Below are 141,131 nucleotides of genomic sequence, written 5' to 3'. Positions count from 1 at the left end.
GATTTAAGCCACGCACTTCTTGAAAAGGCTTCTTTGTGGTATTATACAAACGTAAGACCTTGTTTTTTTTTGTTTTTATATTTTATTATATAGAAAATGCGCACGCGCACTATTTATCATTGCTTTTATTTGCTGAAAAGTTTGTAAAAGTAGCGGCAGTGCCTGCTAACTTTTATTTGGTACAATTTACTAACTTGGTGGATTTTATTGCTTCTGTGTAAATAATGGGGGCCCAATTTCTGTTTAAAATGTTGCAAATGGACATGTTAATTTCCTTTCCGTATGCTTACTATGTAAGAACGTTTTTTAACCTATTTTGTATCAGTATACGTGTATTTGATGCTGGTCAGTAGCAAAAAATGTACCATTATTGTAATAAAAATTGTCGCAAGGTATTTTTTGTACCAGTGAACTTTATTGGACGTGCATTAACAAGGAAACTGCTTCCTATGACCTTAATAAATAAATTTTTGCAAAGAGTTTAATATCTGACTATTATCAGCCTAATAATTATTATTGCTGCTAGTAGACAAAAAAATGCAGTTATACTATTTTTAGCGTAAAACATGTGGGGCGCATTTTTTGCTGCCATACCTACTAAAATGCAGCTAGTAAGCCGGGAAGGAACGCCTTTTAAGCTTTTGTATCGTAGAGTTCTACATCACGTATATTGGCAGTCTACGCTAGGTGGACGCTACGTAGCAACTAAACTTTTGCAATTAGAAATTTAATAACCCCGAAATACAGGGCTGTTTGAAGCATGTAAGTATAATCTGATGCTAATTAGAGATAAAGTATAAAATTTTGCGGCCTTTTAAAATAAGAAAATGAACCTTCTATGTTTGCTGTTTTTTTTTAAAACTTTAATACTTTTTATAAACTTTTCTTGTGTTTTTTGATAATCCTTCATTTTTTTAGTAGATTGAGTTTCTGAGCCGCTCCTGCCAGCTTTTGAAGGATCGTCTGTGCCACTTTTTATATGCCACCACCACCGTCCCGTTCTCTATAAGAGTCATTGGTGAAGACAACGAACGAAAAAAAGATATTGAAAAGTAAAATTTTGCTTATTTTTCGGATAGTTTGAGTTTTTTCTATTAAAAAAATTATAAGTTTTATTAATACTATTTTTATAATTATTATAAATATTACAAATATTTTATAGATTGCTTAAAGTTTGCTTTATTAATGAAACGGCAGAAACTTCCTCTTATACTCTAGAGCTTCTTACAAACGATACTTTTGAGTTTAATTGTGACGGTCGCTTATTATTATTATTTCACTTAATATATTAATAATTTTCAAAAAAATTTACATAATGTTAATTATATTGTTTTATTAGTATTTCAAAAAGAATAAAATACTAGTAAAAAATATTTTGATAAAATTTTTTTTCATATATATAATTATGGAAGTTCTAGTTTATATAAATAGTTTTTATTTGTAGATTTTTTATATAAAAAAGTTGAAATAAATTTTTTTATACTTATATAAATATTCATGGATAATATTAAATAATTAAACTCATAAATAACTAATGTTAAAACCTTTTTATATTTTCCTTTTATTATAGAAGAGTTATAAAGTATATTTTTTATCTTTTAATTATAACAAAAGTTAGGGTATAACCAACTTTATATATTTATTATTATTATAATTATTTTTAAGGATTTTTAAATTTTATAATTGTAAAAAATATAAACAAACTTTAAATTAGCTATTAAAACTTTTTTAAGTTTTTCTTTATTATGAAAAAATTATAAAGTGAATATTCATTTTAGTTTATAGAATTTTTGAAACTTTTATAATATAATAAAAATTTTCTTAATTATTTTATTATTTTTAACTTTATAAATATATTATAATAATTTATTTGTAGAATTATAATAATCATACTTTTATATAAATTTAAAAAATTTTTTAATCTTTTTATGATTTGCTTGTGACTCTAAACTATTTGAAATTTTTTTTAATTATATAATACTAAATAATATAATATTTTCTATATAAATTATATATTAAAAAATAAAAAACTTTTTTAACCAAAACAATACAAATTAACAAAGAATAAATATAAAAAAATATAAAAAAGTTAATTACACATAATAAAAAATATCATACAGGTTTAGTTATACGCAAAATAATAATTGCAGTATTATTTTTACTAGTAATAACTAAAATATTAGTGAATTGTATAGTAAATATTATAAGTAATATCATTATCTGCTTATTTTTTTTATTACAATTTTTTATATTAACAATAAAAAATAACCAACAAAACCTTTTATTTATTATAATTATTTTTTATTACTTTTTGAATAATTTTAATTTGTAAAGTAAAAAATAATATATTTAATTTTTTTTTCCTTTGAAATTTTCGTTATAAATTTTTATTTTCTTTATTATCAGATAAATAAAATTATTATAACTATAATAGTATTAATTGTTAATAATTGCAAACTTAATAAAATTGGTTGACTCGTTTAAAAACAAAAGAAAATGACTTTTTTAATTATTACAAAAAATTATTTTCATGAAAATAATATTTTTTTTCAGTTTTCTAAAACTTTAAGATAATTTTTTATTAAATACTTTAAATTTTTATAAATAATAATTTATATATTATTTTTATATATAAAACTTTTTTTCATATTTTAAATTCATAACGATTTTTATTATATTTTATTAATTATTAATTATTAAGTTAAAAAAAACTATATTTTTATAAAGAAAATAAAGAGATAGCTTTATTACTACTAAATTTTTTTAAAAATTAAATATTATTTTTTAAAACTTTGGTATATTTTTATTTTTATTATTATTGATTTATAAATTTTGAAGTTTTTCTTAATAAATTTACTTTTTTTATGATAATAACTAAAAGTTTTCAACACATTTATATATAAATAAACAATAGTTACTGAGTTCTATTGAATTTTATGAATATTTACTATTAATATGTATTTTTATAAAGTTTTCATACTATTTTTTTACTTATTATTAATATTTAAATAAATAAAATATATAAATGAATATATTTTAAATAATAATTAATAAATATTTATATATTCTAGAGAAAAGTTTGAATAAATTTATAATACTTATAAGTACATTAATAAATTTTTATAGTAGATCACATAAAAATTTTATTTTTTGAATAAATTTTATAAATTTTTTTTAGAAAGTAATGAATTTTGCATGAACTTTAGCGAGGAATTAATAAAAATCATAAGCACGACTTGTTGCGCTCTTCATCTTCGTGCAGTACTTGAAGATTTCAAAAGCAAAGTCGTTAATTTATATTGTTTTTTCCTTTAAAAGTTTATATAAAAATAATTTTTTTATATTGTTTTATATCAAAAACTGTCTAAAAAATTTTTTTTTCAATACTTGAAGATTTTAAAAGTAAAATATTTTCATTATAAAAAGTATTTTTTTTTATATTTAAAGACTTTAAAAGCAATTCGGCTCTTTATATTTTCTTTGTATTATAAATCATATAAAAAATATATTTCTATTTATATATTCTTGAAAACTTTATAAGAAAGATTGCTTTTTTTATTATTATTTGTATTGAAAAATTTTAATAAAATTTTATTTTTTTATTCGAAGACTTCAAAAGCAAATTTGCTAATATTTAACAACTACTAAAGCAAAGTAACTGTTTTATATTGTTCTATTAGAAATATGTATAAAAATATATATTTTGTGTATACTCGACAGTTTTTATATCAAAACCGCTCTTTTTATTTTTTGGTATTAAAAATTATATTTAAACTCAAGTACTTTGAAAGCAGGACTGCTCTATATTTTTTTGTATTATAAATTTTATATTCACTTGAATATTTCAAAAAAATATTCTACTTTTTTTTTTAATACTCGAAAGCTTTTAAAGCAAAACTGCTCTTTATTTTTTGTATAATAATAAAAAACTTATTACAATTGAAGACTTCTTATTTTTTTATTATAAAAATATTATAAAACATAATTTATTATCTTTTTACTTGAAAACTTTAATATATTTTTTATACTTGAAAAACTTTAAAAGCGAAGTGGCTATTGCTATCTTTTGTATTTTACTTTTTTTTTATTAGTATATAATTTTTATATTAATTTTTTTATTTATTAATAATTGAAAAAACTTTTATTATAAATTTTATTTCTTTTTTTTATTTATATATAAAACTTTATTAAAAAAATTTTTTTTAATATTTTTTCTTTTTTCAAAGGATAATTAACTATTGTTATTTATATTGTTTATTATTATTTGTTATCAGATTTTTATATTTTTATTATATTTTTATTATCTTTTTCCTGAAAACTTTATATTTATAAATTTTCAAGAGATATTAATTTTATATTTTATTACTTTTTTTTGTATTTTTATATACAAAAACTATCAAAAAAAAAATTTTAATATTTTTTTAAGAGATTTATATTTTTTATATTTATTTTTGTTAAAAAAATTTTCGAATGCAAAGTTGCTATTATATTCATAAATTTTACAAAAAATATTAATATATATTTTGTACTTCTTTTGTATTATATATATAAAAGTTATATAAAAAAGTTTTTTTTATTTTTTTTTACGAAGAGTAATTATTTATGATTGTTATTATTATATTTTATATATTATTATTGCTATGTATATTATTTATTATTATTTATTATTCTATTTTTATTTTTTATATACATTTTTATTATTTCTTTTTCCTGGAAACTTTATTTTTATTTATTTGTACTTGAAAAACTTATACAAAATTGCTATTACAATTATAAATATTGATCAAAATATAAATTTTATATTTTATTACTTTTTTTTTTTATTTATATATAAAAACTATTAAATAAAAAATTTATATTTGCTCATATTTAGCTATAATTAATTATTATTTATTATTAATATTATTTTTTTAATTTTTTTTATATTTCTTACTTTTTATATAAATTTGCTCTTTTTTTTTTGAAGAGAAATAAATTTTGTTATATTTACTGTTATTTTTTCTGAAAACTTCTAAAGTAACTTTGCTAGTTTTATAGCTATTAATACTAATATTTCAATTATTCATAGTTACTAGTACATTTCACTATATTTTATATTGCTAGTAGTACTTATTACTAAGCTAGTAATATAGTATATTTTATTATTTTTTTCTTTTCAGAATAATTAATAATACTTTTATATATTGTATATTTTTTCTGTTTTCTTTATATTTATAAAAATAATTATTTTTATTTAAATTTTATTATTATTATTATCTAACTTTTAATAATTCTATTACAAATAAATATTATTATTATTCTCTTTCAACGATTCTTTTTTTAATATTTATTATATTTTTAAACCTTTTTTTAATTTTTTTTAACTTTATTACATTCGTTGTTAATAAATATAATTATTTTCAAAATATATTATCTTTATATAATAACTCAATATATATATTTTTAATTATAAATATTTTTATATGATTTTTTAAAACTTTTTATTATTTATTATGATTAATGAATATCATATTTTATTTTATATTTTATATAACATTACTTTTTATACCTTTCTCTAATTTTTTAATATTCGTTATTATTATTATTTATTTAACTTTAATAATAATATTTTAACTTTTATTATTTTTAAAATATAATAATGTAAAAATTGTCACATATGAAAATAAAAATAATAATTCAAAATTATCAGAAAATAAATATTTAAAACATATGATAATATGAAAAATACAAATAAAAATAATAATACTTGAAAATTATTATTATAAATATTATAATATAATAACTTCACAAAGAAAAATAATAATAAATTTTTTCATATTTTATTTTTTTATTTTTTTTTTATTTTTTATAAAAAAAAATTTCTTTTTAATATTATATATTTTTTTAATTTCTTATAAGAAAAAAGTTTTTATTTTTCTATTCTATTTTACTTTTTATTATTATTGATTATTATTTTAGAATAACCAGTTTTACTTTGATTATGATTATAATAACCATTTTTAATAATAAACTTTTTTTAATTATTTATATTTAATATAAGAAAAGCAGTTATAGGTATAATACTTTTTGCTTTTCAAGCTTTTTATAGTTTTTTATTTTTGTTATTTTACTATTTTTAATATAAAACTATTTATTATTACTTATCATTTTTTACAAATTTAAAATTATTTTTAATTTAATTTTAAATTAGTTATTTTTTAAATTATAAACTATCAATTTCGTTCAAGTTTATTGGTATCCTCAAACGAAGCTTTACTTATTATTTTTGAAATTACTGAATATCTGAACCTTCATTTATTGTTTATTGTAAATTTCAAAAAGATTTTCGATTTAATTATCAATTTTCTATTTGTTTTATTTTGAATTCAATACTAAAATATATTCTTTTTGATTTTATTAGAAATATTATTTAAATTAATATTTTGTTGTATATTTTATATTATAAATAAACTTTTTATCAGTTTTGTTTATACTGATATTATAGCTTACTTTTATTTATTTTTACTGTTGAATTTATGATATAGCAAAAAACTTGTAGTTTCACAAACCTTTTAAAAATATTCAGGATTAAATTTAATTGATTTTAATTAAATAAACCTTAATCTTTATATTTTTTATTAAAAATTTTTTTTTTATTAATTGCTTTACTTTTTATATTTAGCAAAAATTGTAAAGTGTTTTGTAATTTTATATTTTCTAAATTTTTTTTAAATTTTAGTTTTATTTAGTTATTCTTATTCTTTTTTTTTTTATTTTAAAAGAAATTATTTTCTAATTTTTTATAAATTTTTTATGTATAAAAAACTTTTATTGTTTGTTATTTATAAAAACTATTATATAAAAAATATAAATCCTTTATTATTATTTTAAATTAATGTTTGTCAATTAATTTTTTCATGGATTTTATTTTTATATAATTAAATAGTAAATTTCATAAAAATTATTTTATTTTTACTTTTGTTTTAATTCTTAAATAATTGCTCATTTGTTTCTCCTTAAAAGTTTTCTAAAGAGTATGACTCTTTCAAGAATTCTCTTGAAAAATCAATAAACAATCATTATGCCTTGCATTATTGCTATCGAAAGCTATCTACTTGCAATTTTCGAAATTCACTTATAAAGTAGAAAATGTTAATTTTTATTATTAACTTTTAAGTTGTAATTATATCATTTTGTCAGATACTTAAAATATCGAGCGGAAAAGGATCAATCTCGTGAACATTTTTTAGAAGCTGTGCGTTGTTTACTTGGTTATTGCGCATCTGAAGGCCTTTTGGAGTAGATTTTTTAATAAAAATGGCTTAAACGTTTATTTTAGTAATTTTAAAAAAGTTATCCAAGTAAAATTTAGTTTAGGATGGCCCTAAAAAGAAGAATTCCTATAAAGTCATAAAAAGTTTAAGATTATTTTTTAAAATACTTAAAGATTAATTCTATTTAACTGGAGAAGCATTTAATTGTTTTTTTTCAAGGGAAACATAAGCTAAAAAAAATAACTGAAATTTATATACAGCCTGAGCTAATCCTGAATTTAAGTTTTAAAAAATTTCTAGACAAGTTTCTAGAGTATAATAAATTCATACCAAGAAAAGTGCATTAAAAAAATTGTTATACAATTTTATTACAAAGTAGATCAGATTTGTAACTAGCATTTACACTTAAAGAATTTTTTATTAAGACTGTAGTAGTAGAGATGTAAACGTTGTGGAATAGCTCGGCCTTAATTCACTAAAGTAGGGGTGAAAATTATTAAATCCAACTTTTCGCTGCCACAATCGAAATTATAACTTCCTAATTTATTTAATTTCCAATTCATATTAACAGTTCAATAATAATAGTAATAACGAAAATAATAATAATAGTAAACTTTAAAGTAACAAATTTTATAAAATATATTTTTCAATGTCTATATTTCATGATATTAACTACTTAGGTTAAACAATTCTTTAATATTACAACTCGTTTTGCACTGCTCATGTTCTTAAGGAAGTTATTAAGGACTAGTTAAAATTTAATCTCAGTTAATCTAAGTCTAAAAAAATTCTTAATAAGGTATTTTGAATAGCTTTAGATCTGTAACATTTTAGTTCTAACAAAAAGTAATTAGCTGTAAATTACTAAACAGTCTTAAGAAAATTTTTAAACTTATTCTTCGAATTTAATGGTGTTCAATAATACGCAACAAAAAATCTTTTAATAAACTAACCATGGTATGCTTGTAATTAAAAAAAAAGGAGAGATAGAAAAATTAAATTACATAAAATTCCTTAAGATTCTAATATTTATATTCATGTATTTATTTTTAGGCCTTTCTTATAAACAGGCTAACCTTTTTTCATAAAGAGGGAGGTAAAGATTATCAAAATTGTTATAGAAAGTATCTATGAATAAATTTACTTAAAGATTCAACACAATTACTATGCTGTTAGACAATAAAACCTTTTAAATATCTAACAATCGCAAGCAAATTTCGTCTACACGACATTGGTTTTTTGCAGCCCTATAGAGCCGATCATCTCTGAATGATTACAACTAGTCGAGATTTCGAAGGTTATCAAAGCTTTCGTAGCCCTTAAAAATTTCCGGTTGAGAAGAAGGTTGGCGACTTTTATAATTCCCTCGAGGAAAACCGAACGCAGCTTCTACGACACGCCAATACTGACTCATTAGCCTTTCGTCAGTAGTTCCAAGGTAGCTCAGACGCTGTACTGCACCGCTTAAATGCGTTTACTGATGGTTTTGATGCCATTCCAGGGTTTTAGCAAGAACTCAATAACACGCGCATACTTCCGTTGATAAAAGCTAGTTGTGTTCTTCAATATAAGGCGAGGCGAGCGTCCTTTATCCGTCCCGTCAAAATAACTTTTTTATAACCAATTTTAGTTCAAGCCGCTACGTAGCCTTCTTTTTTGGCTTTTTGGCTGTGCTCAGGGAGTAGGGAGGATTTTGTAAGAGCCTCTTTCCTCCTCACGCTGGACGTTTTGCGCAGTCGATGGGGAATTATTATTTTAAAAAACTGCAAAGAGCAAAGCTTTTTTGAAAACGAAGAAACTTATTACACTTCTATTACTTCTCATCTTTAACGGTTTGGTAACGTTTGTGTTACTTATTGGGTATTTATAACTTTTTATAATATTACTACTCAAAAACTTCTCAAGGGCATGCTTAAGCTCTACAAACTGTTAGTTGACCCCGTATGGTTATAGTACAAATACGACATGCTCATAGGTAATTTCAGTTTATGGACTATAATAAGTGAGGCTTCATTCCTTATTAATAGTTTCTTGTTTACCTCATTGCTGCATTTGTTATCTTATAACATGACTATCCCGTTGAAGTTGGGCTTCATAGGATCTGGAAAGGTTAGTTTTGAATAAAATTTCCGCTTTAATACAACTTTAGTTTATAAGATGGCCGAAGCTATTATACGCGGTATTTTAAGTAAAAAGTTGCTTGAGCCGTCTTCTATCTATTGCGTAGACACCAATACGAAAAGATTAAAAATTATGGAGGACTTAAAAGTTAATACACATAAAAGTAATTTCTTATTTTTTAGTGCTATAAAACAGTAAGTAAATATTTATAAAAGGGCCCACTGATTTAAAAGAGCCGGGTGTAGTCATTTTGGCTATTAAACCCGATATCGTCCTAGAAGTTCTTAAGCAGACCTCAGAAACTTTACAGGGTAAACTTCTTGTCTCTATTTGTGCAGGAATATCCCTTTCTGCGTTAGAAAAGAGTATTTTTTTTTTTGACCGAGACGATAAATATATTTACAGCTTTTATACTATGAGGTGCTTGTACGACCGCGAGATTTATTAGGGTAATGCCGAATACTCCCTGCCTTGTAGGTGAATCTGCCAGTTGTTACTCGCCGGGTATTATTTTTAAACTAAAAACTAAAAATCTATAGTAGAACAATTATTAAGGGGAAAATACCACCGGAGATGATTGTGAGGTCGTAGAAAAAATATTTGGGGCCGTTGGAATAATACTAAAGGCATTTTATATGAACTTTAAGTAATTTATAATTAAATAATCCACGAATTCAGGTCCCCGAAAGCAAAATGGATGGGGTGACCGGCCTCAGTGGCTCTGGCCCTGCTTATGTTTATATGTTTATCGAGGCCTTAGCCGATGCTGGAGTTCGCGAGGTTTCTAGCAAGAGTTTATTATAAGAATGACTACTACCTGCCAGAATTTAGGGACTTCCTAGGGAACTCGCACTGAAATTGGCAGCGCAGACTGTCTATGGCGCCTCCAAGATGGTCCTCTGCGGGGACACTCACCCTGCAGCCCTCAGAAATGACGTGGAGAGCCCCGGAGGAACGACGATAGAGGCCACAACCACCCTGGAAAAATGCGGCTTCCGCTCAGCTGTGATTAGCGCCGTGCGGGCCGCCACGCAAAGAGTCAAGTCTTTAACAAAATAATAAAGCCATCACAATGTAAAAAAGTTTTTTCTAATTTAATTTTTTTTTATCTGAACCATCCCTTCGACTCTGCCGGTTTACTGCATTTAAATCTCAATGTCCCATCTTCAACGTAAAGCTCGACCTTCGACCCTTTAGTTACGGCTCCTAATATTGTTATTACTTAATATAATTATCACTAGAATAAAAAAAATTTACTTATAATTATTATTATGTAAAGTTGTTTTATTATTAAAATAAAGTTATTCTCTTTTATTTATAACTATTATACTGTAAATCTCTATTACTTATTATATATTGTTATAATTTAATGCACGTGCACCACTGACCTTGCTCCCATAAGGCCGCCAGCTGATTTACAACCGCTCGATCCACTTCAAATTTCAAACTTCTGGCTCCTTTGATGACGCTTATCTTTAATTAGCAGCTAATAACCGATCAAAAGCGGGCAACCGTAGTGCACGTCGTAGCCGGCCGTCAGCAATTTGTTAACGTCTTTAGTCCAGGAAATCTCAAGATTGTTCCTGGCTTTGGCCTGATCAGTAGTAAAAAAATGATCAGCATCCATCAAGGAATCGTAAATGATTTTATAAACTTTTTCTTTCCACTTTTGCAATTCCTTTTCCACAAGCTCTTCAAGCTCTTTTTCGCTGAACGGCAAGAAGTACACAATCTCATTAATTCGCCCTAGTTTTGATTCTAGTACTCATAATAAATTTAAAAATGAAAGAAGCAACCAAGAAATTCATTCCGCCTAAAATGGCTAATAAGAATCGGTCTGACCACGCGATCCCTGAAGTCCTTGGAGACTTGCAAGAGCGCAGGAGTAGCAATATCCGCTTAATTAAGAATTGATATCAGCAGTAGAAACAGGAAAAGGGTGACTTTCTGTAGTAACTTTGATTCGTTGAAAAAAATTCTGCAGAGTTAATGTTTTTCAAAGCATCCACATTTTTTAATTGCGCTTCTTCTCTCAACTGGAGACCTTTAATTTAATGAGTAACTCGAATTAAAATTAATTATTATTATAATTAACAGTGAGCAGCGATCTCTTCTTGAGCTAAATTGGAAGTCATAATAAAAATTGCATCTTTGCAAACGACCGTCTAAATCGAGTAAAAATTATAAAGTTAATTTCAATAATAATAATAATAATAAAAAGACACACTTTCCCTCGCCCGTCCGTCAGGCGGCCCTCATCAAATAATTGCAGCATAATTGTGAGGATGTCGGGATGGGCCTGCAAAGAGTGATATAAAAATACACAAGAAAACAGATTTTCCGCAAGAAATTTACTTTTTCAACTTCATCTGAAAATGATTACAATTATGAAATTACACTTTTTTAAAAAAAAAAAATACCAAAGAGGACTACAGCGTTCGGGTATTTCCGAAGTTTTTCAGTAAGCTGACCGCCCTCTTCATAACCAACATAGCCGGGCGGTGAGCTTGATCAAATCACATTAATTAAATTTTTTTAAAAAATTAAGCCAGTTGAACCCGATAAATTTGGAAACTTCGTGTTTCGTCTGAAACTCCGACATGTCGATTCTAAAAAATTTTATAATTAATTATAAAAATTAATATAAAAACTGCTACAAAAAAAACCTAATAAATGCCTCCGGCTTGCTTTTATGAATATACTCGGCGAGTCTCTTTGCCAACTCCGTTTTACCAATTCCTAATTATAAAATTATAAATAAATAAATCTTAAAGATTTGATTATATTATAAATTTCAACATTCCTGAGGAACCAAGGAAAAGAAAAACAAGAGGACGATCTTCATCCTGCCATCCATTTTCTTTTCTGCGGATCGTTGCGGCCACAATCCCGATGGCTCCCTCCTGGCCAACTATATAATTCTTTGAATCCTTAATTAAATAGAAATTTATTAAAGATTTAGAATTGATTTACTTTTAATCTCATCTCCAGAGGAAATTTTTTTCTTAATTCTAAATCTTCCTGTTCCTGACGAAGGGCGTACACAGTAGCGGCAGATTCTAACAACTTTAAAATTTCTACGCCATTTTTAGATGCTTTTAAAACAAAGTAAATTATTTTTAGATAAAAAAATTTATAAAGAAATTAAAATAATTACAGTGCGGATCCACATATTCTACAGCTAAGTGGCCGCTGGCAGTTCGAATAAGCGGATTAGCTCCCCTCTCTAACAAAAGTTTTACAATCTTGAAATTAAAATTAACTAGCGGAAGAGTTCAACCAAAAAACTTCATTATAAATGAATTAATTATTTTATAAAAATTTATATAAATATAATTTATTAATATTATTTTTATAAACATAAACAAAACCTCGAGATGATGCAATAACGCAGCAAAATGCAAGGCTGTAAAGCCTTTTGTGTTGCTTTTCGGAGAAATTTCTGAACTAAATTCAGAAAGACGTACACGTAAAATACCTTAAAGATAAAAAAAAAGGATATATCCCAATTAAACGTTTAAATGGGAGTACTAGTCAAAGTTTTCATATCTCTAATAAAATTTGGTAAAAAAAAATTGTCCTCCGCGTTAACATCAGCGCCCTTGTCGAGTAAAAGTTTCACAAGACTATAAAAAATAATAAATATAGAAGAAATTTAATTTTAGGAATATAAATTTTTACTCAATATTTCCAATTGCTACGGCCACCATAAGAGGCGTCCAGCCCAACTCGTGCCTTTCGTTGGGATCATGGCCTTTAATGCAAACAAAAAGTTTACAACGCACATTAAATGTTTTCAATTTTAAAAGTTTAAATAAAAAACATAAAAATATGTTATACCAGATTCCAAAAGTTTTTTTACCATCTGGTAGTCGTTGCGTTTAACAGAATAACATAACGTCGGTGTCAGAACTAAACAAAGATTTTTAAAAAATTAAAGTACCGCAAATTAATTATAAAACCGTATGAGTCGCACTTTACTTCATTAGCTTCAAACAGATATGCAATTAACGCCAAAAAACCACCATATTTTAAAAAAGTAATAACTTTACTGTTGTACTTTTTAAACAAAAAAGATTTAAACGTTCGGTAAGGTAAAAAAATTTTGCGGTTAAATAATATAACAGGAAATGTTTTGTTAAGAAGCTTTGACTTGTGAAAATTAGAAAAAAGGGTCCTCAAAGGTGCTATGATCATATAAGTTATAAATAAAAAATCTTTTTTTTCTACTGAAACTGAAGTAACTTCAATAACGTTTTGTGGCATGTGACCCTTTGACCACTTTTTGTAGGAGACAACGAAGGGACGGCCCACTTAGTTAAAGCTGTAAAAGTAGTTGTGTCGGTTTTTTGTAGGGCGTATAGAAGCCCGGGTTGTTTTGTTTCTAAAGTTTTTAGAAACGGACTTACAAATTTTTAAAAAGCTAATTTATTTTTTTTAATTAAAAGTCTCTCTGTAACGATTAAAGCATGATTTTTTTTTTTTAAAATAATAGTTTTGTAAACTTTGCGAAAACTTTTGCTTTACGTTTACTTGGAAAACAAAAAATTCCTCTTGCACTTTTTATATTTCCAACCATTTTTTATTTCTTTATTTAAAAATTTCTGTGGTTCGATAAATATTTTGTGTCTACAATCTTCCGGGTCTCCTAGAAGTTTTTACTCAATTGCAAGGCGCCTAATTTCGGTTTAGGGTTCACTTATAAAAAAAATTCTTTTCTCTATGCTGCATTGTTTAAATAATCTTATCATAACAAAAAAAACTTGATTTGAATAACTACCTTCTTTTACTACGGTAAATCACTTATAAACTGAGTAAGGGACCGGGGGAAAGATAAACTTTTCATCCCCCATTTCATAAATACTATAACCATTTCCTGGTCTTAAAAAAGACTTCTTTTTTTATAAATAATATATGTCTGTAATGAGACAAGGACTGAAAAAAGTTTTACATATTCTCTTTTTTTGCACACCGTACTTAAAAAAAATTCTCCTCCCCACTTTTAGCTTCCGCATCACCCTTTTCCAGAGATAGAAAAGGAGACAATAAAAAGAAACAGAAGTACTAAAAAAAAATTCTCCTCCCCACTTTTAGCTTCCGCATCACCCTTTTCCAGAGATAGAAAAGGAGACAATAAAAAGAAACAGAAGTACTAAAAAAAGTCCGAGCCGCACACAGTTTTAATTTGGTCCATATTAACTTTAACATAAACTTATAAAAGCATAACTCTAACTGCCACCACCGGGAGTAAAACTATATTTGAAACAATAAATCTTGTAGGTACCCCCCCCCCCCTACCCCGCGCCTCCGACAATTAACTGAGGGGAACAGCAACAAAGGCTTGTACCGAGCGCCCGACGGAGTAGTCCCACATAGACGAAATCACTCCTTCCTATAAGGGCCCGGCCACGAAATAAACTGTCATCACTCTTGACTATGCACTGACCAGATCAACGGGTAGGAACCACCGAGAATCCGTGGCAGAGCGCACGTCGAGCGTTGCTTGACCCCTGCAGGGGATAACAGGGCTGTATATTATACTCTTTGTGGCTTGAAAAGCGCTGTTCGTCATTGTGGGAAGAGTTTACTACAGGGCCAGTGGTGGCTGTAGCCAGTGCAGTAGTATTATAGTTTGAAGTAAAAGCCATGGAGGAGGGCTTACAGGTATAGAAATTACTTTAAATCTCCACGAGTTAGTGTATGAAAATAATATGGTAAAGCTTTGTTGTACAGGCTTGTTTTACCACTATTTTTTTTTCAGGAAGCTCAAGAGTTTATAAAAACTTATTCTGAACAGAAAGAAGTTTCTGCTAGTAAGAGCGATGTTTTGTAATCTTAATAAAGATGTGTACCAATTCCTTTTACTTGTTGTTCAGAAGTAAAACGGGCGCCGTTGCTTGCTTGCTGTGGAATTGTTTGTGGTTTCTGCCTTCTTATCAGCCCGTTTATAACTCCAGCCTTCAGAAAACATTGTCTTCCTTATGTTCCTGCTACACGTCGGCAAATTGATCTCGTTTTAAATTTACGTAAAAAGTATACTATATTATTTTAATATTATATTTTTAATAGCTTATACTTACCTTTATCTTTCACTTCCTTTTGAGTACAACTGGGCTATTAGTTGATGTTGGCTCTGGTGACGGACGTCTAGTCATACAATCAGCCAAACGTGGCTGGAAAAGTCACGGTATTGAACTTAATAGATGGTTTGATTTTTATATTCTATATCCATAAATTCAACAATAATTTTGTCTCAGAAGTTTAGAAATCCTCTTTACCAATTTAATCTATAGCAACTAATTTTATATAATTTTTTTTTAATGTTAACTATTATGCAGGTTAGTGTACTATTCACGTTTTCTTGCTTGGAAGGAAGGAGTTTCACACTTGACAACATTTTTTCGCCAAGATTTGTGGAAGACTGATCTTTCTCCGTACGACACAGTAGTTATATTTGGGACTTCAGGCACTATTTAATTTCTAGATCTCTTCAATCCAATTATAATTCTTATGCCGAGTGGTTATATTAATTAACAAAAATATCTTAAACTACACAGAGATGATGCTAGATTTTGAAAAAAAACTGGAAAAAGAGCTTAAGTTTGTGAGAGAAATCTGCTTGTTTTTACACAACTTTATATTCGATATTTGTTTCTAAAAATTCTCATAATTTGTTTTTATATCATTTATTATTATATAGAAGCAACGCCGAAGTAATTGCCGGAAGGTTTGGGCTTTCTAAGTGGGTTCCTTATAAACAAGTGCTTCTGTTATTTTTTGTTTTAATTTTAATTGTTCATTTGAAAATTTTAAAGTTTTTGGATCCTAAAAGGAATATGGGCCTTTATAATGTCTTTGCATATAAAAAGCAGTTCAAGCATAGAAGTTAAAAAATGTGGTGGAAACGACTTTGTTGTTTTAATTGAATTTAATAATTGTTTACAGGTGTCCTCCATGGCGGCTCTTATAAAGTAAAGATTCGCTGTGAGTAGATTCTCCGCTGTCCTCGCTTTCCCGCTTTAGCGAGTTTTCCATGCCAGTGGGCAGGCTCTGTGTCGCTTTTTCAAGGTCCTCGTATGCATGCCATGGGTCGCACGTGCTTCCTTTAGGGCACTGGAGCGTTAGTATATGTAGTACTTTTCTTTGGAGGCGCATTTCTTGGGAGAAAGTCACCTTTTCCTTCGCCTTTTTGGTTGTCTTTTCCAGAAGAATTAGATCTTCCTTCGACTTAATAAGTTCTGCCAATGTTTCAATGGCGACATACTATAAAGACAGGCAGTAATTAGAGGTAAGGAACCCGAACAGGTGGCTTTGTACCGTTGCTTCTTTAATGGCTTCCTCGCCCGTCGTTTTGCACGTGTTCAAAGTCGCGTGCTCTCCGCTCGCTTGCCTTCTTCTGGAAACCTTAGACCCATTATCGCTGTTGTCTTCCTCCTCATTTCGGAATCGCTTCTTGGCTGCGGATTTAAATTGTCTCTTGCGAGGATACACGTAGTGATGGACCATCTGCGAAAGCTCCCAGTCATCGCACTGCAAAGCAGCAATCCACAGTAGCTGCTCGTGCTGCCGCAAATAACGGGAGATGGGGAACACCTATAGGGGTTACTCTCGCAACTTTTATTTGCGGGGCCAGTGGCCATTCATTATATTTACTCTGTAAACCCTGGACCTTAACATTAAGCCTAAGTGCCGCCGCTTCGCTTTGATAAGAGGATCCATCATTCTTCTCAACATGGCGTCTGCTCACCGGAACGGTTTTACAGGCTAGTTATTATAGAACAAGAGCGGTAGTAACCTGGATCTTGCTTAAGTTTCTCAAGGGAAACGACATTGTTACAGTTTTTATCTACAATTTTTTCCATGCCGTTAGTCATTGTCATAATTTCCAATTGGGCGACTGCCAGATCTGAGGGCGAGCGCGGAGGTACAAGACCTTTAAAATGTTTTATTACAAAAAAGCTGTCTGTTTTCTTATTGTATATTTACGGCCGTAAGTTAGCGTAGGATCGATGGGCTCCCCCGGCGGTGCATCAGAAAATACTTCCCGCGAACCGCCCACGTCCGTGCACACCACAGGCAAGCCACACAACCCTGCCTCCCCAATGGCAAGCGGTAATCCTAAAAGCGCAGGTTATAGAAGTGATTTAAGGGGAAAAGATGCGAGAGACCTTCCGAAATACTGCTGTTTATAAACAGCCATCCCTCGGGAAGGGCAACGCTCGGGTTGGCCAAGCCGCATAAAAACACATGCTCTGTGAGATTGAGAGCAACGATGGCATTGGCGCACGAGTTGGCGTAAATAGGGTCAGATTCTTTGCTTCCGTAGATTAGCAGCCTTAAGTGTAGGGCTGAGTACGCGAGAGTTCGCATACATTTTTCTAGCTGCCCACCTGTATTCCTTTAGACCATAGCCGTGAATTATAATAGCTGCAGCCTCTATAGCGTTCATGACGTCTTTAATGCGGTTGACATGCGAAAGCATTACAGACGTTGGAAGTTTGGCCTCTCTAGCTTTGTTCACTCGAAACCTTTGATATGCGTATCCGTTTGATATAACGATCTAGTTTAAAGTATATATAAAAATATAGTCCACCTGTTTACGTCCATCCCGTTCAGTATGGGAGAGATGTTTCGGCGGATTCTCGTATAGGCCCCGTTGTCTTGGAATTTTCGTCCTCCTAGCCAACACTCCCACTGCACGTTTTGAATGGACGTACACGGGCAAACACAATTAGCGTGACCATAAACAAGAGCACAGACCAATCTAGGAATAGCAGTCTTTGTTTCCATAGGGTAGCAAAAGTTTAGTAAATATATTACCTAGTTAGTCCTACAAAGCCAAATTGTACAAACTTTGACATAATAGAAGGGTCGAGTGTAGATAATGCTAGGAGTCTTTCCCTCCATAAGATTCCTTTCGTTATAATAACTCCTTTATGTATCTATGCCTCGTTGACACACAACACCCCTTACCGTGGTCCCACACAATTAATGAAGATCCGTACAAGACCTTGGAAATAACGCCAAGGATGGCTTGAATTCCATGGTGGCTTGCATGCGTAACGGAAAGTCTGGGGAGGTATGCTGCCAGGGGAAAAAGCAGCTGCCCAAGACAGGAGGTTAAGGTATGCCCACATGCATTATTATAATATAAGCACTCTAGTCAAAAGTTCATAAAGTGAATCCAAATCCTCCAAGGTGGGCATTTCTGACTGCAGTAGTCTCACTTCCAAGTTTTGAGAGGCCCAGGAAGAGTTTAGGATATTAAACCAGGTTTTGTACCTTTCACAAAAACATGATAGCTTAAACTAAGTGGCCAAAGTGGCTTTACTAAATAGCTGTATAGCATTCACCAAGTAATGCGGGTTGCTTCATGGTTCCATGATGACAGCCAGTCGAATTCTTGAAAATATAAGTGCATCTTCACAAACATTTCTCCGTATCGCGTAATCTGCAAGGTGCAAGGTCAGGATTATTTTATTTTTTGCTCCTCGGGTCAGGCATGTCTCGTAAACCTCGTATTTTTTGAAGCGCACTGCACAACAGCCTTTAATAAATTCTTTAAGAAGGGGAAGAAAGTGCCTATGGACTACAAGGTCAGTGGTTCTCTGTCGCTTGAGATCTAATACGCCGTAAGGGATGCCTAATATACAGGAAACAAATGGCATTTATAAACCTGTGAGAGTACAAAAAGTCTTAGAAAGTTAAACACCTGAAAGCACATGTTGATTTGGTGTGCCCAGATCTAGTCCCCAAAGGGGAATGTAGTGTATAGCGTTAACGTAGCGCTCGGCTTGGTAGCCCTTTTGCACCATTTCGCTATCTGTGCCAATTTCTTGTTATGGGAGAAGGTGGCACGGTTAGAGGCTCAAAGGCCAGTTAAAATTAACTCCACATGTGGTACCCGCCATGGCTGTCCACCTCGCCCTAGAAAGGTTGTCAATCAGGTCTCTACGGCAGGAGCCGACCCCGCCGCCCCCAGTTGGCCAAGTACCCGAGTCTACGCTTAGTATCTGAAGGATTTCGCTGTTAAGTTCGGTGGCGCGATCTAAAATGTGCGCCACGTGAGTAACGCAATCTTTCCAACTCCCCAGGCAGAAAAGCTATACAAACCATCCGTCATGATCTGGCTGGCATCTCCTCCGCAGCCCAATTCCACCAAGTCAGACACTTTCATTTGAAGATGAGTCCTCGTATTGGGTGTGTCCTGGACAACCAAATTGCTTATTTGCACAAACTTGCTGCTAATTATCAACTTCGCTTCCCTCTTGCGGCCTATAGAGAATAATAAAAAGGCAGGCCATGGAGCAACTGTAGTTTGCTACCTCTGTCTCTAGCTAGCCAATAATCTTTAAGAATAGGCTCTTCTCTCAAAAATAATTCGTCTATATCCATAGCATGAACCCCTTTCCACGGGGTAGAGTTAGTCAGCTGAAGTAATGTACTTGAAAAAAATATTTATAATAAAAAACCTTCTATGTAGCCGGAACGCCAGAGAGTCCACAAGTCGACCCGTTTCCTCTGAGTTGTGGCCGGTCGCGAGTAGAACTGTATCCATTTTTGATTGATAAATCCGCCATGCTTTCTGCTTGTCTGCAGCGGAAACGGTAAGAGTTGTTCTACATATTAGATAAAAAGTAAGCAGACAACCATTTTGAATGTCAAGAGCAAATCATCATGATGTATAGAACGTCGTGGCACCGACTCAATCAGTTTAAAGGGGTCGCTTTTAACAATTTCAGGTGTGGCAATTTTTATTTTTCTGTGCATGATATTGCCGGTAGAGAGCAGCATTGTCTGCATAGTTGGATGCAAGGGATGCGTGTATAAAAAGTGAGTGCGTGACTTGACGCCCTGAGTAACGTTTTATTTTGGCATACTGTAGAAGTTTTAAAAAATAATCTCAATTTACCCGTTTATCAATGTAGTCGACATAAGAAATATGCGGCATGTCTTCCCCGCAAACTCCACCAGCATACACGATATGAAGCTGCCAGCCCTTCATCACGTGGTAATAACTCACAGCAATCATTGGAGACTCGATTTCTTTTACGTAAAAAAAAAACTTTAATAGCCACGTGGGCAAATGACGAGCCTCCATTTTAATAGTGCACCCGTATCCTGGTACTGATAGCGGGCCTCGATCTCCTGTAAGCCTTTAAGGGGTTTCAATAAGTTTTCACGCTTTAAAGTGGCCTTACAAAAAGTGTTAATATCCCTGCAGGCTGATAAAATAAAAAAGCAAAAAAACTTCAATAACGTTGCCAGACTTCCTTCCGTATGTCAGCGAAGCGATGAGATCCTTTTCATTAGCCGTGTCAATGGACTCTATTTCAACGATCATATATATGTTAGAAGTTATAACTTTTACGATTGCTGTAAAGCCTCTGCGCCTACCAACAATGCCCTTATACATAAATCCAGCTGCCGGATAATGACGGCTGTACTTGCTATCGTAGTGATAAAAAGTGGTATGTGGCGCGTCTTGTCCCTGCATTAGTTAACGTTGCTTTGCATTTTCTTTAAATTTTTATTATTACCTTACCTGCAAGACTATCTGCTTTACTAATTTATACTGGCCTCGTCTTTCGTTAGAGTAATACGATTCGATGGTTGGGTTGCTAGAGGGTGGGAGCGAATGAAAACCTTTTTAGAGCAAACATTAAGTGGCGCTTAGCAAGCTTTAAACAAGACAAAGCAATAAAAAAACCTTCGTATTGAAAAAGTGCAAATGGTTCTCCTGTAGGAACCAACTGAATTGTATTATCGTTTTGAACGGTAAGTTTCATGTTGTTCAAGTCTTTTTTGGCGGTGGTGTTTTCTACTGCTGAGGAACAGCCGTCTGTTGCAGCCCATTCGATCCTGAACCGAGAAACCTTTTATTTTAAAAACCAACGCAATCTTTTAAAGTCGTACCGCTTTACGAAAGCAGTGATTGGGTGCGAGCTATCATAGTATTTTATATTAATTAAGCTGTTGTTTTCAAAAAAAAACTCTCTGTTTAAGCCTTGCCGAGTTCTAGAAGATTTTAATAAATGAGAGTTTCTCAAGTAGCAATCCAACTTGTTCACCGTGAAAGAAGATGAACCACTTCTTTCGACTTCCACAAAAAGCTTAAACAAAAGTGAACTTGCAGAAATTTTGCTAGCCAAAATAAATAAGGAAGCAGAGGGCAAAGAAAGCTTGGTGAAGCTTTTCCGTAGCAAAGCTCCCGCCCGAATCTACAGTTTTGCAAAATTATAGAAAAGCTTTAAGGCACATAAGTTGCAAGACATGCCGGGAATCTGCTGTGAGAGCCATAAAAAGTAGACGAAGAAACGATTTGTATTTGAAAAGAAGCCACGACCAATAGGACATGGCTATAGCTTCTGAGTAAGTTCTCTCCAAGATCAGTCGACTAAATAAAAATTAGTGAATGATGTCTATTCTGCGAAAACTAGAAGACAGGAAAATTCTACTTATCGAGGAGATCACTATTCTCGCTGTTGGCTAGTCGCATGTCGACAAACTCATTAATACTGTGATAGATATCCCAACTTAAACAAGCCCTCGCAGCGTACTCTTTGAAGAGTTTCTGTGGGTCAATATATTTTTCCGTCCAAGGACTTCCCAGTACGGACAGAAACCCTAAAGTAGAGCAATTATAAGGAGTGGTATTTCTAGCTTACTAGTATTGTCTACCGCGCATGTGCTCTGCCGACACATGACTTACGGGCAGGAAATTAACCATCGGCTTGCTTTCAATCAAACTTTGCTGGACGTAAAAATAAAATACTTCCATGAACTGGCAGATGTAAATCCTTATTTCATGCGGTACTACAATGAAGAGAGCTTCAATTTATTTAAAAAAAATTATAAACAACTTCAATACCGGCTGCCCATTGCATATCGATGTCTAAAAGCATCGCCGCATCTCTGCGTATTAAAAGGCCAAGTTTGACTTTTAAATAACAAAGTCCTACAAGTTCCATTCTTGTAAGCTGATAGGATACTCGCATGGGCAAGCGCAAGTTTGGTTGCAGGATAAGCTCGGCCACGCAAGCATGGTAATGTGACATGCCGCGATTTTCGAAATGCTCATGGACGAGCGCCTCAAAGAATTATTAGCCGCCTTAAAAAGTGGTGTGTTTTACTATAACCCGGTTGTTAATAGGTACCTCTGCAACTATATGGCTCATGACCTGAGCGTCGCAGTTAACTGGCGTTCCAAGGTAAATGTCCATTGTAGTTTTGTCTGGGTCACACTCAGAGAGCGCCTATAGGCCGCTGTTAATTGGAAGGAAAGTACTGCTGGCAAGTGATCCTCTTACAGCGTAACCCTGATTAAAATCTATTTTGAAGGACTCTTCCACGACAAAGTAGAGGTTGGTTCTCCCCTCTGGGGAAAAATTAGACACGGACAAAGGCCCCCCCCAAAGGGCCTATGTACCGACAAAATTCTTAACAATGTCCATAAGCTCGTGTTTCCCCTCTGGAAAGGCCGCTTTGGTCACTTCAGAAAGTCTATCAAAACCTGACTAAAATGTAAGCTTTCAACTTCTTTAGCTTTAAAAAGTTTCCCTAACCAGACACCGCAGCGTTCAGCAAGTTTGTCACGGTCTTGCCGATTATATCAGTAGGTTCCAGCTTTAGTTTAGGAAGATGCTTGGCGGCGAGCAGCATTTTGTCTTTGGTAGACTACCAAAAAAGACTCAGCAATGCAAGAGTCCGAGATATATAAGATTTTAAAAAAAACCTTTTCCATTGCAACTTCATCAGCACCAATCCAGTTTTGCCCAGAGGAAAGTAATGCTGGTGCCAGACTTACTCCTATACAAAAAAATTAACGTAAAGAATTTGCTAGCAAAAAAATAGATAATTGAAAACCTTTGTGGACTTTTAAATTGTGTTTCTGTGCAAGTATACAGGCAAGCCCAAAAACCCACGATCCCGTTATTAATGAAGAGAGAGCCCATGTAGGTGAGCGCAAAACTGGTATTATAAAGAATCACAGTAACAATCTAAAAAGAAATTGGCATAAAGTAACAGATTACTTGTTACTAGCAATATCCCAATTAGTAGACCTAGAGTGTTACTAATGGCCAAAATAGCGTTGACCACGTGATCCTACAGTCAAAATAGAGCATTTTTAAGCCTTTTTTTGAGCGCTTATTATCTTTGATACCTTTTCGACTAAAAAAAGCTTATGGAAAAGCCCGAGCAAAAGCCCAAAGTAGCCTGCAGAGCCCATTAAATAAAACTTAATGGAAGTGACCCCTCGTTCTAAAGTCAGCCCCGCCACACACGAACTACACGTATTATAGTGAATTACACTTTGATAAAGAAACTAATGACTAAAGAAGGAGGCAAAAATAATTCACCTTGTCACTAAAAATGTGATGCAAAACGAAGTAAGAAAACGTCGGAGTTCTAAAAAGTAGTGCCTGGCATTTTGTTTCTTTCGCGAGTCTACCAGCTTGGAAAAAAAAATATTTTCTAAATAAATTACAAGTTGGTGACAGTAAAATGAAAGTGTAACTCTATCTGAATCGCGGACGCCCAACCGATAACTTTTCCACTTTTCCTTTCCCCTAAAAATGTTGGCGAGGTTGAGCTCAAAGGTACCGGCGCACAACAGCATCATCACCGTCGCCCATCCCACACCTTGTAAGCGTTTGAACAGTAGTTCTCTTTTATCAGTCCGTATATATACCATATACCAAACGAGTACTCGTCCGTCTGTGTCCCATCGGGAAGGAAAACATACACACCATTTCCTGTGAAAAAAGTGGTCCAACGGTCGATAAATATCATAAAGAAGTACATCCACCTGTTTGTTAGTATTAATACATAGAAAGCCGACATTGTTAGATAAATGAATTAAAAAAAACCCGAAAACAATAGCAGGAGCTTCAAACTCAAAAAGCAAGCCGCCTCTGTTTAACTTTTCAACTGAAAATTTCTTTTGTACTATTAAATAACTTTCTTTCTTTAATAACAAGCATCAAGGCTGACCCTCTTGAGATCATTAATAGCCTGTTTAAGAAGAACTTCCCATTGGAAGGAAGCGTAGCCGGGGTCCGTCTGCCCTGTCCTCTTAAGATACCAGTCCTGTAGTAGACGCTAAAAAGGGAAACAAAAACTGTACTATTAAGTAAAAGACCATTAAAAGTATTTCTTTTTCGTACTGAAGAACACGAACTTTAACCATTTCTTCGCTGCTACCTATAAAGTGTTGATAAATATATTTTTTTATTTTTTATTTATTTAATATACCCGGTTCAGGCCTTTTTTCTGAACTAAAAGAAGCTTGAATGCGAGAAAAAAGTGAAGTCCGCTGCTTTATTCGTTCAAGAAGCTTTTATTATATATAAAATAATAATCATTTGCCAACTTTAGTTTGTTTACTAAAACAATTCGCGTAACCAAATGCATGAAGTGCGTGCAAGAGCATTTTTCCCATTGCTTTAGCCTTTTTCCGTAATCCGTGAGCGATTCGCCCTCCCTTCGCACTTAGAAGATAAAAATTTACAACGTTACTATGTAGACCAGCTTTTATAGTTTTCTGGGAAAAATAAACCTGGTTTTTTTACTTTGCGTTGGTAAAGTTCTTCTATTTTTTCTTTGGGGCTGCACAGAATGCAGCAATAAGATTCTGTAATTAAAAGGCTATTCTCCACAAAAAATTTTTACGTTACAACGAGAGAGTCAGGCCAGGAAGACCACTCTTGTGCAACGCGTTTAAATTTTAATATTAGAAGACACGTAGAAGTGACCATGGCTCCTATAGGAAAATAAACAAAGTGTTTAAAATCGAAAGCTAATACTCTCGTTTTAAAAAAGTTACCGAAATATATGAGTGCGATATCAAACGGAAGGATTACTTTTGCATACGTAAAACAAAGAGCAATACAACAGGGTATTAAAAGCACGGATAATGAAAGGGCAACAGAACGAGGCCCAGAGCTGCTCAGAATAGTCTGCGAGTCGACTTTCATCACAAAAAGCGCTAGCAAGGTTGTCACGTGGTATATTTTGACAGTATAATAATGAAAACGTAGGAACTCACCCGACATGAACATAAGAAAAACAGAGAAGGTGAGACAATAAGCAAAAGACATGAGCCCATAAAGAAGGCCGTGAAGCACCGAAATAATAGACCCAGAGACCATAGCAAAAAAAAAACTTAAGAGAGTGCCGCCCACAATTCTGGAGAAACGAGTTTGTTTGTGAAAAAGGTGTGATTGCTTTACCGCTTTACCTCTTAGCGGCTGTGGCAAGCATCAGTGGTATAGAATACTGACTAAAATAGTAGGCGCACACTTTTGAAATTGAATTCATGACTCCTCCCATTGTAGAAAACACAATAAGAAATGATAAATTCACGGCATCCACAGCGCCCTTCGACATAAACTGGCTGCTAAAGATGCCCGATTTGAGAAATAAAATGGCAAGGACGTCAAGTAGAGCTGGCAAACACATGGAAGTTATCAGCTCGGTGCTCAAAAGTTTTAAGAAAGGATGTAGAAAAAGGGAACTCACCTGGTATTGAAAAGAACATGCCGGTGGCTAACCGCTTCATTTTATCGTTTGCGCCTATGATTAGACTGAAAGTCACGAGGCAAGTCATAAAATAAATAGCTCGCAGAGACACCTTCTTCTTTAGGCTCGAACTTATTATACTTTTTACTTTCGTCTAACACCTCCGACTTGACAAGTTTCGAACGTAAAAAGTCAAATATTATTTTTCCGAGATCGTTTCTTTAAAAAAATATATGGCTAGGCAAGCAGCAGGGAAGCTTCTAAATTAGTAACACACGTGGACATCTCAAAAACAGAATCCACTAGATCGCGCGAGAGCGACATTTCTAGCCGAACAGTCATCTGATCCGGCTCTGGTAGAGGCGAAGGGACATTTTGCATAACCTTTAGACTCAGTTCCTTTGCGTACAAAAAGAAAGTTAGAGTAAAAAAAAAATTTTAAAAATAATAAGTACAAACCTTTAAAAGAGCTCTCCGCACCGAATTATGGAAAGCTTTAAATATAAAATATAGAAGCTGCTTAGTTTTTACGTCGAAGAAGCCTCCAAAGATTTCTTTGTAGCGCGTGTTTAAACATTTTAGAGAATGGATCATGGTGTGGTAAGTCGGTTTACTTATCATGCAAAGCCCTTTAAAATAAAGCTAATGAAGCTGCGACAAAATTAGAGGTTTTGGCAAGCTACCAAACAGAAAAGAAAGCTGGTTTTCGAGGGCAAAAGACCGGTTTCTTAGGAGCTTCGCTAGGGTTAATTTTATTTCGTTCTGCTTAGAAACTTCAAAAACCAGTCGTTCTCTACAATAATTCCGAACTTTTATTGCAATAAGTAGGAGAATTCCGTGTTCTACACGGTAGTTAAAAGTAACTACTGTGAACTTATAAGATGCATGTTATGAGCCTACCTGTGGGAGTAACGGACCGGTCGTTTCTTATTTCATTTACTGTTTGATAAGTATTTAGAAGAAACTCAGTAAGTTCGGAATATGAAGCCTTTGCATAATAGCAACGTATGTTAAAAATAAGTATGGGGAGTACATATGCATCTTGTGACTGATTTTAGTAGTACATACAATGTCCAGCTGCCACTTAATGGTTTTAGAAAGGCATGTGCTTTCTTCAATCCTCTGGGCGTTACTCTGCTGCCAGGAGATAAGCACCTGTAGCACCAGACAGAGGCGGTGGGCATACCCTTTTCGAAGATAATAAAATTAAACAACAGCACTTATGGGTGTATCACCTTTACTAGCAAAAAAGCAGTAAATGACTGCCTCGACGAAAGAGGGATGGTCTCTTCTAATGTAGATATGTAACTGCCCATCCCTAAAAACACCGTTTAATTGTACCAAACGCTTTTTTCATTTCATTGTTCGAACCTTTCTTCGTAAAGTGCAAAGTAGTGGATGGGCCCGTATAACTTAGTGTGTTGAATCTGTAGACAATCCTCAATTTTGCTTTCGCTGGCCTCCCAGGAAAATGCCTTTTGATCAGCTACCCAAATCTGTGTTTAGCACTCAGTCTCCTGAAACGCAAATTTCTTCGACTATAAACAACCTTTATTATCCCTTTCTCGATCTTTTTAAGCAGTTCAGAAAGATCCTTTTTACAATTATCTAAATAAATAAGGATATTAATATTATAAATTATTTTTTATTTTTTTTTTAAAAAAACCCGTTAACTTTTGCAGAACCGAATGCACCAAGGTGGTGGGTTGTAAAAGAAATTTTTTTAAAATTTGCTTCAACTGTGAAAAATAAAATTTTACTTTATGATAAAAATTTGTTTAATGCAACACACCTCAACATAACAACTGTCCCAATCTTCAATCTGTTTATTTTCAAATTCGTCAAAAGACTGGGGTACAATCTAAATATAATATATAGTGAAATTTACTAAATAAATCTCTTTTGATAGTTAACTAAGAATTTTCCGTAGATTGTGATGCATTTCAGGAGTCTTACAAGTATAAATTATTCTATATACAAAAAAAGGTTTTCATAAAGTTATGACAAATAACCTTTAATTTCTACATTATGATAAAATATACTTTACTTTACAAAGTTTTAAAAGTGCTATAAGGAAAAGTAATAATACTTTTTATTAGTACCAGGTTTTAGTTAAATGAATTCCCTATTAACTTAGAAATTACGGTATAGTATTAGTTTTTTAATAACTTAAAAAAAAAAGTTAAAGGCAGCCTTCCGTCGCCAAAAAAAAGGTATTGAAATAGATATAAATCTTCTTCAAGTGCAAAAAAAAAAAAATTTGACATAAAAATGAAACAGCTATTATGAACAATTTATTACTTCGAAAGATACTGGCTGAGCGATATTCCGTAAGTGTCCCTCCTCTTGTAAGAAAGTCTATTGTAAAAATTACTTGTTAGTAAAAAATTTCGCTAAAAGTATTAATAAATATTATATTTATATTGAAAATTAAAAAATTGTATCATTTAAAAATGTTAAAAAAGATTTTCATGAGATTGTAGCTGGTCGTTAAGAATATATATTTGTAGAATTTAATGGAAAAAACACTACAGCGATATGATTATATAATTAGCCTACAGGAAACACAAAACTTGCACATAAACTAATTCTGTATATTAAAACTAATCGCCACTATGTAAGATAAACTGCATAGATGTTAAGAAATAAAGTTTTAACTGAACTGGCTGATCTCTATTTTTCTGTTGCGCAAAGTGGTTATATAAAAAGGCGATGCATCCCTCCCCCTCCTCGGAATTTTTTTTTTTCAATTTAAAACTTTTTCAAACAAAGCAACTATCAAAAAAACTAGGCATTACCTTGTCAAGGGGACATTAGTAACTTAACAAGTACAGAAAAAAATGTTAAAGAAGGGATCTTTTTCCATAACATTTTTAAAATATACGCAAACGCAAAATTAATTATAAGCTAAACTTGTTATAAACAGTTCTGTAATCTCTGACAAATTATTAGCTTTACGAGATGAGGTGTATATTCCTTTTCTTTTAAAATTTTTAAAAGAAGTAACAAAGAATGAAAAGAGTAAAAGCGAAATGTACGCAATTTATAATATCTCGCAAAAGCTACTTAGGATGGACGTAAATATTTGATTATCCCCTCCTAAAAATGCTAGCTCACAATAAAAGTCCGTGTGATGAAAAAAGTTTTGATTCGTTTTCATCATACGGGCTTTCCCATAATTTTTGTGATCCATCCCTCCCTAAGTTGTTGGACAAGCGAAATACGAAATGCTAAGGGTATTAATTAATTTTGTGACTTCTGTTCTCCCTTATTTTTACATACACATGGCCAAGTGTGTTTAAAGAGTCAAAACTACATATTGATTTTGACTTCATATCACTGCTAGTAATAAAGTACTTCTTGTATAAGCTTTTAAAAATAATATAAAAAATATAATTTTAAAAAAAACTTCACCTACTTTTGAATATTTACGAGCTTTTAAATAGCAGTAAAAAGAAAAATAGTTTACCAATGTTAGAAGCAACTGTTCTTCGCGGTTGGGGTTATAATGGCAGGTCCCTAAAAATCTTTGACCTCGATGAACACAATTTTTACTACTAAACTATTAGTTAATTAACGCTTAACAATGATTTTATTAATGCTGGTAACCTTTCGACTTTATTTGTATTAAATCTTGGAATAGCCTCTAAATCCAAACCTTGGAGAAATTTTGGATCTTTAAATACTGTAGAGAAGATTTCTTTCCAGTACTCCGAGTCTAATAACTACTTAACTTAATAATAAAAGCACATATATGTTTTTAAAGATTTTGTACGCCGGTATTTTGGATGGCAGAAAACATGACCTCATCAAAATTAAAGAGTTGAAGAAACTTTTGGTACTCTTCATAGGTTGGATAACTGTCTTGGACGTTTTGTGCAAAAGAAGGGAAATCTGAATTGGAAGTTGTTTCAAAATAGTGTTATATTATTTAGGATTGTTTAAAATTTATTAATTTGTCCAAAATATGACCAACGATTTGAAAAATATCATCCTCTTTAGCTAAAATGCTAATAAATATATCAGTTACCTATTTTCTCCAGTTTTCTACAGTTCTTTATAAACAAACTTGCCTCTTCATGTTCCAAGAAACCAGAAATACCTCCCTTTAAAAGTTCTACCCGCGGAGGTTTTATGTCCTCAACGTTTAAAAAGTTTGGATCTGCGCACAATATTTAAAGCGGATAATAACTCTTTATTCTACAGCTAATTGTAAAACGAAGCATTTCGTTGAAGTTCAATTAAAATTTTTAATCGTCAATGACATAACAATGTTTCTTTAACCCTAATCTAACTTCAATCCGATTTTATAAAACAAAATATTTTGAACTTTAAAAAAAAATTTGGTTTTAATTATATTTTCGTAGCTATTAATAATTTATAATCGTAATAATTTTTCTCATAATTTTGGTTAGTCTTGTAACGATATGCAGCTATAATACCGTTGCATATGCAAGTAACAAATCCAGATCCTGCTGCCCACTCATAGCTATGAGCGTAAAGCTCAGGAGATAGCGAGTCGGAAACCACTTCTAACGCGAAAACAACAAAATCATTGCGTAGCGCTATTTCACGATTTAGTTTTGCGACGTAATCTTCAAAATCTGATGTCTCTGGGCTGTTAAAAATCATGTTACTTGTAGATTAGTGTAAAATAATAGATTTTTTAATTTAAGTTATAAATTATAATAAAAAACTTTTAGGCAATAATTAATATAATATGCAAGCTCGAACAGGCCAAAGTCGTTAACTGATAAAATATAAAGAATGTTGGTACCCTGGAGGATAAAGTTTTAGTTTCCCTTTTGCGGTTATGGTTGGATTTCGTAGGCAGACACCATTTATAAAGTCAGATATTTGGTCAAAAATTGCAAACCCTTTACAAACGTCATTAACATATAGTGGCATAACTGGGGAAATTAAAAGATTTATTAACCTTCTTCTAAAAAAAATACGTGAGAAGGAAATGATTGTATTATTGAAATAATGACTTTGCAAAGGGTGGATGCACTGACCCTTTCTAATACCTCCTCGATTCCAGAAAACATTACTTAGGTAGTTCACAGTGTAATATTAATTTACATATTTGTAATAAAAGTAAGAATAATATTTTACTTCCTGCTAATTCCTTATCAGCGTTAAGTATATCTCTAGCAAATTTCCGACACTTATCTTCGAAAGGTTTTGAGTGGTAAGATGCTAGTATTTCTTTAAAATCTAAATAAATTATGTAGGCGGAATTCGTCGTCTGGTCCTCTCTAAGTTTGTATTTAGTTTCTAATAACCAGTTATTAGAACCTACCGCAATTTATTAGCAACAAACTGTACGAGTTACCTTGCGGACAAACCGTTTTTAAGTAGTGAATTGCTTCAAAATACTCTTTGCACGCTTGATCACTAACTGTGCTGCACATTATAGCGTTCTCATTGAAAATCTCCACAGTCTATGTTATAAAAGTAAGCACATTTTTTTTACGAAAACTGCATTTTTATTTAGCACGTTTATTATCGTTTCCAGGGAATCTTTTTTTTTGCTTGATTTTTTTAAGCGTGAACTTTTTTTGAAATTTTCCATGACAGGTTTTATTACTAAGATATCTACCTTTCCGTCCAAAGTTTTCTAAAATTAATAGAATATAAGGTAATAAGTAATAATATTATATGAAAGCTAATCGGATTTCGTTACTTTATCATTTAATTCTCCAAAGTAGTAGGCAAAAGATGTAAATTTTGGAAGTTTTCTTGGTAAAGGTTTTTCGTCATTAGGATCATAGTTTGCAGGGTTTACATAGTGCTTTTTAACCGTGCTAGGGACTCTTTTCTTAAAGGAAGACTTCTAATCAACCATTAAAATATTAGCAATATTTAATATACGCTTTTATTTCCCCTTACCTTTTTATTGTAGCCCAAGAGGCCCTTCACATTTAACACACATAGTAAAAGAGCTCCGAATCCCATAATACCAAATAAAATAAAATGCAGTACACCTAGCTTAATCATAGTGACTTCCGTAAGTTATATTACTCTTCCTTTAGTAAAGTTTATTAAATATGAAATAATAAACCTAAATAGGCATCTATATTTGTTATAAAAGATAATAAAACAGAAATTTGAAATTATGAATTAAAAAGACAAATTATGTATGCATTTGAAATTTGGCCATCTTACCAAGGTTAAGCTTTTTAAGGTAATAATTTTTACTTACTGCGACCAATAATGTAAGTCCGTTCGAACTTGTGTCACCTGAAATAATTTAATAACATTATCTTTTTATTAAATATATTTTTATTACAAAAAAATTAGTAAGTAGTTTTCCGGCTAAATAGAAGTTATAATTAAAACAGGTACGAGTTATTAGCATTATATATTTTATTACTGATATAGTACAGTCGATTTGCATAGCACATCTTTATTGCCCAATCTTTATTCCTCACTTAGTACGAAAGAGAAGTAAAAATGGAGTGTCATGAGTTACAACCAAGCTCTTCCAAGGAAGCACGAATGTATGGGCATTAATTTAAAATAGCAATATATAAACGCCCTTACAAAAAAAGATTAAAATCATTCATTTTTATGTATTTGATTAGATTTGATTTAGATTCTAAAATACATAAACTTTGAGCAAAGTGCATTTAGTTAACATCGCGCAAACCATGATCAAGCCAGCTACTTGACAGTATGTTTGGTATAATGTTTTTCATTAAAGTTTTAGTTTAAGTTTTTAATTATTAATTGTTTTAGATGTAGTTTGTGTCCAAACTCTACGAATGTATAGGCTTTGTTTATAGTTGTGTTTTGTTAATACAATTTACCTAAAGCACTGACTAAGTTCCACAGGTTCTTTTCGATTTCAATTTATTATTTGTATGAGAGAAAATAGTACCAAAAAGTACAGAAGTAACCTTTTTTTATAAAGTAAAGCTTACTAAACTTAACAAAATCAGTGTAATTTTAAGAGCAGCAAGAGTAGTCCGCAGTTTCCTTAAGTTAAAAAAATCTTCTTAGTTTTTTAATACAGTTCTGTATCGCCTAGATTATTGCAGAATTTTCCTTTGTTGGAAGAATCTACTTAAAACATATTTAAATCCTTCCAGCGAGAATGATTATCCTCCTCTGTTAGAAAAAATTGTCTTGCTCGTATTTTGTATATGCGATGTTAGAGTTCCACTTGTACAAGTGCTAAACTCATTCTCTCTCAGGTTCTTAAAAACTTTACATATAGCAACACAAAGGGGGTGTTGATAGAATAATAAATATTGTAAAAAAGTCTATGTTCTAATAACAGCGGCTCCATTTGAGAAGAAGAAATTACTCCTAATTTTAGTTAAAGTTCTAAATTAAACTATAAAGTTTATTAAAAAAATCTTTGCACATAAGTAAGCATCTTAACTACCCTTTCGTAGTCTATAGGTAAAGGCAATGTGAAATTTTTTTTTCACTAATATCAAATTAAGTTAAAGTTATCTTCTATGACTTGACATCATTGATAATTTTTGTTGTTAAAAGTTAGAGTAGAAATATTATAACTTTTAATGGACTCCAAAGGAAACATCACTAAAGGATCCTAATAAAGCAGCAGAAGGCCCTGACAATTTATAAAAAAATTAGTAAAGAAAAACAGCCCCTCTTACCGTTTGACCTCATCGAGAGCGTTTTATTAGCTGTATTAACGAATTCTTTCAGAGGTGAAAGCTCGAGTTTACCTATGTAAAATAGGCTTTGCTATCTCATTATACCAAAAAAACTTTAAAGGGAAGAAAGGAAAAAGAATACTACTGGCACTAATATATAAAAAAATAAAAGCTCTTCCTAGGTGTATTTTATTTATAAAAAATTAATTAAAACTTATTGACTCCGCTATCATGTTGGAGTTGGCCACAGTAGCTTGAGCAACCTGCTTGTATGAATTTTATAATTATTTAGGTCACTTAGGATCCAAAGGTATATCTTCACTTAAATAAGAATTTGAGGAGACTCTAAAAGTTTAAATACGTAAAACTATTATACTTGGATCGAGAGTTGTCGTCGTAGTCTAGCGGTTAAGAGCATTGACTCGCGTACTCAGGGTTGTGTGGTTCAGTTCCTATCGACGCGACTCTTTTTTCGGTTTGTGATAGTTGCGTACTAAAATCCTCGCCCTTCCCACTTCTAATAGACTCAGTTGAGTGCAGAATTAATGTTACTGGATAAGGATTGGCTCTTTGAGAATACTTCTATGAATAGTTATTTTTGTGTTAATTTAATTTATATAATCCAAAATTTACTTTTAACTTCATTTTATATATCATATATCGATTTAAGCTTGATTTAATTGTAAAGTTGGCATTCTATAATCAAAAAAAGTACCTCCTTTTATAACTGTTTACTCAGTATGTCTAGTAGTTAAGGACCAAAAAAAAAAATTCACAAGAGATAATGAAGCTTTTTTAGTTATCAAGTGGTATAAGCGATAATAAATTGAAGTGATTTTTAAATAGTATGAAAAACTATGAAAGAACTATATATTTACAATAAACTACCGCATTTACTATTATTATTACTAAAGATAATAGTAGTTATAATAGGAAGAAGTACAAATAATAGTATTCGAGGGGATATCTGATAAACTCAACAGGTTCTTGGATTAGACTTAATGTGATGGAAGGCTATTAGGGTTGCACATTAAAACACTGGCATCTAAACCGTTATACCTTTCAAAGTTAACTGGGTGTAGATATAACAAAGCGAAAGTGTAAAAAATTAAAAAATTGTGCGCGATTACTTTCTGTTATATTGGCACTGATATACTACGATTGGCTTTTTATGAGAGCTAATTTCTCAAATGTCACCAGTGCTCCCCTAAAGAAGTTATTATGGCTTTCCCAAAGGACTGAAGAAAAAAAGCGGGAAGTATGGGACACGGATATCAGCCATTGGGCTCAAGAGTGTTAGGACTTGCTACTTTACCTAACAATTTCCTGCTCCCTGATGGTGGTGGTCCACTTTTTAGATTGGTAGGAATCTAACAGAGTGTGGGTAAACTGTTAAAAAAAATCATCACCACCAGTAAGGACGGCAGAAGACACAAGAGACGGTGCCCCTTGGATACCTGCCAGCAAAATGCCAACTAGACCCTTCCGACTTCAATTTTCGCCCCAGCGAGGGAAGGCCAATATATACTTGCATTTTCTAAAATACTCTAAAACACTTATAACAAAGCGCTAAAACAAATTGGAGATATAAATATTAAGCCAAGTTTTTTTTACTAAAACCTTTACCCTATTTCTTTTGTTTTAATTTTAACGCCTGTTAGAGTTTGCCGCTAAATTTTTTAAATTTTTACCTGCAAGCACCTTTATAGACAAATTGGCAAGCAGGTTGTTGCAGCAACAGTATTAGACTAATATATCCTTTAGTATAAACTCTTGTTTACGTGGAGAGGTTTTCAGTTGATATCTATCGAGATTTTTTGCCGGCACATACAGTTGAAATTTTGCTTGAGAGTTTACTACCAATATTCAAGGTAAAAAGTTTTAAGAAAACCTGATTCTTGCGTTAAATCTTAAATCCCTTTTACATATCATACACAAGCTGTTAATGCAAAGTATTAGGCTTCTGACATAAGTAAGGCTGTATTTTAAAGTCTCTTTGGTCTCACTGCATATATAGTTAAGTAGTGGCCCACTCCAATTATTTATGTCTTCAAATACTATTTTTGTATCTCTAAACCTTTGTCCTTTACTCTAAATAGCCAGGTCGATTCCTTTAATGTGCACTGTTCCAGGGGTCTAGGTAGGTTTAAGTACTATAACTCCTTTTATGTAGTATTGGTTGACTCGGGACTCTTAAGTACTTCACTTGCACACTCAGAAAAGTAGCGTCCAATCGCACTCATCCAACCTTGCATCATTAATAAGGTCACTTATCAAATCTAACGACACGGATGTTTTTTATATTAGTTATTCTGCCAGTAAATAATTTTTGCCTTCCATATTTTTAGAATTCGATCAGACCTCGTTGGTTTATAAAATGGCTTTCAGTTTGACGTAATAATCCTCTGTTTCCTTGTCCTACTAATTTTTTACCCCTATCGGCGCTGAAATTTGTGTCGCTCTCATAGTCTTCGATAACTAATGCCTTATTCAGTTCGCTATTAATACCCTTAATAAGTCTTTTAATTTCGCATAAGAGTTTAAATTAGCCTCTGGTTTTCCAAGGTAGAACTCAACCTAATAATTCCAATTTGGATAGTCATTTAATTTCGTACGCTGAGACCCGTGGTGTTAGCTTAAAATTCAAGACACAAAATTGCCGTTTCTTGCTCAGCGAAAGTTTATTCTTGCTGCTGCCTGAGTCGCTACCGTAACCTTCGCCACTAGATCGTCCATGTGCGACAGCTACGAGAATTTGATATCGATTGCTCCCATTTATTTTACACTTAAAAGCTCCAGGGAAACTCTACGCCATCAAAAGGTGAAGGGCCTACGAGGGGGCGCGTATCTTCACAATTAGAAGGGATTTCCTCTTTGTAGCATTTTTTACAAAGTTCCGTTTACAGTTTCTCTCGGTAAGCTCGTCAAATAGCGCTGCAGACGCTGGTACAGCAGGACGGGAGATTTTGACGACGATTAAATGATTATATTATCGGCGTATAAAGCGAGCCGCGGTTTAGTACTGACTGGAAAGGGCATGTTGCGCATAGAGATTTAGAACAGTAGGGAAAAGAGAGAAGAACCCAGTTATAACCAGGCCGGTAATAAGTCGTATGAAGATAAAAAGCGCAAAAAATGTGTTTGATGTAACAAATTATTAAGAGTTACTAATTTATATAGGAGAAATTACCGGTGGGCTAGGTAGCAAAGAACATAGAGCTAGCTCGTAAGAAAAGGAAACTAAACGAGGACACTAAGGACACTAAAACCGAAAAATTAGAATTAAGAAGATCGCAAAAGAACTTAAAACACGTAAATCTTGCGCTTTGTTATGAAGAATATAGAATGAAAATTCAGTTCTATCAGAGAAGAAGACATTTAATTATATACCTGCACGAGAAGAAGAGAAAATAACTAATTGCGTGCTCATTACATCTTAATAAGGATAATTTATACCGTAGGCACTTGATATCGTCAACTATTAAAACCCTTGATTTGTAACTTTGAGATAAACAAATTAATTTGATAAGGCAATAGAGAGCGCTGATAAGATGCTGTTACCATAATCCCTGCAATGTCTTTGCCGTCATCGCTTGCAGCTTCGACAGTGCAGCACCTCTTTATGCCAAACTCGGACCAGAACCATCTTTAAATTAGGGAATCCGGCGCCTCTTGCCTTCCCAAACTTAAAGGCGCAGGTAGACCATTCGGCTAGGCTAGTGAGCTGCTGAATCGTTGAGTGCTTTCGTCGATATCCAAACTGGAACCCCTGCAAAGCATAATGAGCGTCCAGCCCACCCTTCGACACATGTTTGATTGATTAATATTTATTAATTCAACTTTTTCCAGCGATCGACCGATTTAACAACTTATAATACTCGAGCTTTTAATTAATAGCAACCGAATATATTTTTTATCAGCTACATTTTGCGCATCCCGATTTTTCACTAGGAAAGAGCAGTACGTAATAGCTATCATGACCTTGGTGAGATTTGATTTCTTATATAGAGCGCTATTATACTTATTAAAAGTGCTAAAACAATCTTTTAAATAATCAACTGCCTAAAAGTGGCACTTCATGTTAAAAAAAAAATCATGAATAGGGATTTATTTAACGAAAACCGCTAAAAACCACCTTCAGGGGTAAGTACTTTTCAGAAGTAAATCCGAACTCTCCTAAAAACACCCATAGCATCGCTACCTCCCCAGGCTTCAGTCCCACCTTAAATAGGGAAGCTGGGATGTTCTGTTTAGCTCTTTCGGCTACCTTCACATGCCCTCAAAAAAGTGTACTAGATTTAAACTTGAAGAGACACCCGAGTTGTGTTTATTCCCTTTATGCTCGGGTGCCGTTCCTTAGTCTTAGTGTTCTTCTGTTCTGTTCTGTTCTTCAATCCTTATCTGTTATCTTAAATAAAGATATATTTATACTTACTATAATAATATCCGTTTTTTTAACACTTTACGATATAGAAGTAACAACCTTCTGATTCGTTACAGAAGCTATTCATAGTTTTAAATTTTGCGTGCCTTAATTTAATCGTTAGACTCTCCAATGACTGCCATATATAAATTTATCAGCGCGATCAATTTTCACCAACTATTTATTGATGACAACTTCGCTGAGCAAATTTTTTGTTTAACCAAACTTTTCATATTAAATGTTTGATTGAACTTGTTTTTTAACTGTTAACCCTTTTAAACCTTAATTGTTCTATAAACTTTATAAAATTAATTTTTAATACAGTTCACTTCTTTTAGAAATTTGTGAATAATTTTTGTAAAATACAAAAGTTAGAAAAGATTATAAAATTACCATTACAATTCGTAATAGTAGTGTAATAAGTAATATCAGGTTTAACTACTCTTACTAATGCCCAAACTACTAAATATAAGGAGCATGAAAGAATATTTAGATGATAACAATGCAATGACCACTTAGACATGTATGCGATTTATATCTGAGATAACGACTTTTAAGGCGAAAGATAAAGAAAAGGAATTTTACGCTAAAAATACATATAACATTTTGTAAATCAATTAAACGTTAATCTGGTACAAAAAAGAAAGGTAATGAACAGAATTTTATTCTATAAATTGGCATAAGTGGCTATTTTAAAAAATAATTTTAACCCGTTTGTTCACGTTTGAGTTATGTCTCCAAAAAAAAAAATCATAACGATGGATAAACCTGGTAAGTTTAAAAATCAATTTTTTAATCATGTCCTTCTTACTCGTATAAAAACTAAGTTTACCTGGTTGATTCATGTATAGTCAAAACTTCTTAATGTACGTGCGATTTGTTTTAAACTCCAAACGTGAATAACCACAAAAATTGAACCTCTTCAAAAATAAATAGAAAATAAAACAAAATATTCCTCACCGATAACTATTAAAATAGGATAAACATCATGTTCTTCTTAAAGCTTGTTATATTTATATATTACTCTCTCGTGTTAAAGGCATCACAAAACTGCAACTTTAAAGAAGTACTCAGTGCTTGCAGAAAGGATAACTGTACCGAACTGTAAGGCTTCCCCAAATTTTTTTTTTTAATAAGTTTTAGACCTCTAAATATGCATAATAAAGTATTATAAATACTTTGTATATTAATGGACCACTATTTTCTTTTGTACTGCCCTCAAAGGTACGCCCAAAATTGCTCGCTGTCCTACATTTTATATCAGAGCTTTTATGATCTTTCAAATGTAGTACTATTGTAAGTTTGCCAACGAAAAAATTATATAACAAAAAAAATTTAAAAATTATTTTATTAATTTTCTGTTTGTATTGCTTTCCCTTAGTTGTACTTAACTAAATAATTAATAAAGCATACACTTGTTTGGAAACCTAATTTTAGTGCACGTGCTTCTCTTTTGCATCTATAGAGATCTTGAAAGAAACCACTTAACATCCGTAAAGAGGGAAATGTTCGAAGGTCTTGTAAGTTTAACAGCGTTGTAAGCTTAATATAATTATATTATGATCCCTTAATATTAATTTTGGTATGAAAAGATCTTTTAAGTCAAATAGTATATCTTCGATAGCAGCAAACGCCTTTAACAGACTTCCTTTGTTAAGAGTTTTGTATGGTTATATATGTTTCCTTTATATCCCTCAGAGCTTTTAAGCGATATGATAATAAATACTTTTATAAAGAAATCTGGAAGCTAACCAACTTAGTTTTATCGATTCAAAACTTTTTGCCACTTTGACTAACCTAGAGATACTGTAATTAATACTATTCGCAATTGAAAATTTATATTTTTAGAATATTAGTCAAGTAAGAAACTCCTATAACAATATAAAATGTAATCATACCAAATTTTTACAGAAATCTGGCTCAAAACACCATTTTCACTTTTGAAAACAATACGTTTCGAAGTCTAACAAATTTGAGACAATTGTATAATTACATAATATATATATTTTTGGGAGCTTTCTTTCTTTCGGCTTTCCTGAAGCCAACATTTCTTAATTTGTTTTTTGTGTGCAACGTAGAAATCTTTGGACCGTCCAACTCCGTTGCATCAATACAAATGAGTTTCAACGCTTGAAGGCGCTTTCTAAATTGTTTGTTCTTACTATCATTAAAAATTTCAATATAATAAAATAAAGTTAAGGAACTAGTAAACTTAAATAATTATTTTTTTAAGGGATTTGGAGGGAAACGGCCTTCAGTTTATCGCTGAGGGATGCTTTATAGGTTTAAAACAACTTAATTATTTGTAAGTTTCTATAACTTTATATATTTTGGAAGCTCCGTTCACGTATTATGTTGATATTGTTTAATACATTTTTACAGAGTAAACTTGATTTAACGATATATATAAGACTCAATACTTAATACGATATATAAAAAATGCAATAAATAGGACCTAAATATGACAAATATTTTTCAGAACTTTATCCGGAAATACCATCACCTCCATTGAAAACGGTGCGTTCAAGGATCTTAATACTTTAATAACTTTGTAAATGTTATATTTAATAACTACATACTCTCCGCCTATAAATTTTTATAATCATTATTAGAGACATAGCAAGTAATAAGGTATCTACAATCAATGAAGATTTATTCGAAGGGCTGGAAAGTTTGCAGACTTTGTAAATGTATAAAAGTAATTTTTTAAAAAAGTTACTATTTTTGTAAACCTCAAGGTCGCTTTGGGCTAATGAACTGCTCTTCTTGCCAGTCAACACTTTTAACAAACTTTCATCGTTGACTCGCTTGTACGCCGTGAGAATTGCTACAGGCGTGCACCCTTTCTTGCTTATTAACATTATTGTAAAGAAACTTGGACTTTAACGAAATTACTTGTATTGAAGGAAAAATATTTAGTTCACTTACTAATTTAAAAATATTGTAATGACTATTTTGACATATTCTTTATTTAATTTCTTTATCTACTATAACATTTATAAAACTTTATTCTTTTTTTTAGTGATAAGCACATATTAAAAAAAGTTTGTCTTTGTCCTCGTTTGTAGCGTTTGCTGCTAAAGACGTTATATTTTTTGCAAGATATATAAAATATACTGTCATTATGGTTAAACATTAAATATATAAATGCTAAGTTGAAATATTATTAGTAGCAAGCTACAAACTTAAGAAAAACAGGACATGCGTTGGTCAAATTAGGTTTTATATAACCAACAACCAATCACAAATTAAAAATTAGTACCTTGGTAATAAAAAATAAATAATTTTTTTTACTTTATAAATAAAATTTCGAAATATTAATATAAACTTTTATAGATAATATATTTGTCACAATATTTAAATAAACTACGAGTTTATTTTTTTTATTAAGATTTCTATTTTTACAAATATATTTTTTGATTTATTTAACGCTCTGCTAAGGCATAGCGATTAAGTCTGAAATCTTTAGCTCATTCCTAAACACTTCCATCACTTTTTATGTTTAAGCTTTTGTATTTTATTAATAGTTAAAAAAAAAAGAGATAGGGTGCGAGCAATCTCGTACGGGATGAATACTTTAAACGTTGTATTGTGCTGAGCTTAATTCTAAAAACTTTCTTTTTAATTTATAGACAGTTGGGAAGAAATCCAATTTCTGTACTAAATGATGATGCGTTTGAGGGGTTAACAAGTTTAAAAATATTGTAAAATATTATATTATTACCATTTTTTATGATAATAAGAAAAGAAAGTAACAGTAATATACTTAATTAATATAAATTTCATTTATTTCTAATACAAACTTTTTCTTTACCAGAAATTTGTGGGCTACTAACATAAACTCTATTAATTCCGTAGTGTTGACTCCATTAACAGCACTGACAGATTTGTACGTAAACTATATAGTTGATTATCAATAATTAACTCTGCATTAGAAAAGTAACTTCGTAAATGTGTTTTGAAACAATGATATTATCATATGTGTTTTTAAACAATGATATTATCATTTTTATAATTGTAAATATTATACTATATTAGGATTCTAGCGGGTAGTTTAATTTCTTCCATTTCGAGATTTGCATTTGTCGGTTTAAATTCTTTAGAAAATTTGTAAGAACGTTATTAACTTTCTAACTTACTTTTAAGAAAGCTTAATTTTTAATCTTACAATGCCTTCAACTCTTACAGGAATTTTTATAATAACAAATTAACCTCCATAACTTCTAGAACTTTTAAATGTCTTCCATCACTGACAAATTTGTAAGTATTATTATTAATAATAATTCTTATAAATAGTGTTGTGAAAGTTCTGCTTAACAAAAAATTTTTATAGGGTCTTAAAAGAAAATCCTTTAACTTTTATTGCGAGTGATGCTTTTGATACAAGTTTTAATATAAGCGGCTTGTAATGTTCATTAACACTTAAATTATAAGCTATTTAGCCCCATTTTTTTGTAACGTTAAACTACAGACACTTTCAACTCGATGAAAAATTACGTTGTTGCCTTCGTTTTAACCTCCATGAAAACTTTGGCGAGGATCCAGTAAAGCAAAGATATTGTATGCGCAGAGGAAGGTCTGAAGTATACGAGTATAAAACTATAAAAGATTTTGCTAAATGTCCAGTTGAGCAATCGTAAATAAAGTAATGCTGTTTTAAAGTATATCACTTGCTGGTGTACACGCAAAAAATAATTTAAATTATAGTTGAGGTTTCTGATTTTTTGATTGCTACTCCAAACTTGGTAGATGTCCGAACTGTAATAGTAGCAACATAGATAAGTTAAATAAAAAAGAGGAACAAGAAGTTTTCTTTTAAAAATGTATTAGACGAACGCACTAAATTTTTTATAGTGCGAGTATAAAACTGCAGTTAATTTTACTTATAAGAATGTTGAAATTGTGTATAAAGATTTTAGTTTCTACAGAAACGCAACACAGTCCTAACAAGAAAAATTCTCAGCATTCCGGTATATATATTTATATAAGTATAACGACGATACCGAATTTCTAATCCGCTTAACCTATTATTAACTGTTCTGTTAAGGTACTAAACGTGCAAAATTATTATTAGTTTTAAAAAACATCCCAAAGACTTGACAGTAAAGTAAGAATTCAATAAATGTAATAAGTTGGTAAAAAAAAAGGGTGAAACCTAAAAGTAAGCGCTGGACGAAGTGTACGAGTATTAATTAAGAACATACAAAAATAAGAATTTTAAAGAACAAGACAAGGTTAATTCTAAAAGAATGAATAAAAGAAGTTATTAGTTAAAGAGCGAAGATTTAAACTTTAAGAAGCCCTTAATAATTGTAAAAAACAATGACAGAGCACAAATGGTTTATTAATATAATGGATATAACAACCCGTCAAGTGTGTAGATAGATATATAAGCTTATTAAATGCAAGTAGCAACAATAGCAATAACTAAAGAATCCCAAAAGATTACTCAACTGTTTCTAAATGTTCAACTAGCCAGTCTTATTGGCATAGTAATTAAACCAGATAAAGACAGATGGGATTAGTACTTATAATTGGTTTTAATGGTTATAAAATTAGTTAAAAACAAACATGTAGTATTCTTAAAAATTTAAAACATTTCTAAATGAACTTTATTTACTAAATCGTCAAACCGCTAGAACCTTTTTTACTTTCTCAATAAGTTCATTACCATAAAAAGTATTGCCTGCTACTAAAAGAAAAGCGGAGAAAATTCTTAATAAAAAAAATTATGGTTTAATATAGAAAAGTAAACTAAATCCTCTTTTGAATATAAGTATGAAATACACGAAAATATCTATTTACTCTGATATAATTGAGTTAACTGGATAAGATTTTAAAGTTTTTATAAAAATGAGTTGCTTTGCAGTTCGAGCTCCATTTTAACAAGTGAACAAATTGCATAAGCTTTTTCTAACCGGTTTAAAGCAAAATATCAAGATATAACTGGCACGAAGGGACGAAAGAAGATTGGTTTTAGAATGATATTATCTCTAATTCTTCAAATGAGGATGATGTTATAAAGCAAAAAATATGTAATAAAGGAAGCGTGTGAGAGGAGTGATGGAGTTTATACTTAAAGAATAAAGAAATGATCTTTACTTAAAGGGTTTGGGCGGCACCGAAAGATGCGTAAGATGAAAATAATTGATTTACAAAGTTGAAAGGTGAAGATGTAAGTACGAACGATAAGCTCTTGAGGTTGGGTACAAAGCAATTCAGTAAACCGACAAAATTAAGCCTGAAATTCATGCCTAGTTTTGTGCGTCTTCAGGTCTATAATTAACACGTCAAAAAATAATTTTACGCTCGTTAAATTTTATCTCTTCTTTTCCGTTCCCCTTTTGTTGTGTTTTTTCTTAGTGTTTCTGCTTTGAGTTTAATTGTGTGCTCATAACGACCTCTTTCAGCTCCTGATTTTAACAGAACTATTACATCTTTTACTTATGCTATTTTTTTAAACTGTCTATTTTTTTTAAAATAGTATATATATTAAAGTTGTACCTCTAGGTTTAAGGTTTTATTAAAAGCAAATTTCTTTTCTTAAGTTTAACTTATTTGTATTAATAAACAAGGATGACTCGGCCCTTATAAGTCAATACAAATTTAAGTTTTTTTTATGTGTACTTGTAAATATTTTCAATTTTAAATATTAAAACTTTTAAATAAAAACTGTAATTTAGCCGACTAATTATTGTTATAAGTCCGAATGCGATAATACCTTTATTATAACAGTTTATTCTCAAAGTCTGTTTTACAGAAGGTACTATTCTTAGAAAACTAAACAGTAAGATTAGATTTAAAACGTTCACGGGCTGTAATTATAATAAAATTACCTGTTTTTTTTTATACTTTTAAGAAGTAGAGTTTATTTGGCAAATATATAAAAACTGCTTTAAAAATTCGTGCACTATTGGGGTGTTGTGCTTATTATTTCAATCTGTTAGATTTAATTATCGCTGTAAACAATTTTTTTTATACAACTAATATTTCTAAAATTTCTGAAGTCCATATTTTACAATTTCGGCGAAAGAGTAAATATGTTAGCTGGAAGATGGTCAAAAAAACTTTTTCGTGTTATCTACAAGATTTGGGTTTAAGTTGTTGCCTTAGTTGTGCTTTTTTGTGGTTAACTCGCCCTTTTTACTCCATAAGCTTTATCCTTTTTCATTAAAACTATAAGTTATAAAACGTAACAAGGGAACAAATTTTCTTCAAATCTAGTTGCTTTTCACCATCATAGAATATAGCAAAAAAGTTTTGTAACTAAACTGCTATGTTTCCACCTGCTTTTAAAACCAAACTAAGTAATTAAATTCAATTTTAGAAAAAAGGTCTGCTTATATTAACGTTCCACCTCGGAAATTCCCCCCCAAATACAATGAAACAAAAATACGCCAGAGTCTTAATGATCGATCTACATTAAAGAGGCAAGCAGACATTTATAAAAGTTAGAGGAGAGTGTCGATGTTAACTCTAATAAACCACGTGCTCGACCAAGCGGTACATCAACCTTGTGTCCTTATACCACATGCCCTTATCATGTGCTCAAACTACGAGTATCTGTCAGACACCACGTGGTAAATATACCTTGTGTTGTTATACACACGCCCATTTCATGTGCTTGAACTTAATTGTTTTTTTGTGGCCCCCCATACTGTATTTCTTCCCTGAAGATATAAGTACCCTTACCCTACAGGTTAAAAGTATGCTCTCTCCTCTTTTTCACCGTTTGGCCGCTACTGGTTATGCAATTAACTTGTTATTTAAAGGAAGAGATATGAAAGTTCTTCTTTACAGTAAGAAATGTGGGGCATTCTAATTTTTTCAATGGATACCGGCATGCTTTAAACAGCTTTTGAGTGAAGTAAAGGATTTTACACCAAAATTTAAAAGTATCACTCAACCTTTTTAGAAGCCGTTTTACAAGAAAATTTGCTGCAAAATTTGTGACGTTCAGGTTAAGTGCAGTCAAATAAAATGATTAATTTTTTAGAAGCGTTCTTTGACACTTTTTATTATACGCAAGGGAATAATTTTTATTATGCTGACCGTGAGAAATAAATTATTTTTACTAAACTTTGAAAATCTCTACAGAGAAGCTAACAATCTCTTATTAGTGTGTAGACGCGCCATATTTATTATAAAAAAACATGATTTTTTTTAACTAGCAAACCTTCCTGCGTAACATTTAAAGTTATTTTCAAATTCATTATGAATTCATAAACAATAAAAAAAAACCTGAAGCTTTTCCACCTCGTCGTGTGCTTTTCGCGCGAGCAATATTTTGCATGCGACGACTTCGCGTGGTAATTTTGTCTTCAATTATTTTCATGTCGTTTTCCTGCTGAAGTTCTTCCATCTTTTCAGAAGAAACAGGAGCTCTAAATAATATTTACAAACACCGAGAAATCCAGAAATGCAAGTAATGCACGGGCCTGTGAGAGTCTCTACTTTTTAAAATGCTCGACACAAGTCCTATATTTCAAAATCATCAGCAAAACAGTCAAGCAAAATTCTTAGTAAAAATACCTTTTTGTGGTTTTATGGATAATTCAGAGTCATCAGGAAGATCGCTTTCCAGCTTTTGTGTTTTTTCTTTAAGTTTTTTTCTATTTAAAATTATATAATTAGCTAAAAGAGAGACTATTATAAAATTGTACAGCATTTCCTGCTTTTCTTCATATTCTTTCGCTTTAGTCCTGTACAAGATAACAAAATTTGATAGCGTTTGAAAAAATTCGTTTAAATCGGTTTTAGCAGGATCCGTTCCTATAGAAAAACATTTGTTAATAATCTATTAAATATATATATAATCACTAGTAAAAAAAATAGTTTAAACTAAAAAAAATATTAGTAAAAACCAAAATAGATTAATAATTTTTTAAATTTCCACTCCAACTTCCGATTCACTTCCTGCAACAATTTTACTTGAGAAGCAGACGTTGTCGTAAAGTTTTTGCACTTCATCAATTTGATATCTAATAAAAATTAATAAAAAAGCTCAGCAGCGCCTCCTGCCACGCCATACTTTCTTGTGCTATTATAGCGAGGCCCTCTTCTGTGGTTTTCTGAAGGGTTAACAGTCGCTGGTTAATGTCCTTCAGATCGTACTTGCCTGAGCAGAGAAGTGAGATTGAAAAAACAAAATAAAAATAAAAACAAGTACTTGTTTGTTCCACTGAACGCAGTTGAACGTGAAGATCAGCCTCTTCTGCAAATTGAGTTCTTTTTTTTTTAACGTAATCATTATCAATAAAGTTTATATATATAAATTAGCGAAAAAACTTCATAATCTCTATAAGATGGTCTATCATTAAGACTTTTTTGTTGTCCATAAAGCTCGGCAGCTCCGCAAGAACGTTTAATTGTAGCCCCTAAATATAAGGAAATGCGGGAGTAAAGTAAAGTCTATTCGCTTAATAATAATAAAAAAACTTTGACGCTTTGCGGTGCTACGGAATTGTAAAACTTCAGAAGAAGCTGCAGGAAAGTTCGGAAGCCTTTTGAACTACGCAGTTGAAGAATGGAGCTCCAGAGAGAGTGGCACGTCTCCGCAATTCTAAAAGTAGAGTTTGCTATCGAGCACTAGGTAAAAAGGGCAGAAACTGAACCCGTTCAGCGTCACCGGGAAGTCGTCCATAATTTGCCACACAGTAAGCCACGTTTTGAAATTGGGGAGCTGCACGATCTCCCAAATATACTTTTTAAAAAAAGCAAGTAAACTAAGGACAAATAAAATAAATAAAACTTTTTTTTATTAAAAGCTCACTGCTTCCAGAGGATCCAACTCCTGTCGCTCAGAAGGGTCCAGAGAAGATTGCGTCTCCACAAGTTGCTATAAAAACAAGCGCAGTTATTATAAAAAAGCAGCAGAAAACAAAATTTTCTTTAAAAAAGACCTTTAACTTTGCCACTTCTGAATGATCAACGCCTTTTTCGTCAAATAGCGATATCACCTGCTTGAGCTGATCGCGGTTGAGCTACGGAGATGAAAATTATTAGAATCCGCTAAACCTCGAAGGAAAAAGGAAGAGCGGCTTACGACAAGACTATTCATATCGGCGATCGCGCTTCTGACGTACTGGAACTCCGGAAGTGCTTTGATTTTGATGGAAAGATTCTGCCTTTTCAAGGGATCAATGCAGGTTAGCTTCGATGCAGTCTTCTCGCTCAGCTAAGCATCAGTTAGAAAAAGAAAGGGGGGGAAGAGTATAGACTTTTGAAAAGAGACCTTTTCTACAGCAGCTTTCTTAGTCACGGACGTCTCGAGCTTGAGAAAAGATTGCAGCAGCTCGCTAATATTTGCAGAGGGAGCTTCACAGACAGCCCAGAAGCTTCCGGGATCCGCACATGTGACTCGGTGCGCCTGCCAGCGCACTGGAAGATACTTCTTCGTGTCCGCAGGGGCTTTCCTGAGCTCCGCTCCCGGAAGCAAAGGCGGGGGCAGCTGCCCGAAAGGCGGAGGAGGTGGGGGTGGGGGTGGTATGCCTTGTGGGGTCACGTGGCCAGGAAGGGGTGGAGGCGGAGGCGGGGGTGGAGGCGAAAGTAGATCTTGTACGTTCTCGTGGTCTTCTGTTTCGCTGCTTGTGCTGGAGTCAGAAACGAGTAACGGAGGCAAGAGGAGACTGATTAAAAAAAACCTTTTCGGAAGCTCGTCTTCAGACATCTCTGAAAAATCATATCCGCCCACCATCTAAAAGCAGTTCAATAAGAACTGTGAGTAGTTAATTTGATTATAATACCAAAGAAGCTTGCGTTTCTTCAGAGGAAATCCCCTGCGTAGAAATCTCTAACACTTTGCTGTCCCTTGTTTCCGGCTCCCGTTCCTTTTCCAGAGCGGCTGACAAATATATTCACTTCAAAGCGAAGATGAACAGTAAAAGTAGAGGAACCTTTTCGAGACTGCACACTCGGATGGCCATCCAATTCTGGAGGTCGTTCCTTGGCAAAATCTTATAAAAGTAATCGGGATTAGCCCGAATTGCTGAGATTGAGAATATAACTACCTTTAGAAGGAGCCGAGCCAGAGAGGATATTGTCCACGTGGATCTAGGGCCGAACGCAGCAAAATAAAGTTAATGAATTAATTCAAATCGGCAAAAAGTACTTGTGCCCAGCTGACGCGTTTCTGCTTGTCTCCTCTTAGAAGCTTCATCGCTGCTGGGATCTCCTTGATTTCCTCAGAACTGGCCCTTTGCAAATTTTTTTTTAAAAAAAATATAACATCGCAGCTGCGGCGCTGGAAGAATCTCCAAAAAAAAAAAGTAAAATCTAACTTATCAATATCTGCGTGGGCAACCGACGCTGCCGGCAGTTCTTTTCGTGTCTGAATTTCTTGAAGATCTAAACTTTTATAAAAAAATTAACGCAAGCATGGAAAATGTGAGAATTTCAAAAGCACTTTTCCGCACTGGAACTGGTGATCTCGAGTTTTTGTTTGTCCGTCTGCGGAATCAAAATTTAATTATAACATAAAGATAATCATTTTTTTTTAATCACATTTTCAACTAAACTTTTGGTCTCGTCACTGGAAATTTGGCTTTCATCTGCGCGCAGCTTTTTATATATTATAAAAAAAGCCAAAAGATTTAATTAAATAATAAATTCTAAACAAATCGATCAGCGGAAGTTTCGGCGTTGCGGATCAGTTCTGTGTATTGCTGGTAAAAAATGTTCATCTTTGCATCTTTCTTGCTTTTCTTTTCGCAGATTTCTTATACGAATTTTAATTTAGAGATTATATAATTTAATTAAAAAAAGTAAATCACAACCATTAAACCGATTTTTTTCTAGCGCCTTAACGGTACTGAAAAAAAGATCTTTGGTGGGTGCCTTTTCAAGAAGCTACAGAAAATTAGCGAACGAAAAATCTACGAGTCTACTTGATTAACGAACTTTATTAATAGTAGATAACAATATAAATTCATCTCCGTAAAATCCAAAATTCAGTAAAGCAACGAGAGAAGCAAAAATTTTAAGCGATTCAGAGTCTTTCATAAATTAATTATAAATTTTAACAAAAAACCAACAAAAAATTAAAACCAGCGAGGAGACAAGAAAGTATGAAGCCCGAATCTTGAGATAATTCAATTAACGTGGAAAAAAGGAGTAAAGCATCTTTTTTAACCTACATCAAAATTTTTTGAATTTTAAAATTGTCACGTAAAAGAAAATCGACGCACATCACTTGTACAAATAAGTTTGACGAGAGCCAAGAGACCATCTAGGGACTTTTGTAAAAGTTCAAAAGAAATTTTAATCTTCGCCATTGCCGTTACGACAGAAAATCCTTTTCTAACGGTTTTACTCGAGCTGATTAGCATTAATTTTAAAAAAAATCTAAAATATATTTTGAAAATTTATACAGGTTAGGCGAGCTAATAGCCATCAGAACGGAAGTAAGGCCGCCCTGTTTTATAAATTCTGACATATACTCCTCGTCATCCTAAAATTTTTAAAAAAGGGGAAAACCATATTATAAAGATTTAAGAAATGAACCACAATATTGGAGCGTAGAGAAGATAAATTGCTATAAAGTTCTTTTTCTTTCATTTTATTCAATAAAACTACATTCAAAAAATTTAAATTTTAAATTATTTTGATTTAATAATAAAATCTGCAATATTATAATCTCAAACGTAAGAAAAATATATAGATTTATTTAACTAAACTTCGACCCTTCAAAAATGTAATCACTATGAAATTTATTAGTCATACAATAATTTTTATTGATTATAGATTTAAGGCCCTTACTTCTCCTTTCTTCCCACAGAAGTACAATTAAATTTTTTTTAAGGTTTTAAATTAAATTAAATTAATAATAAAAGTTGCATTCGCAGAAAATAAAGAAAATTAATTTACCAAAGTTCAAAGATTTAGTCGCTGTGAAATTTATTTAATTATACACTATTTAATTGAATGTATATTAATTTAGTTCTTTTAAAAATAATATTTTTTTCTAAATAAATTAATGAATATAAATTATTAAAAGTTTACAAAAAATCAAGCTGCACTCATCAACAAACACCTTATATAAATAATGAGCCTTTTTTTCAAAAAATGTGCTGCGTGTTTCAACTATATAATCAATTTATTTTTACTTTTATAAATTTTAAATAAAACTTTTTCTTACAGAGAACACCAAAAATCATTTCAAATAATTATAATATCTGAAAATCTTAAGATTTAGATTTAAGCAATAATAAATTTGTAAGCTATTAAGCATTTCTAATAATTAAATAAATTAAATTCTCGTCAGTGTAAAGTTTAGTACTATAAAAGTTAAACCAAAAAAAATTAAAAGCTACAAAACTTTTAAAATTACCAAAATCCGCAAAGCAAAGTTAAAAAACATTTAAGACAATAGAAATTTAATAGTTTTAATTATATAATTTTTAATCAGAAAAGAGTAGGGAAGATTTTCATAAATTTAACTTTACTATATATAAAAGTTCACAATCGTGTATAAATTTTGATATTAAAAACTTTATATTAACTATTCTTTATAAATTTATTCGAAAAAAAAAATTACACAACTTTTTTTACTAAAGAGCTTAAGAGATATTTTTTTTGAAATTTGATATTGAATGGAAAACTAAAATAACAAGCGGATGAGGCTTATTTGCAAGTAAAACTTGATTGTTTACATTAAAAAAAATTGAAGTTACAGTAAATTTAAACTTTAAATAAAAGTTTATTAACTTTCGAAATCAAATTCTATTAAAATAAATTATATTAAAAAATTAAAATTTTTCTAAATTATAAAGATGAATTCAAATAAACTTTTATCAATTTTTATTAGTAATTACAAATTCTATAAAAAAATAATTTACTAAAAAATTGAAAAAATTTTTATTAAATTAAAAAAAAATAAATCTAAAATAATATTTTGAAATATAAAACTCTATTAAAAATTTAAAATTTCCGTGCAATTAGTTCTACTTGTCTACAAATTAAGAATCAAATATAAAAATTTGATTACGTAGGGCTTCTTTAGCTCGGTAACGCGGAGAGCGCCGGACTTTTAGATAACTACAGCAAAATTGTATATATAAATATTTGAAAGTATTATATTTTATTTATATTATTAAAATAAAAAATAAAGAAAAGAAAAAAAAACTACAAGTAGAAAGATATAAAGAAAATATAATTATTATATATAGCAAAAAAATAAAAAAAAACTGTTTTAAAAAATCATGAGCACAAGCTTTATTGTAGTATATATATATTTGCTAATTAAATGTTGTTTAAAAAATTTCATAAAAAGAAAAAAAAATTCTCTAAGAACCATTAAAAATAATAAAATAGCAATAAACTTCAGTATCGTGACTGAATGAGTTATAAACAACGTCAACTAGAAATTTTTTTAAATTAATTAAAGATTTTCCAAAATAAATTAAAAAATATTTTTATATTACAGCGGTTTTGAATAATCTTCAATATCTAAATTTGTCTTTTGCTCTTCTAAGGAAAGTTCATTATTAACATATTTTTTAGATTTCGAGTCGAAAAGTTTTATTTCCTCTAACTAAAAAATTAGTAAAGATAAAAGAATGTTACATAGTAGCCATAAATATAACTTGAAACTTTTAAAATAACTAGATAATGATTTACCTGGTAATAACAATTTACGGAAAGCTTGATCTCCTTTATATACTCTTTAATTGGTTTTGTAACATCGACATGAATGTTTTGTGCCTTGTTTTCATAAAATATAAAATTAAAAAAAATGTTTTTTGATTTTAAGTAATATGTAAAAGCAGAAACTTATAATTAGCCTAACTTTTCCTTCCATACAATCCAGAAAATCTGAAAATGGAGTTTCTCCTTCTAATAATCTAAGCCTTCGTTTAACAAAGTGTATTAAAATCAACTTAAGAGCTCAATTTTCAGTAATAAGATATAAAAATAAAAGTTTTTCGTTATTGAAAAGGGACCTTAAGCAAGCCATATTGCTAGACTAAGACTGTCGTCCTGCGCAGTTTTTATATAAACGACTACGCGGATGCTAAATATAAGAGAATCAAAATTCTATTATTTATTGTTCCAAGTACTACATAAGGTTGAACACGAAGTTAAGGAGGAACTCACGCTACAGCAATGACTTTTCTATTTCAGGCAACATACTTCATTATATAACGCAAATTGTCAGCTTCCTGAGGTTGTTTTAAGAAGGTTTATAACAATACCGATTAAAAATTTTCTTATGTTTGGTACTTATTTTAGTAACGTTTGTTCAAGTAACAACTTTTCTTTTGAGTTAGACCTGTTGCCTTTTTAGTTAAAATTTCATCGCTATTTAATATAAGCTCTAACAACTTCCTTAGCTTAACCGCGTTTTTTATTTTATGGTACAAAGTTTTTAATAAATAATTTTATATGCAAGCGCAACAATCTTTAGTGCAAGGACGCTCATGGCGAACCAAACTATAACAGGCACCAAAATAAACAATATGACCCTAAACACAAATGTACCGTATTCGCTAGCTTTAGTGACTCTTAAACCAAAAAGCAAATAATAAGACTAAATAATGTGAATTCGATATAATTTGTTATCTTTATCTCCTAAGCAAAGTTAAAAAAAAAACGTAAATAGCAATCTTGTTTTAAAGGAAATGATTGCCATCATTAGGCCACCTAAAAAGATAGCTTTGTAAGATATCCTGATGATAGCATGAGTCCACATTAATGCCTTTGAAAGCTATAGATAGTTACAAATAGAGGAAACAATTAAATAAAACTAATAAGAGCTTAAAACATGAGTGGAGTTGAGATTTAATTATGTTAACACTGTGCACAGACGAAAAATGGAATATTAACCAATTTTAAGATGGTTTAGCTTTAAATATCTGGTCAAAAGCTTAAAGCGTATATGTTTATGGCCAATTTTAAGAATACATTAGTCGCAACTAAAACTAATTTGACCAAGAAATTAAAGCATGAATATTTAAGCTTAGCACAAGGTGCTAACGCTTGTGTCACCGCCGGTTATCTGTGAGCTAAGGTCCCCTATTCTAAAAAACTTAATGCATATCTAGCTGGATCAATGAGAGTTACTACGGTAAATATTGTACAACAGCTTTTTATTAGGCTTTCTTATTGCAAGAACTTAAAGCATATTAAATTGCTGACTAAACTTGTTTCATTCAATGATTGCCCTTGGTTGCTTTTACATAATAATAAACACACAAAGCGATAACTACTCTTTATCACTATTTTGCAAGCTTCGCGTTGAATACTGGCATTAACTTCTGATGCGAAATACTTTAATTCGTTGCCTCAGGAGATCATGGAAAGTTCTTGGTGAAACGTGGGTGCATACATGCTAAGTCATGTCGAACAGCCTTGTTATGAAGGCTTCGCATTGGGTACTGTCATCGCCTGGCAAAATTGTTCCTTGTAACATGCCCCAGATAGCTTGGCTCTGCGAAGGCTAACAAGTTAGGTTTAAATCAATGGCCCAAGGCACAAAACAGCGCTTAATGCTACCATTAATAGCACCAACCTACACAGTCGCCCGAAAAGGATCTTTAAAGGAGGACTGACGCCGACCTCACTGTGGTCGAAGCGAGAGCCAAGGTCGCCTTGCACGTTTCCGCACTAAAATATTTAAGACAAAATAAAAATCGTTACTGAACAGGGCTAACCTTCCGCGCTCACAGCCCACCAATGGTCGCCTGCAAACCGCACAAAAGTTAAATGGATAAAGTCTGCGCGTAGGAACAGGCCTAAGCAGTGGGCAAGGTAACCAATCTCTTCTAAATCTGAAGGTCTCAATAAGGAGTAAACCAGCTTAACATGAATTAAAAAGGGTACCTTGAAAATTCGCAGGTGTGACGCGCGGTTGGAAACAACTACTCTTAAAAATGGCAAAGGCTTCGGTTGAGAAAGGTTTTTTCATTTTAAATTTTTTTAAAAAGCTGGGTTTTCCTATTTTCAACAGTATATATCAAGTCTGTGACTAGATATGAGTAGAAGACGAACAATATAAATTGTGATCTATTCGAATTCCGCCACAGTCAAAGGTTTAAACTTCTCTTAGTCATTATTTAGACATTTTGACTTTATGTTAATTCAAGTGTCGTAGAATACTCAGTGTCAAATATATATTTTTTATATTGTTATGCGAAGTAGTTATAAACTAGTGTTAATAAGAATGTACAAAACCACCTGCGCACTCTACTACGCCCTACAATCGATTCCAAGAGGTCGTGTTTTCGCATGCTCGCTGAACGTAGGGATCTTTCTACGGCGGCCGAAGCGTCGTTGAAAGTCCTAAATACATCAGCACCTACAGTAAAACTTAAAAAGACGTGCACTCTTGCAGAGAGAAAGCGCGCTTCACTTTAAAAAAAATGCGTTGTCCTCGGGGCGCAGCTATCTCGTGGGATATTTAAACCATGTACTTGAAGATCATTATCGACATCAAATGGCTTGGCGAAAGTTAAGATGACACAAGTGAATAGCCGCGTCTGCGCGCAAAGAGCAATATGTACTTTCAAATTTTGCACTAATACACGATGTGAGTACGTTCACGACCGATGTGCCGTGTTTTTGTACGCGAATGATCTGATATATGTAAAGAAGTTTAGGATATTTGAGGCGCAGCAACCGCTGCTTATGAACAAAAGGGGCGCATCATATCACAGTTGCGTGTAGAAATTTACATATGTGCCCTATGCGCTATAGGAGCCTTATAACCCCTTGACAACATGAAGTGCACAAGAAATATTTAGAATTTTTCTCGTTTTATAAAATAATAATCGCAGATTAAGCAGTATCCGCTAGAGAATACTGGGCATCTGCAAAAGTTGTATAAATAATGAGTTCAAATTGCTAATTAGTATTAATAGAATACAATTTTTTTATAATTAAAAATTTTAGAACTTTATTTATAATAGAGCATACGTTAAACATACGTAAAAAACTAGATGTAAATTATTAAATTTTCTTTTCTTGAACTTTATTGTGACCAGTTAGCTCAGGTATATTCTCATTATCTGCATGGAATTTGATTTAATACGTATCTCTTGATATTGCTTATATAAATATTTTATAAAGCATTTCTTAAGATCCTATTTATTCGATAAATTACATGTATAAGAGATGAGATATTATTGACAAGGATATATATTTATATAAATCTCCCCTCACACGTGGTATAATCAACTTAGTGACTAACACAAAATAAAAGATAAACCTTTTTGAAAATGGGACTATGGCCCACGCCCTACCTGAGGACCAAAACCAAAATAAATTTAATTATCTTAAGTTTATAGTGCACATGTTACTATTAATACCAGTATCTCTTTATAAGATATACTATTATTTTTCACTCTTAAGCTTTAATATAAACAATTAAATTTAATAAAAAGAGGTTCCATTGCGTGATCTAACCCCTATCCTCCAACGTTTAAAAGGTATCTGAGCCTACCCAAGGAAGTACTTCTATTAAGTTGAGACTGAGGCTTTCCAACAGTGATACAACATATAAATTTGCAGTAGAGCAGATTAAGCTTTAATAAACCGTTTTAGATTTCTCACCACGCCGAAAAAGGCCGCCCACTTTGAGGGAGAAGTGAAACCTTAGTTAATGGAGTCCTATAAAACCGACAAGGTGGTTAAAAAATTTTGTCTGGAGTTGCTTTCAAAAAAGCTCAATAGTAATTTGGTAACAAAATTCCTCATACTTCTGTCCCTTTATCTTAGTTTTATTTTTTTTTCTTATACGTGTTTTAACAGGTGCTTTTCAATTATATACTGCGATAAAATATATAATTTTATTTTCATTTTACGTTAGTTTATAGACTAAATTTATTAATCGGAATAGACTTCTATTTGCGCAAAGCTTCTGGCATAAAATTACAGATAGGCATTAAGGATTTTAGAATAAACCAATTAACTAATTCTACCATACGCATTTTTTAAGTGACTTTGTGCAACTGCTCGGTAAGTCGAGCGCAGACTGCTTAGCTTTACTTTTGGTACTAGCGCACACCCTTATTACCTCTTAAAGGAATAAAATGACTGACCCAGAAATCTGGGAATATTTAGTCTTATCCGATCACCTTCTTTATGACATGGTATCTTATATAAACGAATACTACTTTAGTGCGTGTAAATGCTGGAACCACTTAGCAGGTATTTCGCAAGGGTCCTCTCATTTTTGCCTTCGCACTTTACAGTTGCGGTTTACCGCCGCTGGCCAAACTTATAAGTGAGTTACTCTGTACACGGGGCATAAGCCATTTTTCTGTTGAATATTTTAACAGTACTTTAAGTAGTAAATAAATAATCTCACAATAACATACTAATATAATAGTCTTAAATCACCACTGTCGAGATTAAAAACAACTTATAAAAGGAACGCGATTAATTCGATAGAAGGGTAGACAAAAAATTCTTTTAAGAAATTTTAGGTATAAAATAAGGGAGCGATCCGCTATACGCGCTCTTGCAGCAATATGTAAGTCTGTTCTCACTGTGTTGGAAAGGTTACAACGGCATAAAGATTGATGCTAAAAAAAAAGTTAAGAACCATAAGTCATTCCTTAGGTAATTTATGAACCAAGTTTGTTCACTATGTAAAAGCGGATTTTTATAAGAAATTTTACGACTTTAGAAGAGAATATCAACAAAAAAGGCTCCCAAGCTAGTCTCTTTTTTAAGAAAAAAAACACTTCTTTTCAAGATACTCCTTATTATCTCAAAGTTTGATCTAAATGCGCCGCTCTCAGCAATAAACTCAAATAATATTACCAAAACAGCCGTTTACCAATACATTTTTATTAAAACTTATTGATAAACGACAACCTGTTCAAGTATTTAAAATTTATATAATTAATGTATGAAAAAGGGATGAGTCTCCCTTCGGATGGGAAACTGGCAAGCAGCTATGCAGGTCTTATTGATAAAAGGCCTCAAACCTTACATTCCCCTGCAGACACCAAGCGCATATAATGATATTAACGATTAGTAAAATATAATAAAAAAGATATCCAACTTTATTTACAGTGCCATAAAAAAGTATAAAATCCAGTAATAAAACCCTCAGTGATGCAAATTTCTTCTCTTTTAAATAATAATTAAACGGTAGCGAGAACAACTGAAAAGTTTCTACGCGGAAAAGCGTTTTTACAATGCCAGTGCCACGCCAAAAAACGCAATTTTTCAACTTCTGCTACGGCTTCGCCGTCGCGAGCGCTTCCTTCGTTTCGAAGCGCGATGGCTTGAACGATCTTTTCTATAATAAAAACTTATAATTTTTACATAAGCAGAAACCTGCATTACACTACCTTGTTCGCTTCGATCTCGACCGAGATCGATTTTTCGAGGAGCTGCTTTTGGAGGTCTCATGCTTATGTTTCTTTTTACTCATCTGATAAGACTTTTCAAGCAAATCGTCCAGTTTCATACCAAAAGATTGCGAGTCCTGCGACTCTCTGTCATCTTCATCCGCCCTAGCGTGCCTAACACTGCCAGTTTTATGTTTATGCTTATTACCAACTGCCTCTTTATTAATTTTCTCATCGCCCGATTCGGAAGAGTAATCCAGAAAAACATTATTTACATCCTTATCAGAGTTTTTTTTTAACTGGATGACTACCGATTGTTCCTTTTCTGAAGGCGAACAGCAGCCCTTGACAGTGGTGCGAGGGCTTCTGGGAATTTCTTGACTTCCCTTCAGACCTCTCGCTCCTCCAGTGGCATCGCTATTCTCTTCATCCGAAACTTGGTATTGGACCAACGATGCGGTTTTACTTTCGCTGTGAAGCTTTTCATTAAAACTAACATCTTCCGTTTTGATAGACTTTTCTTCTGAATCACAAACTCCAGCATCATCTTTAAGATTAACGGATTCTTTTTTACTTAAACGTTCGCAGATGAATTTATAAAAAGGGTAAAGGGGATGCTCTTTGAAGAGAAAAGCAACAAGCGGGTTATCCTTTAGAACAGCCTAAAAATAATAGATATTAAAAAAAAAATAAAGGCAAGCAAGCACAGACGAGTGACACCTTCAACGCAATTTCGTAGGATGTCCCAAAAGCCGTAACAAACTCGCACGTTTTTTTAATTATAATAAACACGCCTTTGTTTATTGGAATCTAAAGGAAAAGTTGCAAAGAAAAACTTGAAAACAATAATAAAGCGAACCCACTGGATGCTGTCAGGAATCTCAAAATCATAACATGGCATAGGCGGTCTTGACTGGCGATCAATAGGCAATGCTCGACCTTTGCAGGAACTGCGGTTATAAATTAATCGCAGAAAGCAGTGATATGAGTCACCTTCAGCGAGACACTTCGCGGTCGGGCCGTCGTAAATCTCCTCTCTTTCTAATTCCAACGGAGGCTCCGAAGGAAGCGACGGCCGGTCCGAAGCAAAATTAGCGCAAAGCTTGAAATCTCTTTCACAGTCTTTTAAGTAGGCCGCAACTCCTTCTTTATTGCTACTTTCGAGGAGAATTAAAGGATTTTCACTTTGAATGTCCTTAAAGTTTTACGTAATTGTTAAAAAATAGTTATAGCAACTACTACTATAAATATAACTTATTTATTAAAATCGAGAAAAGTTAAGCAACAAAAATAAAAATTTGCAAAAATTAAAAATTAGTTAAAATTATAAATACTTGGTTGTTTAGGTAATAATAACGTTCACTCTGTAAAAAATCAAATTCGTCTCTGTCATGCTCCGGGATCATATCTATAAAGTCATAAGAAAATTTTCTTCTCTTTTGAAATTCTCTTTCAGAGGAGGAAAGAGACCGGATGTCACACCTTTATAAGTATGTATTAACGGAAACATAGAAGTCCTAAAATATAGTAAATCTATAAGCGAATACTACCAAAGTATATCAATAGTTTATCAATAATTAAAGCGCTATCACATAATATAAAAAAACACTGAAGCAGAATAATGCCTAAAAACCTGTCTATCTTTAGTCTCTCATCACCATTCCAAGATACAAGAAAAGTTTCATCATTAATAGAGGCTGCTAAATGTGCATTATTTATTAAATGGCAAGAATACCCTATTACTATTTGCTCCTAACGTTATGGATAGAATAATAGAATTAAAGCAAATAAAACGATTACAAATATTTACAAACACTATTAAAATCGCTGCTTAATAGTGTTTTTTTAACATCTTTCAATCTTTTCTGCTCTTCCCATAAACCGAGTCCTAGCCCCGCAAAAGGTTCCTGTGAGGAACTTTGAGACGCCCTTTCATGAGTCATTTTGAAGTATAAATTATTATAAGTTTCAAAAAGGGCTTAGTTTTTCATTTGTAAAGAACAAAACACGCAGAGCCACGTGGAACATTGAAAGTTTTTGTATGCATTTAGTAGAGCCGTTTAATTTCGCGTTGTTAGGGAAAGCTGTATAGTAAATACGGTTATAACGACGAGTGTTGTACTAAAGTACAACTACTTTGAAGTTTCTACAGTTATAATCGCCATTAGAATGCAAACTGCAACTTCAGTTCTTTACTTTGTTAAGCAATAGCGCAGGGGAAAACATTTACTAAGTGATATAACTTTAATACTCCTATTCTGGAGCTCTTATGTGATTTTTTAATTCTAAGATACCTTGTTGAGGAATGCGTTAAGTTAAATACTGTAATCAACTTGAAAAAAAAAAAATTAAAAATTTTTTTTTTATGCGACAATGCTTGCTAAATAGGCACAAAAAGTTAAGCCCTCGTCGATTGTAATATCTGCTTTGAAGTAAAAACTAATGTGCCCTTTAAGCCATATATGATATCTTACAACTTTTCAGAGTGAAAATTCAAAATTAAATGTTCTGAAAAAACCCGACAGTAGCACTTGTACTCCTCGATATTTTCTCGTTAAGTAGAGCGTTTAACACAAACTTTAGGCCTACCTGAGCTAGACTTTATACCAGTGCTTAAGTTAAAACAATAATGGTATATGGTTTCTGTAAAAAGTAGCCTCAGCTCAAAATAGGTGGGTATTTTTTTCCTGGTTGGTCTAAATATGCTGTCAACACCAGTCTCGTTTCTGGAAGATCTTTCCGTAGTGGCGGTAGTGTTCCTCGTTGTGAAGAGCTGATTGCTTTGAATTATTACAGGCACACTAAACCCTAAACATACCAAAGGTAACTCAACTATCAAGCTAATTAAATAAAAACTGTAACATTGAAAAACATCATAAATAATATATTTCGGTTTTTTTAAGTCTGAATAATAAGACCTGAACTGGTTAACTAAAATTAGAACGCCTCACTCGATTAGAGAAATAAAGAAGACTAAGGGCTTTGTCACCTTTAACTTATTATAGAATACTGGTCTGGTAAAGGACTTATACTCATTATACTACATCTGAAACGAACTAAGGAGTATAATGACTTTCACGGCAACAGGAAGATGTAATGAAAATAAACCATTGATATATTAATTAAAGATTTAATTTTTGAAGCAGAATAAGAACAGAATATGAGAATGTAAATTTCTGTATATACCTCATTATACCGAAGTAAAATCCTAACACGAATTTCACCTTATAAAATTACGTGTCCCATAGTAGAGTCAGTCATGAGGCTCTAATATTACTCTCACAAAAGATCAGAGGAACTATGTTTACGCCGGATCATAGTTCTTCTAAAAAATTAGCTAGGAGGGTAACTGTAAAATAGTCTGTTTTAACTCATCCCCTTTAAAATGCACACATATACACCCGAATGCAATAAGTCTAAATTTTTTTTTGTTTATATAAATCTTGACTCTTACCCCTATTCAACTTGTTGACAATGTGCAGCCCACAAAAGGGACTAAGGTTAACGAAAGCGTAATATGTTAAAGCCTATAGGAGTACATATTTAAAACTATTGATATCCTTATGACGTATGTGATGCACTCACTAGAAAAGAGTTTTTTCAAAAAAAATTTAAGGGCCCTGATTTTTTCGTTTATAGCGCTATGGCTCATCAAAAGAAAAGTGGCTTGTCGATTCATGAAACTAGTTTTCCCAACTTGCATTAGAAGTGGTTATCCCTTTTTAAGCCATAGTTATGTTGAAAAAAAAGTTTAATCCAACTTAGAGGCACCTGCTATAAAAATTATTTTATTTACTACTGATAAGTAACATCACGTATGACCCTTTTTCCCTTGCGCATATAACAAATTATAAGTTATACCAAATTAATCTATCTGGTTTAATTTCTTATTTGCTTACATAAAATTGAACAAGAAGTTAGCTATGCTCTATGCATTATAAATATTTTTAAATAAAGTTTCTAAATCTATATATATAGTAAAACTAGTTAACTTAGTAATTACTTAATTGTCCTCTAGACTACTGTGCCTTTTAATAAATTCAGTTATAACTCCCTCTAAACGTTTAGTTTTTGTTCTAACCCTCTAGACTAAAACAATAACTTTTACAATATCGCTGGTCCTCAGGGCCAACGTAAAACTAAAACGCTAAAGACGCGTTAAAAACCGAAAAAGAAAAAAGGGAAGAAGGAGCAAAAAAGGATGGACAAGGCACACTACGTTTTATTAAAATATATATATACACTATCGTTCAAAATAGTTTCTATATTTAAATTTTTTCGTGAAAATTCTAGAACGCTTTAGTTAATAATTGGTTATATTGATCCCTTATATATATATAAGTTTAGATTGAGATCTATTTAATGTAGTTTGTGTTAGAGATATTGCTTTTTTAAGTCTTCATCGCTTTTTAAAGTTTAAGTATTGATTGAAACGATTTTGCACGTGGCACCCCTTCTGTTTCAGTCTTTCTATGAAATTTTCATGATCACTCCACCATAGGGGGTATTTTTTTAGCGTTCGAGTGAATATAAAGGATAGTTCATTTAGAGAAACTTAATTTAATAATGCGTAAACTTTCAATCGATAAAGAAAATAATATAAATTGTCTTTTAGATTTAGGCGACCCTTATACTGAAATCGCTCGTGAAGGTGGTGTCAGTAAGACCACAATATCCAGGATCAAAGCACAGTATATTAATCGCCCTTGCAATGAATCTGGGCATCCAAAGATTATGAAAAAACGGGATGTAGCTCAAATTGTACGACAAGTGGCAGTGGGTGTATTTGAATCTGCACAGAAAGCTTCAAAAATAATAGAAACAGCGTAAGATAGACTAGTTTCAAGATCGACCGTATCGAGAGCACTGCATTCTGCTGGTCTCCATGCGAAAAAAAAGTTTATTAAACCCACTTTGACAGGCCGTCACAAGCAACTAGTATTTGAGTTTGCGAAAAAGTACGAAAATTGGCCCATTTCTGACTGGGAAAAAGAAATTCTTCGGACGAGGCCAAGATCAATCGATATGGTTCAGGTGGTATCAGGTGGTGTTGGAAGCTAATCTGACGATAATCAAATACTTGATCACCAGGTGGTGCAAACGTATAAACGTGGAGGAGGATCGATTATGATTTGATCCAGTATAACATCTAAGGGGATCGGATATTTGGAAAACGTGATAGGGAGCATCACCTTAAGCACATGTTTAAACAATTAAGAATGACCTGCCCAGGACATGCGATTTGGTGCCATTCGTCTAGGTGAATGTCTTTTCAGCAAGATAATGCCCATGTCACACTGCACTATCGGTGTGATCATGGCTCCAATTACAGTCGTTCCATATGCTAGGCTGGTCAGCAATCTCTTGATCTCAGTCCCGTTGAGCATGCATGGGGAATCTTGAAGAGAAAATTTGATTATACGAATCAACTCCTGATTACTTGGACGAGCTTGGAAACGTGTACATTCGGAATGGAAAAATATAACACCGGATCAATACTACGGTCGGTTGCCAGTATGCCAAAGAGGATACAAGCGATGATTCTGGCAAAAGGGAACCATACTAATTATTAAAATCTCGTTTATTAGATAAAATATTTTTTCTACCTGCAAAATTGTTTCTATAATCTTTCAACTTTACAAGCTCATATCTTTTCTAATATGAAATCAATATAAAAACCAAGTTTTAACAAAATGTAGCTGGAACATAGAAGTTTACTGTGTATAAATTTTATAGTATTCCATTACGTTATTGATAAGTTATTCTATATTAAATGAAAAACTGCTAAACGTTGAAACAACTTTGCACGATAGTGTATATATCCTATATATTGTAGCAGTAGATAATAAAAGGTACCTAATATACAATACAAAATTATCCTCAATTATTCAAATTTTAAATCCGTGCTGTAAGGTGAATAAATTCTAAAAAATTATCTTTCACACAAAGGTTATAGGATATTTCTTAAATAAAGACAGGTAAAGGCAAAAGACGGTGCACAAGTATGACACGCATCCTTCTTAGTGAGGCCACAAACCCCTTCACTGACTAATTTTTATTTGTAAAATTACTCAATTTGGTGGTTGCTAGTTGAGGGCTGAACGTGCGAGGTCAAAAAACCAAAGAGTTATATGTATGAAGGCTGTGCACGTTTGCGCTCTTTTTCTCTATTTTAGACTTTAGCTCTTTAGAATAAATTGAAATTTTTATACTTTGACCTGTGCCTTTCAGTCAGTCAGCAAAGACTTCCGCCATGCTTTTACCAGAGTGCTCCACTACGCTTCAGCTTGCGTGTTGGAATGTCGCAGGTACTCTTATTGTACCGTGCTCGCGCGTAGTGTTTTTTTTGTTGCGAATTTTTGAAAAACAACTATTGCTTATTTAGGGCTAACGCGGAGTTGGTCCCTTTAATAAAACTTGAGACCCTAAAAGATGTTAAAAAAAGGTTAAACAGCAAAACCTTTTAATTTTCTTTATAAATGCAAAACAATACATATAATAAAATTAGTGAACATGCCAAAAGTATACCCAGTACTACTGGGTTAAATTAGATAAAAAGAAAATAAAATAGTTTGATACTTTAAAATGTGCAATATAAAACCAAAAAGAAAAAAATTTTTTTATAAGACAATACGTTAAGAGATAGTTGAAACTTGGTTTCATTGTACCTTCCGGTAGTGAACTATTGCCACGGCCCCTATGCACAATATTCTAAAAGTTCTTTTAGGTGACACTATGGAATCTTCTAATTTGAATAGTCATTCGCAATCAAAGTATAAGAATTTTACTGAAAAACAAAGGGCCTTTTTTTAATAACTACGATATCACATGAAACTTCAGAAAAATCGTGAAAAACGGTAACCATTAGTGAAAAGTCGCTTCTGCAAGTGTCTTATAAATAGCTACAACGAAGAAAACCTTTAGCTATTTGGATACAGCACTGTAACATTTAGGCCCTATAGTAAATATTATACCAGAGACTACACTGCTTTCCGACGACATAGTTCAGGGGAAATTTGATTTAACCGTCAACATGAAAAAAAGCAAGTGAGGTGGGAGTAAATAGAGATTAAAAGGGATTCAACATGAGGCAACTGAGGAGCGTAACCATACTTTCTTAACTGGCTTCGTGGGGTATTATGAAAATTTGGGATGGAACCTCTTGGTTGCCTTAATTTACCTGGACCTTCTAGCTCAAGGGGACAACTTTGTTTTTTTCTTTGAGCCCGCTATGAAAGCTGCGTACCTCCCGCACAAAAAAAATAAAAAACTTTATTAAGTAAGCGACCCGTACATAACCCGTTTGGAGGCTCTTACAAGTTCAATAATTACAATACATATCTTTTTTATTTATGCATCTCCCCCTGCGCATATTTTTAAACTTTTAAAAAATGAACAGCTGTATAATTCTTCTTTTCCTTATGAGTGAAGTCAGTGTGTTTTACTGGATCAGTGTCAAATCTTGTTTGAGGATCCACGCGGGAGCAATAGGAAATCCGTTTTCTTAAATTATCTTCTCTAATATTTTGATACGACCAACAAAATGCAAAAATTAAAAAAAAGCTAACAGCTTTTAACATTGAAATTATAGGGGAAAGTTTTGGATTAATAGAAGTTAAAGGAATGTATCTCAAATTTCTAATCATAATGATATTGTATGATAACAATAATATTACTACTATTGAAACAAATGGGTCAGTGAGTGAAGATCCTAGAAGATGCCTGAATATAAGGAACTTATTGAGTTTCTGGCGAGGTTTCTATGCACAAAGCAGTGCACTAATAAGCAAAAAAGGCTCGACAGGTGGCATACGATATTTGTAAATTTTTTAAGTCGTCGAATGCTTTGAATACTAAAAAAAGACAAGTTCCTCTAGATTTCATTTATAAATAAATTTTAATTACTTTTTTAAAAAACAATATTAAAGAAAACTTTATAAAAATTATACAGAGGACGAACAAATCTGTTAGCGAGATTAACTGGGAAAAGCAGTTGGCCTCGCTGAAGCCGAGGGGAGCTCTTGAAAGGCTCCTTAAAAAAAAGTTTTATAATAATAAATATCTTTATTTAACTATTATTTATCAAGAATGCATGTAAATAGTTATAACAACTTTAATTATATAATTTACTTATATAAATATTAATTTTGGACTTAAAATTGATTAGAAGCTTTACAAATTTTTTAAAAGAATACATATAAATTGTTATTGTATAGCAGTTTATATTAGAGTTAAATTTAAAATATTTTTAAAAATTTATATATTAAAAATTTTAAAAATAATTTAATAATAATTATTTTATCAAATTAAAAATTTGTATTTTGATAAATTATATAAAAATATTTTAATAAAAGAAACACACATATTTTAAATTTGAAAGGTTTGCAAAAGTGTTACTCGGCAGAAATGAAATCGGGTTGCCTTTTAAATTTCTACGAATAATAAATTAGTAATAAAATTGAAATTTTATAAAAAATAAAAAATTTTCAAGTCAGTAAATTAGACAAATGGCTAATCTCTTTTTCTTGAGTGTAAATGATTCTGTTATCGCTTAAGTTTTATAGTAAAAAGAATGCTTTGCTTGAACACAATGAAGACGATACAAATTACTTATTATTAAGACTTAAAAAAAATTCCCTTAAAAATTAAGACCTTTGAAATGATTTGTAGCAATTTCGCTAATCTTATTTTTTTCCAGGTTCCCAGTTTTAAGTTTTAATAAATAATATAATAAAAATGTAAATAATATATAAATAATAAAAACTTAAAAAACACTTAAATTCTGTAGGCTTTAAAATGTTCCGTTAAAAATTATAAGTAATAGAATGTTTTCTAACAATCTGATATTTTCGACCCTATTACCCAATTTTATAAACGGTCTAAAATTATTTATAAAAATACTCAAATCATATTCATGGCCTTATAAATAGAAAATATTTAAACTAAAAACTTTTTTTTTCCATAAAAATATTTTATACTAAAAAAATTATAAGTTGTTAATTACTTTTTAGCTTTAACAAAAATTATGTTAACATTTTAATAACATACAAATATTTCAAACTTGCTAATTTCAGGAAGACTCCCAAAATGAGATAAAAAAAACCGTTTACTGTTATTTCTCTGTAAATAGTATAAAAAAAGTATACGTAAGTAAAAATACTGTTTTTTCGGATTATAATCTGTAATAAAACTTTAATTTAAAAGTTGTTATAAATTATTAATATCGAAAAAGTGCAACAGTTCATTAAGTGAACTTAAGTGACTTAATAAGGAATAAAATTTTTCGAAAATTCGCTGAATAAAAAATTTTATATGAACAGCACAAAAAATTTTCTTATTAACATTAATATGAAAAAATATATTTTAGATTAACATAGTTGTTAATACTTTGAAAGTATTGCCTTCAAAAAAATCAATTCTTTTATTATACAAGAATTTCCAAGTATTAGTTTATATAATAAAATTCTGTTAAACAAGTTTTTTATGATGAAAGAAAAAAGAATAACACGCAAGTAAAAGGAATAAATAATACACATAAAAGTGGGACATCTTTACCACGAGGTAAGAGACCCATGTGGGCGACACCGTCACTGAATGAGCAACGCCTACTCCTCCTTAAGGGAGGCGAGGTTTCCAAAGGTCAAAGGGCCAGTGGAAGTAATTTTGTTATTATCTAAAAATCTATTTAAAATAATTAGTGCGCATTAGCTACACAATAATATAAAAAAAATCTTTATAATTTCACCAAAAGGTTCAGTGCACTGAAAACTTTGCAACTGATAGAATGGATGTTAGAATTTAAGTTTCTTATAAGAGTAAATAAATTTATAAAAATTTTCTTAATAACGCTAGCCAAATTCTCAAAGAAGAGCGTCTGTTAAAAGCATTTGCTTCTATCAAGGTTGGATTCAAGTGATCATTTTTTTACCAAAAAAGTGAACCATTAGCTGGTAACAAGGGGATTAGAGCTTGCTCACAATTTCTATTAAACTTTTTAAACCTTCAAGCATATCCCCTTGAAAAAGAATAATTGATTATTTCCGGGAAATTATCTATAAGTTGGACTGTAAAAGCTAGTTTACAACTGGGGCTTAGCTTCTATTTTTATTTAAGAGTTTAAAATTTATTTTTTTCTATTTTAACTATATGCAATTGGCTCCACACCGACCAGCATAAGACAATTGTTAGCATAACGGCCATTTTTGGATAATTTGCTCTATTCAGCGCCATCAATGGTGTTGCATGAGCTTACTGCAGCGTGAATCTCTGGACGTGATGGAAGGCGGTGACACTGATGACATCAACGATGACGCTGTGACAAGCGCGCTTATTAATTGAATGACGGCAGATAATATCGGCACATAATATCGGCAAGCTAAACAAGGCAGCTCACTTCGCCACGAATATATAACGAAACAGCAGCTCCTTTCCTATAATTTCTAAAAGATTACTGACGCCATTCTTGATAGAATTGTTTTACATACTATCCTCTCTAGCCGCTCTCCATAACCTTTATTATTTGCTTAATCTTATTTGAACAATCACACCCTCAGTAAGTAAGCGGATGATGTATACATGTAGCTCAGACATTTCGTTTAGGGAGGTTCAAAAGAAATTCTATTTTTCCCTTACTCTTTGCGCTGCACATGAAGAATGGTTTATTTGATGGTTTTATAACTTAAGCAGTGAAAAAAAAGGCGTTCTATAGTACTTAAAAGAACCCCTATAGCACCGGCACCTTATAGATTTCCCACCAGGCCAAAAAGTGGACACCCACCATAAGGGACAGGAATCATTGCTTAAAGTAACTAGTTCTAACGTACCCCCTCACCCTATTAAGTAATTTTCATTTTCATTACAAAATTATCTCCACCCTGGTAAAACAGGTTTTTCTTGGAGGGGGAGGGAGGTTGGCAGAATACGAACACGAGCAATCAAACTCTTAATCTGTGAGAAAATTTTTATACTACTTTAACTAAACGACTTTGTAATGAAAAAAAAAAAAACACGTGCTCAAGGGGAAAGGTGCAAAACGAGAAAATTGGACTACAGTCGTTATATCAGCCATAACTTAAACTGCTTAACCCCTTAGAGGTTACTGGTACTATATTTACCACATGTCCCCTAGGTTCAATTCTCAAGAGTAGGTCTACGGAAATTAGCCCTAAACGACTTACTCGGTCCCTGTAACAATGGTAAGTTTGATACCATGTTTTAACGGATTAGGCACTAAAAACAAAATATAAAAAATTGGTAAATTAGTGTTACCCGTGAACTTTAAGATGAGAATTTGTTACGCTATCTTTTTATTGGACAAAAATGTGTTCATTCTGGATGTAACAAGTTTATTTTTGGTTAGCTAGGTAAGTAAACATTTGTTTTACTGTTTTTTTTTTTAAATACCAATACATAGTGTTTAAATAAGTTTCCTAAATCCGTTTATACTATTTAGTATAACTAGTAAACTTAGTGTTTACTTAGTTGTCCTCTGGATTACTAAGCTATTTAATATCTTCAGCTATAACGCCCTCTAGACGTTTTAGTCTTTTTCCACCCCTCTAGACTTAGACTTAAACCCTAACCCTTATAATATCGCTGGTCCTCCAGGCCAACCTAAAACTAAAACACTAAAGACGCGGTAAAAACTGAAAAAGAAAGAAGGGAAGAAGGTGGAAAGACGGACGAAAACCACCTACGTATTCTATTAAAAAAATATATGTATATATACCATACATATTGTAGCAAATAGATTATGAAGGTACCTAATAGTTACCCTTAATAATTCTAATTTTAAATCCGTGCTGTAAGGTGATTAAATTCTTAACATATAGAACCCAATTTAGAAAACAAATATTGGTCTTTATAGTATAGTTCAACATAGGAAGTGACCTCGCAAAATAAAACAAATCTATTTTAAGCCCCAGAGCTTTGTACGTTAAAGGGTTGATCTAAATTCTCCCATTATGGAGAAAGTTGAGGAGGTCAGCCCCCTTGAGAATATAAGGCCTCTCGGGTTACATAAAGGCTGGCGATGTCTTTGTAATTTAAGCATTTAACATCCCCCCCTCCCTCTTCACAAATTTAGAATATTATTAACATCTGATGAATATTCCAAAGTTGTTACCATAATTTCAAAAAAATGTTTAGGTCATTTATATTTTAAAAAATGTGCGAAATTAAATTTAATTAAGCTTCACGAGAAATATGTATACTAGTATTGCTCCTTTCTCAGGACACAAGATTGATCACCAATCTGAAAGTTATATAGTAGCATTTATTTGTTTAACGGTAGCTATTATTAACACCCCGAAAATAACGAATGTCAGCCTGTTACGTGTTGTTTTAACGATGCTGTTATTACAAACCCGAATTGCAGGTTGGTTATTTACAAAGAACGACAGCGTCATTTAAGCCTACGACCTCTTTTTATAAGAACTTTAACCATTTAGCCTCTGACCATGAGCTCTATTTCTATTGTAGACAAGCAGAGATTTGGTCTTCTGTAAAACTGACTTTAAGTCACCGGTGAATTATGTGGCAGAAAGACGTTGTCCTTGTACTGCATCTAGTTTGCTTAAAATTTATTTAATCACCATCGCTGTACGATTTTAGGTTAAAACTTCCCAGCTGTTTATGATAAATAATATAATGCTTCCAACTTTAAAGAACGACTTGCTACCGAACCCTTTTTCTACCTTTTAGCAGTACGGAGGGAATCCAAGTATAATTTTTGGAATGATAAAAGAATTCCTGATTAATAGCTTAAATTAATCTAACTTGTAGTGCCTATTCATTATTTCATTAAAAGTCCTTGGCGTTGCTATGTCGCGTGCTTTTGGGGTAAAGGCTTGAGTTATTCGGACGGTGCCAATATTTTCAAATATAAAAAGTTTAGTTTAGCACAAGTCATTGCCATCTCTGATGCGTTTTTCCCACTAATGATTTTATCCTCAACGTTCGTTTTACATGTCCATTATGCTAAAAGTAAGGTCGGCATATAGGGAATGTTCATCGCAGGAGTCAAGTCTCTGTTTCTGAAGCAGTTACTTCTACTTAACTTCTCTACCTGCGTTGGCTATCGTAGGACGTCTGTAAGGTACGTACAAGGCTCCGTTATTGTCCTGCCTATGAACAGATTCATCTCAAGAAAAACGACACATTCGGCAGGAAAAACTTCTCTGCTGTATAGGACTATAAGCGAAGTTTGATTAAAATTTTGTAACAGAGTCGAGATGAGTCGAAACCCACAAGGCAACTTAATTTAGCTCGTTTATAAAGATAATGTAATATTTAAACAGTATATGCAGGGTATAATTTGGGTAGACTGCAGCCGTCATGTTAGATTCGCACCTTAATTAGGCTTTGCTTGGAATACTTTACTTTGAACTTTAGAATTTTTTAACCTAATAAACAAAAAAATATAAATCAGAACGCTAGTGTTGTATTGTTAAATTAGTCCTTGCACCAAATAGATGTATGAGGGGCTCCCTTTAGAACAACGGAACCTTTGACTGGTCGATTGGCTACTGTCTTTATTCTTCCTTATTATTTTTATTGTTAAAAATAAATGTTTATCCATTTTTTTCTCCACAAGAGAGTTATTTTTAACGATAACTACACTAGCCATTCGACAAAAACAATTTAGCTATACAATTATTGAAACAATTTTTTTAAATTTTATACTAAATTATGCAACTATGAAATCCGTTTAACCCTCTTATTTCACTCTAGAAATTCCGTAAAATTTTTATACAAAACATTTCGGCGGTGTTATAACACTTTGAAATAATTCTTAATAATCGTATGTATTTTAAATAGTGCCTTTTCCTAGGATCTTATGTAAAGCTTTTGCGTTACTAAGTATTAAATAACAAACAGAGGTTGTTGCTCTAACAATTTAGTTTGACAATATTTTTTAATTCACTTTTTGATTTTATTTTAAAATTAGTCGGTGCAATTCTTAGGGGTCAGATTTTAATAATGCCGGATTTCACTCTTTTGAATATTATCTACAGAGTTTAACAAAACTTTACGCTGTTCGGTTCATCTTTTAAATCGTTAGCTTTTTAGTTAAATTGGCATAGAAAAACAGCAATTAAAGAATAAAAACTTAAAAGCAAACGTAAAACAATAACTTTTACACTTCTGTTAGCCACTACTTAGGCAACATTAAAAGTGGTATATCTTTGTGTATGCATCCGTTAAGTCTACTTCAAAGGGGGAAACTTCACAGTATACACAAAAATAGCATTTTAATGTATAAACATTAACAAAAAATTGTGTATTTAGAAGAAACTCTAAACGATTTTGGTCTCTAAAAGTTCGCACTAACAGTGATACGTTTACTTTTTTGATTAGAAAATTAAGCTGGTAAGTTACAACTTTCGTGGGTCGTGTAGACTTAAGAATCACCAAACGTTTGGCATCAAAGACCCAATTGCCTTCACCAGTTTTTTTAGTATGGTTAAGATTAAAGTTGTTAAAAAGCTTATTAAGATTAATAGAGAGTGCATCAAAAGAAAGCAATAATTATAGTAAGGAATCGTAATATAGCTACTAAACTATACAGGGACTTGTAAAACGATATTTTTAAACATTACAGATGGCTACAGACTAAATGTTGGTCAAGTTGAATACAGAATTAGCATTAGGAGAAGATATATGACCTCAAGTGCAGGCTTCGCATCTAGGCGAGAAAGCGTAAAAAGGTCAAGTTAAATAGATTATTTCTGCAAAATTAAATAAAATTACTTTCATATATAACAAGGTAAAGCTATAGCGATAGCGACTTTGAAGAAAGTGCCACATCGTATGAGAGGTTTTAAAGCGTTATATTGCCCTTGTGACTTGGAGCGCCTCTAAATTTTCTATAATTTGTTAAGATATCAATGACCAAATTTCATGCTTCATTATTTGGGGTGCTGTATATCATATATTAGCCATTCATATTCAAACACATTTTATAAAAAAGCACTCTGACTGCTTGTAGAAGCAAAGACGCTATCTGCGACTTCCGGCTTTTTGTGGCCATGGCACCACTGCGTTATGAAAACAAATTAGCATGAAATCTATTATACCGGCACAATTGCGTATCAATGATAGGCGACGACCGCAGCACCCCCGTCGAAAAGTTTTAATAACGATAGGCTTTTTACTATTGCGTCCTTTACGAGCTGCGAAAAAAAGTAAAAACTTTTATCGACCACCTCTCTTTCTGTTGCCATAATGCCGTTTTATATTACCAATAACACACTTTTTGGGCCAATCTTGTCCTTTAGTGATGCTGGCAAGCCTTTTGAACTTGCTAACACAAGCAAAATACACTTAACGGCGTAGCCTTACCGAGGTGGGAGCCCCCGAACTCGATGGTAGCGCTAATGCAACGCTAAAGCAAATATTAAGGTAGTGGAACATAAACGCTACCTTGTCAACCTACGCTGAACCTCAGTACTCTACCGTTGTGAAGGAAAATGGCGAGAATTATGACGCTCTAACGACTAGAAACTTGCCCACCAGCTTCTTTGCATCTGTTGGCAAATTTCCCCTCACAACTATAGTTGTTAAACACTCGCGTTCTCACCCGAATGCCAGTATAAATGCCAGCAAGGACAGTTAACGATGCGATATATTTTTCGTAAGCCAAGTGACGACTCACACCCTCACTATTTAGAAAACGACAGGCGTTATCTTTTTAAACAGCAAGAAAAAGTATGATTACAGTTTTACCACACATATGGGCGTTACACATTTCTCTTAAACCACTAACAACAGGGTTTCGTCAGATTCTCCTCTCTTACCTTAACTCCTTTTTTATGTGAGCGACGTGTCGCTGCGGTTAACTCATATAGGCAGATCTCTTTTTAAGCAATAACCACGGTCATATACTAGTTGTTAAAACTGCTCACCTGTTCAAGAAAGAAAAATTGCAACGTTAGCTAGTTGAGCTTACTAAAAGGTAACACTGTTGGGTATTACGTTTAATGGCAAGGCCGTCTTAGGGTGACCCCAAGTTAAATATATATGGGAAATCAGCAACAGGCGGCTACGCATCTCTTGTTAACGTTCTGCCTTGCTCCTAAATGAAAACTCTCGTTGCTCAACAACAGGTGGTTGTATGTACTGTGTATATTAACAAACTCGTTCGTGACCTAGCCCACAGCCTAAATAAAAGCTTTCTTGCTTCAAGTAAGACAAAACAATCTATTGCTCTTGCCAACGGACTTAACGGTATTTATGCTAGTTAGAATTAAATACTAAATTTAGATGCCATCACACTAAGATGGTACTGGCAACAGGAGTTCCGCGACGCCTTTTAGTTTATTTTTTGGGCAAAGAGTGAAGACAATTGAGGCGTTAATAAATTCACTTTTTTTATAGACCGAATCCTATTTGTACAAAGCTGGAGGTTTCGGGTAAGCTTTCACATTCGCAAAGGCATTTCGCTATTACAACTCCACTTGTCAAAGGATTTTAGCAGACGTCCCTCTACTCCTCGCCAACGTTCAACTCTATAAACACGACATTGCGGCCATGTGAATCACAACATGCGCAGCTTATTATATGCCGACAACAAAATAGTAAATGCGTCGTTAAAAAGTTCAAACTTATTACATCGGCTCCTGTAGCAAAGCACACTAGCTGGTGTCGACCTAAAGGCGTCAACATAAACCTGGTAAAGAGCAATGCATTTTAAATAAGAAACCCTTTTTTCGTTTCGGGCATAACTGTCTTGAAACCCTCAAGCGAATTTTTTGGAGCCAACAACAGCAAACTGTCCTGTAACAAAACTAATTACTTAATATAGTAACATAACTACTTTACCCACTAGTGTGCGAAAAAAGCAAGATGCGAAAAAAGTTGCGGTATGCATGACAGTATCGAACGGTGCTATATGATGACAAAGAATTCTTCAATTTTAAGCGCTTTCACGGCCGGACAGGTTCGCATTTACACCGCCATTGACACAATGACTGCCGCTTTATGCACGTTTTCTTTTTTACTTTTAGCCCTTGTCGCTATAACGCCTTACTAACTAGCCGCTATAAACGAAGAGAAAAAAATTGCTCTTCCGAGTAACTTAACAACGTACTCGGATTTAGGTAGAGGCTATGCGCTAAGTACAATTATAATTAAATGTACGCCTTGATATTCTTACATTTCTATCAAGTCAGATCACAGGAGGGTTAAAGCAGATTTTGCTCAAACTTTATTATGTGGATAATTACGTTTAATGTTAACGCTTAAAAAAAAATTGTTAACTAACCTCTTTGCACGCTGGAGTTGGAAATGTGACCTACCCGCCCAATAATTTAATAGTATTAAGCACTCTGCGAAATTATTTTTTTAATCTATTAATAATAAAAAGCTCTTCCGTGTTAGGTCTATTTTTTTTTACTCGCGATTAGTATGGAGCAGTTCTACTTAATGATCTGTAGAAGCATATACCCAATAATTACAAATTTATTAGAGTTTTATAACTATTTATTCCGTTGAAAGCATAAGTAAACGATTAAACCCTCATAGAAGGCAAAGAAAACCAGCCCAGTAGAATTTGACACGTAAGCTTTAGGATATATTTGCTGTTAATAACTCTAGAAACCCTTATTTCCATTTTTTTTAAGGTTCATTAGTCAAAAACTGCAGTAAAATTTAAGTAGTCGCTCTTTTTTAAAACTAAGCCGTTTAACTTTGGGCAGAGGCACTAACTCGTAGTAAATATTAAAGGTTACGAGTTCGCTATCCGAATTTCTTAAACCCTAAAAGTGGGCGTCCACTTTTGGCGTCGTGGAAAAGCTAATAATTACTATCCACGTTTGCTCTAATTCGCGCCCAGCTACTTCTGTAAAAGTAATTTTTGTTCTACTACGGTGACTTAATGAGATAAAAGTTATTATGAAAATCAGATAATAATATAAGATTGTATGTGGAAAGACTCGGCGCCTTAAATCTGATTTCCTGAGCAGGTCCACCTTTTAGGGCGACATTTAAACACGATATGTTCCCCATAGCCAAACACCACGGCCATTACAAGTTTAATACTAGCCCGTTTTAGTAACCCACAGACGGTTCTACTCTTACTGTTATTAAATACCTGGAAAAAGTGCAATTAGGTTTGCAAGCTTAGCCCACTTAAGGAAAAAAGTTTTAGCAAAACCAAAAATTATTTAGGTTGGGCAGGTTCCTTACAGTCATGCTTGAAGAAGCTGTGTGAGTTGTGTTCATTGAGGCTTACTACTTGCCGACAAATAACCCCCTTTTTCTTGTTATTTTAGAGTGAACCACTTACTTGTTTGCAGTTAGTATAAAGCATTTACCAGAGTTATACTACTAAGATAACAGCAGAGCTTTTTCTGCTATTTGGCCTCTGCGTATATGTTTACCGCTGGAGATGATTCGGAAACTAACGTTTTTGTCTTAGGCCAACTGGATAGTCTTGTATGGAGAAAATACGTCTTCAAGCCATTAACTGAATCTTATTGCATAACTTCAAGGCATATTTATAACTCCTTAAATGATCCTGCTTTACAAGTCTATGAAGCCTTGATCAACAAGAATGTCCCTTGTACTTGGCGGTTTTCTGGTGAAGCAGGGGATTTTTACTTGAAAGATTTAGAAGAAATATTAAAGCATAGCAGGACGAAAGAATTATATGTTTTTAGCTTTTCTAAAGAAGTAGTACCCCTAGATGAAAGCGATTTTATAATAGGTTGTTCAAAGGTCTATAGCATAAAAAGTTTCTTTATCTAGTTTGTTTAGATTCTAGTAGTGGACAGTTTGACGGCAGTGAAGATAACGAGTACTTAGATCTTTTAATAGCTGCAGTGGAAAATGTTTTTGAAAGGTTAACATTTTACTTCCTCAATTTTATCTTGAGATATTTTTCTAATTTTCTTTTAGATTGCTGTGTAAAAATTCGTATGTTAAGTTGGGGGCTTTTTATGTCTATACTTCGCCAGACTATAAAAACTCTGAAAAGGAGCATCCTCTTCCATCTTTAACTTTTTCATACTTTATTTATTATGGTTGCCTTTGCGTTCATGCAATTGTCGATTTTAAAAAATTGCGTGTTCCCTCGAAAAAAGATATTACCAAAGTTTTACCAGCTGAGCAAGAGAAAACAGATTCTGTGAGACCTTTAGGTGCTTTTTTTTATAAATATTTTTATTATTTTTTTTAAACCTTTTTAAAAAAAAAATTTAGTTTACCTTGCGCCTTTTGGATTTCCTGCTCGTCTTCTTAGGGCGGTTCCTTCCGTTAAAGCACAAGATGATTTGCTTGAACTCTGGCTGAAACGGTTTCCACTAGAAGCTTTAAAAACAAAGTCCAGAGCTCCTTTAAATTCCTGCGACTTGCCGGTTGATTATAATTTTTTGGGAAAATTTATTAAAAATATATTTCCTGCAAAAGGGAATGGTGTGGGTCTTAATTGAGAAAAGCGGCATCCGTATGCGCTATCCGACTGCGCTAACTTTTCATATGAGTTATGCTCCTACACAACCAAGCACTGCACACTCTTTAGCTGAAGCGGCCTTCTCACAAGTCTGGATCCGCTTCATCCAAAAGGAATTCACGGCCCCCCAAAAGTACAGCTCCATTTATTTTTTTATTACAGCTTTTACTGTACTAAACCTAATATATCATCCTTAATTACTCTGAGAAGGCTTGTTTTTCAGAATCTCAAACTTTGTGGTTTTTTCTTTTCCTTCCACTTCACAATTTTTTTATTAATTAAAATAACAGAAAATTCCAAGTCGAATTCTAAAGAGACTAGCAGCTTTAGCTCAGAAGTATTAATTTAATTAACAGCTATTAGAAAGATTAACTTTTCTTTTTTTTATTACAAAGTCTCCTTGTAATGTGACGACGGGCACTCCAGATGGAAAGCCGGCTCCCCACCACGTGGCTCCTTTGAGAATGCTCCATAAGAAAGCTGAGATCGTGCGTGAGAACGACATTTGTGACATCACTCTTGAGGACTTCAGCTTTTTTGACGATGTGCGTGAATTTAATACCCTTACTTAATAGCAATAAGTCTTCTTTGCTGTGCAGCCCCCGTCCTCTCGGAAAAGAAAACCCTCGGAGCTCGGTCATGCTGCCGCCGTTTGCGAAGATTTCGGTGACACCGCTAATTCTCCACAAGGCAAGTTTTTTGTATGAATTTCATTTTCTCGGTTAATATTAAATATTCTCAGCTTCAAGGAAATTAACCAAGAAGGCTGCCTTTGATGATCCGCTTAAACGCCACAAGCTGTCCAACAACATCATTTTGGGGCTTCATGAAAAAAAAACAAGACACGTGCTACTTCATGATAAAGTAAACTAAGGCACCTTTGAGGCTTAAATAACACGTGGAAACGGCATGTTCGTAGAAGACTATTATTCCCGTGGCTTACGCTCCAGTTCCATTAAAGTTGGACTGCTTCACCGAACTCGGTGTAGAAGTGCGCAGAAAGGAATCTCTTAAGGAGAGAAGGAGATATGACCGCCATATGAGGCAGGTCGGTTCTGCCTTTTTTTTCCGGCAGGACCGACTGTCTAATGCTACTTGCAGACCAAATGCCAAGCACGCAAGCGCAAGTATAGATGCAATGCGTGGAAGATTTGCTCAATTGTTGACGTTAAACAAGACACCTGCAGGCGGATTGCATGGTGTGTCTTGTTTATATCGTCCTGCTACTCGGTATGCTCATAATGAGGCAGCCCAGTGAGACTTAAGAAAACTATGGGCTTCCCGTTTCCTTTGGATAAAGGCGCCTCATTGCCTGCACCATCTAGACGCGTTTTTTTTCCTTGCGTATCAATCGCGCCACTTTTTCAAAGAGGGGAAAGAGCCGCTACCACCTCTGAAACTTCGACCCAAAAAATCTCCACCGTCGATAGCTTTATTGCTTATGCCTTGCTTTCCTTCTTGCCCACTGCTGCCTACCTTTCTCTACAAAAGAAAACGTGTTCTGAGGAGACCTCTTTCTGCTCGAGCAGGTTTTCTGCTAGCACCTTTCTGTGCTCGTATGTGAACTTGTCCCTTTTTTATGGCCTCCAGCAAAAGCAGCGACACACTGAACGTTATAAAAAGCAGCAATTGTTGTTCCAGCAGCTGCAACACCAAAAACTGCCAGGCGTGCCTTGCTAGCACGGCTTTGCAGTATTTTTCAGACACCGCCTTAGAAAGTCTTGCTGACTGGGGAGTTCTAGAGAACGATTTTGAGCTTCTATTTGTTAGCGAAAATGCCAGCAGGGCTTATTGGAAAGCGCAACACCGTTTCACCTTTCAGCTATTAAGCCATCTGACGGCTTTTAAAGGTCGCCTATTCTTATTTTTCTTGCACGTGTAAGCATACCAATGGTTAATTGTTTTTAGAAACCGGCGATAAGCTTGGCACTCCTCTTGAGTTACCAAGTGACTCACCATGGATAGATGGTAAAACTTTTACTAACAAGTTTTTGTTATTCACGAAATTCTATTACTTTCAGCAGAACCCTTTTTATCCGTGCCGTGTGTTTCAACGGTTATAAGTGATTCTTTAAAACAACTGAAGGTTTTCAGAATTTGATTAAGGTGAAAATTGTTATTTACGGGTATTTTAGAAACTCTTTGAGGAAAACAGCGTCTTCCTTAGACCTCGAGGCCCCTTGACCATTCGCGAACTGGCTGCCCTCTCAAATTGTGTGTCCTATTGTTTGGCGTTAGAGCCTAAAGCTTAAAAATTTATGGACCAGCGCCCGAGACGGACACGTGTTTTGTCGACAAGCTCAGCGACTCACCCTCTTTCACTAAGAACGGCGAAGAAAGCGAAGAGAAAGTGCAGGAAACGCTTGTGCAACCGCTTTCGGTGCCCTCCGTCGTGGTAGGGTACGAAGATGACTGGATATCCGTCTCCCCTTTTGCCTTGGCCCTTTGGGAAAAGTAAGGATTCTTTGCATTACGCTGCTACGCCCGATAAGGAAAGCACGTGTGTCTTGTTCAGGTTGTCTCTGGAGCCATTTTCTGCAGGAAAAGCGGTGGAATATGTGGCGCTTGCACCCGCCACTCCTCTTATCGCCTCACGCTTACGCCTGTTTCTAAAAGAGCTCTCTAGTGTTTACGAGGTGCTTAACGTTATTAATTTTTAAAATACGCGTTGGTAATGGTGCACTGGTAGACTTTAAGGCTTGGTACGCACGTGCCTTTGGAGAGTCCTTTATTAAGAGATGGCGTCTACCTTGCTGGCCACGACGCGCAACCTCCACAGCCTCGTGTTCAGTACAGCAAGGCCTTCTCCCTTTCAAATTTTGCTGGAAAAGAAGAGCTTGAACGATATTACACAGCCTGCGTTTGCATTGGTGCTCTTTCTTCTACGATTGTGCCAGGCAGCTCTAAGATGCCTTTTTATTAGGAAAAATGCTTTCTTCTAAAATATCCGGAAAGCCTAATGCCGAGTCTGCACGCGTTGCAGCTCTTCTTCCCCACTATGTTATATACCTTGTCGATCCCCTCGAAAGCGAATGTTCGCAGTTCGACTTCAGTTTTTGTATGGCAGCACTTCGCTCTTGCCTCCCTAAATTTCTCGGACCACGTCTGACATTGCAGGTGGATCACTGTGAACCATCACTGGTCCTTCATTCTGATTTTCTAGCGCGTTGGAGGTCCTTTCGGTTGCTAATCTTCTTGAGCCAGGATTGGGCAAAGGGGCTCTGGCATCACCGGTGTCCCTTGTAGACTGTGCAAAATCCATAGCTTTTAGCGTTTTTTCCAAAATGCGGGTGTTAGTTCATTCAAAAATCCCTTTGCCAAAAAGCCCAGTTGATTTATTTCCGGTAAGATGGTTTGAGTCTGTCACAATTTTTTCTTTAAGTTTTTCTGAAAGCAATCCAGCGTGGAGCTTTACGGTCCTGCATTTGTACTATCTACCTCTCAACCTGACTCAGTTGTTTGTTCGACAGGTTTTCTCTTTATTTTCAACTACTTCCATCCCTTTGGCAAATTATTTATGATTACTTCTTTTAAGGCGCTTTGTTGCGCTCTTTCGAAGGAGAGATTGGTCTGTTGCACTGCTCTTATACTCTTTCTGACGATTGGTTACTCTGTGTCTGGGCGGACGCCACGGGAGAGCTTTTAAGGCCCCGCAGCTATTTGCTATCTGCCTCCAACTCCACGTCTAAGAAAGAAGGCGTCGCAGTTTCCATTATAATGAACTCCGCTCGAACTATAATTGCTGAGACTGCCATGCCTTGGAGAATTGTCGTGGTAAAAGTTGATAGCTTTACGTCTGTTGAGCTGGAAGGTCTCACCTTTCTACTTTGTCGTTATTCTCCTTTACTTTATCTATCTTTTTAAGAATGGAAACATTTTTGTGGGGAAAAACCTCTGGAGCTTATAAACACAGAGTTTTTTGAAGAGTGCAAAGTTTGTTCAAGTTAGTTTACACCATTTTATCTTTTTATAGCCCTCAGTACCCCATTTATTTTTCTAGGGGTCCCTTGGTATGAGCGTCCGGCGATTCTTTCTTTGAGTGTATTATCGCTAAGTATTGATAAACAAATGCAATTTTTACTCCCCCTTCCTCGTAATTGCTGCTTTCCTGAGCGGACGTTTCCTATATCTGAGTGTGTTTTAATTTATAGCCTCGACCACCTTTGAAGGGATACGTGGCTCACAGAACGATCACTTAGCAACTTTTGCTGTAGGTAGCTGCCATCCCTCCTTATAACTCATCTTTTCTTCACTTGCCTTTTAAGAGGACTTGCTGTCAAAGTCTACTTGTATTGCCTTTCCCCACGCCCTGATACCTTTAGAAACATATAAACTTCGCATGGATCCTCTAACCACCTGTTATTTAGCCACTACACCGACGCCTTCTATGCAGGTGTCTACTGTCTTCCCATTTACTTTTTTAAAGTCCGCCATACTCACTTTCAAACCAGCTTCATCCTGCAAAAGTTACCTGCACGCGTCCCTCTCCTTTCTTACTAAGTCTGCGCTCCTTAGTTCTTGTAAAGCTCGACATGGTGGCGCATCACTCACTTCTAGTGGAGCCGGCCTCTCCTACTTTACGTATATACCATGAGGCTAGTACCCGCAGCTCTTGTATGGATACCTCCTCTAATTATGCTGGTTGTACTTTTTAAGAATATTTCTTGTTACAGTTCTGTATTTTTATTGTTTATTGTTTCAAGCTGCTCTTAAATTTGTTGCTGAGGAATACAATCGGATGTCGTGGCATACCTTTACTCCTCTAAGTCAGGAGCGCCGTTCTTGCTTACCGCATCACATCTGCATCCTTACCCGATTGATTTCTCAGTTCAAGAACAATTTTACATCTCCATTAGTTTTGCATCTTTTTTCTCAGCTGTCTTCGTAAATTTTTAAGATGGTGGCCGGATATGAGTTATCTTAACTTCCATTAATATGCCTTGCGTAACCACTATTATACCTTTGAATGCATCTTAATAAAGCATTCTAGCCATAATTACAATTGCTAAGGACGAAAAGTAACTGTATTAAGAGCAAGGTCACTTTTTTTATTCGTTATGACATTTAATTATATCAGAAGAAATATAAATACTACCAAAGATTTGTGTAATATGCTCAAGTAAACTGAACGATACTTAAGAATACTTGTATATTTAACAATTGTGATACTTTAGAATAAAAACTGCGCTTACACTTTAAAGTGCGGTGCACAACTTCAAGAGATACTTAGGTGTTTCTTATGTATTGGTACATTTGCAAATTTAAATAACTAATATCGCTAACACGGCTTTTTTGTATAACATGTTTATCAAGGTACTATGTTATATAAAAACATCAGTTTATACTAACCGTTTAAAGATTATATACATAGAAATAGTAAAAATAACTGGGAATAAAAAAGGTGATATTCATACAATACGTAAAAAAAGTTTACTCTATCAATATATAACCATATTATCCCATTAAGCACGATTTACGCCATCAGTAAAGGCAAGCCTTATAAAAACTAAAGTTATATTATTTTATAAGCCGTTTGCTTTAAAAATTGTAAATTTTTAGATGTTAAAAACACCTAAAATAAAACAAAATTTTTTGTGTGCAAGTTAACGGGATTTATATAATATTTTTCGAGTTGGGAGTTATGACCACTCTTGCCATGAACCTTGTAAACAGAAAAACCTAATATGCCAAAAAGGCTTAGACTTTTATTTTATTAGACTTTTTCTGTAGGCCATTGGAGTCAATAAACTTTAAATTTTCTGGCTCTCAAACAAAAATTAGTTTATACCAACAGAGATGAATCGTGGTCTGTCAACATTAATCTAATCTTTTTAAAAATTGCACCGCAACCTTGCTATATATGCGGAAGGCGGAATGTCGGTTAGCGTGTCCAACCACTCTCAAGTTATAGTTGATGGCATTACGTGTTCTGGAGCTCTGTCCTGTGGCCATCAAGCGTTTTACACACGAACTACTACCGTTCATCCGAAATGTTAGGCCGTTTGCCTTGGCGTATTCAGAGCAAGGACGCTTTTGCCATCGGTGGTAGACCCAAGGAACGCAGTTATATGCCACTACATGCACCCGTTTGTTGCGCAACAAGTGATTGCTTCTGCTAATAGTTGAGGATTTTAGCACCTAAAAATTCCGCCGTAAGTCTCGTAAAGATCGACGATGATCCCTAAATATATCACATGTGAGCACAGGAGCCGGTAGCGCAGCGTTTGTTATACGTAACAAAAAATTGCTTTATCCTTTACTGCTTTAATAGGGAAGAAAACAGAAAATAGCGCTACGGTACCGGGATAATAGTACGATCTATTTTAATGACGTAAAAATAACCAAAGCTTTGGTGAGTAAGGCGGCCCCCGTCTGATGCATATAGAATAGAAATATGAGAACCTGCGAAATTTCTGCTACCATCTATGTTAATGGCTACTGGGCAGCGCCACACTCCTAAACGCGGTCGTCTGGAATTATACATGGACGCCCTGAGGACCACGCGAACTTGCGAAGCAAGCCCTAACGTTACAATCGGTTTAACGCTCTAACGCACTTTCTTAGAGTTAAAAGCCAGTTTCGCGAGGGAGTTTAAAAAGCTACAAGCAGGTAGAAATACTATGTGGAAGCTGATAAACTCAACATGGAGCTGTTTAACCATATTCGGTTGAGTGTGGGGTAATAGCATAATTACGTAGCTTACTCTAATGATATTTAATTTTATTTTAGAAAAGCTTCACCAATTTACAAAAAACTTACTTTTGTGTTATGATCTGTAGATCATAAGGTTCGCTGACGATAATAAGCGCCCAAGAGTGAACTTATAAGAACTTAAAATAAATAAAAAATATATTAAGTAAAAAACATAAGTAAACTAAATAACTACGAGCAAAAATAATAAAGAGAGCTAAGATTCTAGAGCAAGAGTGGAGCTTATGCAAGAGAAATAGAAAAAAAGACCGTAAAATAAAAACAGAACTTAGAACTAGATACAGAAGCAAAAATAACTTAAGGAGAAAACATAATTAGGAAGTTAAACTGCTTCATTTCTTTAAATTATTGTCAAAACTTAGTCGTTTATCTTTTATTTCTTATAAATTTTACAAATTCCAAATCGATAAATATATATACTATAAATAAGAAGTGGCCGAAAAGCTTCTATTTTCGTGAAGAACTTAAAAGCTAAAATGAGAAACCTTAAGTTAGACAAAAAATATGTTAACTGAAAAGTGAGAAGTGCTGGGATATAGAGGACTTGTTTGGTATCATTAATTCATAGTCAAAGAGAACGAATCTTTTTTTAAAAGAAATTTATGTTCAAGCTAAATTCCAAATATTTTATAATCCACTAAGATGGGTCATCAAACTGTGCTGCTAAGAGAAAGACTGCTTTTTTCTTATGCTAATAAGTACAACAATTGTGGGTTTCTTGTTTTTTATCTTAATTGTAATTATATTAGTAACATAACTTCCTGAAAAAAGTTGCAAGCTGTTAATATTTTGAACGGTGGTATTAGCCCATCACCCTGAACTACGCAGTTGCGTCTGCCACTAAATATTTGCCCTTATTATTTAGTATCACATTAACACTTACATTATTTCTTACAGGCCACCAATTACAATTACAACTACATTAAAGATTACTACAGCGCCATTATACAGTTTAACTATAGCAATAGTGGTAATAAAAAAAAAGACTTCAACAGTACTGTTAGAGAAGAGTATATATACAAAAAAAAAAAGATAAAAATTTAAATGTGCTAACAAGTGTAATTTTTTAGGCGTATATACGGTCCTTATCGGAGATATTTATATTTATAAAAAACACGACTCAACAAAACTTCTGAACAAAAAAAAGATCATTTATTAAAAAAAAAGTGAACGGGATTAATGAGAATTTTCATCTGAAAAATTTGATATTAATAAATTTCTTATTTAAAATATATTTAATTTTTCCAAAAATTTTATGCAAAAGATCAAACATTAACTAAACTGTTCTTTTTCTGTTGGGCTGGCACAGCTTTGGCAATCTAATTTGACCGCAAACCTCCAAGAATCTGCTGGCCACAACTATGACTTGCTTTGAATATTCATATAGAAAGGAACTCAGACAGGGGGCTTTAGGACTTCATACCTTAACAAATGGTTTCTTAAATGCAGACATACATCTTTTTGGTGTAGTGAGAAATCTAAGAGGGAATAAAAGAGAAGTACGCGCCCTGGCAACCTACATGAATTGGCGCTGCAAGGCTCGATGCACAAAGCTAAAAAAACGGTCGCGTGTTTGGTGGAGCCGTTTAAGGGAATATTTCTGTTGACGACAATCGAGGCCCCTGGATTGGAATTTATTAGATCACCGGTCCGTTTTGCTCTAGTTGAGAAGAGAAAAAATAATAGTAAAGCTTTAGAAGCGGTCATTTGCGGCTAGGGCTAAGTTTACAGCTATACCTGAAGTGAAGCCCTCCTTAAGGCTCACATACTCGATAATGCAGTCCAAATCTGTTAGACGCGAAGTTTTGTATTTGCGCCCTAGTAGTCTATCTAAAATCTAAAGATATTACTCATGACCAGCTGATCGGCAGGGCCGTTGTTACACAATGCATTTAAGGCAAATTGACGCGAAACCGTTTTCATAGACACGTTTGATAAGAGTTAATTGCTTCCACATCATGCTGCCTCGGCCCCGCACGCTACTCACGGATTCCACAGAGGTCTTTGCCGCCATTAATACTGTTTGCGCTATAAACACACGCTATCCAACCCCTGCAAATAAACCACGCAGAACGTACTTTTGCCCACACCACATTAGATTCTGCTTCGTCAAATAGATCGAAGTTAGAAACATCCGTTGGTGGGTGATGAGAATTTAGCCTAAAGAGTCAGCCAGGTAAAAGGCAAGGGTTTTTTATTTTAAAGAACGTTGTCTTTCCTGCCTCTTTCTTTCGTGAAGTAGAGAACTCGTAGGATTCTCATAAATTAATCTCGGCGAAGTTCAGGGCAGGGGAAGCTGTTTAATTCCTATCATGCGCAAAAGGCGTACTCTAGTTGGGGAACAAGGTGCGCTATTTGTACAATCCATAAAGGCAGTTTCAAGTGATTGGGCTATGCCGTCTACTGTGACAGCTCTGCAAGTTAGGTGAAAGAACGGACAGAGCTCTTGAATAGTAAGCCATATTCTATTCGTAATGAAACTATTATTGATGAATTAATAATCCACGACTTATTCTTTTTTCGAGTGCAATCATAGTTATCTAATGATGCGCTTTCAGCATGTTTTTATACATATGACGTTTATACCAAAAAAAGCAAACTAAGACTTAACGGATCTATGATTTTTTTTTTAAAATGTGAATTTCTTTATATATATAATTATTATTGCTTCTTTAGAGGTAATGAGCTTCAAAAGCCTAACAGTAATAAAATTAGTCAACGGTAAGAAATTTTAGTGAATAGGCGACCTCTACTTTTTATCGTCTTCAACTATGGTAATTGGTCGTGTAAATAGTCTTCGCTTGTTCAGTAGATACTTTAACTACTTGACCTCACAATTTGCATCGAATTTCGAACTTATACATTAAACTTTTTGCGGAGCAGTTTGAGTGATGTCAGAGGTATAATACCTTTTTTGCTGCTAGAAAACCTTATAAATAACTGATATTTATAGTATTGGCTTTATATAGTGAGTCGTGGTGACTTAAAAATTCTAGAGATTCAAGGACTTACTGACTTTTTGAATATAATGCTTGTAAAATTTTATAGTTGTGGAAACTAAATAAATAATATATTTTAATAATAATTAGCAGCCTAAATATTCTGATCTCGAACTTTTGAAAAAAATTATTAAAGAAACTTTTCTTTTAGCAAATCCTAACCTGTGTTTTGCTTGGTTGAACTGTTATTTTCGTCTGTTAACTACCAGCGCTGAACCACTCGACAATACTAGTAGTTTAAACCCGTTATAAGTCACTTATAAGTTTTTTATAGATAACATTTATTAGAATTACTGGATATTCAGCTTGAAAAGGATGTTATAGATCCCCCTTGCGAAAAGCTTGTTTGTCTTCTTTTTAAAATACTCGAACTATTTTTTATGCTAAGTTAAGGGACAAATTTTTGGATTCGAAAAAAGTTTCCTTTGCAAGGAATTAATAAAAACTCTACTGTTAAAAATTCTTAATTTTAGTGGTGAAAGCTTTTTTGAAGTTACCTTTTTATTATTTACGTTTACGGGAAAACAACTCTTTTTCTTCGAAATTAGGATTCAATAATAGATTTTACTTCAAACAAAAATTTAGAAGAGTTAACCGACACTCTTGTTCCTTTATTGACCGTTCCTACTACTGTTTAAATTTTCATTTATCTTTTTTTCTTGTATAATTTTTTTTTTTCAGTCTAAATTAATACTTCAAAGCATTAACGGTGAGTTAATCTCTGAATCTATTTTTGAAGATTTACTAAAAAATTCTACTAAGTTTAAAGCTTGCATAACTTTTTGTACAAAAAATTAGCGTTTTTTTTGACAATTAAACACAGACTAGTGTTGAAGCGTTCGCGACTTTTCGTATTATTATCTTCTCAACATTTTTTAAATGAACTCTATTCAGTGCATGGTTGTCAACTCTCCGCATCAGTAAAGGTACACTAACTAATAATCTATAAAAAAACCAATAATTTTTTTTTTACTGCTAGATCATTTGTTTTCAAAGAATTCCAACTTTATTTTGTGAAGCTCTTCATTCTCTTATAAAAGAGGCTCTGACTAGTATCTATAAAATAACTGGTCTTAACAAGTCCTGTTTTTTATTTAATTTTTCTTTTAATTTTCTTTTATCAGAGCTACAATTATATAAAAAATTTACTTTATTCTGGAGAGCATGCACAGAATGTCAACGTTTGAATCGGTTATACTTGAGCATTGTAAAAAATTACGGTAAAATTTAATATGGTGAGGAGATATTATAGATAATATCACTTATAGTTTTATTAATAGTCATTGAGAGTTCACATCATCCTGTTGTCGTGTACACTCTATTAAAAGTCAACGATCACTTTCTTCATCACAAAATCCAAGCACAATTTCCAACTGGACTTCTGCAGCCGTCCTGTCGTATCTCTACACTTCACGCCGTCCATCTTCCAGTAGTCAATACTGGTTTCCCTCCCAAGTTTGTAGTTCTCGCAATAAAGATCAATTTTTTATTATCAACGGTAGATACCAAAAAGTATCGCGCGCCAGACTGGCTGTGCTTTGCGTTTGGCCAGCCCTCATATGCCATCAGCATGTTTCATCCCCTCTGCGTTGTGTACCACTCGCTAAAGAGCTTGGGTGCCGCTCCTCGGAGCGTGTCGCTTGCTACGGAGTACGTGGGCTGGTCTTTCTTTGGTTGGAACGATAAACTTTTAAAACACTTTAAAAATCAATTTGCATATTTCTTTAACATCTTGGAAAAAAATCCTCTCGATTGGGTATATTTTCTTAAAGATGTTGCAAGATTTAAAAATTTTTATAACTTTTTCTATAGGAAAAGTTAGCTTTTAACCCAGAACATAATAATATACCATCAGTTCGGTTTTTTTGGGGTGCACTCTTCATTTACCAGAGCTTGTTCTATTGCTTCTATAGAAATTCTTCTGATAATAATCCTGAAAGCTCAAAAAACTTAGATGTCTTTTGGGGACGATGCCACTGTGGGCTATTATATTGGGTCCTCGACTGTGAACTTAAAAGTTCATTTCCCGAAATTTTAAAACTTCTTTGTGTTTTTTTGATGGACGTACTTGAAGTATTTGAAACGCTGGCAAGCTTTAGAAAAGTTGAAGATTGCAGTAAGGGACTCAGTGTTGTGGACGACACTTTGGATCTTCAAATTAAATTTAACAAATTTGAACTTCTCTTACTCTTTGAGAAATTGTTAGATAACGCTGTAAAGTTGTTAGATGAAAGGGAAGCACCCGTTAAAAGTCATTTGTCGGGTTGTATAAAAAAAATAAAACTATTGCTGAATCGACTTTAGCCAAGTGAAGAAATAAATATTCTTTTTTGTTTATTTGCATAGCGTACATTAAGTTTAAACCGGTATCTCAGAAGATATAAACTCTGCTTGTATGCTGAAGGAGAGAAAGGGTCTATATACTTCTACGATTTGGATTAGTAAAAGCGGGGAGCAAATAATAGCTAGAGGGTTAAAGAAAAATGTTGCGCCCATTTTATGTAAATTAGAATCAGGGAAAATTATAGTAATTGATGGCGTGAACTCCCGTATAAAACTTTAAAAAGAATATAAAATCACATATTAACTTAATATGTATTGGTAAAACTAAAGCTTCCGTTATAAAAAAAAATGATACGAGTGGCTGTACAAGCCACCTTGAAGTTTTATTAATTAAAGAAAAAGAGAATTTTTGCATTTCTATAATTTCAAGTAGAAAATTCTTCGAGAAGAATGAGAATCCTAGACTCCACCTTTGTGGCAGTCGCACCCAAATCCTTCAAATCTTTCTTCCAACTTGGCTGGTACCGAACCCGAAGTTGGATTTTGTAGATTTTTTAAATGGTAATTTTTCCGGCAATCATATGCCTTGCAAAAGATGAATCCGACCGTCAAGCCTAATTAATAACAATTAAAAGCTTAAGAAAAATGTACAAAATGGTACTTAAGCTTTCTACCAGATATCAAAGTAACAAAGACGTAGACGTTGTACGTCATTGCAACAAGCATTAGTAGATAACCAAAGGTCAACTTTACTCCATAAAAAAATCCTTGAAGCAGAGAGCAGTATGCTTTATTAAAAAAATTTTAAAAAGCTTTCTAATAAAATTTCTAAAAATTAAACCAAACGAGGAGATTGAATTTTGAGGATCGTGATCCACTGTGTTTACTTTCTTCTTGGAATGACAATCACACTTCTTTTCATAATAATAAATAATCCTGAAAATTATCTGCGACAAGATGCAAAATATAAAAAGTGCTTTGAATTGTAAATAGAAACTGTAATAATTTTTATAAAAGGGCAATACCCAGTATCATAAGTATTAATTGCTTAGAAGACGTTATCCTCCAACTTTGAAAAATAAAGTCGAAGGGTAATTCGGTGTTGAAAAACATTGACATTACTTTTTTAAAGTAAAACAAAAAAATTATATGTAGCGGCTACTTAAAGAAAAAAATCTATCTTGGTGTATACCATGGTTACCACTGTTATCTTCAATGGAAATGGAAGAAGAATGATGCCCGTGGTGAGCATTAGATTCATAAGCCATGCTTAGAGATATTAAATGTATAAAGAGAAACTTCTAACCTCCGCATAACTTTTATATAGATCATTAGCAGCTCAACTCAATAGAAATAAACAGGGAAAACCTTAATTACAATGTTTATCAGGCTACGGCGTGAATGGGCAGCATCAACTTAGGGGTTATTAAATCCTTTTAAGCCAATTAGTATAGTTTTTTTTGATCTTTCTTACAAATTTCGAGTAACTATTGGTTTTTTAAAAAATAAAAAAGTCCAATTTTTTTTATTTATTTCGTCCCTACAAGAAACCTACTAATTAGGCGTTCAGATAAATTCTAAGCCCCCTTTATAATTATAGTTTTTTTTTTCTCTTACGATGCAAACACTACATCGTTTTAGATCTATTGCTTAATCTTGTAACGTTTTTCTGTTCGGAGCCAATTTTTTTCACACAGCGGCGCTATCAAATTCTTTAATTTTGAATGATTAATAACAATGCAATATATTTCTCACGTAATAACTTTTATAGAAAAATGTATTTAAATTTAATTAGGAGTTTATAAACATAGTTTAGGTTTGATATATAGTTTAAAGACCTTGTTTTATTATAACTATCTGACTGAATCCTAAACTCGCTCTTAAAAAATATTTTTTTTGGTGGTTTTGATGGTTTTTTTCTAAAATTTCGTTAACAGAAATTTAAATAACCCGTGAAAATAAAAATCAGTCATATAGTTTTAAAAGTGTGTTAAAGTTCTTTTATTTTTATTAAAAGCTCACCGCCGGCATTCTAGATATATACTGGTAAATATTACTATTTCCTATAGTACCTATACTATATATACTGATATTCTATATAGTATAGGTACTATAGTCACTAACTTGTTCATTTACGAGAATGTCGCTACCAGTGGCTACGGATAATAGTTAGTACCATTCTAGTTACTCATTGCAGAAGACTTATCCAGCTAATGCCTTCGCAAGGAGTTAGTGGCTAGAGGCTGGAGTACTTATGCAACTTAACTGCTTCCATCAACCGGCTGCTAAAGGAAAAGTTGATTTTCACAGCTCATCCTGTGTCTAATTACTATGGAATCGACACACAAGACGGCAATTCTAGTATACGTCGCGCCTGACATGAGTTTCTTTCATCTGCTAGGTTATCAGGAATCGTTCGTTGTACAAAACTCTAGTTTCGATACTAGTACCCGAGATTAAATTAGGCTGAGATAATGCAACGTCCTACCTGATACAGGTAATATAGAACCTGGCACAGAACCTAGCTACTGCGTTGTTTTTATCAAGTTTAAGAGTATAACTTTCGATACGTGTCGAACTGCGCGTCTCCACAGTATTGTGCATGCCTCAAGTTATTTCAACCAAACAGGGCAACCATATTCAGAACCGAACGTTGAATCTAACAATGAATGTATTTTATAATACAGAGTGAATCACTCTTACTCAAGATATTTTCGACTTAAGTCACTGAAAGCATTAAATCCCAGAGGGTTGACAGACACAACAAGGTTTTAGTTAGTTTACACACGCATGATAATCCTTCCGTGGATGGGACCCAACGGTCTACTATGGCGATTTCTAGTTACCGGCAGAAGCGAAGGGCTAACGAACGCAGCAGTCGCATCAACAATGGGTCCGATCTCTTTCGGGGGCTGTACGATGTCAGTCCAGGGACACAAAGCAATTCTCGCTCCGTCAAAGTGTGTACAAAGCTTAACAAAAATTTCAAGATAGGATTATCGATCCAAGGTTCATGATATGTCATGTTCCTAATGCTACCACCGATAGCACCAATCTTTTCAGTTTGTCATAATTGTAGATAGTCAACAACCACGGACTTACCTTTGAAATCACAGCTAAGCTCACAAGATCGAGATGAATTTTAGCACACGATTGATTGTGTTACCAGAGAGAAAGTTAACTAGCTCGCTCTCTATATACGAGATTTTGAGTGCTTAGATATTCTATATAACAGCACTATTTTTAATAAAAGTTATAGTTAATTTTATTTTCTTAATTTTTTTTTTGCATTTATATAAGGTGAAAACATTTAACAAAGACTATGGTGTAAAATTCTTGGATTTTAAGATAATAGTAGTGAATCTTTTAATTTAATATATTTTTAATTATAAGTATGTTATATTTTTTTATATAAATTTATTTGTTAATTTATTTATTCATTTTAATAGATTATATTAGGTTATGTTATAAAGTTAAAAATCCATTTATTGAGTTATTTTTTATATTGTATTTAATTAAGGTAAAAATGGATTTGATTTATTAGATTGGATTTTATTTAATTATGTTATATCAAATTACTTTTGTATTTTATTATATTGTATTTCATTTCATTACATTTCATGATATTGTATCGGATTTGATTTATTATATTCTATTATTTAATTGTATTCTATTTATATTAATGTTTTAATTATTTTATTTAGTTAATTTATTTAAATAACTTTAGTCGGTTATTTCATCAACTTAAGTAGTTTAATGCAAATAGATCTGTTAGAGGTAGCTATAAATAACGAGATATACAAATAGAAAGCTAAAGGATTCACTACCCCAATGAACTTGAATAAAGGTAGAGATCACTATCCAGATCTATAGACTACTCGTCAATGCTATAAAACAAGCACGAGATCACTACAACAAGAATATAAAAGGTAGCAGAGTCTCGATTTTGACTACGGTACAAATTATAAACCAATATTACTTCCTAGTTTTGATATAATGGCTAGTTTCTTCCTGTTAGATTTAGTAAACAGGTTGTTTCACCTTGGTTTATAAACCCTAGCACAGACTAGAAGAAAATTCAAAGATACTAAAATTTTACTAAGATTAATCCCCCACGCTAGGGAAACAAGTTCTACTTTGGTAAACCAAACTAACTACCATTTTAGAAATGATAATTAGATCATTCCACCAAAGTAGAACGAAAAAAAGTAAAAGTTAAGATTAACTTCTTTCTATTACGCTTGGATCCCACGAAAGGCAGGCACTTCCGCTCTGGGACGACTTATAGTCGCCCAAAGGGTCTAACAGCGAGAACAAGAAGTTAATCTTAATTTTTACTTTTTTCCGTTCTACTTTGGAAGAACATATAATTAGCTAACATGTCTAGACTGTTAGTTATTTTGTTCTACCTAAGTAGAACTTAGAGAATGGAACCTTGTGTCCTTTGCTCGGGCTCGTGCCTGCGCCAGCGCTGTGTATCTCACCTTTTGGATGCTACAATCTTACTAGTGACGCTAGCCTGTGTGCGGGCCTCCTTTGCTGGGCTGTGACCACAGCGACTAAGACCTGTTTGGAATTCTTCTTTACCTAAGCAGGCTACTGCGTTAGGTTGAGCTTTCAGCGTTAGCATCGAAATCAACCGTTAATTTAAACTTTCGGCTTTCGTCCAGCATTGTACACTATAATAATAAAATAATTAAAAGTATAATCTAATATAGATGCGCTTTGTACTTCGTTAGTCCTCGCGGTTGCCGGTAGGTAGAAATATCAATAATGGACACAAGGTTGCCATCCGGAGAAGGCCTTCATTTTCAATATCGGTTACTTTACCTCTGGTCCTGTGCCCTCTCAGACGAAACAGTTTTCAATGTATTCCCGGCTAATGAAAGCTAAATGAAACAAAGGAATGATTAACGAACTGTAACGTTGCGATTATGGTGCCCTTCCTTTGGAAATAAAGTAACTCAGGGTGGACATGCACTCCGGAAAGTTCTGAGTGGGGTCTACACGATGACTTAATAAACCACAGGTCGAAAGGTCTGCCTTTAAAATTGGCAAAAACTTAGTATAAAACTAAGGCCTAGAGGTAGGTTCTATCTTACCTGTGTTCTTAGAGGATGGCTGACGGATTCTATCGTATAGAACAAAGTGAAATCGATCTTGATGAACGGTTTTTGAAGCTTAGAAAATTGCCAGACTCAATAACTTAGCTAAAGTACAAAAATGCTCGATGGATAATAGCGTTGCCTGTGGCAGTTGTCTCTTCTTATAGGCAATCAAACAGATCCAGTTAAACTTTTGGTTAAACATTTGTAAGACTGGCTAATTTCTCAGAATTCTTGGGCTTCTGACTACTAACCACATATGAAAGCTTTCGCTCAACCCAGCTCCTTGAAAGAGTAACGGAAATAACACTATCTTCTGGTACGGAAGCATGAGTGCAAGTTAGCAAAAATGTTAGCTTTTAGTTGGATTAATAGTCACTAATTTGGCTAAACAACCAACAAATTTAACAAGAAAAAACTAAAGTAAACTAACATGTAGCCCTTGTGCTGTTGGGTAACAACATATGTTGCTATGTGTCTAACCTCCTATGCAAATGTTATACGCTGTTACTAACAATGTTATTTACTAGTATTTCTATATTCAACTCGTTACCAAGCAAAGCCAGTTAGTAACGATCTTATTGAAAAATTATAATACATAAATTTGGAAAGAAGATAAAATAATATTTTTAATTAAAATAAATTATAATATAAATCAAAATATATAAAATAAAATCAGATAAAATCTATTGATTTAAACACTATTGGGACCTTTATGGTTCATGTTTTAGAAATGATTAAAATAGATGCTGTTATATAGGATATTAAAAATCTTTAAAATCATGTACAAGAGAACTGAAGCACATAGTTCTAGTATTTTAATCACCATTGTGCTTGCTATTCCCGCTAGGAACGGGACGCATACTTAATAAACTTGACTGTAACCTCAGAAGGTAATTCCTTAGTTGCCAGTCAATAACTATGGCGATCTGGATAGGTCAGATACTTAGTGGGTATTTATAACATGAATATTATGGGGCCCGGGTTGTCGGTCATATCTTGAGACTTTCGTCAAGTTTAGACACTCTCTTTGTCAGACATAAAGATTTCTGTTTTCGTCTTCAGGTTTGGCATCGTACAAGCGCACGAAAAAGATCGTGCCATTCTATACACGAATGCCGCGTTTGTTATTCCTGCACTCTCTCGGTAACTGAAAACAACGAATTGGGACTGCATAATACCATCCTCAGTTAAACTAACGTGTGTAGAATGTCTTGTGGTGTCTAGCAACCCTATAGCATGATTGAGTTCTGTGAATTTCGACGAATAATAAGTACTTTGATCCTTACCGGAATGCTCACCCAACAATCATCCTGAATATGGCTGCCCTGCTCGAGGTTAACCATTCCGAGGCATACGCATTACTGAGGAGAACCGCAGGTTAATTCGTATCGAAAAGATATGCTCTTAGTACTAGTAAAAAGGGCGCGGCAGATAGGTGCTGTGTCAGGTTCTATATTTCCTGTATCAGGTAGGATGTTGCATTACTTCAGCCTGATGGAATCTCAGGATGAACTCAGTACTAGTATCGAAACTAGAGTTTTGCATACAACTTAATCCTGGTAACCTATTAGAGTAACATCTATCGTGAGGCACACTAGTGTTGCCATCAAGTGTGTACGTTATCAGTAATTAGACACAAGATGAGCCGTGGAAATCAACTTGTGAATTTGGTAGCATGTTGACGGAAACAACTAAGTTTTCTAGATACTATGACTTCTAGCTACGAATTGCGTGCGAAAGCTTTCGTCAAACAGGTCTATGGAATGAGTCACATAGTAGCACTATCTCAGTCTATGGAACGCCTTTGGAAATATTCTTCTGAATGAATGAACAAGTGAATATAGTGCTTGTAATATATAGAATATTAGTTAATATAGTATAGGTACTATATAGAATAGTGTTACTAGCTAGTATATATATATCTATAATGCCGGCAGTGAGCCTAAGCTTGGGCTAAGCATTAACTAAAAAAGAGCATAAACTTTAAATAGAACCAAAACGGCATGAAATTTTTTTTGTAAAAAAGCACGGGAATGACTACTAGATATACAATAACAAAGGTATACCTTATATTTTCAATGAAAAGCCCTGAAGAAAACCATTAAGTAAAAGTGGATTTCGAAAAAAAGCCAGTCATGGCTATAAAGATCTTAACTAATAGTTATACATAAAAAATTTTAATCTAGAATATAGGAACTATGAAACTTGAAATAGCTATGCAAACTCTCAAAGACGTGTGGCAAAAAGTTTTTGTGACATTAGACTCTGCGAAACCATTAAGGACTGACAAGAAAGTATACAAGAACAACTCGAGAACATTGTACTTGCAAAGAAATAACTCAACTGCCGAAATTTACACTCCACTAAAAGCGATACCACTTATTGATGTTCGGCAAAGGCTATAAGTACGATGTGAATTCACTAAACAATACTACAGCGACAAAAAATATTTACGATATTCTCAACTCATTTTCCCGCGCTTTTTTAAAATAGGTATACAGTTTGATGACTACCCGCAGAAATTTCCGACTCATTCACGATACGGGACGCACTAAGCATAGATACTTCAAAGAAAGATACAAAGTACATCACAAGACGCTTTAGAAGCAATGACACGCCACTGTAGTATGATACTTAAAGCCTTGATGTACGACACATATTAGCTATGTACGTCATGGCAGAAATAATTACAGCACTTTTTATCTAAGAAAGCGACATGTAGAAGCGGGGTGCATGCACACGCTTGAAGTTGCCAACCACACCATCATCTGCGCTATAATTATCTAAGGAACAAGCACATCACCCTTTAGCAACAAATCTCGCATCGATAATGAAAAACACTTAAATGTGATATGAAGATAAAAAACAGCTCCATCTTAGGCGAGATAACCAATGTTAATTTACGATAAGTTTAAAATTATTTTATTGCTAGCTCAAGACTTCGACCATCACAAGGGAGACTCCTGGGGATATCGTTCGGTAAACCTCGCCAGCGCCCAAATCGGAAATATATTCTTGAAGTTACTATAGTTGATCATGCAGTTCTTATTAAAAACGCCGCAGATGCTCTCTTGAGGCTTCCGACGGCATAAAGTAGCGCCACAAAGGCAACCGATAAATTTATGATGAGTAACTTTTATATATATTTCGTATAATAAAAATTCGACCCAATCTCCATTAAGCAGCTGACGCTGCTTAAGTAAATCAATCCCCCTTTTGATTGGCTCTTTTTGAGGATAGTGTGCCCCTATTGGACGCAATTTAATAAACGGGAGTGGATAAAGAAGTAGTAACAAAATCATGCCCAAAAGAGCAAGAACGGCCCACGCGGTATTAATGATTTGAGAAGCCTTGTGATTTACATAGGTACGCCGGACACAGGACAAAAATGACTCGCCCCAGCCTATTAGAGGCCAAGTTGAGCTCCTACTTGGAAGAGTAAAAAAAAAAGTTGCCTCCATCCATCATTTGCCTGGAAAGTAGAAACTTGCAAGCTTTTCTGACCGCCGAGTTATTTTCGTAATACAATCCTTTGGAGACATAATAGTATTGGCTTATAGGTGAGTTTAAATAATGTTTCATACCGACAGAGGCCAGACCATCCAGAGCGAACCAAGTACCTACACAAACTAAATAGAAGAAAACCCGTCGAAAAAAAAATTAAAAGATACCATAAGTAAAGCATATGCCCCACATCCCCTCGAAGCTCCCGTCCTGATGCTGTGACTTTAAAATAAAAGCAGTCGCCCTCTCAACGGCCTTTAAAACCTACGGTATATAATAAAATAAAAAGAAAGCTTTACACAGAAGTAAAAAGAGTAACTTCTTGCTTGCGATGAGTCGGGTAGTGCTCATGAAAAGTGACCAGCGCCTGAAGAGCAGAAGATGTGCCTTGACAGAAAAGGTGCATCCAAGGGCAATAAAAGAAGCAGACGGCATGCAAAGAGTTGTACATTCCACATAGTCGTAGTCAATCATAATGTCCCCAAAAACCTCGGAGGCGTTAAGATACTCGAAGAGTTTAGAGCCACGTGTTTTCTCGCAAGTAGCATAGCCGCTTGGAGAGAAAACGGAACTATTAACAAAAGTGTGTAATTAACGGCAACATAACCAACCCTGTAGAGTTTTGCATCAATAATAAAATGTTCAGCGCATCAAACAACCGCGAATCGTCGAGAGGTGTGAGGGAGTAGCCATGTCTCTTCACCAGGAGAGAAGCCTTGGCGGTGTGGACGTAACGTGTAAAAATCACCCACGCCTGCCTATGACCACCAAACATGTGCTCGACCTTTAGACCCTCGCCGGTAGTGTCAGCCACCAGCCAGCCCACGTCCCGCGTGCTGAACGGCCAGCCACCTGTTTGCAACGAGATGTCTTTAATACTATCTTTGAGTTGTTGATGGGAAGAAGACCCTTTGTTTCATCGCGGTAGTACTTCCAGTGCTCAGGATGATTAACTCTTATCTGGGAGATATCCAGAAAATCATTCGCCAAGGAGAAGATGTCTCTGTACTCCTCGCGGTTCTTGGAATTCTCCATTAAAGCCTGAACCTAAAGCAAATATATTTCATGATTTCAAAAGGATTTAGGCTTCTCTGCGTGCCATAAATGCCGTGTCCCACAACTGCGAACCGTTGGTTCCGTTCATTTTCATGCCATCCGTCCCCATCCACAAGTAGTCTACACAGTTAGAATAAGTAATACAGTTGTAAGCACCACTAAAGACCAACCAGGCAGGCGCTCTAGATGCTTCTGGAACGCCACGCTCTCGGGGCCCTCGACAATCCACGTGACGAGTGTGTTCAACACCTTTACGCGTTTGATACACATGCAGAGAGAGGAGCCAACAAAGGGTGTAAACCTTATTCACGGGGCCTATACAGATGTACTTTGTGAACTCCGATTCTTTCCTGACGCCAACTTCGTAAAGTCTAGCCAGCGCTCGCCTCCTCAGGAAAGAAGGAGCAATGTATTCGTAAGCGTTAAAGAATCTAAAATTAGATAAAGGGAGTAAAAATAATTATAAACTTTCAAAAATTTACTTAAAAGCGTATTTAAGCAATCGTGTATGTGGAGTGTACAGGTCTTCCTCGGCCACGATGTTCCGGTAGACTGACCTAGAAAGGATCAGTGAAGCTTTCACTTCTTCAAACAAACAGGAAACCATTGAATGCTAGCGTAATCCGCTAGGCTAGACGGAAGAAGTTCAGTGCGAAGTTGTCTGATAAGGTCGTCTTCTGCAACCTGAAAGCGGATCCCATACAAGTAAGTCATGGGCATGTACACTGTACGGGCGTAGGACCACATGCCTAGTTGTTTAGTGCTTTTATAGGTTTTTGTAAAAAATAGTTACTATTACCCTTGATATGAAAAGGGAATATTTCAGGGAGAAGAATAAGCTCTGGAATCAAAGAATTAACCGCGTCCCAAGAAATAATGTTAAGAATAGCCAAGTAAACTTTACCTATTTAGATTGAGGTAGATTAAAATTTGGTGGGGTGCCACGTAAAATACCCCATTGTGGGGAGGCTAGACAAGAAGAGCCGTTTCCGTGGCTCTGTATCCAGCATTTCGCTTTATGCAAGAGCTTATCTTCTACAGTTAAACCTGTGGCATAATAATAAAATAGATATATATAAAACAAACCGTGCAGCAGGCTAACCTAATAGACGGGCACTTATATAATTCAAAACTGATCCAAACATTGTAGAAGTGGATTCAATGTGCAACCCTTGTCAAAACACGGGAAATTATTATTATAGAGACTTGCATAATATAACTAAGTTTACCCCATCCTCCATCTTCATTTTGAACGTTGAATAGATAGCGTAAAATTTCTAATTTGAACGGTTCACAGATGGGTTGCTTGGTTATGTACATAACAATGATGTAGCCAGGAAGTAAAAAAAGAGGCCCACCTAAATAGTTGGTATATTCAATCAAATATCTAAAATGTATAGTATAATCTTAATATAAACAGACCTTTTTATATAGTAATAATTGTGTACCGTAATCACCAGCCCAGTGCCCATCTTTTGTTTGTAGTTTTCCAAAAAAGCTTACGCCTTTTCTAAGAACTTCTTCATATGAATGAGATTGTGAAGGAACTTTATAAAAAGGGCTTCCGCTTTCTTCCGGTGTTGCAAACTTAGGGAGACCTACATGATATGGAGACGCAGTAAGTTCGAACCTTTCTTTTTGGATCTTGGTCAATTCATCTGTAACATAATGCCACACTTGTCTCCCCTCGCAGACCTCCAAATACCAGTCTATACGTGGAACAATAGATATATATTGTAGATTTATTACAGGCTAACAGATATAGAGGTAAAAGCAATACTATTAAATTTGGTGGCTGGTGGAATACCGCCTTTAGGAGGTGCACTATCTCCTCTAAACATTATTCTGAAACCGAGTTCGTAAACGAACTGTTTGGACGCGGCCCACCTAAAGGGGGTAAGATAAAATTGGTGTATTTAGGCGGGTTAGCTTCATAGTTTCAGTATTAATTTTAGTCTTTTGAAATAATTTATAAAATATCTTTTATTTAGGGCCGCATTAGTTACTTTTGACAGATAAAGTAATTAAATTATCAGTTGATGCATAGTTTATAAAAAATTTTCAGCCTAAATTTGCTAGGCTTAGAAGCAAGAATTTTACACTTGTAAGGCCTTCCTCCCTCTCACAAAAAGGTATCCAGTTATAACTAGATGTGCCTCCAATTTAAATATAATTTAATATAATTTTACGTTCACTACTTTTGGTAGTCGATTATAGCATTTAGTATTGTATATTAAACACCTCTTTCATAAGGACTTTTTAATTAGCTATACGACGATCTTAGTTACTTGAGGGTAGCTGGTTGTATTTAGGACTAGGGTTTTTTAAAATTATAGCTTCTTTGGTGGCGTGGCTGAGAGTTTGAGTAACCGCCTTGACCTTTACAGGTATATGGTTTACGTGCGACTGCCACGAGGGCTTATAGTTAATGATGCTTCTTAATTTTTCCGCTTAGTGGCTTCAAGGAATAATCTTGCTTTATAATGATTTTTAACAACCAAACCAATGGGCGAGCGTCAACATAAGGTGTGTAGATGCTGAAGCAAAAAGAGTGGTGTCGCCCTGTCAAGCGCGAATGGGGTTGGGGTTGTTGAGCTGTGTTAAGTCGCGCATATACAGTGTACGCTAATAAATTCACGCCTACCTTTTCTACCCTCAAATGTTCCAGTCGAAGGGGACACCACCCAACTTAAAAAGGTCTCCTATTCGTTCTGATAATATTATAAAGAACGCTATATGAGATTATATTTCTATTAAATCCTCCCTGAACTCTAATAATTAACTAGTAATTATCAAGCACTAATATTTATATCCTATTCAGCTCGTTAGCCTTTTGAGAGCAAAGAACAGTTAAGATAATATAAATACGCTTTTTATACAAATGTAAGATGTTCAATTGACCGTAAATTAATGTACCTTAACAGGAAAACAGATGCCCTACGTTATACTTATAACGACGAGTTCAGAAATTTCAACAACCTTTTTTATTCAACGAAGCACTTTTGTGCTAAGCAGTTTTTTTGCAAAATATCATTTAAATGTCGATAAAACTTCATTACAAACTTTTGACTCGTTCGTCCTAGGTGTAAAGGGTGTGTCGTAATAATACCATACCTTTTGATTGATGAAAAAACATCACACAATTGGTGATCTTATTATAATCAATAAAACCTTTCCACAATCTTAGTGGATCGACCATTTTTTATATTGCTGTTGTAAAGTTAATACGATTTTTAAATTTTCATTCACTTTTGTAGTAGAACAACACAGTCTAATCTAGACCGGTATGAACAAAATCCTTTTTAAAGTAATTCCTAAAAACTTACATTTAGCGACCGCCAAGCGAACTTTACTTGAAATGGCTACTTACTGTTGTGTTTTTTCTGAGACTACTAGTTTTTCTTCTACTTAAAAATTTTAATTTTAACTTTGTCAGGATTACATACTCCAACAATTTTTACCTTTGTAGCACACTGCACAATTCTTTTATACTTCCCAGACTCTTCATGTTTATTGCGCTTATTTTAAAACTTTCATTTTAAACTTCTCTAGCTAATCATTAACTTTATTACATTTTTATATTCTTAACCTAACATTAAGCTTTCCTTATTTGGTTTTTAAGTTACGTGCTGCTCTGCTATACTAGGTTTTATTGTGCACTAAGCAAGTATCTACACAAACAAAACTCGGTCATATCGTTAACAGTATTCTTTATTAATATTTAGACCAAGCTTTAACGTATCAAACGGTTGTGCTTCGTACCCATTTAGGATAGTAAAAGTATAGTCACTACTACTTTTTTTATCCGGCTTTCCTTGCTAAAACCTCTTGGTATTATCCATCGAAAATTTTGCTATTTTTAAGTTTGTCAATTTCTCAATAGGAACAGAATAACGTTCAGTAGTTTATTGTCTACTTAGATCCTTTCTTCGAGCACATTCTCATCCTTCCTTGAGCAATGTGAATTTTTCTCAAGAGCAATTTTAGGCCAAGTTTGGCAACCTCTACTTGCTTATGTTCCTCTGCAAATCATATGTTCTTCTATCAATTATATTTTAGTTTTAGCAACCCAGTTAAAGTATTTTTTTATAACTTTTTTAAATTAATTTAAGTTTTGGCAAATCTGTTTACACGCGGATATTGTATTACAACGCTAATTTTTATATTTTTTTTAGCGTTTTGTCCATAATAATTAACAATTCCACTATTAAAGATAAAATTTGCAAATTTTTGACGACTTAGCACGTGTGTAAAGTTATATTTCCTTGATGAAATCTTGGGTGGGAACATGCTAAGTTCTTTAGAAAACTACCTTTCGTTTAAGCAAGTAAGGTCCACTGAAAGCCATGGAGGAAAACTCTCTAGAGTGAGTGATGATACCTAGCACCTTTGCTCTTTCCAGAGCTGCTGGTGCCATTAGAAAAGTTTGAAACTGGACTTATTAACGAGTTTTGAACTCCTCGTATGGTTGTATTAGTACTTTTAGCATTCGCAATCGGGTGGTCTCCGGCTGTTCGGATCTGTGTGGTTAGCATAGAGGTTCTAGGTAACAATGCTATATATATGCCGACCCTCCCTAGCCAAACTTTCTGCGACTTTCAGGTACCTCTACATTTAGCAATAGTGTTAGTTTTCATCACTCATTCTATAGATCTTTCCTCATTGACTTTGGTTGCTTAATAACTAATAAAGTAACACACAAACAGATAGCAAATGTTAAACTTTATTTGAAAGCGACCGCTTTGAGTACTCGCATTGCTTTCGAAGCGGTCCTTCGTGATTTGCCTAGAAAGAGCTGGCGCAACCAATTTTGGTACAATTAAACACGTTGATGAAACCAGTTAAGTCATTTATCATGGTTTATCTTATGTTTACAGGGAAATTTTCACCTGCTTCAAGACTATGCCCAGCTTTAGGTTTTTACCAGTTTAAAAAGCATACCTTCAATACGTTCCTCTCGGGACCCAGAGCTTGTTAAAGTATAAAGCAGTCCTCAAAACAGAGCTTTATTAAGAAGATACCATAACCACAACTTTAAGATGGTTTAATTATTGCAATTGAACTTTGGGTAGGGATGGTCGGCATATATATAGTATTGTTACCTTGAACCTATATGCTAACCACACAGATCCGAGCTGTAGAGACCATTCGAATGAGTATGCTAACAATACTAATGCAATCACACGATGAGTTCAAAACTCGTTAACCAGTCATTGAAACTTTTCTGATTGAACCAGCAGCTCCGGAAAGAGCAACGGCGCTAGGTTTCATCACTCATTCTATAGAGCTTGCCTCCATAATTAGTAGCCCAACGCTTAAACTTTAGATTAAAAAAAATGAAATTCAGCCTAGTAACTACTGCCATTTCCTTCGCGAATTTTAGTTCAGAAGTTTCTAAGTTAATTTAGCAGGTACTCTCTTTCTACTATGGGGGGGATTACCGAAAAGGTTTAATAAAAACTTATAAAAGCGCTACTCAGGTGAAAAGGTGAAATATTTTATGTTATATAGTTGTGAAGACTTTAAAAACCCAAAGGAATGGTTTTGAAAGTGTTGTTTCGGAAAGACTAAAAAAAGCCTTACGGCGGTTAGCAAGCAGCTTTCACATGTCGCATTCATAATCAGTCGATCTGTCTCTGAACTACATTGTTTTAATCATTACGCTGACCTGCTTACCAATCCCGTGTCTACTAGAAAGATTAATGCAAGCAAAAACAAGCACAGTGAAGCTTGGACTTTTAGTATCACAGGGAGGGCATCAAGTTAAAAGACAACCACGTGTTAAAAACAGACTCTATTTAGTTTCTCTCAATTAAAAGAAAACTTTTTCTTTAAAAAAATAAACAGTTGATTTCCTTTTGGTTTATTTCCCGTCTTAATTAAATTGAAGAGCAACTTACATACATTATATTAATGGATCGTTAGATCGGTCTAATAGAGCTATTCAAATCAGGTGCATATCGCACACACGCTATCATCACTAACAATTATATGGACTTCTTGCAACAGACCTCGCTTGTTTTATAAAAATTGCCCGTTGTATTCCCTCAAGATATTGTTTTAAATTAAAGAGGTATTATAGCCTACAAATTACCATTAACCGCGTTAGGACTGAAGATTGTTGTATATGTGTTACTAAAACTAACTTAATATTTTAACAGTAAATGGGCATTTGGGAAATTACACACTACATAAAATCTTTACGGACTTTGTACAAAAAACGTTGCATTTCAAATGGCGGCGCCACGGCAAAAGGCACTGGACGGCGAGGACCGCACGGGTTGCTTGGCATTATATAAAATCTACTTAATTAAGTGCAACTGCATGCTGTGGTCCAAGGTATTTGTACCAAGGAGTCACTAAAAAGAGGATTGGAATAAGACCAAATCATGCGACTATTTATACTAACTACATGAATTTTTGCTTTGATTTACTGGTTAAAGGCTTATTAAACGGTGACTGGTGGTGAACAGCAACGCACATGGTTATTACCGCAATCCCCAGGTGCCCTGTGAAGGTCTCCCAAAAGCTACTCGACTCAGCATCCGTTTAACCTTATGTAGTCAATGAAAGCTTTTTGAGATGAAAATTTTAGTAACTGAGTTAGTAATTACTAGCCAAGAAGCTAGTTCCGTTTAGGATATTTGTACTGAAAGTTTAAGTTTTAAAAAAAATAGGCGCTAGATATATATAACAACCCAACTACACCTATAAAGTTCGGTGAATCTTACGCATGTGCTTTGGGTAAAAAAATGAGGTCACATCCTCTATAGGCAGCTAGAAAAATTAGTGGTCGCCCATTAAGCTTTTGCTTAGTGTAAAAAGGCTTTACTGCGCTCTATTTGGCAATTCTTCCAAGTTTTCACCGCCCAGTGATGAGTTTTTGCTACTATCTTATTAACTGTAAACTATGGAAGATGTGTGTTTAGCTTTATGATAATGAAAAAGGAAATAGCATACTTAAGGCATGTGTAATATTGACTTGGCTATGAAGCTACTTATAGGTCGAATAGAGAATTTACTTTTATAGCTAACTTTTTATCAGCACAGGGGCATAGCATTTTTAATTTAATATCTAGTTTATTTCTCAAAATAAATCCTGCTATAAATTTTGTGTGGTGCAAAGTGAGTTATTAAAAATAGTATTGCATTCTTCTTTAAAAATATAGTTAAAATCCACAAGTCTTCTTCCAAAAGTGCACCAGCTGTCGTTAAATATAATTTTGTCGACGTAAAGAAGTCTTGAGCAACATTGAAACGTCTGTAGAAGTCCTATTCTTCTGTTATAATTGGAGTTAAGTGATACTAATAAGAAAATTGGTTTAAAAAAGTTACAAGTTGTCAAATACAAACATCTCATCAAAGGCGTCTGGACAAATTTCAGTTATTGAATTGTTTCTCAAGTCTCTATTAGAGTAATATTGCTCTTATGTTTGCTAAAAAATATACTTGTAAAAAGTATCAAGCTGTAGAAAGAGGACTTAAACGATAAAAAATATAAATAAATAGAAGATAATAAACTTATTCCTTTGTTTTTACTTCATTTTAAGTGTCACCGTTATGATTTTTATTTTTAAACTTGAAAAGAAATTTTAAGATAAGTTGAAATTTTTATAAACTTCATAGCGTACAAACATAATATATGAAAACTAGTTTAAAGCTACATCTCCTCCGCCTATTAAAGCGTTTTACTTCTATATCTTTAACTTAAATATGCTGAAGTAACTTACAAAAGTTGAAGCTCCGAAAGATTTTTAAAAGTGCCTGAGGCAATAAATGTAATAGTATTACCTTCAAGATAACTATAGTCAGTAAAAAAGTGAATTTTTCGTCTTAAACTGTAAGCAAAAGGTGAAAGACTCAGTAAAAGCTTTTTTACAAATTAGTCGTTAAAGGGCAAAAAAAAATATTAAATAATTACAGACTATACAAGAACTTACAGCTGCTCCAGACTAGTTAGCCCCGCAAACGAACTTTCCTCGATTGTAGTAACTAAGTTGTTAGACAAGCGTCTGCATATATGAATGTTATAAACATTTAAATAGGTAGTTATACAAAAAATTGTCTCTTTTCGAGGAGCATACTACAATTTAAGTTCCTAATAAGACACTCACCGCTTTGTCTATATTTTTCTCAACGGCGCATGAGTGCCTGCTAATGTTTATCTCTTGATAAAATATAATAACTTTCCCGAGGACTAGGAAACGACTTAATTTACTTTTTTGCGGTAGAGAGCGTCAGAAAAGCGATTTAATGTTATTTATTACAAACGAAAAGCACTTAACGTGTATCTCTTATAATAATAATGAAAAACATGGCTTTTACGAGTACAAATTCTACTTAAATTTATGTATAGCACTACTATTATTTTTAACTTCAAAGATAAATCTAAAGGATTTTTTTAATAATAATTTAACAATTTATCAAGTTGAGCACAAGACTCTTAACTTATCAAGTAATTGGACTCTCGGGATTATTAACATAGGGCTTTTTATGCAGATTCAAGTATCTATCTTACAAGTAAGTCAAGGCTCTTAGGGAGGAAAAAGAATTTTTCCCCAGAGAATTAATATGATTACTTCCAAGGGCTCTGCAAGTTAGTCACAGTAAGCAAGCAGTATTCAACTGATAACAAAATCTTATTTTATTTAAATAATCTATTTATTCAGTATACTTTCAGAGGCGCACATTAACTATATTAACATAGAAAAGTTAGATATAATTTAAGCAAGTTCTATATTTCTTTGGGTGAACTACGCGAAAAGTTTTAATTTACGGGATGTGCTAACATACAAGTGTAATAGACTAAAAAGATTTCGGAACACATCCCCCTTGACTGAAGTCAGCTGGTTTCCGTGTAACCATCTTGTTCAGTTAATATATATTACTAATTAACTTAAATAAAACTTTAAATTTGAAGTAATGACAAATTTCTTAGAGCTGTCATCCCATTAAATGCTCCAGTGGCTATCGTAGTGATTTTATTAAAGTCAAGACGTCTACATAAAATACAAATAAAAGCTAATCCGGTAAGGGATTTAAAAAGTGAATCCATTAAAAAGTATATTTGAAATACAACCAGATAAACTAATATGGAAGTTTAGCAGTACTTGCATTAATGGTGACAGTAATTAATTAACTAAAAGGTTAAAGAACTAAGTTGTGATTTACTTACAACTGCTCGAGGTTTGTAAGACCCGTAAACATTGTGTCACTTATACCAGTAAGTTTATTGTTGTTTAACCATCTATGAAGGTATAACTGACTCGGTTTGCTTCGCAATAAAAAAAGCTGTTCTTTATTCAAAGAAATAGTAGCCCTTACAAACTTTTTAAATTTTCCAAGTCTTTGAAAGAATCAGAACCAATTGATTTGATGTAATTTGAATGTAAATATCTAGAATTATGATACATTTTTTAAAAAACCAAACTCAAGAAATTCTATTGTTTTTTAAGAATTTTTCTGAATTGTGTTAAGTTTCATATAAAGATTTGGCCTAATAAGTATCAAACTATGCCAGATATATTTATACTAAAATTTACAATTTAATAAGGTAAGTTCATAAACTCCTTACGTCGCATTTATGTCTTAAATTATTCAGTAATAAGCTAAATTGTGACAACTATAACTATGATTGGAAGCTTAATTTTTAATTAGGAAGTTTTATACATATCAGCTGTCTACTCAGTTTGTTAATATAAATTAAAGAACTCATCCTTTGAACCACATTTTTAGCTACACTAAAATAAAATTTTTAAGGTGCCTATCTTAAGTTATCTAGTAAGAGGAGATTCAACGTTTTGTAAGGAAACTCACAATTCCTCTAACAATGGGAGGTCTTTAAATGTAATTGAATTTACATCGCTAATTGAGTTTAGTTGAAGATTCCTTTTTAATGTCAAAATAAGTTAGTTATAACGTTTTTAAAGAGTTAGACTTACAAAGAGGTTACACGTGAGGCAATCCCTTTGGTAGGAAAAAAAGTCTTATAAGAGCACTGAGACAAATCCCTGTATACGAAAATGCACAAAAGTATTGTCTCATATCTACTTTTAATACCGATTTTATTAAACATTAATATATTTGAGATCAATGAACTCTACTTGGGAACATAAATAAGTTCCTTATAAACAAAAGCGTTAAAGACTAATTAAACGGTTAAACTAAACTGTACTTACAAGTAAGCTCGAATTGAGGTTAGTTGGCACCTAGCCCAGCTCTCTTTTCCATTCAAAAGGGTTATAAAGTACAGTACCTTTGTAAAGTAGCTCATTTTCTTTTTTTAAAGGCTCAGCTTAGCGAAGCACGATAAAGTTATTTATATATTTAAATTGTTGGCTAGTTAATAATACATTTTATCTGATGTCATTATGCTAAGAATAATTATAATTAAAAAAAATGTAATTTTAAAGGCTGCAACTAGGAATATAAGAAATTGGTAATTATGGAATGAGCATGCGCTTTAATTACCCCAAAGTTAAATGGTAGGTCTGTAAAAATTGTTGTTATGATGTCATCAAGACTAGTTGGATAATTTAATGTCAATATTTATTAATAAATCTTGGGCTATGCAATGACTTATCTGACTAATATCAACCATAGAAGGGTTTTCTCTTATTAAATTGTTTAATTTATAAATATGCATATGCATCTATATAAATAGAAAAAAGTTAAATAATATTTAAAGCTTCTTATAAGTATATTTAATTAATGTTTGCCTTTAAATAAACTCATAGAATGTCTCCTTTATTGTAGTATACCTATTTACAATAAACTTTAGGAAAACGTAAAGTTTATTTAAATTTTAAGCCACCCAAACCCTCTCAATAGACGGAAACGCGTGGTTCATGGTTTGCTGTCTGCCTTTGTTTCTGCTAATTTTGGTCGTACTTTATTAAACTTTGTCCAACATGATTAAACCATTTATAAATATTTACATGTAGAGTTTCGTTACGGTTTACGCAACTAGTTAGCTCAAAAGCAGCATTTAAATTTGGCTCAAAAAACACTAACTTGAATTGGCTTATAGAACATAATTACATTTAATTATTACTAATCACACGACCAGGGTTCGTAATTTTTTTAATCAATTTAAGTTGTAGCAATTAAATGTTTTAAATTAATCAGAAAGCCCATAAAAATTAATTGAACCAAAAACCAAATAAAAACGCGAACTCGCTGAGATAAGGTGCGGTGGATCCGCCCTCCATACCCCCATCTCAAGTTGTGTTACGCGGGGATCGTAAAAATTGTTTGTCGACGTCAAAGTTCTCAACTTGCATTGCCCATGGAGGGAGCGGCGTTCAGTTTTTTTGAAAAAATTGACTTACATATATTTAGTTCTCTTAAAGATCTTTAAAGTAGTTATTCCTTGACCTGTAAGTTTTTAATTTTTTTTATTTTATGCAAAATCTACTGTGTATTTTTTTACTTTAGTAAGAAAGAATAATTATACAAACTTTTTTCCTAAAAATGGTATCTTAACTTTATAAAACCGATTCGAAAATTTTTTCATTAGGCTTTATTATATATAAGTAAAGCAATAAATATGTTTTTTTTTATGGCTTTAAAAGCGCAGTCAGTGAACGCCGCTTGTAAAAATAACTAGTTTTAGAATATTTTTAAAACAGTCTAAAGAACAACTTTTTTATTTACGCACACCTGCTCTATACAACCTTTTATACAAGAAATATCTTCCATGGGAATTGGCGCCTCAAATTCATAAACACTTAAGTTTTCGGGAGTAGGGATGGAAGTTTCGGTAACATCCCCTTCATAATCGTTATTATGTTGGCATGGAAAGTCATCTGAACTTCACTCTTTGATAAGAGAGCGGCGGCTGAGATGTACTTAGTGAAAGAGTCCCCTCTCCTTCCCCACTTGGGACAGTTAGAGATCAAGCCGAAAACATTGTTCCCAGTTAGAAAAAAACCGCTGTCAACCTCTTTTGTAGCAACAAAAATTAGTCTTCAATATTCCGGTTTTTTCAAGATCATTATGAACTAATTTATAATATTTCACTCAGTCTTCGTCGGGTTAAGTTAAAGCCAAACTAATTTAGGGATCTACTTTTTTTAAGGGTAAAAGATCCAGGGCCATAAAAAAACCGCCTCGGCTAGCAAACTTGGGAATTTTTTTTCCCTTTTTACTCTTCCCAAGCGACTTTTAAGTAAACGTTAGACCTGCAAAGAAAGAGATTGTACCTGAAATATTTTATTAATAGGGCAAACATATTTTTGGAGTCGTGGTATCTTTGCACTGCATGGAGAAGCCTTATATCTTTACAATTTTTGTTCAAGGCATTTTTATATCTTAAAAAAAGGAACATCTCTTTTCGAGTAAAGTGGTTTCACTTCAATTCTAAATATTTTTTAGTTTTTTTGCAAAAAAACTTTTAAAGCAAGCCTTCTACAGCCTTAAAAATTAAGTCGTAAGTCCTACTCCCATAATTTTTTTCAACTTGATTAAGTAAATTTATTTTTGAGCTCTATCTTTACAAGGACAATTTAAATCATAGACCCATAGAATAGCGTGCTAGAAGAACTAAGTGATAAAGTAAAAAAAAAATCCGAGGCTGCACTTATAAAAGAAATCTTCGTTTTGGATGACTAAGTCATCTTAGCTGGCCGAGCGAAGAGAAGGGAAACTTGCTTGATATAATTAGAATGTGGCTGAAAACTTTTTACTATTAGAGGCATAGCTTTATCCACAGTAACAAATCCTGCAGAGATTATTTTTTTGAACATAACTTTTTGTTCTATATTTAGGTTAGTATTAAAGTTTATTAGGCTATTGTGTGTTTTTAACCGTTTCATCACCATAAGTTCTTTCCATTATTCGGTTCAGATCCAAAGACGGTATCAAATTTTGGGCGAAAACATTTTACGAAAAACCTAATTTTGGACGAAAATGTTAAGTTTGCACCGTCGTTCAACAAAAATTGTAAATATCATCTCGTATAAACTGAGTAAACGGGGAAAGGCTATTTAAGGGCGAAAAAAATATTTCCTATGTTGCTCAAAAAATTTCTTTTTGGAGTTTCGGCCAAACCGTTAGTTCAGTACAGAAGAAAGAGAAGTTAGAAATAGTTTGCTCGGAAATCTTAACAATCTATAACTTGCCAAAACAAAAAGCTAAATCTACTCTTTGGCCTTAAGAAGAGGGGTTGTAAACTTTCCAACTTCCGCCTCTCTTTCTCAAAGCTATTAATGCAGGGTAACAGCTTTAAATTTCAAGATCAAGCTCTCCGTTATCGATTAAATAGTATCAGGTTTGGTAATTATTTGAGCAATACCCGAAGAATCTCGCAGTCATATTAATTTCAACTGGCCGAATTTACAAAAGCACAAATATAAAATTACAACAGATCTGAAAGCGAAAGCATAAGTTCTGACAAAAAGTTTTCACAAACGGCACTTTACTTAGCAAAATTATTAAGATTGCAAAGTAATAAAAACCTAATTGAAAATCTTCAACCCAACCGCAAAGATGAACGGTCTGACAAACGGCACCTTCACTTTTAAACCATATCTTAGGTTTTTTTAAAGCATGAACTTTACTCTCATCAGTTGGGCGTGGAACGTAGTAGTAAACCGCTTTGGGGTTTTACAAAATTTATAATAGATAACCTGCAAAGTAGCATTAAGACACACAATCCTGGAGATGGGGTTTCCGCTTCATAGTCATTTGAAAAGGAATATAGCCACGAATGCATAAAAGTGGTTCCCTAGCAATTTTTTTTTTAAATAAAGGAAGCACCGACTGTTATCATACTTTTACGCTTCATCTAAAAACCACGAGCTGGTAACAACCGGTTAAGGACGACCACGAAATCCTGCACACATGCATTCGCTCTCAAGGATAACACCAGTATACTCGGTGTGTTATGAAGCTCTCAAAGTTTAGAATTTTCTTAAAAACTAAAGTTTTTGTTTAATAGTGGGAGTTAAGATAGACCAAGTTTCATTGTTATTTGGGCTCGTTTTTTATAAAAAGTTCTACATCGAAAAATTTGTAAGCGACTTGGTATATTCTAATTATACAATTAGTAATAGAAGTAAAGCCATTATTTTTTTATGTACTGAACCATCACCTTTTATAAAGAAATTCCAAAATAGTATATAGTTTTAGTTTCCGAAGTTCTTGGGTGAAGCACTAGGTAAATAATTTTTTCAGTGTATATATGGCTCTAGGGCCTCCGGTGGAGGACAAAAAGTAGCACTGAATTTGTTATGGGGTGGTGCACGTAAATTTTTATTTTTATACTAGTAATACTCATAACTTACCTTAACCGGTAAAATTTTACTAACTTTTTTTTTAAGCATTCCCCCTAAGGGCTTCGTTTCGAAGTCATAATTCTCTATTAAAAATTGGCATTCAAAAAAAATCTTCCACGCGTTATCATAAAATGAAATATTGTAAACCCAGCGAGAAGGATTGTGCCAAACTTTTCCCCGTGCGCCATGTACCACAGTCGTGCAGTAATTCTGCGTTCATACTTAACAAAAGTGGATGGGAAGTTTTGTAGGTTCCAAGGTGGTATTAAATATAACATAATTTCTTTTCACCACTGGTGGTAGAATCGTTCTGTAAGGTACTGTCGATGGTAGGAACCTATACAACTTACTGTCATGTGGCATGTTTTCTCGGCAGTTTCGTCCATCATAATTACATTGTGGTTCATTACCCAAAAACTGACAAGTTATATTTTTCAAGAAGACTTGCAAGGAAGACATAGTAAATTTCAGTTGAAGGTTAGTCAAGCTAAAAAGTCACTAAAATTTTACATCTACTGATATAACTTTAAAAAACCTCTTAAGCAGCTCCCTTAAATATTTTTTTTTGTGATGTTATATTAGCTTATCTTTTAAGTATCAAGATCTTTTTTTTGACAACCGCTTTAAAATCTAATCTTTTCAGCAGTTGCATTACTGTTTTCAAGTCAAGTCAACTCCCCGCAAGGGCTTGTTCTTAATTAATCAATCTAGTAAAAACTTCGTTTATACGTTAGGTTGATCCAGAACTCAACTGGTTAATCGATTTTTTTTTTTTTTTTTTGCGGTGATGAGGGCTGTGCACCTCTACTTTTTACTAAGAATTTACTATAAATATTTTCCTTATTTCCGCCTAATAACTTATTAGTTATATATACCTGCACCTACTTATATACATATCTTTTTTTTCTGTTTATATAGCGCTTTATTTAATATATATCTATACATATATATTTGAAAACTTAAACTTTATATATGGATGACTACCTCTATGTGTTCTTTTTCCAGAGGCAATCAACAAGATCTTACTGATGATATATTAGCTGTTAATAATGACCTTAGAAATGATTTAGAATTCACAAAATAATTACTAAACGATCTTTAAAAAAGAATTTCTGAAAACATTTTTACCAGAAGGTAAGAAAAAGAAAAGTGGTAATTTATATAATGCCCTACAACTACTCGATAGATCTTGGACTTCAGAAATTATTCTTGAAGAAGCATAAGTTAAAATTACGGAAACTAGAAATGGTAGTAATTATAATAAAAACATCTCGAGAGATCATAGCGATAAAAGTAAAAACAGTAATAGTAAGATAGTAATAATAATGGTGACCATAATACCACTAATAAACGGATCGACAACAATAATAAGAAACCTTTGAAAAGCTTAAAATACAAGTCTATTAGAATCAATACCAATAATAATACTAAGAACGCATGTTCAGTAATGTTGATAACAACGACAAACAAATCTAGTAATTCTAATAATGATTATCAAGTTATTGTTAACAAAAAAAAGTAAATAACAAGAAATACAGAATTCCTCCTATCACTCTTAGAAACAGAGAAGAATGAAATTTTCTTACTAATATGAAAAAATTAATAATATTACCACTACAAGTGCTAAAGATACTGCGCACGCATTTAGGATTTCACCTACAAGCGAGAAAGATTACAGTAAAACTTATCTCCTTATTAGATTTAGGCAAATATGAATACTACCCATACAAATTCCTCCGAAAAAGAAGTTAAAGTTATATTTTGCGGAGTTTTTATAGAGAAGCCAATTTCCGATTTCGAAGTCGGACTAGAAAATGAAAGATTTCGCTCTAGAGGAGTTATACAAAACGCGGTTATACTGAAAATCGAGGGACCTATCCTTGGTTTCAGTCTAAGTAACCAAGTTGAGGCCTTTCGATGTCTGTTGAACCTTTAAATAGGGTGGCAGTGGCCGTTGCTTCAGATGCTATTTACTTGGACATACCCAAAAATATTGCTCTTTGATGCTTCGATGCATGAAATGCGGAAAAGACCACGGATCTGAAGATTGCACCAAGAAGGTTGAGGAAAAACGTATCTGCGCTAATTGTCAAGGAGAAGCACCCAGTAAGTTATAAAGGATGCATTTACTACCTCTAAAAAGCCCCATGTAGGAAAGAGACATTGCCTATTCGAATTTTTCTCAACAAACAAGGTAATCCCATCCAACTAAAGGTAACCTATGCCCAAGCAAAAAATAATATTACTAAAACTAACCTAGATGAGATTAATAAGTAAACACGTTGTTACCTCATTACTTAAGGTTATTAATAACCAAATAGCCAATCTATAGCAGATCTATTCGACAAACTGAATCATTTTCAATGACTCCTTTCCGCTAAAATATAGGGTTAAAATTATTTAACGAAATGCTGATGGAATTAGGAATACAAAAAAAGAATTACAGGGGCTCAACTCATCATTAAAACCTGATATTATTCTACTCTCCGAAACACACATAAAAGAACCTGCCTAACTACATTTAATATAGTAAAGACCGCAATAACTCAAGAAGGGGAGGCAAGCATAAACCCCTATTCTGCGTAAAATACCCAGAGCTTCAAAGCTTAGAAGCTATTGAAAAATAAACAATTAGTTTCAATCAACCGGCCCAACAAATACTATGGTCATGTATAAAGTTTCAGGTAAAGTGTTATGCACTAAAAATTAAATAAGATCTTCATGATGAAACCTCAATTATTTTACGGTGGCCCTTACTCCAAACATACATTTTAAAACTGTAGGAAACTAATTTTAATGGAAAGATTCAAATTGTGTTGTCTTAGCTCCGTCCGAGCCTACACATTATTTAAACGAGGTACTTTAGATAGTCCGGACAACGCAACATTACAGAATGTCAATACCAGACTTTATCACAACCCTACAAGAGTTTTCCTCGTATCATGATCCGACACTAATCGATATCTTGTTAGGGGTCCTTTCACTCTCGTTGGCTGGAAGATTTTTCGAGATCTTCTTAAACACTAAATTTTGTTAGCTTGATAGATGGCCAACTTTTCAGAAATTGACGACACCGTCTTCCGCATCAAAACCGTCTCTATCTATTCTCATGACAAAAAGTCTTACCAAATGTTTTTAGTCTCTCTCTCCCCGCTAGCAGAAAACATTAAAAGGAGGAAACGTTTAAAAAATGAATATAAAGCGAGTCTATATCCTTCTTATAAAAGCGCTGTAGTATATTAAACCAAAGAATTAAAAAGGAACTAAAGATATTTTTTAAACTAAATGTGGGAAAACAAATTTATCTCATTAACTTCTTGTAAATCCATTTGGAAGGTAGCTAATATGTCATCTGGTAAAAAGAAAGATAACCTATATACTCCCTATTGACAAAAAAAAAAAGATTGTTTACTCAGCATCTGAAAAACTTCTATTTTGCAGAACATTATTTTCTTCCCCAAAACAAGTAAACCTGGTAATATTGTCTAAAACTACCGCCCAAGTAGTCTACTCTCGTGCCTAAGCAAAGCACTGGAAGCAGTAATACTAAAAAAGGCTACAAATCTTTGTGAAGATAAACATATATGGCCAAATTGCCCATTAGCGTTTAGGCATAATCTTAAGTTCGGGACGAACCTTTAAAGAATGAAAGTCAACGGCAGCAGTATTCTTAGATGTCGAGAAAGCAATTGATAGGATATGCCCCAATGGTATTCTAATCAGACTGATTAAATGTAGCTTTTCTAAAAACCTCACACATAATTAAGTCTTTTCTGCACGAAAAAACTTTACTAAAATTAGCTCAAAAAAAACTGCCAAAGTAAACTAACTATTGGAGTTCCTCAAGGATCTCTTCTTTCCCTACTTCTTTTTATCATCTACTGTTATTATATCCCCGCGCCTATTAGCATCTTTAAGGCTCAATATACGAATGACATCCCAATATATTGCAGTTAAAATCAAACTTCTTAGTATTAAGGCACCTTCAGTATTTCTTAAAATACCTGAACAATGGTTTGACACATGGCAAGTAACATTTAATGCTGCAAAAAGTAAGGTCCTTTATTAACGAGAAAAAGATGAAAAGGCCTCTTACCGATCTTTCCCTGTTACTAACGGAGATCCCCTGGAGTGATCACGATAAATACTAGGCGTGATAATCCACTCCAAAGTATATTGGTTTGCCCACACCTCTTACGTTTATTAAGAAAGCGAAGGCTTTGTTAAGCACTCTTTACCCTCCACTATGCAAAAAAAGTAAACTTAGCCAAAAAACAAACTGATGATCTACAACTAGTTAGACCAAAACTCACTAACGCCGTCAATTGCGTTGGCCTTCTCGGAAGTCATCGTTAATCGGCTACAAAATCCCACCGAACCACTTTCTTCGAATGATAACCAGGGCATTATAGCACGTTCGCCTAACCACAACTTACATCGGAATTGAAAAGCGAGTTTTTCAGAGACTTTTTTATTAAGGCAGCAAGTAGTTGGTTCTCAGACTTCAGCGCGCATTCTAACCAATTTTTGTCCAAGGCGGTAGCTTACGATCCTACCCACTACTCTGAACACAAATGACTCAAGTATTCTTACGTAAACCTTTTATACTAATAATAACAATGGTACTTAAATACTAAATGTTTATGCTTATAGCAATAATTACAATAATGTTTTCACTATTCTATATTATTAAAAGACGGGTTTATGTTTAATAAAGGAGTTTGCCCCTAACATTGTGGAAATACCGTGTGGGGGTTTGTTGTTCACTAAAGGAGTTTTACCCCTTGCGTCGTAGTAAAAGGCGCTAGAGGTATTCATATAGTGGGTTTAGCGAGTAGCTTCTTGGCGGTTTTCTCTGTGTTAGTTATCAAGTTTTTTTTACTTGGCAAAAATAAAATGAGTAACAGAAATCAATAAGAATATTCATATTATGAAACTCCTTTGAACTGCAATATGAAGTAACCTAGATGAAGGTCTTGGTAAACAAAATGAGTGATTAATTCGCAGCTGGTTAATAAAAGGTTGCTGACCATCTTAACTAGTTAATTAGGGTCTACTTATGGAGTAAAGCTTGTTACCTAAGTATTATTACTGGATCCAACATAACAAATATTAAAAAGACCTTAATCAAATAATACCAAGATCTCAGCCTTGATTCTAGAGGTTAATAAACTAACTTAAAACTTGTGGTGTTCTCTCTACTAATCCTGCGTTAGATTCTAATAACTTATCTTGGTGGGAAGCTTTGGTTAGTTTAACTTGGACTTAAATCTAACGCTAAACTCGCGGTTTATGATGTGGTTTCCAAAGGGGCATCAATATTGTTGTCTATACAGCATACAAAGTATAGGATTTTTATTGAATAAAGGCAACCGTCATCATTAGCAATAATCGTAGTAGAACTTTAAGGGGAGGTTACTACCTACTTTATTATTCTGCACTTCTCGTGGTCAGACCTTAAATAGGATTATAAGAAAGTTAGACAAAGAGAAAGAGTGCTTCATCGACAAATATACTTGGGCTTAGATTAACCAGAAGTTAGCTTAACAAATTCTACAGACCTAAATCATTTATAGGAGCCACTAATTTTTAGTTCGTAAAACCTCACTAACTAGCGCTTAGGGGACTTAATAAGTGCTTAAAACCGTCCTCAAAAGTGACTGCCCTATTCAAACTGGTCTATGCTGTTTCTAAACTGAGTCCAAGTCAGTTCTGTTTACTAGTAAGATGAAATCCTTATTTTGAGTTTTTCTTGAGGTTTGATTCTTACCCTATCAGATTGGTTAAGCTCTTTGACCGTAGTTAGTAAAGCAAAGATTTTGCTTTTAGAACTAGGCCAGATCGATGTAAAAAGCTAAGGATAATCCACAGGGCAGTACCGAAATTTCTGTGTTATTTTTAACATGACTAAAACAAATCGTAGGTACTTCAAGATCACAGCCTGGGTCTGGGTTTGGGTTGAAGTAGGTAAATTATTCTCTAATATTTATTATTACTCGGCAGCATTTCCCAAGATAAAATCGATTATGAGCCTGAAATATATTTCATAGTTTTAATTCTGTTCATAATTTACCTACTGCAACCCAAACCCAGACCCAACCTAAACTGTGACCTTGAAGTTCATAATCGATTTTATCTTGGGAAATACTGCCAAGTAAGAATAATAATTAGTAAATAATTTACCTACGGATAAAGAACACTATTATAGGAGATTAGAGGATAATGGGGAAGTTAAGCAAAAGATTTCACAAGATAATCGGGCAATTATTGACGTTTTTGGTATTTTTTACTCATTGTACAGGGCAGTTTGCCTCAAAGCAGCTAGTTTTGCTCTAGTTTTTCATAAAAATCATAATTTTGATTTTAATAAGATGGGTGCCTTTACCGCTAACCTCAATGTTGTAACTAACTTTATCGGTGATGGCTTCCTTCACTGAGCTGTAATCACGGCTAGGTACGCTTCAGTGATCCTTTCAAGATCCTGTTAAGACAACCGTGTAAAACAGCAGAAAGCATCATGAAGCAATAGTACTTTAGCAATAAATAATGAAAAACTTTAATCTATTGTCTTGGCTTTTTATATTATGAGTGGTGGGCTACAGCCCTGGTTAAACATTGACTAATCAAAGTGTCTGAGATAGCTAACATAAGAAGCTAGGATAAACACCCCTGACGTTGTGGAAATACTGCGTTGGGGTTTGTAGTTTACTTAGTCAAATGTTGTAAGGAGGACACAAAACTAGTTCAATACTAGTCAACAGTAGTGCTACTTTAAGTACGTTCTTCTACTAAAAAGGAAAATAACTTGGTGAACTTTTCGAGTTATAATCGATAGGTACAAGTTCAAGTGGTGGGTTTTATTGGAGAAGACAAACAAATATAAATATTTTAATAGTTAAATATAAGTAATTAAATAAATAAAACTCAGACAATATTTTAATTAATACAATAAATAAATAAAACTAAATCAATAATTCAATTACTACAATAAATGTACTAAACTTGATGAAACAAAGAAATGACTACCAAACTGTAACGGTATGATCATGGCAACTAATTTTGATCAGTACTGCGCTCAGGATTGTAATCTACTACGGAAAATTCTCAGTGAAGTGGTAAGATCCAACTCAGCCTACGTTATAAGAATAGCGGAACTGCACAGGTGATATAACCAACCCTGTGGAAACCCTCATATAGCGGGTCAAGTCTTTTAACATAATTTAACACAATTCTTTAAGATAATTAAACATAATCACATAACATAACATAATTTAACATGATTTAATAACATTACATAACATAATCAAACACAATTATATCACTTAACATGTAACATGATTTAACACAGTCATATACATAATTAAACACGACCATAAAACATAAATAATTTTCATTTAGAACGGCACCCTAATAAATCTAAATAGTGTATTTTACAGGCCCCCTTTACTCTGTATTTACACAGTAAAATCAGCGAGTATCGGTTTAGTACTTTTTACTATTATAGTTAAACATAGAGAAATAGCATATAATAATAGAGAGAACGTTTTTTTTTCTAGCGTCTCTCGATACTCTCGCATGCCCTGAGCGAGCATTTTTATCTTTGTATTTTGACTTTTTAGCCCGGGATAGGCGAGGCTCCTTTGCTAGGCTGTGACCGCAGCAGGTAAGACTTGATCTTTATAGTTGATTGACTTTGGCCACTGCGTAGGTGGTTGCCTGCAGTAGAGGCATTTTGTCGAGCGATTTGCCTTGGCTTTGACAGTTGGATCGAACTTTTCGATCCTTCGTCCAGCATTGTACACTCTTTAATGGACGTAAAGGTTTCTATCTCTGTCTCGAGGTTCATTATAATAAAGCGCCCGAAAAAGATCGTGCCTATATATAAAATTCGTGCCGCAAACGTCTTAGTCCTGGCGGCTACATGGGGATTTCGATCTAGTGTAGTCGCAAGGTCGATATCCGTTACGAACACATGATTAATGTAGGTTTATTCTCATTCGGTCATGTCACCCTCTAAGGCTAGCGCTGGTCTTACTTTGATCTCAATCTAATTTTGCTTAAACAGGTCGCAGTAACGTTTGCAAAACCTGTTCGTTGTGATTATGGTACCTTCCTTTGGGACCGATTGGGCCCAGGGTGAGCATGTGCAGCGGAAAGTCCCAGATGGCGTCACGCCACGTATCGAAAGATATACTCTTAAACTTGTCAAAACGACGTCTTTAGGCTAAGTCCTTCGGCAGGTGCTGTCTTCCCTGTATCTTTGGATGGTAAACATTTGATGTTTCTAACCTAAACTAATAAACCGCTGACTAAACTTGTTTCATTCTCTGATGGGTAAGTTGTGTTATCTTTAGCTTAACCATAAGGCTTCGCGTTGAGTTCTAGCATTGCCCTCAGAACCCATTCCTTCTTAGGCGTGGCGGAGGAAGAGAAGCGGAAATTGACATTATTAACATGTTGACGGAAACTGCTAAGTTGCTAGGTTAAGGTTATGTTGCTGTTAGTAGTAAATTCGCAATCACACATCAATCCTGGCCTAGTAACGAGTGAGGTTTAGCTAATAGGGTAGTTCTTTACGGTGCCTCTGGTTGGTTGGTTCTTATGCTGGTGTGTAATTACACTATTTAAATCATGCAGTTACTAGGTAGTGCTAGCTACTAGCACTATATATATATATATTACCGGTGGGCCCTCCACTAATAATTAGAGTAATGACCGTTATATAATTCAGTTGCGGAGCTTTACCCCCCAACTACCCATGCGGGTGAAATATATATTAAGCCGTCTTAGACCCCTGGTTTCTCCACTGTGGCATGTCACTTCTTAAATAAATAAAATACTTTGAGCATTCAGTTATAATGGTCTCTTTTCCTCTTACAGAATCACACTAAATTCAATTTAAGCAACTCAAACATAAATAATTCCACTTTTAGCTTCTGTTTGTATAGCTTAATTAAGTCCAAAAGTTTTCTGAAACAGAAGACCACAGTTAATGCTTATTTAACAGGTTTACACGCTTAGTTAATCCTGCCGAGATTAAGTGCATCTTTCACAAAACTGCCCGCAGTTAGGTGCAATGGAGCTGTAATAAGAGTAAACGAGTTGACAAAGTCATATTCACGAAGGCTATGTTACGAACTCCCTTGCGTCTTTGGTAAAGAGAGAAAGTTCATCCTTAAATTCTCATTACAAATTACTTTTAAAAACACAACATTTATTTCGAGCGTTTTCCCTTATGCTACTAGAACTCAATAAATTAGTCGGTTACGTTTAATTTAAAACAAAGGCGTTGCCTGGAATAACCTCTAAAAAGGAGTGTTATTAAATACTTTATGATTCCCCTTTAGAAACAAACATACTTTTTTGCTTTCGTTAGATCCTTATTTTCCAAATCAAAGAGTGGTACAATTTTTTCTTCTTTAATTACACCAAAATATTTATATGACTGAAGTCTACAATTGTAGAAATAACTAGTTAAGCGTAAGAAGTTTGCAGATTGAGGAGAATCACGTCCTTAAATTTTTTTTTAGCATTTCCTCCGCGAATCACGCTATAGTTTAGTATCCCGATGCATATCGTTTAGTAAGTAAAAGTAGCGTTGTACACACAACTGGTTTCGATTTTAAAAAATTTAAACTTCGTAATTCAAAAAATTTTTTTTTCATAAAGTAAATAGGGATTAAATTAAAAAAAATATCGGATTATACGTATTTCACGACCAATTAACTAACGATTACACTAATTACATACACACCTTTATAGTAGAGGTAACGAAAATTATATATTTAAAAGTAAGCTGTGTAATACTAGTTATTCATAATTAAAGTTAATCAAAAATATTTAACTATAGCAACAGTAGGCTGACTATAAGCTATCTGTATAATTTATATAAAACTAATATTAAGTAAGTTACTATTAAGTTCTATAATAAAAAAACTATTACACAGTTATATCGAGCTAGAATCCCTCCCACCCGGTGCTTTTATAAAAATTTTGATTGCTTGCGTTAAAATTTCCTAATAAAAATTTTACTTTTTCTGGCACGTGACTAGGTTTTTACATTTTGGTTCTTTTGTTGCTGTGGTTAAGCTTTATGACTTCTCTCTTGTATTCCATGTCTGCTTGTCAAATTCAAAAACCTGCGCCAGAGTGGACTGGTCAGGCTGTGGTTGAAGGAAAATTTAAGCAACTCAGTCTTGTTGATTTTCGCGGGAAATATGTAGTTTTGTTATTTTATCCACTGGATTTCACGTAATTTTTTTTTTTATAAGGGCTTACAGCATATAGTTTTTAATTTATATAAATCTGCAGCTTTGTATGTCCTACTGAAATTATTGCCTTTAATGACCGTCTCGATGAGTTTCGAAAGATCAACTGTGAGGTAGTGGCTTGTTCAGTGGATTCTCACTTCTCTCATCTTCAGTGGACGCAAGTTCCTCGAAAGCAAGGCATAATTTTTTTTTTTTACCAAATTTATTTTTTGCGATTTGAATATTTTTAATATTTTAAGGGGGGTTGGGTCCAATGAGACTTCCGTTGCTTTCTGATATTACTAAATCAATTTCGAGGAGTTATGATGTACTTCTTGAGGATGAGGGTACTACCTCATAACTACCTATACCTTCTTTAGTTTATTTTAAAAGTAATTTTACTTTAGGTGTTGCGCTTCGAGGCTTGTTTATTATTGATCATGAAGGAAAACTTCGACAGAAAACTGTCAATGATCTTCCCGTTGGCCGTAATGTGGATGAAACCCTCCGACTTGTCCAGGCCTTTCAGTACACTGATGTTCACGGAGAAGTCTGTCCTGTTGGCTGGAAGCTCGGCTCCGACACAATTAAACCTACGGTGGAGCATTCTAAGGAATATTTTTCCAAGCAATAAACATTATTGAATTTTATATTCGTTACTTATTTTTCATTTTATGGTTGCCTTTATAAGAACTTTGCTTTTATTTTATTAGTTTACTGTTTATTCTACGGAGACTAGTAGAAATTACTTTAGTAGGTTAATAGGTTAATTCAATATCTTTTCTAGTTTAGCCCAATGAAAAGTTTTTATTTGAAAATAGTTGTGACTATCCTATATAAAAAGTTACCCTTCTATTGCATAGAAGCAAAGGTATCTCTACCATAACTTTTAGTTATTTGTATTTTAAACGTTATTACTTCCTTTAAAAATCAGTAAAATTACTTATTTTATACAAGTATAACGCTGAGAGTAAAGGTTGCTTTTTGATTAAACCACTAAACTAAGTTTGCGGCCAAAGGCGGATTAATAACCTATAAAGCTAACGTCATTTTTTTTAACTTACGTGCATTATAATAGGAATTTGTTAACAAGTAGATTAATATTAGTAATTTCCGTTTCAAAAATTTATGACAGAAGGCTATGCAACCTTTACTACACGTACGAAAAATGTTTACTGCTGAGCATTTTTAATCTCTTTAGAGTTTATAAAAAGGTTTTATACAGAAGTACAGTAAATAGCTTTACTTCACTTCTACGTTTACGATAAGAATATTAAGTTATAAGTTTTACTGTTTAACATTACAACTTCTTTTCTATGGAGGGAGATAATGTATTTATTAAGAAAGGTGAAGACTAAAAAAGGCTTCAGAACTTTTTATAAACTTTATAAGATTTCTTCTTTGCGAATGCTCATTAACTATAATTAGTAATTGTGAGAAGAACTTGTATTTTAAAAAAAATAACATAACTCAAAAAATACATAGGAAGTTTAAAGTTCTTCCTCTATTCTAATAGTGTAAATATTGTTGAAATTTATATATTCACAGTAAAAGTCAATCACCAAGCGCCCCCTTAAAAGAATTAACCTTATTAACTTGTCTTACCTAAAACAAATTTTTAGTAGCCAAAGGGATGTTAGTTGGTTAGGAAAGGCGTCTAACTAATAATAGTAAATTGTACACAACTTACAGCAAAACAAAACTAGAAACTGTTTAAATATAAAGTAGTCTTCACCTGTCATAAATGTGCATATGTTATTAAATCTTCAAAGTTACATTTTGTATTTCTTCGATGAGTAATATTAGCTTGACGACTTAAAAAAACGTACGTATTAACGTATTCCGAAAGGAAAAAAAATTACTCATTAGCGAGGTTAGCTCGTCTTGCTGAGGAGTCTCTTATATAACAAAATGTTATCGAACTGTCTTTAAACTTCTTAAAAATCTATTAGTGTGGTGTATTATCACCGAAACACAACTTTTTTTTTTGTGCTATAGTTCTATATTTTTTTATTATGTATTCTTTAAACGAGTGCTTTTGCACACTAAATTTGACTACTGACTTGGTATATATATATTAATATGCGTATACATGGCTATTAACTTAAACTAAAATTTAAACAATTTTTTGACCGTCTACTTATAAGCTTTTTACCTATAAACTAGTTGCAAGCGGCAAATAAGACTCTTGACAATACTCTAGTATTGACTCAGCCAAATATAAAGCAGTTTCTTGAACTTTATCAACCTTTTAAAATAGCTAGTGAGAATTCTTTAAAAAAGATGGTCGCTCTCTGCACAGATCGTCAAAAAAAAAACAATGAGAAGCAAAGAACTCTTATAAAGTCTGGTCTTCGTCTTTTAGTATCTCAAAAAAAGGTTAACAGTCTTTTCTGTTTACTTTAAATCTCTTTATAAAATTCATGTCTTAAACCTTTTAAGGCTAAGCTAGAGGCTCTTCGAAAGCAAAAATCTAAGTTAACCAAAGAGAGGGATATGGAGCTGGTAAATCTTGTTGAAAAACAAAAACTTACTCTAAAATCTCGTTTGGAAAGTCTTGGTCTGGATTACTAAATTATATAACGTAACGTAACTTTTAAAAGTTCATTTAAAAATAACAAAATAAGGAGAGAAAATTGAAGAGCTTTCCATTCAAAAGGAAAATTTAATAAATCAAGAAAGAGTAGTAGAACTTTTAGAAATCACTCGCTACTGCAAACTTGATTATATACTTTCATAGTTTCATACGAACCAAGCAATGAATAAGCTTACCAATCAAAGTCTTCTAGATGGTACTTTCTTAGAATTTTCATTCAGTCAACAAACTCTTGTACACGATCTTGAAAAAAAATTAGGTTTTTTTATTTGGCCCCTCTCCCTAATTTTTATATTATTGTTCAGATTATAATTACTTTATTGAAAACAAGTATAATGAAAGTTTATATTTTTTTGTTTATTGTAGAATAATATATAAAACATGCAACTTTGAATTATTTATTATTTAAATTACTTTTTTGTTACTTTTTTTTTTATACTTATGCCGCATTTTTCTTAGGATTTTATAGTATTCCTTAATTTCTTTGCAAGGTAGTATTTTTTTAACTAAATTTTTCTTGGCAGTGTTTTTCTTCCTTTTGTCGCCGGTTATTTTAATTTAAATTTTTACAAAAACTTTTTACTTATAAGAATATTTGGTTTTCGTAGCTTTATATAAACTTTTATTTCAAGTAAAATTTATAATAGTGGTCTAATTTTATTATCTTATTTCTATGATATAACGTTTACAATAATAATAAAGGAGAAATATACCCTGTGCACATCGTAAATTAGAGTTTTGTTTTCAAATTTTTTTTCGCTTTTTTTTTTTAAATTATTAATTTAATTAATGTTTATATAAAATTAAGATCATTTGGATAGAATAACTGAAACTTATATAAAAAGAATTGAGGAGCTAAAAAGGTGGTTTTTTAAAAAAAAATTAAATTGTTTTCCAACCTTATTGTATTTATTAAGTTCTCAAATTCACATCTCTCTTTGCCTGAATGGTACAAAATAAATCTCTTAAATTATCTTATTTTTTTAACTTTATCAAGAAACAAGCCCTAATAATAACGATTTCGAAAAAATCATTGGTTCCAAAAAAACATTACTGAAAGAGGTTAAAAAAATTACTTTTAATAATATTTAGTTAAACTAATCAACGTAGAGCGAAAAACTTTTAGAACAACTCTCATCGGAGAAAACGAGAGCAAAGAATGAATTTTTAGCCATTCAAGCTTATATAAATAAACGCACAAGTGCTTAATATTTAGTATGTAGCTGATTTTTGATTTTCTTTTTTTCTAAAAAAATAAGCAAATTGCTGGTAGATTATTCATCAGTTATGTTTTGCTACTTACGCAAGATTCGACCCATCTTAATAAACTTGTGAGTACGCGTTAGTGGTAGAGAATAAGAACCAAATTTTAACACTATAAACGACTGCCCACGTTTTATAAAAATAAAAAATTCTAGATAGCAACGGTAAACAATATAAACATATACTTTCGTAAGTAACTGCTCTTTAAGCAATTTTTAAATTAAAAGGCTACAAACTTAAAAAACAAAAAAATTGTTGAAACAGTTTTAGTATTGTCGAGGAGAAGAAAGAGCAACAGATTCCAAAACTTTTTCAAAGTTAAAAATATGTCCTTTAATTGTTTTAGAAAACTTTAAAACTAAGTGTCCGAACTGTAGTTTATACCTATATTATGTGCCGACCCAAATCGAGCTAAATATTGCTCATACAAAAGGTTTTAGTAAAAAAAAAAAAGAGCTATTTTAGTATTTAGAAAAATTGTTTTAATAACTTTTGTAACCTTCAAGTTTTTTAATTGAAACCATATCTTTACAACCTCTAAAACTTTCAGTCACTTCTGTTGTAGTTTCCTGTGGTTTCCCTCTTTACTAAATTATCGAATGACAGTCCTTGGACATGATAGCAGAGAATCGCACGTCCGTTATCGTGAGTAAATAAGCTAATTTATTGTATATGTTGTATTTTAAGGGTGGTCAAAATTTGCTAAAAGTCTGATAAGAATTTTATAAAAATTAAAAAAAAGCAAAAATTAATACGTTGGTTGGAAAAAAATATTTTTATAGTATTGTATAATAAGGTTTGCTAAAACAGACCTTTATTAGTTGGTTTACGCATCACTATATACATTAAATTCTCGTATTTAAACTTCGAGATCGCAGCTAGTGGGCTTCTTTGTTTATGTAACTATTTTAATTAAAATTCTTAGGGTTTTACAAAAATGCTTTTTTCTCAACCAATAATTGGTTTGCTGTTGCCATTCTATATTGGCAATTTTTAATTTTTGTATTTCAGTTGTTTCGGTATTAAAATCTTCTAGTTATTTAACCATTAAATCCTGCGTTTTTCAATAATATGTACTGGAATTTAACCCCTTAATCCATTAACAAACAGCGTAATCAGTAAAGAGATTACAGCACTATCCCAAAGAGCTGTATTAACATAATATTGAAGCCAAGCTAGCTTAGAACTCACACTAGTGCTACGGAGAGACATGAAATGGTGCTATTCAACATTAATCACTAAGCATAGCAATTTTTTAAGTTTTCGTTACCAACAACCTGCTAGTTTGCTTGTGTCTGCAACTTGGCCTTATAACGTGTAATTGGGCACCCAAAGTCAAAATAGATGTTACGTTTGAGGTGAGCAATAACTAGAATATATTGTCAGACGGGACAAACCAATGAACGCGTACTATTCGTATAGCCCACGCCACATTATACTAAGAGTTGTGACGGTACTAAAACTAGAATTATTACCACGAAAATTTCCCATTTTTACAAGCAGATGTTTCGCTCCCGGCCTCAAACCGCATATGATTCTCAGCAGTACTTGCTTAACTCTACGCAGCCAAGTGCCGAAAATTATCATGTCAACTAACTTTCATGGTCGCTGTTATAGCGCTTTGCACAAATAAATATGGCTGGAACCATTGTTCATTTGATCAAGATAAAATGCGCCTGTACTCAACGTGCATTCTATCAATTCATAAGAGCGAACTTAAGTACACAACCATAAAAGACCAAAAAAGGAAGTCTCTATCATGGGAGTCGAGCTTAAGACCTTGAGTTTACCGGTCTATGGATTAATATTATTATCAAAAGGGCTTAAATTTTTAACTTATACTTAATTTTTTAATAGATAGTCACTTATATTTAATATTTGTATTTTGCCATTATTCAATTTACCCTCATTTAAAGTGCCTTAGTACCTTTTTTAGTTTATAAATATATATTAGTTAATTTATGTGCTTTAATAGCTTGTATAGTATAAAAGTATAATCTTTAATTTATTCGTTTATTATATCTGGGGATTCTCTTGTAATCTGGTACTCTTGGTTAATGTGTACATTTTATTATGTATTTTACAAAGTTTGTAGTAATTATATAAGAATAATTTAGCTTAACGGTTAGATAAGTTAGTAATGCAAGTCCCTTAACTCGCCCTCAAATAACTATGATAATCCTCTTCTTGCTTTTCGTTTCTTATTCTCTATACTTTTGACATGATAGTATTTTTTTTTTTACGTCCTTTGCTAATATAGACTTTGATATATTTAAACTTATTTCCACAATGGTTTAACCAACACTTGTTACATTTAAAATGACGTTATTGTCGTATTAGCATATTTTAAGAGTTATAAACCCTCATTAGTTTTATCTGTTGAGTCTGCGTTATTGTGAGACTACTTTCAATTAACAAAATTGCAAATTTATTGTCTAACCATATATTATGACCAATGCATTTTAAATAAACTTTTTATTATATTTAAGTCGAGTGAACTAGGTCGTAACTGGTCTCAAAATTTATCTTTTACTCTATTGGCCCAATTTTATTGATTATAATTATAAATAATAGAAAAAACGATAACTGTAACTAAATTTTCTGCTTAAAATTTCTTTCGATGACTATTTAGTTTTTCGTTATTTAACATTACATTCTGAGCGTTATAATATGTTATATACTCTAAAAGCTATATCGAACCAATTTGGTCTCCTTACGAAGACATTAATTTGATATTAGCTAGCCCATCTTTATTTCTTTGCTTTAACACTGCATAAAGTCATGAAATCTGTTATGTGATTAAAATATGGATATATCTTTAATTAGATTTTTTAAGATGGATTTTGTAACCCCGCTATGGAGCTAAAGATCCTCATTTTCTTGTGTCGTATTAAATCTTTTAAGAACTAATGATATTTAATTACAGGATACCTTCTTTTATTAAGTCTTTTAAAAAAGAATAAGTTTCTGTTGGTATTATGATAATTATAGCTCTGCTTATTAAAAGTGATCATAGTTTTAAACAATATAACATTATGAACACAAATGAAGTTTTAATGGTAAAAAAGTTAATTATCGCCAGTGAGCCTGCGCAAAACAGTCCTTGTTTTCATAAATAAAAACTTCGTTCATCTCTAGGCATAAGTTTAAGTATTAACATTATTTTATTGTGCTAACCTTTTAGATTTAACTTATTTAAATAAATTTCTATAAGGGCTATTATTTGTTTATTATAGAATAATATTGATCTTCTGTTCTTAGAAGGGAAAATTTAATTTGTTAATTGTTTATGCAACCGAAGACCACTATTCAGAAGGCCCATACATAAGAAAATTATTCTTAAAATAGTAGGCATAATTTTGGGTATGACAGTAACAACGCAATGATTTACATATAAACGCCAGATCGATTGGGCAACTTTCTTATAGCTACAGAAAAATTTATATAATTCCTTTAATATTTTTAACATCTAAATTCGTTTTTAATGTAGATTATACGCATGCTGCCAAAAATATATATCTACGAAACGACTAAACAGAGGGTTGTTGCCTAATTAAAGGTGATAAGCTCAAAGTTCTTGTACTTAGAAACAGATTTGAAGAAAAAGTTAATTAAAAACTTAAGTAAATTTTATTTAAGGGTACACAATACTTAAAACTCTCTTCCACCAAGTAAAACAGAGGTTAGGGAAGCTCTCATTCGGAAGAAGAGATGGTTAACTTTTATTAAGATCTATTTATGCTTGCCGGCGGTAATTTTTTTAATAGTAATTATTTATATAGAAATTTTAATTACTTTATAAAAAAAAGTATGAGCTTAATCATTCACTCTATAAAAAAGTTTTTAAATAAGTATTAAAGGTTTAAAAATAAAAAGAATACTACTACATCACTTAAACATGCTATTAACTATGTTGCTCGTAGGGCAAATATATATTTATAATTAATAATAGTATTAAATTCTTAGACTAATAACCAAAAAGTTAATTCTTTTAGCAATATTATTTTTTAAAAAAAATTGTTCTGACGTTACCTAAATAAGCTTAAAAGTATTAATTTATTTTATAGCTTTACAAACATAACGTGAGAAGTGTTTTTTTTTTTTTAAGCAAATTATAATGGGCAACTTCACACTTAATTAGTAGTTCTTAAGAAATACTATTAGTGTTGCAACATTTGTTTATTTATTTATGCTTCGATTCAAATTATGTTCTGATAGAATGATGTAAAAGAGGATAACAACAAAGCGTCCTTATAAAACTATAATTAAAAAGTCACTAATGAAACTAATACTAACCTAAGTTTTAAATTTTAAGAGGTTTAAAAGCTGACTTCCTTAAGTAGTGCTAACGGTGGTTTTTTAATTGTATTAAGTCCATCAATATTAAAGCTAAAGTTAGACAGTTAATTACTAAACACAAAACATCATACAAAAAAGTGCTAAAAGTAGTACTCATAATAAAAATAAATTTGGCTAGCACTTTGTTTATGAGTAGAATGTACGTTATCTGTTATACTTTCATAGTTAATAGTATCACAGAGACTGAAAGCTAATTTTAATGTTAAAAAAAATTAATGTTCTACAAAAGTATTATTTACAGTAACTAACAATATAGTAACTAAAAACCTGATTTAGAAATTTTCTGACTTGTATCTACCCGATAGACACTTTAAGATGGAAGGTAAGTTATATGAAGTTCATAATTACTTAATAGAGAAATTATTAACGCGAAAATGAAGTCTTGTAATTATACCATAAGTAGTATAGCAAAAGTTATTATAGAGGTGACAGCTGAGAAACTCGTTAAATAAAAATTAGTAAAAGTTGTAATAACTGTAAGAGGTTTTTGTGTATATAAATAATATTTGTAATTCTTATAAATATAATTATGTATCGTTCGTAAATAATCATAAAATAAATAGAGATTATCATATTTTCGATTGGGATAAGTTAAATTATAAATCTGGGTTCTATGGAACATGAAAAGTAGGCATATAGTATATGTGATGGGTCTCAGTATCATACTACTAAAAGTGTAGTAACACTGATATTAATAAAAGGTAAGTTAAAAAAAAAGTATGAATAAATGTTTACGACACCGGCTATAGAAAGAAGTAGATGTTTTTCTCGGGAAAAATTCTTACGAGTTATTTAATTATAAAATTGGTGTCCTTAGACTATTATGAAAAAAGTGGTTACAGTAATAAAGTAGGAGGTTGTAGTGGTTTAAACTGAAGATGTTTATGATGAAGGGGTGCTCAACGAGAAAAAGGACGAGTTTACATTTTAGGAAGAAAGAGATAAACCGATATTGACAGAAGGAAAAGCGAGGTTACGACTACTGACTCAAAAAAAAGATTTAATGAGTTTAAATGGGTTAAGGTAAGCGAACATATGCTGAACGCTTTAGCTAGGCGTACAATAAAGTTAACCTGGAATTCTAAAGAAAAATCAATGATGAGGTTGAAACTGTTCACAGTAGAGTTGAAATAAGGGGCCAGGAATTCATTTGTAGCTAAAAGGAAAAATAATACAACGTAAATGTGAATAACGCTAGAAGTGGGATTTTTAACGTTATTTAAAGATTATGTGGAGAATTACGGGCATGTGGCAGTGCCCAAACCAGAATTAAAGAAAGCCACAGAGAATGATTTACAGTGTATACCAGAGGCCTACACAAGGCTGTGCGATGATTTAAGTTTAAATAAACAATGCATTGTAAAAACGATATACCGCGCCTCATAAGAAGTTAATTAATGTAAAAGCAAGAAACAGTAGTTAATTTTATCAACCTAGACAATGCTAAAGGATTCTACCAGCAAAAGTTAAATAAGGTGAGTAAAACGTTTGGGTGTGTATTAGAATTTATGAGGGCGAGGTAAAAAAATACACTACCATCAAAGACCGAAAAAGAGAGTCGCGTAGGTGGGAAATCGAATGACGACCTTGAGTAGGCGCGCCAATACACTTAACTGCTGAGCTACGACGACAAATCTCGATTAGGGTGTGATGGTTTTACGTATTTAACCTGTTAATATGTTAATGCGCCATTTAAATATCGGAAAGGAATAGATATAATCTCTAGACTTAAGAAACTTAAGTATAAGTCGAATAATTTCTTAATTTGGAGCATAATTAAGAGGAGACACTATAACTCTCTGTGTAACTTGGTTGCTAGATATAAACGGTATATTATTAAATTAAGATTAAAAAAGTGTAAATTTTTAGACTTCTGAGATATGACTAGGACGGGAAATTTTCAAAGGAGGGAGAACGGTTGTGGAAGTTGAGTCGGATCACAAAGCGTGGTTAGGATTATTTTTAAAATGATAGTGAAAATGACTCTACTCGAGAACAACGACTCCATAGATGGAAACAAATCATAAATTCGTTAACTTGGACATAAATTTTTCTGTCAGGAAGTGACAATGCAATGGCTATTTACTCTATTGACTGGAAAAGTCTGACGAAAGAGTGAAGTGATAGTTTTTCGAAACAAATAAAACGTATTGGCTGCAGTGCTAAGTGAACAACGAGGAAGCAATATACTCCAAAAGTGCATATGAATTTTTTCTAGTCAGGATTGTAAAAGAGCCCATGCATGCCATACATAGACCATAATACCATTTTACAGCTTACCGGTAGCTCTAATGAAGTTTATAAAAACTGAGTTGGGCTATGACAGTGGATTAGTTATCGTGGATAGATGCTAGCTCTCTCCAGGGGCTAAAAAGCTGAAAAGGGTTACTACTTATAAGGTGCTAGCTCAATTAGAGAACGTTTGGAGGATACAAATACTAGCAGAGATTATAAAAGAAAAGGTTTCTTTATTAATGGGTCATGAGATGAAAAGCTTGTTTACTATACATTGAACTGAACACTATGTAGTTACCGTTAATCGGCATAAAAGCAATGAAATTGCTGAAAGGGGGTGTCAGACCTCAAAAAAGCATTGGCTAAAGGATGTTTTAAAAGGAAAGTAGACTGTTAACGAGCATGTTAACTATTATAATAGACTTCCCTATAATTTAGGTGTTGTAACTTAAAATCCCTGTTGATCATGTTGACTAGTGAACGATAAGAAACAAAAGATATCGTGGTTATTGAGAAAACCGCTGAAAATAAGCTAAGTTAAACATTGATTTTAAAGGGCTACAAAGTCAATTGAAAACGTATGCCAAATCCCAGTAATGTTATGAAAGAAAACGAAAGAACCTTAGGGTAGAAAAGTGAGGAAGGGGGTCAAAATAGGGATAAAAGATATTTTATATTTCAGGAGTTATTAAAATATGTTTCGATTAAATTGACTTGGACCAGGCTTAATAGTAAAAGTTTCTAGACGGGTTTCTATGTGTTTAAACATAGTGGAATAATTATTAAACGGCATAGAGATCAGAAAAAAAACTGTTAGGACCTGTTTATGATTCAGGTTGTGCCAATTTAGGTTGTCTAGGATATAAAATTTACATAAGCAAAGTATCTAACAATGAAGGCATCAGCATAGTTAAAGAAGAAAGAATAGTTTGAGAGGACAAGCAGTCTATAGTTAGAAATGTTACTCGCGACTATGGACGGATGGATTTGTCAGTACAGTTTGCTAGGATCAGCTTTATTTGTATACCCCACCAATAATAAGTTATTAGATTACCAGATGTTTTGGAGGGATAAATGTAAAACACTTGAGCCCAAAAGATCTAACACGTTAGCAGAATTGAAACTTTTGAATGATTACCAATCCCTTGAGGAGATGCTTACCAAGCTGCTTGTAACAATTTTTTCAACAATAGTTTTCGATATAGTTAAAAGCAGTGGCGTAAATGTGAGAGTTACTCGCCTGAGGGCATATCTATGTATTTATAAGCGGGTTTTTACTAGCTACAAGCTTATGATCAACAACTGCCAAAAAGCAAATAAAATTTATGTATATCTTTGGTAAAACCGACTACATTTTCTAAAAACATAAATGAGCTCTTTGAAAAGTAAAGAGCTAAAAACTATCGCCTGTCATAGTAAAACTTAAGTAATTTTTTATATAATAATGAATATATATACTTTAGTGATTGACAGGTATTAGATATTTAAGGCTAGAATTTTATTATAAATGTTTTTTTTTATTTCTTGTAAAAAATAAACTTGACAACATAAATAATAAAATTTTATCTTTTTTCCGCTACCAGCTTTCCTTGCTTTTTGTTAAGTAGAAAGATTATAACTTATACTTTGGGCTATTTACAATATGTTCCAGGCCGTGTAAACGGCCCCTAAAGTAACATTGATAGAAACGAAGTGGTTAGTTTTTTTAAAGTAAAGGTTTTAATCAATTAGTTATGACATTAATATTAAGGTTCATTCCACTCCAATAAGTACAAGGCCTCTTCTAAAAAGTTAATTAATAAAGGATTGGAGGTAACTTAAGCTTAACTTAAATCGCTAAATAAATATGGAAAAAATACTGAAATGTACACCTGACAACTGTTTCCTAGTTTCTCATTAACTTATGTAGCCTTTTTAATATTAACATAAAACTTGGAGCAATATCATTCTTCATTATGCCAGAATTATTACACAATGACAATGCGTATTTACATTTATAATTATAAGTGATTATTACTTAATCGTCATTAAGATATTATAGTAGTTTAATTATTTTATTTAAAAAAATATTCTTAGTTGATTTAACAATAGCTATAAATCCTTCTAACGTTTATGATTAGTTTGGCAAGGTGAAATTTCAATATATAAACATTCGCTTCCAAGCAACAACCGGCCGTCCAACGATTAAAAAAATTCTCATTTACCGTTCAGTTTTCGGTTACGCTATTAAATTAGCATTATATACATACATCGAACGAAAAAAACAAAACGTCAGCCGTTTAATTTTATTGGTTAACAAAACATCATTATGGAGTTAATAAAGATTTTGGTACTTAAAAAGGGAATAAACTATATGATTTTTTTTAACCTATATATTAAAAGTGGTCAAAGTGATGAGAACTTCTTAATAAGTTGAACTGTCAATGCCATGTTAACTATAAACTATGTCAAGATAGTTATTATTTATTTGCAAGTTTTAATAAGTATTCAATATTGTAATTTAGAAAGAAACATTGAATTATGCTTAAAAACTAATTGCAATTTTTTGTAAGTCTACAGAGACACCAATAGATTTTTTTTATATCTCTCTAGGACATATCGTTTTCTGTTGTTTTAATTATAAATCTTTTTTCGCTATATACATGTAAGCATTAATTCACAGCGGCATATATTTAATTTATTAAAGGAAATTTCATTCATGTGCCGAAATCTCTTTATCTTTTTCAACTCTTTCCAATCTTTCAGAACTAAAAACTTTGTAAGTATATTTTTAATTAGATTTCTATAATTAGTACTTGTAATCTAGGATTAAGCGCTGCCATAACATTTTTATTATTCTTTTAACTCTTAAAGTTATCAAATAATATTGAATTTCGTAAAATGAAACCTTTTTACAAGAACCCTAAGGGGATTTTAATATTATTAATTGCATGCTATGCAAGATAATTTATTAAAATTCTATAATAGCTTAACATAGGCAGTTATCTAATTTTAAATTTCTATTAAGGGAGCTAACTCACAAAAAAATTAAGTTTACTGACAAGGAAGTTTTTAAGGGGCTACTCAGTTTAGAGAAGTTGTAAGTATATTTTAAGCGAAATTTTTTATATTAGTAGCAATATAGATAATATAATTTTATCTAGATAATTAGTTCATATCAACTGATATTAGTTTTAAGCTTATTTACCACTATATTTTAAGGAGGTCAACACCAATACTCAAAAACTTTCCTTTTGTGCTAGATAAATCATACCATACTTGCTACGTAAAATATTAGGTTTATTATAGCCACAGGCCTCTTAAATAGCACACTTAGAATTACTTGATATCAATTTTAATAATAACCTAACAAAAATATAAAAGTAAAAGTTATAGTTTAACTTTCCTTTTGTTTTTAATGTATTTAAAAATTATTGTCATAAGTTATAAATCCTCTATTTCAGATATCTTAGCAGATCAAATATTACTTCCGTAGACAAACCCTTATTTAATGGACTCACTAACTTAAAACAGTTGTGAGTTCTTTTTTGCGCAATTTATGATTACTTTTTATATAACTCTATAATATAATATTAACGAGGGATTTGTCTCATTGTTCAATTGAAACTATTAACCCCTTAAGCTTTGTAGAGCTAACAAGCCTGGAGATCTTGTTAAATAGATATATAATTTATATTATTTTTAGTTAGACGTACTAAAGATATTATTATCAATTTATAGTTTGTTCCTTTAAATATTATAATGTAAATTTTTTTTAGAAACTTTGCTTTTAACAAACTAAAGTTTATTAGCAATTGTACGCTAAATGGACTTCGTAATTTAAAGTACCTGTAAGTTTTTTGTAATTGTCGAAAGGGCATATAAAACTTTTTTTAATTTTAAAATTTTATTTATAAAAGTTATTGTCGAACGTGTACCCGGTTAACGAATTTATCGCACTTAACTGTGGGGTGTTCTCTTTTTTTTTTTTTTTTTAGAGTGGCGGTTTATTTAGACAAATTAAGAGTCTAATGTTCTGTGGGTGCATGGGAATGATTTATTGAGGAAGACAAGTTCACGGAGTTCCTGGGAGATAAGAGATAGACTTCGTAACCTCTGAGCTCGCCTGGGAGCCAATATAAGAGGGTCCTTCTGGCATCAAAAGAGGTCCAGAGAAGAAAAGGGTTCCCCCCTCCACCTCCCTGGGCCTCTGAGTCACCTAATTTAGCGAACACAGAGGGCCCTGAACAACTTACCTGTCATAAGGATAAAGGAGGAGTGTCGAACGTGTACCCTCATAAATGTTTTAATCGCGTCCAACGTAGGGAGTCCTCTTATGGAATTGCGGCTAATTTCGAGAGTCACCTCACCCTATACCCATTATACCTACAGCTCTAGAATTAATTAAGAGTTAATAATATAAGACACTTTTTTAAAAAATCTACAAATATCATTTCTCGCAGCTAAGAAATATTACTTTTCTTATAAAAAAAAACTTATACATATTATATTGCTCCTTTATGCCAACTATTGTTCAAGAACAATAATATATCTTTATTTTCTCATTAAAAAAAATCGTTATATTAAGCACGATAACTCAAAAATGACAGTGTATATTCCGTTTAAATTTTTGATTATGCAGTATTAAATAATACTTCTATTAATATAGTCCTGTAACCTTAAATAAAAATATTTTGTCACATGCACCCAAAGAAATAATTATTTACCTCTCAATGAAAATGTTCGTTAGTGTATTTTAAGTGAAAGGACATAAAAGTTAATTATATTTTTTAAATAGAAAAGCAATTAAATTTCCAACAACTATGGATTATAAATACATTTTTTGTGAATACTTTACTAATAATTACCAAATTGTTATATTATTTCTACTTTTACAAAATAATAATGGGGTTATATAACAATAGCACATAGGGTAACTTTTTACGGCGATCATGTTTACATCTAAACTATATTAATCTCAATTTGTTGTATTCTTGTGAGCGTTAATTATAATATGTATATTATTCGAAATCATGAATTCATTCATCCTAATCTAAATTTTAAGAAGGTTTAGACGACAATTTTTTAATTAGGAGGGTTTTTTTTGTATATAAGACTTAAAAAAATAGTAGTCATCATTTTTTTTATGTAGTAATTTTCGAAGTAATCAAATCACGTCGGTCCATAGGGATGCATTTCAAGGGCTATCAAACTTAAAAAATTTGTAAGAACTTATTTGTTTTTCTATTTTATTAAATGTAATTGATGCCTAATAATTATTAAATTAAAAAAATATTGTTATCAAGCCAGAAGGATAAGTAGGTTGTAGTTGAAAGCGACTTTTTAAGTTTTTATTTTTAAAATTTTTTAAGTATAATATTTTATGAAAAATTGCTCGGGGTATGTTGACCAAAAAATTTGATGCTAAATATTATTAATGTAAAGAAGAAGCTAATAAAATTTTAAAAACTTAATTTATAATTAATTTAACTTCAAAACTACGCCCTAAAAGAATTTTAAATTTTTTTGTGTTACTAGTTTATATAAATTCACTAGGAAGACTGTTTACCGTAAGCCTTCGTCTTAATTAATTTTTCAAAAGATTTCTACATTACAACGAAATAACGTTAATTACCCCCAACACATTTAAGGATCTTCATACTTTGCAAGCAATGTAAGTGTTAATTCTGTGGTGATTCTATATTATAGGAGATAGTGATTATGGATTAAATAGTCTAAAATTTTAAAAAATAACTGAAAGCTCCAATAATGAATTAGGTATTTAGATAATAATTTAATAACTTCCGTTGATAAAGAAAGTTTTCGAGGGCTCGAGGACTTATTAAGTTTGTAAGTTTAAATTTAATATTAAACTTTATAGTCTGTTGTATTCATGTAATAGTATAACTTCGACGGTCTACCCTAACACATAATAGTTTTTACTTAAATAGCTTTGCAGTTTTACATTTTATTTAAAATTTTTATATATTTAATTTCTTCTGCTTGTGTCTAGTAGTTATAGTTCCCCTAATAAGTAAAAATATTTTTATATGCAAAGGTATCTTAATGATAACGGAATTATTTCTGTTACCTCTTACGCCTTTGATCAATTATACTCTCTAAAACATCTGTAAGTATTAGTTATAAACTTATTTATCGCTTTTAGAAAATCATATAATTTAAAGTTATATAAAGCAAAATATTTAACTAGCCTTTATAAAATAGTGGATTCGAAAAAATATATTAATAGAATGAGTTAGTGGTAGTATGTAGTTAATAGGTCATTAAATAATTTGCACAGTAAATACAATTGTTAATGGTATAAATGATATTACTTCACAAGAGGAATAAATTTCCAAATTTAATCTTTTTACTGTACTACAGATACTTATCTAAAAATAGCATTTGTAACCTTGAAGGTAAGGAGTTGAAAGGACTTACCTTGTTGCGGTCTTTGTAAGTAATTATAAATTATTAATTTACGACTTAAGTTGTATTTTCAAAAACCTACGAGTTATTAACCCCTGCCAACCTTGTTTTAAGTCTTATAATTGGCTCTTCGTGATGGACGGGCTATTGTTAAGCTCAATACCTTAACATCTGATTTCCTCTCCCTTTAGGTGGGCTTCCGTGCTAGGAAATCTAATAGCTATTATTAGATACCTCCTCTTTTGGTTAATTGGTAATAAGTTGGGATCCCAGACGCAATAGCTTATCTTTTCGCTTCGTGAATAGGCCTATTCTCCATATATAAAGAGCATTGTTTAAACTAAAGTTATTTCTGTATTTTGTTGTACAAGATGAATATAAGTGTTG

The 141,131-nt window shown here is 32.8% G+C and overlaps 10 protein-coding genes and 8 long non-coding RNA genes across 20 annotated transcripts in view; 8 read left to right on the top strand and 10 right to left on the bottom strand.

The window, feature by feature from the left end:
- Positions 1-3,315, top strand: part of LOC135146441 (uncharacterized) — a 5,463-nt gene extending 2,148 nt beyond the window's left edge. The window contains exons 4-7 of the mRNA XM_064078598.1: positions 1-51; positions 922-1,052; positions 1,163-1,257; positions 3,179-3,315. The exon at positions 1-51 is cut by the window's left edge and continues 35 nt beyond it. Coding sequence (XP_063934668.1) covers positions 1-51; positions 922-1,052; positions 1,163-1,257; positions 3,179-3,315 — 414 coding nt within the window. The remainder of the gene's footprint in view (positions 52-921; positions 1,053-1,162; positions 1,258-3,178) is intronic.
- Positions 3,316-9,215: 5,900 nt separating this feature from the next.
- LOC135146438 (uncharacterized) lies at positions 9,216-10,483 on the top strand. Its single transcript, XM_064078596.1, has 8 exons — positions 9,216-9,228; positions 9,281-9,362; positions 9,411-9,537; positions 9,590-9,739; positions 9,795-9,878; positions 9,930-10,000; positions 10,053-10,154; positions 10,206-10,483. The coding sequence occupies exons 2-8, from the start codon at positions 9,321-9,323 to the stop codon at positions 10,431-10,433; spliced, it is 804 nt and encodes a 267-aa protein (XP_063934666.1). The 5' UTR covers positions 9,216-9,228; positions 9,281-9,320; the 3' UTR covers positions 10,434-10,483.
- On the bottom strand, positions 10,447-13,427 carry LOC135146437 (mitochondrial disaggregase-like). Its single transcript, XM_064078595.1, has 20 exons — positions 13,337-13,427; positions 13,215-13,286; positions 13,056-13,128; positions 12,906-13,000; positions 12,746-12,852; positions 12,532-12,619; positions 12,348-12,469; positions 12,174-12,295; positions 12,041-12,113; positions 11,933-11,983; positions 11,795-11,880; positions 11,730-11,743; positions 11,602-11,673; positions 11,470-11,539; positions 11,332-11,418; positions 11,171-11,272; positions 11,029-11,120; positions 10,887-10,968; positions 10,763-10,831; positions 10,447-10,580 (listed from the first exon to the last, which is right to left on the bottom strand). The coding sequence occupies exons 10-20, from the start codon at positions 11,974-11,976 to the stop codon at positions 10,480-10,482; spliced, it is 819 nt and encodes a 272-aa protein (XP_063934665.1). The 5' UTR covers positions 11,977-11,983; positions 12,041-12,113; positions 12,174-12,295; positions 12,348-12,469; positions 12,532-12,619; positions 12,746-12,852; positions 12,906-13,000; positions 13,056-13,128; positions 13,215-13,286; positions 13,337-13,427; the 3' UTR covers positions 10,447-10,479.
- A 1,529-nt stretch (positions 13,428-14,956) lies between these two features.
- LOC135146462 (ATP synthase subunit C lysine N-methyltransferase-like) lies at positions 14,957-16,337 on the top strand. Its single transcript, XM_064078614.1, has 9 exons — positions 14,957-15,038; positions 15,136-15,187; positions 15,251-15,407; positions 15,479-15,580; positions 15,713-15,840; positions 15,932-15,974; positions 16,075-16,135; positions 16,190-16,269; positions 16,320-16,337. The coding sequence occupies exons 1-8, from the start codon at positions 15,021-15,023 to the stop codon at positions 16,262-16,264; spliced, it is 636 nt and encodes a 211-aa protein (XP_063934684.1). The 5' UTR covers positions 14,957-15,020; the 3' UTR covers positions 16,265-16,269; positions 16,320-16,337.
- On the bottom strand, positions 16,274-21,565 carry LOC135146429 (uncharacterized). The gene is made up of 28 exons (XM_064078587.1): positions 21,446-21,565; positions 21,291-21,392; positions 21,085-21,236; positions 20,920-21,020; positions 20,772-20,865; positions 20,626-20,702; positions 20,489-20,570; positions 20,287-20,420; positions 20,025-20,228; positions 19,847-19,967; positions 19,700-19,780; positions 19,488-19,649; positions 19,279-19,422; positions 19,087-19,209; positions 18,890-19,017; positions 18,728-18,825; positions 18,533-18,656; positions 18,348-18,477; positions 18,195-18,288; positions 17,968-18,138; positions 17,765-17,902; positions 17,543-17,709; positions 17,361-17,492; positions 17,170-17,307; positions 17,028-17,113; positions 16,692-16,967; positions 16,548-16,637; positions 16,274-16,487 (listed from the first exon to the last, which is right to left on the bottom strand). The coding sequence occupies exons 3-28, from the start codon at positions 21,161-21,163 to the stop codon at positions 16,314-16,316; spliced, it is 3,348 nt and encodes a 1,115-aa protein (XP_063934657.1). The 5' UTR covers positions 21,164-21,236; positions 21,291-21,392; positions 21,446-21,565; the 3' UTR covers positions 16,274-16,313.
- An 829-nt stretch (positions 21,566-22,394) lies between these two features.
- On the bottom strand, positions 22,395-22,874 carry LOC135146433 (uncharacterized). The gene is made up of 4 exons (XR_010283818.1): positions 22,804-22,874; positions 22,685-22,752; positions 22,532-22,630; positions 22,395-22,465 (listed from the first exon to the last, which is right to left on the bottom strand). It is a non-coding gene; the product is annotated as an uncharacterized LOC135146433 (long non-coding RNA).
- Positions 22,875-23,019: 145 nt separating this feature from the next.
- Positions 23,020-23,482, bottom strand: LOC135146422 (uncharacterized). The gene is made up of 4 exons (XR_010283813.1): positions 23,408-23,482; positions 23,241-23,345; positions 23,110-23,183; positions 23,020-23,051 (listed from the first exon to the last, which is right to left on the bottom strand). It is a non-coding gene; the product is annotated as an uncharacterized LOC135146422 (long non-coding RNA).
- A 3,385-nt stretch (positions 23,483-26,867) lies between these two features.
- Positions 26,868-27,202, bottom strand: LOC135146454 (uncharacterized). Its single transcript, XR_010283823.1, has 3 exons — positions 27,131-27,202; positions 26,964-27,082; positions 26,868-26,883 (listed from the first exon to the last, which is right to left on the bottom strand). It is a non-coding gene; the product is annotated as an uncharacterized LOC135146454 (long non-coding RNA).
- An 18,806-nt stretch (positions 27,203-46,008) lies between these two features.
- Positions 46,009-52,979, bottom strand: LOC135146440 (FH1/FH2 domain-containing protein 1-like). Its single transcript, XM_064078597.1, has 35 exons — positions 52,889-52,979; positions 52,735-52,795; positions 52,566-52,649; positions 52,370-52,479; positions 51,934-51,983; positions 50,451-50,518; positions 50,318-50,397; positions 50,135-50,264; positions 49,995-50,079; positions 49,848-49,942; positions 49,724-49,796; positions 49,565-49,665; positions 49,452-49,508; positions 49,354-49,397; positions 49,229-49,300; positions 49,060-49,144; positions 48,959-49,001; positions 48,845-48,904; positions 48,695-48,792; positions 48,593-48,645; positions 48,184-48,541; positions 47,995-48,126; positions 47,852-47,932; positions 47,722-47,787; positions 47,564-47,652; positions 47,388-47,511; positions 47,238-47,326; positions 47,119-47,177; positions 46,981-47,067; positions 46,814-46,930; positions 46,613-46,721; positions 46,482-46,561; positions 46,388-46,427; positions 46,191-46,333; positions 46,009-46,129 (listed from the first exon to the last, which is right to left on the bottom strand). Exons 1-35 carry the CDS (start codon positions 52,900-52,902, stop codon positions 46,113-46,115), a joined length of 3,054 nt encoding a protein of 1,017 aa, XP_063934667.1. The 5' UTR covers positions 52,903-52,979; the 3' UTR covers positions 46,009-46,112.
- A 5,013-nt stretch (positions 52,980-57,992) lies between these two features.
- On the bottom strand, positions 57,993-60,136 carry LOC135146460 (uncharacterized). Its single transcript, XM_064078612.1, has 8 exons — positions 60,061-60,136; positions 59,880-59,998; positions 59,581-59,728; positions 59,240-59,441; positions 59,106-59,185; positions 58,967-59,056; positions 58,247-58,908; positions 57,993-58,194 (listed from the first exon to the last, which is right to left on the bottom strand). Exons 3-8 carry the CDS (start codon positions 59,650-59,652, stop codon positions 58,122-58,124), a joined length of 1,179 nt encoding a protein of 392 aa, XP_063934682.1. The 5' UTR covers positions 59,653-59,728; positions 59,880-59,998; positions 60,061-60,136; the 3' UTR covers positions 57,993-58,121.
- A 17,154-nt stretch (positions 60,137-77,290) lies between these two features.
- Positions 77,291-82,708, top strand: LOC135146436 (uncharacterized). Its single transcript, XM_064078594.1, has 28 exons — positions 77,291-77,385; positions 77,447-77,601; positions 77,654-77,829; positions 77,907-77,935; positions 77,987-78,033; positions 78,092-78,241; positions 78,296-78,386; positions 78,439-78,560; positions 78,616-78,744; positions 78,798-78,895; positions 78,947-79,225; positions 79,287-79,546; positions 79,605-79,664; positions 79,718-79,782; positions 79,832-79,910; positions 79,964-80,150; positions 80,212-80,332; positions 80,386-80,566; positions 80,620-80,813; positions 80,870-81,040; positions 81,091-81,166; positions 81,232-81,507; positions 81,562-81,639; positions 81,697-81,789; positions 81,848-81,910; positions 81,962-82,089; positions 82,148-82,337; positions 82,400-82,708. The coding sequence occupies exons 3-28, from the start codon at positions 77,657-77,659 to the stop codon at positions 82,582-82,584; spliced, it is 3,525 nt and encodes a 1,174-aa protein (XP_063934664.1). The 5' UTR covers positions 77,291-77,385; positions 77,447-77,601; positions 77,654-77,656; the 3' UTR covers positions 82,585-82,708.
- Positions 82,709-88,427: 5,719 nt separating this feature from the next.
- LOC135146463 (uncharacterized) lies at positions 88,428-89,155 on the top strand. Its single transcript, XR_010283828.1, has 4 exons — positions 88,428-88,476; positions 88,531-88,626; positions 88,687-88,848; positions 88,909-89,155. It is a non-coding gene; the product is annotated as an uncharacterized LOC135146463 (long non-coding RNA).
- A 967-nt stretch (positions 89,156-90,122) lies between these two features.
- On the bottom strand, positions 90,123-90,997 carry LOC135146423 (uncharacterized). The gene is made up of 5 exons (XR_010283814.1): positions 90,882-90,997; positions 90,715-90,810; positions 90,531-90,665; positions 90,364-90,477; positions 90,123-90,303 (listed from the first exon to the last, which is right to left on the bottom strand). It is a non-coding gene; the product is annotated as an uncharacterized LOC135146423 (long non-coding RNA).
- Positions 90,998-97,735: 6,738 nt separating this feature from the next.
- Positions 97,736-101,220, bottom strand: LOC135146435 (lanosterol synthase-like). 3 transcript variants are annotated; one of them, XM_064078592.1, is made up of 22 exons: positions 101,138-101,220; positions 100,780-101,066; positions 100,587-100,662; positions 100,460-100,528; positions 100,312-100,404; positions 100,157-100,261; positions 99,962-100,106; positions 99,840-99,914; positions 99,659-99,788; positions 99,528-99,606; positions 99,401-99,477; positions 99,210-99,348; positions 99,086-99,153; positions 98,913-99,016; positions 98,751-98,854; positions 98,621-98,688; positions 98,469-98,565; positions 98,382-98,417; positions 98,253-98,327; positions 98,102-98,200; positions 97,965-98,044; positions 97,736-97,874 (listed from the first exon to the last, which is right to left on the bottom strand). In XM_064078592.1, exons 1-22 carry the CDS (start codon positions 101,196-101,198, stop codon positions 97,746-97,748), a joined length of 2,196 nt encoding a protein of 731 aa, XP_063934662.1. In that variant the 5' UTR covers positions 101,199-101,220; the 3' UTR covers positions 97,736-97,745. The 3 variants fall into 3 exon arrangements, with proteins under 3 accessions (XP_063934662.1, XP_063934661.1, XP_063934663.1); XM_064078591.1 differs by having other exon boundaries at positions 100,587-100,715; positions 100,806-101,066; XM_064078593.1 differs by lacking the exon at positions 101,138-101,220 and having other exon boundaries at positions 100,587-100,715; positions 100,780-100,865.
- A 12,256-nt stretch (positions 101,221-113,476) lies between these two features.
- LOC135146472 (uncharacterized) lies at positions 113,477-114,119 on the bottom strand. The gene is made up of 4 exons (XR_010283833.1): positions 113,984-114,119; positions 113,781-113,926; positions 113,643-113,716; positions 113,477-113,577 (listed from the first exon to the last, which is right to left on the bottom strand). It is a non-coding gene; the product is annotated as an uncharacterized LOC135146472 (long non-coding RNA).
- A 9,606-nt stretch (positions 114,120-123,725) lies between these two features.
- LOC135146424 (peroxiredoxin-2-like) lies at positions 123,726-124,533 on the top strand. The gene is made up of 4 exons (XM_064078585.1): positions 123,726-123,884; positions 123,945-124,081; positions 124,144-124,230; positions 124,291-124,533. Exons 1-4 carry the CDS (start codon positions 123,727-123,729, stop codon positions 124,515-124,517), a joined length of 609 nt encoding a protein of 202 aa, XP_063934655.1. The 5' UTR covers position 123,726; the 3' UTR covers positions 124,518-124,533.
- A 1,525-nt stretch (positions 124,534-126,058) lies between these two features.
- Positions 126,059-126,732, top strand: LOC135146469 (uncharacterized). Its single transcript, XR_010283831.1, has 4 exons — positions 126,059-126,262; positions 126,326-126,443; positions 126,511-126,566; positions 126,624-126,732. It is a non-coding gene; the product is annotated as an uncharacterized LOC135146469 (long non-coding RNA).
- A 541-nt stretch (positions 126,733-127,273) lies between these two features.
- LOC135146467 (uncharacterized) lies at positions 127,274-127,626 on the top strand. Its single transcript, XR_010283830.1, has 4 exons — positions 127,274-127,342; positions 127,397-127,428; positions 127,477-127,541; positions 127,590-127,626. It is a non-coding gene; the product is annotated as an uncharacterized LOC135146467 (long non-coding RNA).
- The last annotated feature ends 13,505 nt before the right edge of the window (positions 127,627-141,131 follow it).

The sequence above is a fragment of the Zophobas morio genome, unplaced genomic scaffold (assembly GCF_036711695.1).
Source record: "Zophobas morio isolate AGI-343-1 ecotype UQ-CSIRO unplaced genomic scaffold, CSIRO_AGI_Zmor_V1 ptg000228l, whole genome shotgun sequence".
Classification (NCBI taxonomy): domain Eukaryota; kingdom Metazoa; phylum Arthropoda; class Insecta; order Coleoptera; family Tenebrionidae; genus Zophobas; species Zophobas morio.
Note: the sequence above shows the minus strand (reverse complement) of the source record. Positions and strands in the feature narration are given on the sequence as shown.

Coding starts and splice junctions, on each gene's coding strand:
- LOC135146438 (XM_064078596.1), top strand. CDS start 9,321: ATGACTATCCCGTTGAAGTTGGGCTTCATAGGATCTGGAAAG. Junction 9,740..9,794: donor CCTTTCTGCGTTAGAAAAGA/GTATTTTTTTTT, acceptor TTATACTATGAG/GTGCTTGTACGACCGCGAGA. Junction 9,879..9,929: donor TGCCAGTTGTTACTCGCCGG/GTATTATTTTTA, acceptor ACAATTATTAAG/GGGAAAATACCACCGGAGAT.
- LOC135146437 (XM_064078595.1), bottom strand. CDS start 11,976: ATGTCGGAGTTTCAGACGAAACACGAAGTTTCCAAATTTATCGG. Junction 11,273..11,331: donor ATTTTTTTCAACGAATCAAA/GTTACTACAGAA, acceptor TTCTTAATTAAG/CGGATATTGCTACTCCTGCG. Junction 10,969..11,028: donor TGCAAAAGTGGAAAGAAAAA/GTTTATAAAATC, acceptor ACTACTGATCAG/GCCAAAGCCAGGAACAATCT.
- LOC135146462 (XM_064078614.1), top strand. Junction 15,841..15,931: donor AGTTATATTTGGGACTTCAG/GCACTATTTAAT, acceptor TAAACTACACAG/AGATGATGCTAGATTTTGAA. Junction 16,136..16,189: donor AGTGGGTTCCTTATAAACAA/GTGCTTCTGTTA, acceptor AAAATTTTAAAG/TTTTTGGATCCTAAAAGGAA.
- LOC135146429 (XM_064078587.1), bottom strand. CDS start 21,163: ATGAAACTTACCGTTCAAAACGATAATACAATTCAGTTGGTTCCTACA. Junction 20,571..20,625: donor AGTCTGGCAACGTTATTGAA/GTTTTTTTGCTT, acceptor ACTTTTTGTAAG/GCCACTTTAAAGCGTGAAAA. Junction 17,493..17,542: donor AAACAGCAGTATTTCGGAAG/GTCTCTCGCATC, acceptor CTGCGCTTTTAG/GATTACCGCTTGCCATTGGG.
- LOC135146440 (XM_064078597.1), bottom strand. Junction 52,650..52,734: donor TGGATTGTATGGAAGGAAAA/GTTAGGCTAATT, acceptor TATGAAAACAAG/GCACAAAACATTCATGTCGA. Junction 48,127..48,183: donor AGAAAGCTGCTGTAGAAAAG/GTCTCTTTTCAA, acceptor ACTGATGCTTAG/CTGAGCGAGAAGACTGCATC.
- LOC135146460 (XM_064078612.1), bottom strand. CDS start 59,652: ATGATCCCGGAGCATGACAGAGACGAATTTGATTTTTTACAGAGTGAA. Junction 59,442..59,580: donor ATTATTACCTAAACAACCAA/GTATTTATAATT, acceptor TAAAACTTTAAG/GACATTCAAAGTGAAAATCC. Junction 59,057..59,105: donor TTCCTGACAGCATCCAGTGG/GTTCGCTTTATT, acceptor CTTTTCCTTTAG/ATTCCAATAAACAAAGGCGT.
- LOC135146436 (XM_064078594.1), top strand. CDS start 77,657: ATGGTGTGGGTCTTAATTGAGAAAAGCGGCATCCGTATGCGCTATCCG. Junction 78,034..78,091: donor CTAGCAGCTTTAGCTCAGAA/GTATTAATTTAA, acceptor TTTATTACAAAG/TCTCCTTGTAATGTGACGAC. Junction 81,790..81,847: donor ATTTTTACTCCCCCTTCCTC/GTAATTGCTGCT, acceptor TTTAATTTATAG/CCTCGACCACCTTTGAAGGG.
- LOC135146435 (XM_064078591.1), bottom strand. CDS start 101,198: ATGTTTAGAGGAGATAGTGCACCTCCTAAAGGCGGTATTCCACCAGCC. Junction 99,017..99,085: donor CTACCGGCGAGGGTCTAAAG/GTCGAGCACATG, acceptor CACACCGCCAAG/GCTTCTCTCCTGGTGAAGAG. Junction 98,045..98,101: donor GGCCGTTCTTGCTCTTTTGG/GCATGATTTTGT, acceptor TGCGTCCAATAG/GGGCACACTATCCTCAAAAA.
- LOC135146424 (XM_064078585.1), top strand. CDS start 123,727: ATGACTTCTCTCTTGTATTCCATGTCTGCTTGTCAAATTCAAAAACCT. Junction 124,082..124,143: donor GCAAGTTCCTCGAAAGCAAG/GCATAATTTTTT, acceptor TAATATTTTAAG/GGGGGTTGGGTCCAATGAGA. Junction 124,231..124,290: donor TGTACTTCTTGAGGATGAGG/GTACTACCTCAT, acceptor ATTTTACTTTAG/GTGTTGCGCTTCGAGGCTTG.